Raw genomic sequence first — 103219 nt, forward strand, 5'->3', positions numbered from 1 at the left:
GTTGCTAAGTGGGTGGTCCTAGGAACTAAATTATTAATATATACGTACGTTACTATGGAAATCAAAATGACATTTCAGTAATTTCTTTTATTTTGTCATTTCAGTATTCAATATTTGTTTGTTTGTTTGTTTTTTATTTACTTCATATCAAGTACAAGTTTGAGCATAATAATTCAACAGAAAATTTAAAAACGTTGTATATAAAAAGTTCTTTTTATCTTGTAATTATTTTAATAAGGTTTAATAAGAAACTTGACATGTCATATACCTACATTTATTCATATAAACAATACAATTTTGTGTTGTTCAGTTTCAAAGTTTTTAGGCGATTTTAATTTAACATAAATTAAGATTAATGAGACTTGTGTAGGTACCATTCCAAAGCATTTGGATGTAGGATTCCAGGATTCGCCTTCCGACATTTTCAATGTTTGTGGATATCGTATAATATTACTAATTGAACTAATTAATGGCAGATAAAGGAAGGAAACATAATAATAAGTACCTACCTAATTATTATTTTTTAATACTTAATATTTCGAATGTCTATGCAGGGGCATCACGTGCATCCAGCTGCATCATCTCTGACATTTTTTTAAAACCATTACGTGTTCTTCTAGAATCTAGAATCTATATGACTGAAGTGTTTAAAACCCATGTGCAGTGTAAACACATATCTCGCACGGATACAACAGAAGAAAAATTGTTGAAAAATTGTTAAAACGTGTTAAAATTGTAATCATTATCCATAGACGCGTGTTCTGTAAAAACGAATTTATGCGATAGGTTTTACTAAATTACGATTATGGTTGCAATCGACTTGTTGGCTATATCTGATGGACCTGTCAACCCTGTATGATCTTGTTTTTTTTAAATGCTTATTTAGTGGGGTTAATGCCAAAAGTTGGTAAGTCTCGAAATCATGTTATGGAGTAATCGCAATTTGAAAGTTTGACATGCCTTATAAAATTAGACATAACGTTAATTTCTTTGTGCTTTATATTATGTATGTTATATTATATATATCGGTGTCCTTGATTTTTTTTTCTAGCTTACTTCTAGAGAACTAATCCGTTGTTAACTCTAAATACAGCAATTATCGACTTACCAACTTTTGGCAGCAACCTACGATTTATTATATCTAGGGCAATGGAAGACTTGATCAACCGAAACTGAGATAGCTGGAATGCGACAGGAGATTTAAACATGGTCAGTCAAAGCAACTGGATGTATGGAGGAAGCTTTTAAAGAATGCCAAGGTCCGCCAAGGATTGTAGTGCCATACATTTAATAATGACGGTGGTCGTGTAAGTTTTGAGTTAATACCTACTATGTAGATAAAATAATACCGTTTGGCCCTCACGTAGGTACGCCAATGCAGTTTTTCATTAATAATTGTATCAATATTGGTGTACAAGCAAATTATCGTCAAAATATATAGGTAATATTACAATATCCGATGCAGACGTGGACTCAAGCTAATTGAACAGAATAGGCCCCCAAAGAGAAAGATTGGTTTTTAATTCGGGCGCTTAAGACGGTACTTCAGTGAAACGGCAAATAATTTTCAACTATAGGTGCGACGAAATTTTGGACTGGCTGGCAATCGGAGAGTGAAAGTCGAGCTGTGAACACATCAATTTGTTTTTTGATGGCGTCGGGGGAATTAATTCTTAAATCGTGTAAAGATGACTAAAAAACGTTACCCATTTATTTGAAAAAGAAAACATGTCAATGAATATATTATTATTAATAGTAATAGAACAATAAACATAACATTAAATGGATGCATGTTGACTTTTTATGACAAAGTATGTTTTGGTCTGCACGCGTCATTTGCACAATCTTCGTGTCGCGTAGTCACGATCGTTTTAGACCGTGCCCCAGCTGAAATAGCCTTAATCCACCTAATGCTAAAATCCTATATCAAAAATATAAATTGTTTTGTATTATTATAGGTGATTGTATTTGTATATTAATTTTAATTAACATAATTTTGAAAACACTTTGAGAAAATATATTATGACCAATAGAAAAAATCTTTTTGAAAAAAGTAAGACTTATTATTAATTAACTATTTTTTTTATTCAACGAATAATTCACATTCTAATTATAGAACATATATAATTTTGAAAACAATTCTGAGAAAGTAATATATTATAATCAATAAAAAAATAGTTAATTAAAAATTATTAGCAAGTTCAAGTAAGTTACAACAAAAAATCTTGGAGTGATCCGTAACATCGGTTAGTAATTAAAGTAATACCTACTTTGATTTAAAATACAAAAGCCGATCGCCAACAGTAGCTCAATTTGGATAGCGCTTCAGTGAATATTAAGAGCCATTACTTAAAATTTGTCGCAATTAAGTATGACTCCTTTAGCACAGTGGTATATGTGCGTATACCCGAGAGATGCAGGTTCGATTCCTGAGGGGTGTCTTACTTTTTTCAAAAAGATTTTTTCTATCCTACCTACAATTAAGTCAGATTAGGTCTTAATTTTGTTGATCAACATCTCGATTGCAGAGGATTTAAAAAAAAATACGGCCCGCAATGAGAAAAACAATATGTATTAGTTTCTTTTCGTTGGTTAACCTGTAAACGATGTCAATCGTGTGACATATTTATTTATATTTTCACACAATCCAGCACCACCTTTCAATTTTACAACGTTATTCTTAGCTCGTATTCTTATTTGTCCGGTACAAATCTTGCAATCGATTTTTAACTAACTTCCCGACTAGCTAGACATTTGAAACTTTTAGAATATATCAGAACACGATGCCAATGCATTTTTTTAAATACTTTTAGCCATCTTTAAGTAGAATTGAATTCATTTCCAGTTAATTCTGTTTTGTATGAAAAGTTATTTCGACACCATTATTGGTTGTTAGGGGTCTGGGGTCCTAGCAACTAAATTATTAATATATACGTGCGTTGCTATGGAAATTATTAATATCTCATGTCAAGTACAAATTTTTTTGATCGTTTAAACTAGTCTAGTCAAGTTTATATGGTTCAACAGAGAATTTAAAAACGTTGTATATAAAAATTTATTTTTATCTTGTAATTATTATTAATTATTGAAGCTGAGAAAACCAAAGAATCTAAATTTTTACGATGTTACCAACGCAATAAAATTCTGACGAAGGGTCCCGCATTTCCAACGACCGGCCCTGATCTGATGTCCCGAAGGCAAAGTCCTACCATTAACACATACGAATCTTGAAATCCAGCCCTAATTGATATATTTTTATTGTCAACAAATATAATTTAAAAAATTGGATGGCATTCATTGTTCGGAAAATGCATTTGTTATGAAAAAAATACGTTCAGAATACATTCACCCCAAATTAAAATGTACACGGTACATACTACCTATGTGGCGTATAATTTAAATCATTTATCATTTTAGGCGAAAGTCACTATCAGAAAAAACACAATTTTGAGATGATACTTGCAATTTATTTCAATGGTGTATTAGTAAATCTAGATTTTTTTCCGATTATGTCCGATCCTAATAATATTATGGGCCTATACAGTGGATGTTTGTATTAACAGATTTTGTTTTTACGAAAAATGTCAGCCACTTGCTTAACTTATTAGGTCCATACTCTGACTCATACACAAATTGAAAAACAATATGAGTGTACGTACCAGACCCAGGATTCGAACCCTGGAACCCACGGCGTTATAAGCTGTCGCTTAAGCCTTGCGGCCATCGTGGGTGTTTTATTGAAATAAATTATTTACTCTCTAATTATTGGTGAAGTTCTGTATTGTGTCCTATATTTTGTGTGTACTCAGTACACAGGGGTTCCCAACCTTATTTTCATCAAGAGTACTTGTACAGCCAAAATGGTATGGTGGGCACATATTTTTTCCAACGAAACTTTCATAACTTAGACAGAGAATACCTTGTTGACAAATAAATATGAGTTCTATTTTTTAAACCAGGGTTTCCCAAACTTTTTTTGCAATTGAATACTTCGCAAACCCGGAAATTTTAACGGAACACTCAGTTTATTTTGTAGGTTATTTAGCTAACCGTTCTGCCAATTTTGGCAACTTTACTGTCGTTAAACTGACATGATTTGTCAGCCGGTCAGTTAAAAACAATATACCTCATCTTGTTCATGCACACGGTGAGAAAAGATGGTCCTCCGCCTGAACTTAGATCATGGCCCCCACATCCCGAAACTGGCCCCCAGGCTAGGATCTTTGGCGGGCCCCCTACTTATCGCTAAGGTTAAAGGCAATGTGACTCTACAGTTGCATATTCCAAATGGTGTTCGAGGTAAAATTAAGGGTATTTTTAGCGATTTTTTGTATTTTTAATACACCCACTTTTATGTTGATATGCACAATTATGGACATGTCAAATATTGACAATAATCAAAAATTGTAAGTATGGCAAAACCACATACTATTAAATGTTACTATTCCTGAAGTGAAACAGCGCCGCAGGCGACATTTTTTTACTATTAGTGCATGTTTGTGATGTGTGTTTATTTCACTTGGCTAGTCGATCTCTCACGCCGGGCCCCCCCGTAAGCTCAGGCCCCCAGGCTAGATACCTGTCAGCCCCCTCTTGTGCGAGCCATGACCTATCTAGATATTTGACATCATAAACATCAGTGGAGATTGATCATCACTCGCCTTTCAATATGAAGTAGATTCTTTAATTATTTTAGTTATACTTATTTTACTTCTACATAGTAGAAGATTTTAAAATGTGTTGCAGTGTATAAAACCTTTTCAAATGGTCGCGGAACACCTATTCAGCTTCGGCCGCGGAACATAGTTTGGGAAACCCTGTTTTAAACAATCACTAGTCAATAACCTTAATTAATGAGTTTTCAAATATTTTTTTAAACACACATAGCAAGTCTAAATACGTTATAAAAACCAAATAATGGAGTGATCCGCGACGTCGGTTAGTAAATCTATCTTAAGGCGAAGTCTTCACTGAGCCTTTTTTAAAGAGGCACCTAGCGGAAAAATACGAAGCTTGCAATTTGAGACATTTTTTTGATAATTTACAATTTTAACTGTATTAATGAATAAATATGTATCTGAAAACATTAAAAATAAAAATATTTTTTATTTTAAGTCAAAGACAAACTTACAATTGTAAAAAATGTAATAAAATGTGAATTTGTTCTATCGGTCCGCACCCTATTATTACATATATTTTATGGTCATATTTATTATTAAAATTTAGTTTATTAAGTTTTCTAAGCATCACTTAAGCGATTTTTGACTAATTCATAGTTTTAATATTTTTTATATTTATTTTAAAAAACATCGATTTTTATAAAAAATATAAATGTGTATAACTTGAAATCCTTTTTATTTATATTAATATAAATATTTTATTTATATTTATAAAAATAATTGATTTATATTTATAAAAATAATTGATTTGATATAAATAAAAAGGATTTCAAGTTATACACATTTATATTTTTTATAAAAATCGATGTTTTTTAAAATAGATATAAAAAATATTAAAACTATGAATTTGTCAAAAATCGCTTAGGTGATGCTTAGAAAACTTAATAAACTAAATTTTAATAATAAATATGACCATAAAATATATGTAATAATAGGGTGCGGACCGATAGAACAAATTCACATTTTATTACATTTTTTACAATTGTAAGTTTGTCTTTGACTTAAAATAAAACATATTTTTATTTTTAATGTTTTCAGATACATATTTATTCATTAATACAGTTGAAATTGTAAATTATCAAAAAAATGTCTCAAATTGCAAGCTTCGTATTTTTCCGCTAGGTGCCTCTTTAAAAAAGGCTCAGTGAAGACTTCGCCTTAACTTAATATACTTACTAAAACCGATAGCCAACATTGTAACGCAATTCGATAAGCATTTCATGTAACAAACAACTTTACTACTAGTTAAAATCGTCGCAATTTAATAAGATGACTACGTAGTGTAATCGGAAAAGCATACTGGCGCGAATCCAGCAGATACAGGTTCAACTCTCGTCGCGTGTCGTATTTTTTCTACATTCCTAATGATTTTTTCTAGTGTGTAATACATATATGCATGAGATGTTTTCAAATCATGTATCTATATTCAACATGTAGAATGTTACATTCTCAGTAGTAAGTATTCATTCTTTCATTTGTCGCCCCTAAGCAATTCATGGCCTGCCTACCCTCACGGGACACTGATAGTAGATAACAGCCTATTTGAAGCAGGAAATGCCACTCCACCTAACCTTGCAATTTGGAATAGATTTTTTTAAATTAAAACGTGAGTAAATCAATCAAGTGCTTGGATTTTACTAACACAGTAATTATACGGCGTACGTGAGTAAACCAATTAAGTGCCTGGCTTTTACTAATGCAATTATACGGTTGTGTGTACACACAAATCCTTGTCACTGTGTACAATGGCAAGGTTACGTGGAGGCAGGGAACTGAAATACATAACGGGTAAGGCGATAGCAGGCAACCGACTCGAGTAAGGAAGAATCCGTGTTAAACTTACACACGTGTCAAGAATACGTTTTACGTCGAATACTGAAAACTGCTCTCGGTTTATGCATTTACGCTCATTTAATGTTGGTGTATTACACATACTATTGCACGTGCATAATGCGTGGTTCATTTTCGTAGGACACTCACACATTCAAAAGCCTGCATCAACATGCGGCGTATTGAATATAGCCTATCGGTAATCTATTTATTATCTGTTCTATGCGTGGAGGATACTCTATTTGTGCCCATATATATCCTATGCAGCATATTTTTTTTTTAATATGGACATTGAAAGCATGCTCCTTCTAACACTTCGATCCATAGTCGTGGTCGATATCAACGTCTTTTACGACGGGAGAGAATACTAGATAAGACTTGAAGATTGTTGATTTTGTAGACTAAAGTAGCATCCGTTTGCAATTCCTATGACTTCGTTTTATTTCTTCACTGATGATATTTTTATAGGTTACCAGGTTAAATAAGTACCTAACTAAGTATTTATTATAATTATAAAGTCTTTTACATTATAAAATCTTTATCTACGTGTATTTTATTACATAGTTTTATTTCGGTGTCGAAAGGTTATTTGAAACTCTTCAATAAAATATTATTTTGCAATTGCAGCACTTGTGAGATAAGAAAATAATTTTTAAAAAAATACGTATGGCAGCACTGTCAGCTGTGTATGACGGAGCTGTCACATTGAAGATTAACCTTCAAGCTATAAATTCATCAATATAATGACTTAGTCAGCAATTTTAATTTATTGCATTCGACGTCGGTGTAAGAGAACGTTGCATTCGTATTAAAAATGTTTAAATATCGTATCTGTATCGACGCAATTGGCGCCTCTTTGGGACCATCGAAAAGTGCTAAAGGGCTCTGGAATTTGTGCAAGTTTTCAACTAGTTCTAGTGACGAACAGTGCCCTTTAAAAACGGTTGACCTTGCCTATGCATCTTACGAAACTGCAGTTTGCGAGAGCTTGGATCTACCCCCGTTACTTATTTTACACGGCGTATTGGGATCAAAAAGCAACTGGACAAGTCTGAGTAAGGCTATTCATAAAAGTACCGGTAGAAAAGTTATCGCTGTAGACGCCCGAAATCATGGAGATAGCCCACATACTCCTGAGCACACGTACATGCATATGGCTGAAGATGTGGTTGCTTTAATGAAGAAGTTGAGCATTATGAAAGCTTCGATTCTAGGACATAGTATGGGGGGAAGAACAGCAATGTATTTGGCACTCTCTAAGGTGAGCCCGATTGGTTATTTAATTTTATAGCGCCTGTACACATGCATAGGTTACATGCGACTGTCGCTAAGTAGATCTGCGCGGTCTTCATATGCAACACCTGATCGCCGTTCTTGGAAGGTTTGATTTATGGCTGTGCGGCAGACGAGGCGAGCTTAGATGTGAGAGCCGGCTAAAAGTTTCACCTAAAATTGTGTAGTTTTTCGTTTCCTTTTTAAATTGACAATATTTTTTTCTTGCGATATCTAATGTGAAAAGGTTCATACAATGTTGGTATTATAGCACCTGTACATGTACATGGATTTACTGGCAGCAAAAGTGTGTATTTTACACACTTTTTTCGTGACAACTGTTTACACGTAATAGTGCTGACTGTCTCTCCAATCTCGTTCTTTAAGAGTGAATTAGACGTGATGTTGTCATTTTATGGTACTATTTGACAGGTTGTAAATATCGGTTAGTCCGAAAAAGAGTCTCTCCGCGTTGTAGTTCGTTTTTTTGCCGGCAGGTTCGCCACTATCGTTCAGACTTGAGAGTGGGTCTATCGTTTGGGCCCCGCATCAGTTGAAGTACGGCCTTATGGTGGAGAGAGTCCAAAAGAAATTTTTACGACTCCTTTACTTTCGGTTGTATGGATATTATCCGTGGCTCTATCCGACTGATTTTCTCTTAGGGATGCTTACATACTGTAGCTTAAAATTTAGAAGGGATCTTTATTTAGCTACATATTTTTTCAGACTTATACGCGGCGTAAATGTGAACTCTGCCATTCTTGGTGGTATTGGCTTGTGTGTCTCTGATAATTACCTTAGGAATCGAGGGCATGCGTTGTTTGTTCTCCCACGGTGCAGAACTAACCTGCCATTAGTAATGCCAATTGGGAGGGCAGTAACCATGCTTAATGAAATCGCTTCGGATATTGATATATTCCACTTACGTGAGGGTGAATTTAGGTGGACGTTGTTTTATAAGTTTTTAAGATAGGGTTTATCAAAGTTCACTCTGTGTGCTTCCATCTACTTTTATTTTGTTACTTATTTAATTTATTTTCTTATTTTATTACTTTTTCTCTGTATTTTTATTTTTTTTTTATTATTAACACTTATTTTATGTCATGTCGTGAACGCTTTGAATTTATAATTTGTTATGTTCATTATATGTAAAATAAATAAATTTGATTTGATTTGATTTGATTTGAACTGCGCAGGAGCCGATCAAAAAAATCCTACTGTCGCATGAACATTCAGAAGCTTCCAAACTTTTTTGATTCATGCATGCAATCTTGCCAACTGCAGGATAATACATGCTACCCATACATTTTCTTGTTATGGCTGCAATAATACTTACTGTCAACAGTAAATCCATGCACGTGTAAACGGGGTATTAATAAGTTTAACAGTGTTACGACATAGTTTGAGTCTTGGTCTCTTTCAACTGACACACTACACCTTTTAATCGTGTTGCCATCAGAATATCCTAATAATAATTAGGAAAATACATATTTAAACTCATTGCTCAATTTTATATTGTCAGTGAACTATTAAAATTTCATTGATTTAGTGTGTACCAACACCATCTGTAAATTGTAGTCTTAGTTCAATAACAACAAATACATATTATTACTAAGTTTAATGTGTACTATTTACGGCGGATCTTAACAGCCTACTTCCACCCTTCGCTATTGCCCAGTACCAATATATATATTTTTTAAATGCATTGACACCTGAATTACTTATGGGATATTCATCAGTAGTAATATTGTATTATCTTTTTATTTTCCGTAAGTATACCTGACAAGTGTGCTCTTTTTCTGTGATCTCCATAGCCTATATTTTTTAAAAGTCACCATTCGCCACTGTTGTAGAGTAAAAAAAGTTAAAAGAAATTTTACTCCTACCAAAATGGTTTCAAGTTTAACTTTTTTCGCAGAGTTTTTGCGAATTCTCACGAAACCTTTGATACAGTTCGCGGACCCAGTTGAAAACCACTGGTTTAAGTATAAAACATCTCCATAGCAACACCCCTTTTTCGAAACGTGCCGAACCCGTTTACGTGTAAAACTATTAGTAATATCTGTATTCAAGATTAGGAAGTTAAATAAATATTGATAAAATCAGATATTTTCTGTTTGACAAATTAATATCAATTGCAACTAATAATGTGTATCTTATTAATTGTAGTCATAATTCATTAGTTTGACTTCACTTTGACACTTCGACTGGCCTATCGAGCGCATATAGAAACGGTAGAAAATTGCATCCGCGAAAATTCTAAATCGTTTTGGGACTATGTTAAATCTTTAAGAAGGGATGGTGGGTTTGCCAATTCAATGAGTTGGAAAGGCGAAGAGGTGACCGGATCTAGAGTGGCAGAGGCATTTGCCGGTCACTTTAGGTCTGTCTACGCAAGTAGTAGTCCGAATCTGGATGTTGCCTCAACGTCAAGAAAACCATCACGCGGTGCCCAATCTATTGATATCCTTCCGATTGATGTTGCTATTGTGTTTAGGTTCATTAAAAAGCTAAAGAACACACGATCTTTAGGGCCGGATAATCTCCCAACATTTTTTTTAAAGGGGTGTATTGACTTTGTCAAAGGCCCGCTTTCATATATATTTAATCTTGTGATGGAGACGGGTATCTTTCCCGATTTGTGGAAGATGTCAAAGGTTACTCCAATCCATAAGAGTGGTGCTGAGTCATCAGTGGAGAACTACAGGCCGGTGGCTGTTCTCTCGGCACCCGCAAAAGTTCTTGAGATGATCATGCATAACATGATTTATCCAAAAATTGAGTCATTTATAATGAATGAGCAGCATGGATTTAGAGTTGGCCGATCAACGGAAACTAACCTGATGGTATTTGTAGATTATGTGTCGTCAGCACTAGATAGAGGCCATCAGGTTGACTGTTCCTACAATGACTTCTCAAAAGCGTTTGACAGAGTCGATCACGACATCCTGTTGGAAAAACTCCAACTAATTGGATTGTCCGATCGTTTTCTGAAGTTATTCGGGAGCTATTTTAGGAATCGTCAACAATACGTATCATATGGCGTCTATCAGTCACAGATGTTCAATACATTTTCTGGTGTCCCTCAGGGCTCAAACTTGGGGCCATTGCTGTTTACGATTTTTATAAATGACATAGCAATGGTCATTAAAAATGCTATGTTTTTGTTGTTCGCCGATGACCTGAAACTCTTCATGGAAGTTGTCACCTTGGACGATTGTCGTCAACTCCAACTTGATATAGACAATATATTAGATTGGGGCAGGCGTAACAAACTGGACCTCAATATTGAAAAATGCAATATTTTATCATTTACCAGAGCCTCGCGAGTATTATTTTTCCAATATTCGATGAATGGCAGAGTTCTTTCGCGAATACCATCTGTAAGGGATCTTGGCATTACGTTTGACAGTAAGCTGTCATTTAGTGGTCATATAGCTATCATTTGTAAAAAGGCGCTACAAATGTTGGGCTTCGTCTTGCGTACTTCCCGGGTCTTTTCGGATGTTACTGTATTAAAAATTCTTTATAATTCCTTAGTGAGAAGCCGGCTTGAGAGTGGGTCGATTGTTTGGGCCCCGCATCAGTTGAAATATGACCTTATGGTGGAGCGAGTTCAAAAGAAATTTTTGAGACTCCTTTATTTGAGGTTATATGGATACTATCCGTGGCTTTATCCAACTGACTTTCTCTTAGGTATGCTAACATACTGTAGTTTAAGTGCTAGAAGATATCAATATTTGGCCACGTATTTTTTTCGACTAATACGTGGTGTGAATGAGAACTCTGCCATTCTTGGTAATATTGACTTGTGTGTCCCTGATAACTATCTTAGAAATCGGGAGCATCAGTTGTTTGTTCTCCCGAGGAGCAGAACTAACCTGCCATTGGTGATGCCAATTGGTAGAGCAATAACTCTGTTCAACCAAATTGCTTCGGATGTTGATATATTCCATCTATGTGAGAATGAGTATAGGTGGACGTTATTTTATAAATTCTTAAAATAGGGTCTGCTTAACTCATCCGGTGTACTTCCTTGTACCTATATACTTAATATTTTTTGTATTTACACATTTATACTATAGAATAACTTAATATTGCATAATTACAATATTACATAATACTTTTTTTTTAATAATATTTATTTGTTTCTAAATGTCATGTTGTGAACGTCTTAAACTTATAATTTGTAATGTCCACAATATGTAAAATAAATTAAAATTGAAAATTGAACCAAATATTAAATTTACTGCACTAGAATCTCACTAATCCGGCACTAAATAGAACCTGCGCATCTATTCTATACACACGACTGCTTTCGGCCGCTATCTAGGGTAGGTTTGTATCGAAGTATTAACACTTAGTGTAATAATTAAAATAAGGTAACCGTCTAAATAGTCAACACTGTCTATCTCGCTCTAAAATTTACCACAGCCAAGAGGTGCTGTTAAAACACAGCACTTATTGTAACAATTACAACTAACTCATTGAAATTGTTACAATAAGTCCTAATACTTGCTTGCTAATACTGCTACCGAGGAAACAAAAACCCTAGTTTAATTTTGGTTGAATCGAAGTGAAGAGTGATATAACACTTTGTCAAGAAAAGCAATGAAATTTGTAAGTAAAGTACTGCTACCATTCGTAACATATTTATGCGAAACGGGATTTTCTGCATTAGCTGCAATGAATACAATGACATATTAAATGGACGACTCACTTCATACCCGGCGCGCACTAGAAATTGTGCATGAAAGTCATTCATAGATGTATAGTTAGATGTCACGTGACCATTGACGTATCCGTTTCCATTATGCGATACAAGCTTCGAGAATTTATAGTAATATAACCTTTATTGTAATGGCATATTAGTATCATGACTCATTGCGTTAGAAACAGATTCTCGGTTACTTACGATTTCTCGGAGATTAGACGCAAGTGAGCGCAGCGAATCACAGGCGACTGACTGTCAAATTGTTCCTGTCATTCAATTGCATTGAATAAACATTCATCAATATCTTAAAATGGCATTTTATAAATAATACTAACACATGCAAAGTGATATCCCATCTTTCTTGGAGTGTTTAGTAGATTTTTTTACAATTTTTAACTAGGCACATTGGCATTTTGTAACACAATAATAATGGTGGAGTCGAAACCTGACAGTCAGAAATTTTGTATGGGCAGACCCAGCGGTGTCGCCAGACCGCTTGCAAGCAGAATGTTCATTTGAGCGTAGGATACCGATATTAAAATATGAATTTCGCCATCCGGCAGACCCGACACAAAGTGAGTGTCATTTTATTTTCTAGATGCTTCGTCCATATTGATGTCATTGAATGAATACAATATAAGTTGTAAAATCTTCTTTATTTTTATAATTTCGTATTAGTACATTTTTGGCTAATTACAAAGGTGTCTATATTATTTAATGAAATATTGGGGAAGGCGCCAAGGTTAGATTTTTTTTAAAAGAAGGTGTAGTAACATAAAGTTTGGAAACCACTGGTATACGGTCATCTCTTTCCGATCAGAAAGTTCACGGCGAACTGTGCTATGGTGAAATGTAATATGTACAATTTACATGTAACCCTATTATCTGGGTTAATGGTGGGAAGAGGCGGCACGGATAAACGAAAAACACAGATAATCCGAACTATGGTTTTTTCTTTTTAAAATACCACATATATTATTATACATTTCTAAAGCAGACAATTATTTTAACATGTTTAATACTGATTATTTCTTAAGAAAATCTATGATTTTGGTTTGTTTGCAGGAATCTTTTTACAACTTTATAATATCAGTTTAAATTTTCCTAATAGCTATTATATCGTTATATTCGAATTCCCATTGGTCGATGTACTCCAATAAAGTGTCAACCGAAGTCAGTGCCGGTGTTGTGACTAATACGATTGATAATTTCTTCTTCCTCACTTTCAACCTCATTCTCTTTCTCTTCTTGTTGAATGAGATTGGAAACAATATCCGCGTCACTCATTATTTGAAAACTTGGATAATATGAATCGTATTCTAGCCACTCCTCAATATTTTAAGTTCTTTCAACATTTTCAAAAGCCATGTAAATTTGCCATTAGTAAAAAAAATATAAGGAAAAACTGCTTAGTGTAGTTTCATGTTAATATTGAGTTACTTATCATTTTTAACCCTAGCAACACAACGTATGTTATGAACCAGTAAAAATCAGCGGCAACACAATCGAATTGGTACCTGAATCAATGTGTGTTTTTGCTATCAGGATTGACAACTGCCCATGATTAACGTGTCATTGAATGTGCTGATTCGACAGACCACAAAAATAATCAAAATGTTGAAAACACACTGGTTTTCTCTTTCAAAAGCCTATCAGCTTCATCTCCATAGAACTTTTTTCTTGTTCTTTTTGAAACTCTATTAAAGTGAAATAATAGTAGATATACCCAGGCTTTGAGAATGTATTGTGACTTCACTGGGAATCGAACCCTGCGACCCTGAATAATAAACCAATGCCTTATGTATGCATTTGACTATACGAGGGCCATTTCTGCAAGATTTTTTCAAAAAAAAATAAACAAATGACGACATCCCACGCTCAATTTTATTCTTATATTTTCTAATAAGATATTTAATTCTTTCCAGCCTGAACTAGTCTCCAATTTGATAGTAGAAGACATATCACCGATCCGAACGAGCCCCAACATCTACTCGATGATTGATCTATTCGATGCAATGATGGCTGTTTCGATTCCCCCGGAAATCCCCTTATCCAAAGCGAGGCGGGTCGCCGATAGCCAGCTGGCTGTGATGGTCAAGGAAGAAACTGTCAGAAACTTTGTCATCACCAATTTAATCCAATTGGACTCCAAGGAGTACGGCTGGCGAGTTAACTTGCCAGTGTTGAAGATGAACTTTAAGGACAACATTGCCGATTTTCCTGACACTTTGACAGGATATCAATACCAGGAAGCTACCTACTTCTTGGCAGGAGGAGTATCCGATCATGTCGGGTAATAATGTGAATTAATATTGTCAAAATATTATAAATGAGGCGTCTAATTACAAAAAGCGACAAGTCCACAATTCAATATTTTCGGGAAACAATGTTTTTATGTTTCAAGCTTCAATTATTTGTTTTAACGTGAGATTATTTTTTCCGTTGTATTCTATGTCGAAATTAGAACCAAATGGCAATTTGTTTCAGCCGATACTCTTAAATGCAATAAATATAGGCAAAATAAAATTGGACATAGCGCTATTTGTAATTTACTCCGCATAAGGCACATATTTCCATGGCACTGTCATGAGTTTACCAGATGCTACAGCATGGGAGACGCCCTTTTCAATATTGAACGTTCCCTTATTGGTTGACTTAAACACGCGCGAAATCAACCAAGCTTTAAATAATACGAAACACGGACTTGGCACTTTTTGTAATAAATCGAGACTTAAAATATTTTTTTTCGTAGGGTTATGTCGCGTTTTGGAATTTATAGATCAATCAATGACATTATTAATGTTATTAACAACACACTCAATACAGTAGCTAGCAAGTAAATTCACGCACAGTGACATTCGCACATGTATAGGTAGACGTCACGCAATTTCCATTATGCGATATCACGCATCTGGAATTTATAGCAATATCATCTTTATTGTAATGGCGTTAGAACGGTGTTTCTAGTGTCAATGTTCATTTGAGCGAACCCGTTCGAGCCGAACCGTTCGGCAGACCCGACGAAAAGCAAGGGGAATTTATAGCAATATCACCTTTATTGTCATGGCGTTAGAACAGATTATGCCATTCGGCAGACCCGACAAAAAATTGAGTGTCATTTTTATTCCCAGATGCTCCCGTCCATATTAATGTCATTGAGATCAATACATATTGTGTAAAATTATACAAAGAATATGTGCGTATTTTTTTCTCGATTTTGACCAAATGTGGACTTATCGCTTTTTGGAATTAGACGCCTCAAATGTTTGTAAAACTGTATTTTAAAATATGTTGAAGATGATGACCTTCTCTACTAAACGGAGCATACATAAATGAAAGTAAAACTATAAAAACGACTCATGTCCTATTGTTTAAATTAGGTCATTTCAAATCGTGAATTGATTTGTAACAAATTGCACAAAATTATCATATTGCCAGCACCTGTCAAAAAAGTGCCCCCCTCTGTCTTGCTTTCTAATAAGTAGGGTTTGGCAAGACGCCAGTAGCGAAGGGTTCAGGTAGGCTATTAAGATCCGCCATAAATAGTACACATTAAACTTTGTTAGTCATACATATTTGTTTTTATTGAACCAAGACTACAATTTACAGATGGTGTTGGTTAGTTTATAAAAATCAATTAAACCCTGCCTAAATGAAACCATAATAATTTTGGTATATTTTGGGCAATATGACAAAATTGTGCACACTTTTCCATTCATACTTATTTGTTTTCGTTGGAGTAAGAATATATATTACACATATTGTTGGTTCATTTTTTTTTAATTCATTAAGCCCTGCCTAACCAAACCATAATAGATAAAAAATATTATTCTATCTATAAAATATCCAAAGTTATGTATGATTTAATCGCATAATTTTAGATATTTTATATAGAGGAAGGGTGCCTATTATGAGATAGGTACCTAATATGAGATATAGCAATAACTCAGCAACCGGACGATAATAAAATATGGTGTTGGTGTCACGCAGTAGCGAGGAGTAATAGCTCCAAACGACTGTCAGTGTGCAGCATGCAGCGCTTGTCTTTGGTGGTGGATGTGTGTTTTCGTCGATCACTCGTCCAAGAAATTTTTCCACGTGCTACTTTTGATGATCATAGAACATCTCTAAGGTATCGTACAATGTTTATTTCTTAATTAAACACGTGGTTTGGTAGTTTGCTTTATATTTGAGTATCTTCTGTATCATTATCGACTCTAGAAGAAGAATAGTTAATTTTTTATGTCAAATTTTGAATGAGCCTAAAATGAGATACTTGGGTGTGCCCAATATGAGATATCTCATATTGGGTACACATTTTACTTTGAAACCATATCAACGTTTATAATGTGTGTGTATGTTTTATATTATATTTTCCATAGATGCCTCCGTCAAAAAGGAAAAGATGGGACCCCGAGTCTATGTTTCAAGCTCTGAACGTCGTTTGAAAGAAAGAAATGGGATATCCGAAAGCTGCCAAACAGTTCGGAGTACCAAAAGCCACGCTGGAGCGTTATGTCAAAGATGGTCGAAACCCACAAATTACAAAAAGAAAAGACGGCTGAGGAAAAAAAGAAAACTAGAATGGAAAAAGCAATGGGAAAGAAAAATTAGAAAGAAATTAAAAGGAAGAAAGAGGAATTTGAGTCCTCGTCAAGCGAAGGTGGAGAAGAGATGATATTTAACGGTGATAGTGCTGATGACGACGATGAAGAAAATGATGCCATGCGTAATTATTTACTTTAGTTGGAATTTTACGGAAGATACAAGAGTATAAAAATGGGCGCAGGTGTTTCAAATTGAGTCATGAAGATTGTAGTAATTTAGCAGGAGGAGATGTTTTTATTTGTGTTTTTTGTTATGATAATATTTGAATAAAAAGTGGATTTGGATTAAATGAGATCACGTGAAAATATGTAAACAAATATATAATTATTCATATCAATCACAGCTGTTGTTTTTTTCATAATGTTCCCAATATGAGATAGTCTCATATTAGGAACAGCGACTATCTCAAATTAGGAACACTTTTTGGAGAACAGCTTATTTGACATTTTTCACTAAAATGCGAATCTAAAATAAACGGGCTGAAAGAAAAATCTCATGACTACAAATTTATTAGTAAACAGTATGTTTGATGTATTTATAATAATAGATACCCTGCAATGAGTTTATTTTAGATTTGAGAATGTCACAAAAAAAAGTATCTCATAATAGGCACCCTTCCTCTACGAGTATTTTTTGACTATTATCTATTATGGCTTGGTTTCGCAGGGTTTAATTGAACTTTAAAAACTAACCAATACCATTTGTAAATTTTAGTCTTATTTCAATGAAAACAGATACGTATGTTTGACAAAGTTTAATAATAACAGCCTACCTCCACTGCTGTGTCAGAATTGGAGACACTGTCACGGAATGGTTCGGGGTCACGACCGGAGTCAGACAGGGTTGTGTCCTTGCACCGTTTCTCTTTATCATTCTCTTTGACTTCATACTACGGAAGTCAATACCACCCGACCGAGGCATACCTGTTACCCCCACGGTGAAGCTATGCGACCTGGAATACGCCGATGATGCTGTCCTATTCGACAACTCAATCGAGGGCATTCAAGAGACAATCGACAGGTTGCATAACAACTCCTCTCGCGTTGGTTTGAAAATCAACGCGAAGAAAACCAACGTCTTGTGCAATAGCACCTGTCCTGATCCAGATTTCCCTCTGATTAGCGATGGACAGAGCATCGAGAGCGTCGACAGCTTCAAGTACCTGGGGGTACACATCACGGGAGATGGCATTTTGCAGAAAGAGCTCGCTATCCGAATGGGAATGGCTGGAGCAACATTCAACTCGATGCGAAATGTCTGGGACTCACGATTGTACTCGGTCAAAACCAAATTCCGCCTATTCGACGCTTGCATTCTGACGGTGCTGCTTTACGGTAGCGAATCATGGCACCTTACGAAGGCTCAGAGCAACCGTATACTGAGCTTCGAAAATAGATGTTTGCGACGAATACTGGGTGTGCGGTGGTATGACTTTAGGAGCAACGAGGAGATAAGAGAACGTACCAAGCAGCCTCTCATCACGCTGAAAGTGAAGAGGCGACGTTGGACCTGGCTCGGCCACGTGCTGCGGATGCCAGAAGAGAACTTTAACCTGGCTTGCCTGTTCTTCAAGCCGACCGGATTCCGGCGTCCTGGAAGGCCGCTAAATACAATCTACAGAGTGTATACGGCGGAGCTACGGGATGCTGGTTTGACCTGGAACGAAGCAAGAAGACTGGCGAGCGACAGGGATTCTTGGAGGCGCCGCGTGGTGTCCATATGCTCCAGTTAAGGGGCGGATATGGGCAAAGAAGAAGAAGACCTCCACCCTTTGCCGCTGGCATATGTACACCACACGACGCGTCCAAGAATTCCTGTCGCTCGCCAGTCTATTTGCGTCATTCAACTATACATAAACTAGTATAGATAAAGCTTACTATATGAGTTATAAAGCATGTGTCGTAAAGTATATTTTTATCTGCGGTGATTATCAAGTGATTTCGTAATGAATTCTCATGAAACACTGAATGTCTTTAAAAAAAGATGTATTTTCAATAACACTCTTAAATCTTATATTATTCAGTACCTACTGAATGAAAAATAAATTAATTAAGATCTTTGATCGCATTTCCAATTATTTTATTAAGATATTTTTTTGTATTTCTTCTAGCCGCAAGGATCTTCCGCTTTTAAAAGAGCTCTTCCCGAAGGCCGATCTGCAGTTCATCGAAGGTGCAGGCCACTGGGTGCACAGTCAGAAGCCGGAACAGTTCCTCAAGAAAATCACCGATTTTCTTGCCAGACATTGACATGCGCCCATCTACTTAGTATTAATAGAAAATTTAGTACAAGTTTATTTGTAAAATGTGATGAAATTAATTTATATTAATAATTGTAATATGACATGACGCTTTTTATTTAATTATTTTTGAAACTGAATGTTACCGTTTGAAATTTTTGCCAAATAGTGACATTGTAAATATTATACAAAATTATGTTAGTAATTTATTTTTTTTCTAAATAAAAACTACATAAATGAAGAAGTTTGATTTTTTTTATTTATTTAGCCATAGTAGATAATAATCACACAACACAAGTTTTGTCATTAACAGCGAACCAATCGAACATGTGACCCATTATAAATATTTAGGTACATGGGTCAATGAGAAATGGGACCAGTCTCAGGAAATAAAAACTAGAATTGAAATCGCAAGGAGCGCCTTTCTCAAAATCAGACGCCTCCTTAGCAATCGAGATCTTAACTTAGGTCTGAGACTGCGTATGGTACGTTGTTATGTTCTCTCAATTCTTTTCTATGGTATGGAAGTATGGACGCTATAACAAGAGATGTCACGGAGACTTGAAGCTTTCGAGATGTGGCTGTATAGGCGCATCCTCAAAATTCCTTGGACAAATGTTGAAGTTCTCAATCGAATGGGGAAGGACCGAGAAGTTCTGCGTAGTATCAAAACCAGGAAACTACAGTACCTCGGCCACATTATGAGGACAAAAATACAGCATTCCCCTAGTCATTCAAGGAAAGATCAATGGGAAGCGTAGCTGAGGACGGCGCCGCATTTCATGACTTAAAAACCTCCGTCATTGGTACGAGTGCAGCTCCACTGAACTGTTCCGGGTAGCAGACGACAAAGATAAGATCGCCTTGATGGTGGCCGACCTCCGCTAGGGGATGGCACAATAAGAAGATAATAATCAAAAAATATTCATTTATCTATAAAATATTTAAAATTATGCCATTAAACCAAACGTAATTTTAGAAATTTTATGGATAGAAGAATATTTTTTATCGATTACGGTTTGGGTAGGCTGGGTTTAATGAATTTAAAAAAAATAACCAACAATCATCCGTAATATGTATTCTTAATTCAATGAAAATAAAAAAGTATGACTGACAAAATTTTGTGTGTAAAAGTTTAAGTTGATGTGCGGTGGCTTGAAGAACTAGAATCCCCTCCTCTCGTGTTTCAGTATTCATTCCTCTCACCTTGAAAGCATTTGACATTTCTTATAATTGCGCGGTATCAGTCATTTAGATGTGTTATAATGACAAAAGTTTAGAAAATAAACAACGATTATAAGTCATCTTATTTCCTACTGTGAAAATTAACACACTTGAAATTTTAATGTTGCCATATAAAGTTATTGGGAAAAAATGTATATCATTATATTTGAAATTTGCGAAAATACATATATATTTAAGGAAGTGGGAAATAATATCACCGATGCCGCCGCCAAACCTCACGTTACACTTTTCGGTCTCTACTATTTATGTCGGATCTCAACAGCCTACCTCCACCCTTCGCCACTGACGTAGCACCGCCATTACACATTTGTTGCCTAAGCACGATTTATATTTTAATTTCGATTTCTTATGAAGATTATGGGATAGTTAAATCTTCAATAAATAAAAATGCGTTACAATTATTTTTGACTTAAAATTTTATTCGCTTATGTATAATAATTTATTTATTCACTCGTATGGCGCCAGGGCGTTGAAGACAACATAGAAATATACACAAAAACAAAGCCACAGGCACCAAAATAACACAATATCATATTGTCATAAATAATTCTCACTAGAGACACACCAACATAGAGCTAGAGCTTGTGATTTCCCGACTTTTTTCATTTCTGGAGTTTCGAGAATCCTCAAAATCAAGAATATTTGTTTTCTCGAGAATTAGAGATTGGTTTTTTGATTTCTCGAACAATTAAACATCGTAAGACCTTTTTTTTAACAACAAATTAATTAAAACAGTACACTCTCAGTAATCCGCTGCTCAGTAATTTTTACTAGTTGAAAGCACAAAATCACACTCTATAATTCACCGGTATTCGATTGTCAAATTCAGTAGTTTGCCGCGTACAAGTATACAACGCAAATGATACGGGTATATTTTGGAAACTTCTCCTTCGTAAAACGTACATACATAGCAAAGAAAGTAATGTACCAGGGAGGAAAGTGCCCAAGGACCGCATCACAATTATGACGTGCTCCAATGCAACTGGGACACACAAACTGAAGCTTTTGGTCATATGGAAAGCCAGGAGTCCTAAGCCATTCAAGAACATCTGCCTCACTGAACAATGTGTCAAGTGATTTACTGTTTAATATTTAGTTAATAAACTTAGTTCATAAATATGTATAATTTAGTAAATACTTGATTTTGATTATAAATAAAACTGTAATTTGCTAATACAAATTTCTCAAAAAAAACTATTTTTACCACAGAACAGATAATAAATAGAATACCGATAGGCAATATTCAATACGCCGCATGGTGAAGCAGGCTTTTGAATGTGTGAGTGTCCTACGAAAATGAAGCACGTGCAATAGTGTGTGTAATACACCAACATTGAATGAGCGTAAATGCATAAACCGAGAGCAGTTTTTAGTATTCGACGTAAAACGTATTCTTAACACGTGTGTAAGTTTAACCCGGGTTCTTCCTTACTCGAGTCGGTTACCTGCTATCGCCTTACCCGTTGTGTATTTAAGTTCCCATTATTTCTGAGTTCCCTGATTTTTACGAAATACCTGTTTTAATTTTTACCATATTTTGTACGTATGCACTATAATCCGCCGCTTTCACTAATTGGACATGTGTCTGGTTTTTGTGGTGGCGGATTACTGAGAGAGTACTGTACTCGAAATTGGTCTTTTCTGATTATTTATTGAGAATTCTCGATCACAACCTCTAATTAGAGCCTTAATTTATGTTTTATCAGCTTGGCGGATAAGCAAAAAGTCCCCCAGCAGCTTCATCCCATGTTCCCACCACCCCTCGCGAGAGCAATATATTACACTGTAATTGACGAGTAGTTATCACTTTGGTTACTCTAGGCCAGTGGTCCCCAACATTTTGGACCACACGGACCACTAAACTCAAAATCTTGAATCCCGCGGACCACTACCACGTATTTTTTCCACACTTTTTAAAAATTCGATATGTCAATATAATGATAAAAGAATTATAATAAATAAACTTATTAACACAGATATTCATTATGACCAATGCAAAAAAAAAACATTTTAAATTTCATTTTATTAAAAAAGAATCAATAAAATTATTAAATTAATATGAATTTTACGTCGACATAGAGATGCATAAAAGATTAATTACAGATGACAGAAAGATAATCAGTGTGACCTTTGTTGCTGCTTGTATGAAACAAGCTGTTGGATTCTTGGTTCCAATGACGTTACTGCAACACGGAGAGCCGTTTGTATTTCAAGCCGACTGCGGTACTTGGTTTTAATTGCCGTAATTGATGAGAATGTCTTTTCACACAAATATGTAGTTGTAAATGGAATCAAAATTTTCAAGGCCTTTTCACTCAACACTCGGTAGGTACCTACTCATTTTTAACAGAAAGAGATCTCAATACAGACAAATGGAATTTACTTTTGAGACCATCGTCGGATGATAAATCAATTAGGCTTTCTTTTTCTTTTATGTCCAAATTACAATTATTGATTTTCGCCGTAAATGGATCTATTATCCACGTATTTCCGTGTCTGGACGACAGAAAGAGTCAGTGAGTAACTGTAAGTGCTGTCGCACAAGAGTTATTACCCGTCATGAAAAACATGAAAAAATCGAGCGTTTCTACTTTAGTGGTGTGTCGACATCAGTCGTCCAAGATTTACAAATTTAATAATAATATCAGTGTGTCGATATTTGCATTTTATTTTATCCCGAACAGCAAACTTTATTCAATTTATTTCTTCTTTAACACATTGAATATGGACTGACGACGTAATAAAGTAACAACATTGTCAATGTTATAAATGGAATCCTCCATTTTTTTTTCCAGTTTTTACTCTTTGCAGATGATTTAAAATTATATAAAAAATATCAATAGAAATTTGGTCGAAAAAAAATAAACTCAAATTTAATATTAGCAAATGTGTGTCTATTAGTTTTTCGAAATCAAGATCTCCAATTATATTCAACTATAATAATGTCAAATAGATTACTGAAGCGTCAATCAGAAATTAAAGATCTTGGCACATTGTTTGAATCACGTTTGTCATTTCGCTCACACATCGTTTCTACAGCATTGCGTGCGATCAAGCTTCTAGGATTCGTCATGAGACAAGCCAAGCCATTCAAGAATCCAAATGTTTTACGTACGCTTTATGTGTCGTTAGTATGGAGAATTTTTGAATTGAGACCTATTTTGGGTGGTGACCAATAGCAAGGGTTGTGAGGCTGGTCAATGCACTCCTTAAGCGTCAATTACATTGAGCTTCTTTACGAGCTGTTTATTGGCGAATTTACAATCTGCCTGTAAAGTCGCCCAGTGTAATCATCGAACAAGCTAATAAGCAGGTTGTAAACACTCTACCGAGAAAAGTTGAAAGCCGGTCAACTTTACACGCTACACGCCGGCGTGTGGGCCTACTGCGTCTGCGCAGTAGCAACCTCCCGGCAAAAAAACGAACTACGTTCTGTCAAAATAGTCGCTGGCTTGTGGCTTCTCAGCGAATGGAAAGTTTTGTGTGTAATTATCAAATCGCAGTAGTTGAATCGCCCGCTTTTAAATTCGCCAACGAACAGCTCGTAAAGAAGCTAATGTAATTGACACTTTAGAGATGTAGACATTTTTAGCGATGCATTATATATTTTGTTTTTAAAACTCTATTTTATTGCTTAATTTGTATTTTTCTTAAATTGTTTTTTTTTTATTTCTTTCGCTATGAAATCATTTATTTGTTGCTTTGTGTTTTTCTTTACTAAGTTAATTTACCTGTACTTTATATTCTCTTTTTTTAAATAAATAAATAAATAAAATGATGATAGATTTGCAGATGACAGTTGATTGACTATATTATCTCTGCATATTTTTCATCCAACGATGTCAGTCAGAACGGATATATTTTGTAGAAGTAAAATAATACTATTATTGTACGAATCATTTCACATTCAAGTTTTTCACAAGTCAATTTAAAAATGAAACAAAAAATAACCTAAAGTACTCAATTCTAGGCGAAACTTTTAAAAAACAAATTGTAAAGGCTTAATTACATTGGCAGACGCACAGACCCAACCCGATCCAACGATCGACGCCGACCGTCGTCGCCAGCTATTTGCAATTACACGCAACGATTCAATCTCGTTGGTCCTTGATTTGATTGGTTTAAAATAATAATAGTGTTGCTATTATTAAAAATATAGGTTCAGTGAAAACTAGAACTTGGTGGCTACACTGAACGCATTCCCGCGCAATTTTACGTCAAAAAAACTGAGCCGTCAGCTGTCAAACCTAGCGAGCATCAGATCTGTTAAAATTTACGCGGCCGTTTGACATTTATAGAAAGTTTGTATACTTATTGTTAATTTACATCATGAATAACTGGGCGAGCTTGAATCTCCAAACCAATTGAGTAATTCGAATATCGAAATCGAATAATCCAAAGACTTATTTATTGTAGCGAGTATGGCTAGGTATATTTCAACTGGCTCAGGCGGTCAGGACTCGCCGTAAACGAAAACACTGGGTCAAAAGTTGGCTAACTGAAGAACAGCGTGATCGCCATTGAATATGGCGGGTTTTTTTACGTTCCACACTATATCTTTGGCGTGTATTAATTCGACGAGGACTGTGTCCTCGGTGATACTCCATATATATTTTTTGAGGTTTCGCCATCTTGTAGTTGTTCAGTTGAAGTAGAATGAAATGAACGACCGTTTGCATGACTCGCGAGCAGGCGCATATTCGGCTATTTTCGTACGCTTTCGCCAATCATCGCTTGATAATGAATGGATCGCACGACGGATAATAGAAAATTTTCCACTTTCGTCCCGATCGCTCACAATCCTTGAAAACCATAGAGAATAGAGTTTGACAGTTGTGGCAGACGATCGGGCCAGACGCAATCTGCCAATGGAATATGGGCTTAAGTAATCGTATGTAACTAAAAATATACACAATGTAACTAATATGATTTCTATATACAGTAAGAGCGGAATGCAGAAACATTTGTCATAACTAAAATTTCAAACACGTCCTTAGTTAAGATCATGTTGTCTATGGTTCACTCCGTCTTAAAAGCTTCGTTGGTTTTTTTTATTTGTAATAATTGTTAAATGATGATAAATATATGACAACTGCACTTTATAAATGCAATAACTATGAATACATAATTAACATTTAATTATAATACTCTTATGTTTCCGTTATCAGTCATTATACGTGATTTCACAGGCACCGCAAGATATTTTTTTTAACATGGTAACACTAGCGTCAAGTGTCATTCTGTCTGGCATCTTGTAAAAAAATTAAAATAATATGCTGCATGTACATGCCAAACAAATTAACACTATCAATATCCATATTGAGATAAATTGTTTAATGAATTTGAGTGTTTGGACTGTTTTATAGACACGCGAATTTATTTTGACAGCAGCTGTCAGTGGTAAATGGTAATACAGAAGGGGGCGTGTTCATAACAAAAATAGTCTATGGTTAAGGATTCCTTAACTCTATAGTCAGTATAGTCTATAGTTAAGTCATCCTTTTCGGCAACTTATCCTTAAGATCGAAATATTGGATTCTGCATTCCGCTAAGATAATAAAATATATGAATAATTGCAATCGCGCCCTATAAACATCTGAAATATAAAACTAAGATTTGAAAATACAGATATAGTTTAACGCGGATACAATCATGATTTGGAACACTCGCGAGAGGCTGGAATAAAGCTGCAGGAAAAGTATCCGAAACATAAGCTACAATGACATGGTCAATAGCTTGGACTTCGCTACACTTACGTAAATGAGAAAGATTTCGTCCCCAATTATACATACTGTACACACATTCGCTATGTACAATGTATTTGGTGCGGGATGTTATATCACCGGGTGAATTGCATCTAGTACATGATGGCTGCCGTTCATGACGCCAGACTTCCATGAGTTTACCCTTTCTTTGAAGCAGCTTCTGTCTCAAGAGACAAAGGCTCAGAAGTTTCAATTTTACTATCCATCCTTGTACAAAGAATAAACACATATAATCCCCACTTACATATTCTATATACACATTAGCAGGCCTATTCTAAATAGTTAAAACGTTTCTGTTATTTTTATTTCTCCAAAATAAAACTGATATCACTCGGAGCAATTCCATAAACAAGGCGGCTATCTACAATAACAGTTAACACGTATTATGTGATTCCAAAATGCATCCCAGTAGAATGTCCAATTGGATAAGAAAAGTCCAATTGAAGGTTCTAAAGTGTTAATTACACTGGCAGATGCGCAAATCCAACCAGATCCATCGTTCCACGCTAACCAACATCTTTAGACTATAAGCACGCACCATTTTTAGGATAGCTATTGAGAGAGATGTTTACAATTGAAGTGATGAATTCAGAATGACCGGCGTGACTCGCAAGCGGACGATAGCTTCGGATATTTTCGTACGTTCTCAGCAATCTTCACTTAATTTACAAGATTTAATAATGTAAAATTCTAATTATTGAAGATAATTACATAATTTTGAAAACACTTCTGAGAAAATATATTTTAACCAATATAAAAAATCTTTTTAAAAAAGTAAGACACCCCCCGCAAGGATCGAACCTGCATCTCTCTGATATCGCGCCCATGCACGAATCTTCTTGAATCGTGGCAGACGGAAATAGAATTGGTTCCAATTTGCTCACGATTCCGGAAAAACATAAATAATGGATTTTGGCAATCGTGGCAGACGATCTGGCCAGATGCAATCTGACAATGTAATTTGAGCATAATGGGATGCACTTGGAACACTTGTAAAGCCAGTGCTCACCTACGCATCGCAAACCTGGACATTAACTCTGCGAAATGAACGAGCCCTGAACATTTTTGAAAGAAAAATTCTCCGCCATATATATGGACCGATCAGGGACAGCACCAATTTGAGGAGAAGATATAATGCTGAGCTCTACGGGCTATACGAAGATTGCAGCGCAGTTCAATCAATTAAGATTGGGAGACTGCGATGGCTAGGTCATGTGCATCGTATGAATGACAATGAACGTGCAAAGAGAGTGATATCCGGCAATCCAAGGGGCGTAGAAGAAGAGGCAGGCCAAAGATTCGCTGGTTGGATGGAGCTGCCAGTGACTGCCGTGTTCTAGGATAGGAACACTGGATAGGAACAGGTGAAGGGAGCTGTTGGAGGAGGTCAAGACCCACACTGGGTTGTCGCGCCCCTGATGATGATGATGGGATGCACTTGGAATCAAATGAGACGTGTTAACTGTGATACTGAAATGTATTATTTGACAGCTCGTGGTTAACGTGTGTGGCCATGTTAAAAAATATCACACCTGACAGTGGGATAATTAACTCCCTGAACATGATAAATTATCATGGTTATCACTTTTTTTTTGGAATTAAGTGATATGTTAGAATAGCCCTGCTGGTATGTCCGCAGCGTATGATATTGGGCCCACAATGTATTTGCGGGAGAATTAGGCACCTGCAGCCCTATGTTGTAACTTGTGACATGAAGTCACCCGGCGACATGACGTCATATGACATCATTGTGACGTACTACCGGAGTGAGTCAATAGTCTTCGAGAAATTAACGCTACTCTAATACTGGCGTTATTCATTGTCCCCATACACAAATAGGTGTTTCAGCATAATAATATCTATGGTGAGCCGTGTGCATTGGGCGGCTCGCCTCGATGCGTGTATTGAGCATACGTCACAATTACGTCATGTCGTCGGGTGACTTCATGTCACAAGTTACAACATAGAGTTGCTGGGAGCTCTACCATTGAGTCTATAACCAGATGGGAGAGTTCCTCACCCCAGATATTTGCCATTCGCGGCGTCAGACATTCCCGATCATACTTTTGAACTGAACATCATTGAACTGGCTTCTTTTCTGCTGTTCAGAAATGCATTTTGGATTTTAACCAGAATACTGTTGCAACGATCATGTCGCAGTTAAGCAGGAATTTTGAGTTTAATACACTCAAAATAGCTGTCAGATCTGAGATTAAATGATAGATTTAACGATAAAATTTACCTAGATACAATTAATATACAGTTCACAGAGAATAATGTTCCACACTATTATAATCTCATACGATCAGATCTCAGCAGTTCTCCGGTATATTGCTGACTATTGGATCCCACGCTGTCCATAATGCATGAACTTCTGGCTTGGTGCACCGCACTGGTGACGTTAACTAGTGATTTGTTCCTCTTATTGAACGGCCTCTTCAGTTTCAGGTGCACCAACTTGATGTGTGTTTCCAGGGCGGACTTCTGGCGGAACGGCCGCCCGCAGATCTCACACGAATGCGGCTTTTCACCCGTGTGCGTCAGTACGTGTTTTTCGAGCATGGATTTGGACTGTAACACAAAAATAAGCGCTTACAAATTGTGGTGTGAGGGATTAAACAAGTGTGAGTGAATGTAGGTCAGAGTAAATATAAATGATATTAGAGAATAGTGATATGTATGGGCTTATGTCGGGGGGGGCTTATTTACACTTATTAAAACCACGTATTCAGGAAAATGAAATATTACGTGTATTTGGCTTTTCACATAAGATACAAATCATGGATATAGATTGAAGTAGCAAAACTTTGACGCAAAAAAAAGGTGGTGAATAGGTTTGTTAGGCAGTTTCGAAGGTCTCTTCCTGACTGGCGACTACGAACCCTCTATCCTAGGGGTAGTCAACCTGGTCCCTACCGCCCACCAGTGGGCATTCCAGCTTTCATGGTGGGCGGTACGGGTTTCGTTTGTTTCTCACAAAAATTGAGCCAGATATCCAGTATTCAGTTTCGCAGCATCAGCCTCAGGGATCTCATTAATAATTTAATTAATTAAATGTAATTTCATCAGACTTCATGCTCCTATATATTCAAAGTATAAATAAAAAGATAGATTTATCTACAGTAAGTTGTTTTATAAAGATTCTGCCAAACTTAGCGAAAGTCTGACATAAAGTATTTGGGAAATAATTATTATTATATACTTGGTGTAACTCTGCTTTATAAATAATCACCATTACTGTGGAACCGGTGGGCGGTTAGAAAATTTTACTTCTATAAAAGATACAAAAGTGGGTGGTAGGTATAAAAAGGTTGACTACCCCTGCAGTCTATCCTTCGAGCCCCGCCGAGTCAAAAAAACAACCTATTTCTATTTCACTTTCTCACTTTGTTTCGTTTATTTAAAATTTTAAAAGGTTATAGGATTATTGATAGGGGATTTAGGCATTTATTGTGTTATTTAATGTCAGTAGGTATAAAAAAGTTTTCTTACGGTGAACGCCTTCTCGCAAGACTTGCACGGATACTTCTTGGGCAGCACTTTGCCGACGTGTATCCGCTCGCGGTGGTGTCTCAGGCCGCTGGCCGTGAGGAACCTCGCAGGACACTTGTCGCATGACCACTTGAAGATGTGAAGGTGTGTGCAGTCAATGTGCAGGTTGAGTTTTCTCACAGTGTCGTAGCGTTTGTTGCACTGGTCGCATTTAAACCTGGAAAATATTGCCAGAAAGAGACGCATTCATCGAGGTAGTATAACAGGAGGATTTTAATTTATCTCAAATGAAACTATAGTGGCTGGTTATTATCACAGATGTCGTTGTAGGCAACGAATTTCTGCAGATCATTATTCCTACTACTATTGGTATTACTATTGGTTAGTTTTTAAAAATCAATTAAACCCTGCCTAAACCAAACCACAATAGTTTTGGTATATTTTGGGAGATAGGACAAAACTGTGCACACTTTTTCATTTATACTTATTTGTTTTTATTGGATTAAGAATACCATATTATTACACATATTGTTGGTTCATATTTTTTAAAATTCATTAAGCCCTGCCGAAACCAAACTATAATGGATTAAAAATATTATTCTACCTATAAAATATTCGAAGATATGTTTAGTTTAATTGCATAACTTTGACTATTATCTATTATGGCTTGGTTTCGCAGGGTTTAATTGAATGTTAAAAACTAACCAATAGTACCATCTGTAAATATTGTAGTCTTATTTCAATGAAAACAAATACGTATGACTGACAAAGTTTAATGTGCACTTTTATGGCGGATCTTAACAGCTTACCTCCACCCTTCGCCACTGCTACAACCAGATAGGAATATTTTTTTAAGAACCGAAACCGAACTCAAAAACCGTGGTTCCGATTTTTGATTTAATGGAAATGAACCCCAATCAATTTTCCCACTGGAAAAAAACTTTATAACAATTAGAATTCTAAGAATTCTGAATTATTCATTTTTGGGTCAACAATGTCAGGGATTATAATACATTACCGATTCTTCTGACGATGAACCTCAAGCCGCACCGCAAATGAAAAAGAATGGAAGGTGACATTTCATACTTAAGTTTGGTGGGATCCCCGTGGCTGTTGCTGACATTCAAATGGTTCTGCAGGGCAGACTTGGTCTTGAAATTTTTATCGCACTCCACGCAGTAGAAGTCTTTGCGGTCAGAATGCGACGTAGAGTGTGACCGCAGTCCGTTCTGATTCACGAAGCTCATATTGCAGATTTCACATGTGAAATCTTTTCTGCCGGTGTGGATTCGCCTGGAAGTGAAATGACCGATTAGCAGACCAAAAACTGAAGAACCTAGTTTCAATTCGATCAACCAGATTAGATATTGTCACTGTGCCCTCAAAACCAGCAGTTTCTTGCAAGGATACATTCTGGAATTGTTTTAATAAAATATTTTCATGTTCTACGATGCAGTCATTAATGCTATACTTCAGTTGAGGTATGGTCTAAAAAGATCGTGGCTAAGCGATGTCCGGATTGTGCAAATGATGCGTGCCGAACGACATATAATTTGTCATAAAAATCCAACATGTGTCCATTTATTGTTATGTTTATTGTTACATTACTAATAATAATAGTATATTCATTGACATGTTTTCTTTTTTAAGTCCATACGTAAAGTTTTTTAGTCATCTTTACACGATGTAAGAATATTTTCATCCGACGCCATGACAAAATAAATCGACGTGCGCACACCTTGACTGTTGGTCTCCGATTGGCGACGAGTGAGAAATTTCGTCACACTTACTGTTGAAAATTATTTACCGTTTCACTGAAGTACGCTCTTAAAATTCGCAATGTTATTTGCCCCTACTGTATAGTTTTGCAAAAAATACATATTCTACAACTAACATCTCTTGGCTGTCGTTACATAATTCCATATAATTATAGTCTAATAGTCAGATGCCGGGGTCGGGAGATTATAAATATGTTGATCATAATATATTCAATAATGTGAACCACGCACACTCTGGTGTATGCCAACCAAGGTCTTGGAAGATCGCTGTTGGAACAGCATTGCAGCAAACATTCATTATGCCACAGTATACACCCATAAAATGGGTGTGGAGATGCGACAGCCGGTGGAGGAAAAAGTAACCAAGGTATTATTGTATAACTTGTTCAGCTAATACGTAATATAATTGAAGACACAAGTGGATGAAGGAGTTATGTTACAAAATCAAAGTTTTGAGTAAAACGAGGTCAAACTTTTTTTGATGTATTTTTTTTCAGTTGAAGATGATTTAACTAGTGACGTATTCAAGTGGTAACTAAGGATCACACAATTTTACTAACGTCAGAAATAGTTTGTTAAAATCTTCAAATGTGTAATTTATTTATAAAAACGTGTACATCACACCTACATCCACTAGACAAAATAACAAAATAAAACTAAAACTAAAAAAAATAAAGTAACATAGTCCCTTCATCCCTTGCCGTAATGCCAGACCAATGATTATTTTAAGATGTTTGATACATACATATGAAAGATGGGTACATAACACCTACATCCACGCAATAAAAAGACTTTGTCATAAAATGTAACATAACACCTTCATCCACTTGTGTCCTCAATTGAAGTATCACTTACGCAACGTGATCGTTCCTGCTATTCAAGTATTGGAAAGTCTTGGAGCAATGAGGGCATTTGTACTCCATTGGTTCCGGTCGGTGACTTCTCATGTGCTTGTAATAACTTGACATGGTCCTGCAAAAATAATACGTCAGGTCAGTTCCTGTTGCAAATCACGCTGGTTTCGCAATTATAGTTTGAATTTTTCTACACGTCGGTTAATTCATAACAGTTTTAGTAATTTTCAAATTATTAGCTGGAACATGTAATTCAAGGATGGATCAAAGAATTTGGACTGATCACGTTCACCAATAACAAATACACAACTAACATATTTGAATAGTTAATGAACGTTATGAGGGTTTGGGGTAAATTTTATTCCTCTGTCTGTTATATGTCAATGCTTAAGCCGCTCAGCCATCAAATAAGCCAAAAATACTATAATTTTTACATATTTGTTTTAAAACAAGCATTATAAAAATATGAGAACATTGCTTTCCCATATGTAAACAGTTGACGCAGTGCGTAACTTCATTTCCACTTAAGGACGGACATGCTCAGCGTGGGTCAAAATGGAGCTTTTTTTCTATTTTCAAAGCATGATCCTGGACATACCTTAAACGTTGTAGATAATCTATTTATATAATTTTGAAGCCTTATTATCCTTTATATTTATTTTAAACATTTGATGACTGCATAAAGTATTTTTATTACATAAAATAGTATTCTTTTAAACCTCTCGCTCAAATGTTTTAGAATATAGTCATATTTCAGTACATAAATGTGCAGTGGTGTTAAGATTTTTTACATTTATTAATTTAAACACTAACAATTTAATTAAAACAAAACGACATAAATTATACTGATGGTTTTATAAATGCGTTTGAAAATTAATAAATGTAAAAAATCTTAACACCACTGCACATTTATGTACTGAAATATGACTATATTCTAAAACATTAGAGCGAGAGGTTTAAAAGAATACTATTTTATGTAATAAAAATACTTTATGCAGTCATCAAATGTTTAAAATAAATATAAAGGATAATAAGGCTTCAAAATTATATAAATAGATTATCTACAACGTTAAAGGAATGTCCAGGATCATGCTTTGAAAATAGAACAAAAGCTCCATTTTGACCTACGCTGAGCATGTACCCCCTTAAAGGATACGTAAAACTACTCGCTGTTAAATCCAAAATTGAAAAGTAGAAGTGAAGTGGAAGATGAAGTGATCAAATGGAGACCTAGCTTATTCTTATGCATAGAATTCCCACTGAAATTTAATTCCAAAGAGATCTATAAGCTGAAGAAAACACGGTTGTTTTGCTAAATTCTACAGTTGCGTTTTGTAGTAGCTGATGATTCCAACACGAAGAAGGAGACTAATATAAGGGCCTATATGGATAAAATGATTGAAGAAAGTCTGCAGCATTTTGATAGCCATCGAAAAAGCACTTTCATTGGTAAAGAGCAACAGAATATCGATGCTTATGAACCTTTTCGTAAACATCTGAACCTTAATGGAAATTGAAAATATTCAATAATTCTTAACTAAAAGTGGAAGATTGTCTCACATGCTGATAGAGCCGCAGACGTCACAAACGGGCGTGTGCGCGGTACCGTTGTGTTTGGCCACGTGCTCGGCCATGGCCGACCTGCCGCTCATAACCTTGAGGCAGTGCTTACACTCGAGCCGCTCTTGGTGGACGTGCTGATGGCTGCGGAGGCCGCCGCTCGTCGCAAAGCGCTGCCGGCATATCCAACACAAGTATTTGCCAGTCGACTGCAAAGGAAAACGAAAATTGATTAAACTCAAGAGATTCAAATATTTTAGGCTAGTACATGTTTGCTCCTCAGTTGGAGCATATGATCAGGACTAAACACGAGGTCCGGGGCAACCGGTATTTTTGAGACACACCCCACCCCAATAGTATTCGTTGTCAGTGTGTGTTTGCCATTTGGTGAGTATACACAACGCCAGAAGATGCCGAAAGGCGAAACCCGGATCGCAAAAATGACACAAATGGAATAGTACAAAACTTAAAACCATTTGAATGTAAATTCAAATTCCATCAAGTACCTTCGGTCGATAGTATTAATAGAATAATGCTACGTTCTAAAATTCCAACACAACTCACCTCTTCGTGCCTCACTAAATGCGACTTCCAGCTGTGTTCATAGTTGTACCATTTGGCGCAGAGATGACATTTATATTTTGCCTCCACATATCTCTTCGTCTTCCTCTGTTCCTCCAGCTCCTGGATCTGCTCTTCGACCGTGGGTCTTGAAATATTAACCATTGACTCATCAAACGTGTAATAGATCTTCCGGACCTTTTTCTCAGCGTCTTCTTTCTCATCAGCTTTGATATCAGATTTTTTTCTCCTGCCGGTGACTTTTTTCGTGACCTTTCTACGTGATATATTGGTCTCTTTAGATTTGCTACTTTTTCCGGACTTCCTTTTTGTATTTAGCATTGCGATTCTTCTTGAAAGTTTCCTCGTACTCTCCAGAATGACATCGTCATTTTCGGCATCCGATAGCTCGTCTTTAATACTGCCGGGCGATAGTGAATTCCTGTCGAAATCGTCATGAAATCCGATGTCAAAATCGGCATTCACTTCTTTCTTTACAACCGTTTCATCTTTCATGGAAACATCGTCTTTAAAATTTGACTTATCCCTATTCGGCGCCAAGGAATCGATTACGAAGAACTTATCGCTGACTTCACCGTATAATTTTTCCGGGCACGAATTATCTACTAGGTCAATCAGCTTCAAATCGTCAGAAAGTGGAGTACAACTACGCATCTCTCCATTTTCAATGCAGAAACCGTCATTCAATAAGCTAGGTTGCGTGTTGCAGGTCTTTTCAGGCGATTGATTTTTGACAACAATTTTAATGCTGTTTGTAAAGACATCTTGTTTATCGTCGTCTGTATTCGTTTCAAGACATTCAACCGTCAACGTATTTGAGAGCGTCAACGTGTTGACGTTTTCTAAATATTTCTTTCTCTCTTTGCGTAGGTCATTGAGATCGAACTATAAAAAGGAGAACATATAATTAATATTACATGTAACGGGGTCTTTGCGTTTCAACATCAATTATAATAAACCCAAATAAAACGATGACAAGTGTTTTTACTTGGTCACTTAAGGGCCCACATGCCCCACGTAGGTCAAAATGGAGGTTTTATGGTATTTTCAGAGCATAAGCATAAGCCCTCCATAAATATTAAATCAATATAAAGGATAATAAGGCTTAAAAATTATCTACAACTTTTAAGGAATGCCCAGGCTTATGCTCTGAAAATACCATAAAACCTCCATTTTGACCTACGTGGCGTGGGGCACGTGGGCCGTTTACAAACCAATCCCACATTGTACTCAAAAATAAGCAAAAACCACTGAACCTATTTCAGTGTCTGATGCTTTGAGTGAAAGACCAGGGTCCCAAGATAAGTGCAAAAATAAATACAAAGCCATGGTAGTAGCCATAGATTTGGGCTATTATCTCAACAAGCCACTAGTGTAGAGATTGCAATAGATACGGGTATTCATCGATACCGAAATAAACATTTTTAAAATTTCAAATTAAGTACCAGTATTTTCGGTATTAGAAAAACAGAGTAATTAAAAAAAAGACAAAAATGAAATAACAAAAACATCCACCACATACACCCGATCCTCTTTTTGCACGGTTTTGAAATAACACGGTTTATAAAAAGTACTGATTATTTTTATTATTTTTTATTTACACTGATTTTGTTACTTTAACACGGTTTAAAAAAACTAAAAAGATTAAAAATACGTATGTACTACATATTTATCAAAAAATTGCGTTGCAATGGACGGCACGCCAACAAATGGTGAATACAACAAATGTATGCACATTTGTTGTCACCAGATGCTACCCAGACATACATATGTACATATATGGCGCCACTAGTCAGTCACTTCCGGTTCGATACGAGACGCACTGCGTGCTTCGGCGTCATTTAATATTTCCAACGAGTGATTTTTCGCCAGCGAAAAGCAGCAGTGAACGGGCACGTTTATTGTCAAGTAGCGACACTGAATGAATATAATATTTCTCACCCTTCTAAATTTAATTTAAATCGAAAACTATGTATTTTTGATTTTTATGTATAAATAATAAATAAATTCGATTCATTTTTGAGTTCAAGAATTTCGTATTTTGAGTTCATTTTAAGTAATGGAACCTATCTACCATTTTTGTATGGGCACCTTATCTTTTTTTACACGGTTATGTTTTGCACGGTAGTCTTTGGTACGTATCCCCCGTGCAAAAAGAGGATCGGGTGTAATTTATTTTGAGCGGTAAAAATCCTGACTTTGGTTTTGGACAAAATTTTCTTTCATTTCGAGCTGATAATCAATAGAAATACAGTCCTACAAACTAATCCGAAGAATGGTCAAAAATGGAACTACGAACTACCATATGGACGCCATATTGAAAAAGTCATTCGAATATCAGATTCTGTCCAGTTGCGAGTCTTGACTGGGTAGTTTTAGACTGTGGCTCCCCCATTAATTATTCAGATAAGTTTGTGGCACTGTACACACAATTCATGCCGATTTGTTCTAAAAAAGGCGTGTCAGTGTACAGGTATGTTTTGATGTTTTCATTCAATATCACAATTAGGAAATCCAATCCCGAGCCATAATTCTGATCCCGGGATTTCGGGATTACAATTAGACAATCCCGGGATTGGCATTTTTTTCCATTGTTAATATAAAATTTTTATATTTACAAATAACATTGATAAAATCGGTTAAAAATAAACGTAGTATAATTTAAAATACAATTTAAGACATTTATTGTTAATATTGTATACGTTCTGTATATTGGAAATACATAAGTTTAATGGAGTAAATAAATTGTAATATAAATAATAATGTGAATTTAATATGAGATTGCTGTTTCTGGATAGTAAAGACTTAATGAATGGGTTAGCGAGATTTAAAATAGTGAAGCAAATCATGGTGTACTTATGGCCTTTACGCTTCATAAATCTAATTAGTCAGCCAAATAAGAAACTGCCGTAAAACGTATGAGATCATGGTGGAATTACTTTGTTAATAGTGCGAACCATTGTTTTTTTCCAATCTTTCTCATTTTTATTAATTCATGTGGGCAACTTACACATGGGTATAAATCAAACTTCATTCAAACTCAGTTTATTTCTAATGTAGTTATTTGTTATTAAAAGTATTTTTTCTGTTATATTTTCTTTTTCATTTTATTTTCCATAAAAATTGGTAAAAAAATCAATCCCGAAAGTTTCGGGAATATGTTTATCAATCCCGGGATTCATAGGTATCGAAAATAGCTCGGGATCCCGGGATTGGAATCTCTATTAACAATCCTACACTAATGTACTAGAAATGTGTGATAAAAACATGGAAACACTGATTATATTATGTTCGAAATAAGTTAATTAAAATAAAGTTCACATACATAGATATACCAACTACGCCTTACGAACCTGACCGCTGTACGTAAAACTGGTTCTGAGAAGCTGAGATAGTATTCTGTTGGAGTTCCGACATCTCTTTTTAAACCTGGAGAACTGCTTCATGCACCTCAAGCAGTCGTTGCAGAATCTGTGCGGCAGATGGCTGTCTTTTGATACCTACAAATTTTTAATATGAGCTTCATTGAATCAATTGTAAAACGCATGTGTTTATCCTATTTTGTCATCTCTAAAAATTCAAGTTGCGTTTTAAGTAGATCGCACATACAAACTTGACACAACTGCAATACGTCAACTTTGTCTAAGTGATATCGTACAAAACACACGTAACCTAATGTACCGATGCCAGTGGCGAAGGGTGGAGGTAGGCTGTCAAGATCTGACATAAATAGAGCACACCAAACTTTGTCAGTCATAATTATTTGTTTTCATTGCATGTAGAATACAAATTGTTGATGGTGTTGATTAGTTTGTAAAATTCAATTAAGCCCTGCCTAGAACCAAATCATATTAAAACAAAAACAAGTAAGTGTGACTGAGAAAGTTTAGTGTGCATTTTTTTGTTGGATCCCCACAACCTACCTCCACCCTTCACTACTGATCGATGCACACAGCATTGAAGTAACTTTGTTACTTGAAAAAAACATCAGTTGACGCTAGTGGCGAAGAATGCCTGTTGAAGGTAATACACCAACACTTTACGTCGCTAGCTCAGTAGTGTGGTTATTAAAGATTAAAGTAAAAAAATATATACAAATGTCTGTATTATTAAGAGAGTTCTCGGGATTGGAGTAGGTACACAGTATGGCACAGTAATTAAAGAGTCTTTTTTTTGTGCACTAGCGCAGTTATATATTGTTCTTTGTTTTGTTTACAATTATATTACTAGAGTATTCTTATAATAAATGCAGAGAGCCGACGCGATTTTAGTATAAAAGTTATTCTTTTAATTTATAACGCTGCCGGACGTGTGTTCCGGACTTGTGAAATTTTTCGACTTCTCCCGTTGGAGGGCTATTGACGACTCGCCAGCCCGCAAGCGACTGTGCGCGAAGTCGCTTGGTTTTATTTATTTATTTTTCTTTTTTAAATCACGCGACAACGCTTACGACTCTCTCAGTAAAATTTACATGAACGCATTGCATTCAAGAACATTTTCTTAGTATTTAAACCTTAAGGCCATGCATTAGTTGAGGCACGGTCTAAAAAGATCGTTGCTAGGCGATGTGCGGATTGCGGGTCGCGGGTGCAAAAGACGCCTGTCAAACGAAATATTATTTCTCATATAAATCCAACATACATCCATTTTATGTTCTGTTTATTATTCTATTCGTAACAATAATAATATATTCATTGACATGTTTTCTTTTTAAAGTAAATGGGTAACGTTTTTAGTCATCTTTACACGATTTTAGAATTAATTGGCCCGTCGTCATCATGCAGCAAAGTGACGTATGTCTGACTCGGCGTTCTCTCAATGAATGCGAAGCGAGTACAAAATTTCGTCGCGCGTACAGTTGAAAATTATTTGGCGTTTCACTGATGCGTCACCTTAAGACTATTACATATAAAGATTCCTTATTCTAATATAGAGTAAATGTATTATTATGTATTATCATTCATGTTATTCATTTACCCCACACAATCAATCACTCACACTTTGCAAATTATGACTAACATTAATGTTGATTTTACACAGAATCATCTTTTTAACTAATCAAGAAATCTGTGCATACGGTTTGTTTACCCAAGTGACTATTCAAGATCAGGTGGCATGCTTAGGCCGATCAAATGTTCTACAGTGGACGTCAGTAGAGGACCAAAGTCCCAGGAGTGTATCAAAGGAAGGTCGGCCGAGGTTAACAAAAAAGTGCTTGTCCAAAAAGTACAGTCATATTTACAGTAATTCGAAGTATACAATTATAATAGTTTTTAGTGTCATTGGACGACTATCATATTTATAATAAAATTTTGATGATTAATTTAAATGGTGGTCAAACGGCAACGAGTCGATTCTGTCTGGCAAATCAACATGTATAAGGGCACTACAACCGCGTAGTACTTATTTATAAATAATGAGTCGTGGGTATCTCGAAGAGTGTATGGTATATTTTGAAAATAACACGGTAACAGTACAATGATTTTGATGTGCGCGAGTATAACAGGTTCGAGGTAACTGAGAGTGGAACTACGGCGTAGTCCGTATCACTCCCCTCCATTTTGTGTGTGAAATTTTCTCAACTGTCACTTTGTGTTTTGTTTTCTTATCGTCTGTATTTGGGATGAAGGTGGATAATTAAGGCACCGGAATTGTGATGGAAGCGGCGAGTTTATTTACGTTTATTATACTATATGGTTACATTTTTTAATAATTTAATTCTACGGAGGGCGAAATGTACGCGTTCGCGATTTTGCTGCTTGTCGCGATCTCCGCGCCATCTTGTGATTTTTTCCAACGAAACCGTCGTCGAAAAGAAAGCGACGTTGCAAATCTCCAACGGTTAACAAAATTTACGGCATTGCCGGCTGGGCTCTTTTATTATTATTTATTTTCGTAATCAGCGCTTTATTATTTGTTGGCTTTGATACGGATTCGGGCGTCTCCAGATACACAAAGACATCCCCAAATGGGGACCATACGGGGGTGTCACATCCGCCAATGTGCTTAGCCATTGCCGACTCATGTAGAAAGCCGATACATTCACAACGACTGGTCCTACTTTTTCCGCCCCTCCCGTTGTTGTAAATGTATGAACTGTCATTGCCTGTCATTGTTCTATAGAGTGCTCATACTGACGGGTCTGTCGTGTTCACACAGGGAATGGTTTGATTTGAATACATAAGTTACATGATAAATAATACACTAGCATTAACAAACCTTCTACAAATGTAATGCGTAGATCAATGCTACATATTTTTTGGAAATCAATATAACCACCGCTTTTGTGTGAAGGACTAGTCTGACTTTGACAGTGCTGATGAATAACAGGAATGTATATTATTTATTAAGGCTGTACATCAGTTAAGGCACGGTCTAAAAAGATCGTGGCTAGGCGACGCGCGGATTGCGGGTCGCGGGTGCAAATGACGCATGCCAAACGAAATATAATTTGTCATATAAATCCAACATACGTCCATTTTATGTTCTGTTTATTGTTCTATTAGTAACAATAATAATATATTCATTGACATGTTTTCTTTTTAAATTAAATGGGTAACGTTTTTAGTCATCTTTACACGATTTAAGAATTAATACGCCCGTCGCCATCACGAAACAAAGTAACGTGTTTCCAGCTCGACGTTCTCTCTCAGAATGCGAGCGAGTCCAAAATTTTGTCGCGCCTATAGTTGAAAATTATTTGCCGTTTCACTGATGTATCACCTTAATAACACTGATAGAGCCCTACCGGCCTAAGAAGACCCGCGAGATAAAGCGGGGTGAGAGGAAAGACTTGCGAAAGGTGGGGGTAGTGGTAGGTCCACTCATGTCCAGCGACACATTCCATTCATTAAACACTTACCGCGAACATCTCCAGTATTTTAACAATATCTCTTACAAAATAACTTCAAAGTCTGGAAAACCAATACCCGGACCTGCCAGGGAGATTGTTTTATAATGTTGCAAAATTTTGCGATGAAGAAAAAGAGATTAAGCAAGTCATTATCCCTTTGCGAAATTCAATTCTTAGGCTGTCTTAGAGCGTCCATGGTGACATGTACGGTCTTGCTATATATGTTAATGTTGCCATACGCTGATAAAATATACTCAATAATTTAAAATTTAGTTTGATATTTTTTAAAGAAAAAAATGAAGCTTTATTTTTATTTCTTGTAATAGTTTTAAAAAGACATTGATTTCTAAGTAGTGTTTGAAAAGGTGTATTTTAATATGACTATTTTATTTTGTATTAGTACCCACTCAGACCAACTATTTTCTTTTTCTTGCGCAAATTATAATATTATCTACACTTATAACTTCAAAAAGTACCCGCCTATATACACTGAATATCCATTCCTTTTATGTACGCTATTATTTTTTCATTGTTTTAGGAGTGTCAAATAAATCAGACCGGCATACCAATTAAATAAACAAACAATTAGGTAAGTATATTTTTTATCTAAGGACTGTCTTAAATCTTTCGGACACATACATTTTTAAGGTGATGTAATGTTCTGAGTTTTTGAATGAGTTCATTCATCAATAATTAATAATGCATTATACGTTCAAAATATTTTATACATTCTATACCTACACATGATTTCGTTAAAATTCCATGTATTATAATTTAATTATTACACAAATGGACTTCAATAAAACTAATATTATTAGAAGCAAAGATTAATTATTTAACGAGGCAAAATATGTATTGAACCTGGCAATATTTTTCTTTCTTTTCCCCCCGCTTCATCTCGCGGGTCTTCTTATGCCGGTAGGGCTATAGTTAATCCATTTGATTTGATAATTTTTTATAATTCAATTTGACACGAGTAAGGGTGAATCAATATGTCAATCTCGAATCTAATTTTGACAGCTGAAAAGTGGACCACTCGTTGCTTGTGCAAAAAGTTATGCTCAGGATTTATTAATCTAAAGATGGCAGTGGCTTAACTCAATCAAAGAGCTCACTTGACTCTGATAGGGTTACGGCTAACCGTGTATTCCGTTTTCAGAGTGCAAGCAAGACTACTGTAGTGCGCTACTTGAATGGAGTCTCTTGACAAAGCCAAGTCCGTCCCAATTCTGACTGTAATTGAAGGCCGAACGTCGCTTTATATAGTGAAATAGGTGACCCCTTCTCTGCCGTCTATGTGATAACGTCGGCACGCTGTGGTGGAAACACCTGATAGAAGGGACGCGCGATGCCCGCACGGCACTGTATGTGACATCTGATGAGTGAAAGAGAAAGTATTTGTAGGCCCAGCGCTATATATCGTGGGCGTACAGGCAGAAGTCACTAACTCCAAATACACAGTTCTGAGATAATCAATGTTTTTGGTGTTCTTAAATTGGTTGTAAAATCTTTATTTTTTGAGTTCTTCATTACTTTTATTATTTTATATGTTCAATAATCTTAAATCGTGACTTATGCCAGTTAAGCAGCATTATTTTTTGTATATAATGACATTAAAATCTCAATTTAGTCAAAACTGGAGTTAGTGACTTCTGCCTGTACACCCACGAATGTTGTTTTTTCAATGCGTGTTTGGACCCAAACGTATGGCTATAATAGGTTGAGAATATGGCCAACATCCATTTCTCATAAAAACAAAAATCTTTTGATACAACCTTCACCCTGTGGAGGCCAATAAGCTCGACATAGGATCGGACATATTAAATTACGTATTTATTTTAATTCTTTTATTGGTATATATCTAAAAATAGGGGGGCGTTTTTTAATCAAGGATGTCTTATGATTGAAATAATCATTTTCAGAGTTACTTTAATACAAGCCCCATTAAAAAAATTAAATGTGAATTTACTAGACACGGGATTAAAATCCGTAACCCATGTATTCAGAAGCCGATAACCTCGTTTGCTGCACACAATTTCAGTCCCTAATTAACAGTCCCAGTTCGGATAGAGGTAATTTATAATAATAATCAATTGAATGCAAATTCATCCATGGCTTTACAGACGAATTATGGGTCTTTCCTGCTGGCATCCGATTTCACATGTTACATAGACCTGGTACTTATGGAGGTTTCCGCAACACCTTTTTTCAAATTATATTCTATTGTTTCAGTCATCAAATCTTATTTACTACCTTAAGTGTGCCACTTTCGGATTGTTTAAGTAATATAACTCATTAAATCAAACAGTTTATCGACAGAACCATCGAGAAAACATTGCAACTTTCACCTACTGACGATTCCAAGAGTGTGTTTAGTACGAAAACTAATTAACAGTAGTTTGAATGATAATTTATAGCTTACATCTTGGTAACCATTCAGTAAACTTACGTTTATTTTGGAAATTTCCGTAAAATATTGTAATGTGCTGTCATCGGTGGGGGGAAATTCTTTCCTTGATACAAACAGACAACCCCTGCACACATTTTCCTTGAATTCGCACGCCAAAGCGTCCCTAGATTCAGCGGTAGCCATTCTTCTCGATTAACCTGTCGACTTTCCTTCAATAATTAGAATATTTGGGTGACATTGACGACAACAACAACGAAGCCATTGATTATTTTCATTTTACTTCGATTTCTGACATTAAAAGACAATACGATAATATTTGTACCATAGACAACTTGGGGCAATATTGAAACTAATAATTTGGAAATAATATAGGTAGGTAGGTATATAGATAATATTTTTAGTGAAAACAAAGAGGTTGGACAGTGAAAACAATTCATGAAAATCCTATATAGATAAAAGTGATAAATTTTTAATGATTTTACCAAAGAGATTGGAGTCGATCTCTTTGGATTTTACATTTATTTTTCCAAATTTTGGAGCCTGAATTTATTGCGCAAATCCAATTTTAAAAACATTTTTTTTGGAAGACGTGGCTACAGACCTACAAACTTATCTGTAGAATGGCCAACAATGGAACTACGAACTACCATAGGACGCCATTTTGAAAATGTCATTCGAATGTCAGATTTTGTCCAGTTACGAGTCTTGGTTGGGTACCTATCTAGTTTTCGACAGTGGCTCCCCATCACATTCTTCAGATAAGTTTGTAGGTCTGTCTGTACATGGCAGATGAATAAAACAAATGAAAATAGAGTTGCTGTAATTCGCATATGCTCCGAAAAAATCATTATTAGTTAAATTACGTATAAGTACGTGAATATTATATTTAATGGTGGTTCCATAAAAGAATAGGTAATATTTTGATTATCATAAAAATGATTTATTGGAAGGTTCTCAGCTATTTGTAATGACTATATTAATTTTTAATAGTGTGGAAATAATACTGCCAAACTTTACCATCATAATCTCTATATATATAAAAATCTCGTGTCACGATGTTTGTGGTCGAACTCCTCCGAAATGGCACGACCGATTTTTATGAATTTTTTAATGTATATTTGTTAGGTATGAGAATAGGTCAACAAGTATATTTCATACCGCTGGGTGATTAGGGTATCTCTATCCAGAACTATTTTCTTTTTTTTTTTTTGACAATTTTTTTTTTGTCACCTTACGTGGTAAGTGTGACTTTGGGGTAAGTGTAGCTACTAAGATATCTCAGTATCTACTACAAATTGGATGATGCCATCTATGGAAAGGTGATAGCAAAATCACCGATTTATAAAAATAATCAGAAATGGTGTCGATACCATGTTTTTTGAGGTGACTACATGGAATTTTCTCCAGACGACATTTTGAAGTCGACGAGTGAGATGGTAGCTGTTACTAAAATATTTTTTTAAACATGGAAATCTGCACATTGTGGTTGTAAAAATTGGTGAGTATATGTCTTTTGATACGCTGCTTCACGAGGTGTTATCGTTTTACTGAATTATAAGCATTTGAAACCTTTAATCAAGTAGACACACTTCCCCCACGAAAGTAAACACGTGGGGTAAGTGTGCCTTTGTATTGTGTCACACTTCCCCCATATATTTTGTATGAATTTGCAAAGTCAATATTTTAACTAGTGATGGGACATGACGCATTATTTATATCGATCGAAGTATCGAAGATCGAACATGTTCGTAATTGAAATAGAATGTTTATATGTAAGAATTTGTATACCCGTATAACTTAGATAATTCGAAATCCAAGGGACTCTGAAAATTTGATTTCGAATTCGCGAAAATCGCTATAAATCGAATTTTCCGAAGAAGAAAAAAAAATCGTCAATTTGTATAGGGACTGTTCGACTCAAAAATGTTCTTCTAAGCCTATAATTCTGGATTGCAAAGTTGTTCAATTACCAAATAAAGAAGTTTCCTGCAGAAAATATAGAAAAAACTTTGTTTGAAACACTTTTGCTGAATTCTATCAGTAGTAAGGCGCATATAAAGAATAAGATAAAAATGGTTGCCCCAGGAGCAGAAGTGATTACATGTTATGATGTTATAGAGCGAATGAAAAATAGTGTCCCAATAGAAAAGAAAATAAAGCCATTGCAAGACAAAACTAACACGCAGAAGAAGGTATTGAAACCGATAAAAGTACACCAAAACAAAAAAAACACGAACCCATGTCATCAGAAGAAGATTTGTCATGGACATCAAGTGACGAAAGCGAAGATAATATGCAAGACTATATTAATAATTTGCTCGGCGATGAGGAAAACGATCCTTCAATTAATTGTCTGATCAGTTTGATGATACTGCAGTTGCATCTAATTCAGAAATGTTAGAGATTGGAAAGTGGATTGTAGTACAATTTGCTACAAAAAAAACTGTGAAACATTTTGTCGGAGTTATAATAAAACTTGAGCAAGATGACAGAATTCTGACAAAGTTTGCTCGAAAACTTAAGACGATTAAAAAAGAAAACGAAATTATGTTTTCATTTCCAAGAGTAGAAGACATTTACGAAGTGAAAGAAGAGGATGTCATCTGCATATCGCCTCAACCATCAACTGGACGAAGAGGCGAAATAATTTTCAAAACAAAAATCTCTGGTTACAATATTCAGTAGGTACCTAGTCATGCAATTTCAAATATTGCAATTCGAAATAATTAAGTTAGAATAAATAGTTTTGCAAGTTAAGCACTTAACTTGAATTTTAAGTACAGTAAAAACGAAAGAATGATTCGAGAATGAGACCCAAAACGTTACTAGAGTTTTGATGTTTTTGTGTATTAATTATTATTTTTTCTTTTATATCTTACTCTCTATTTGTATCCACATTTTATTTTTGCTGATTGTTATTTAAATTTGTAATAATACGAAAATAATCATGTTAGGTGTATTATATTTCATCAACTGTTTGTTAATGCTCACTGTTTCGAGCTAAAAAATAACATTTTACCCTGTTAATTCTTGGTGAAGCTATTATAACATTTCAAATTTTAAAAATGTGTTACCTATTTGTAAATAATCAGAACTGGTTTCGTTAATTGAGCATTTTCAACGAAAATGTATTAAATATCTTCCAGTTTTTTTATAATAAACACCTACTGATCTATTTTATTATTTGTAATATTTTTCATTATACTTACATATTATGTATATGTATACGGTAATAAAATATATGTCGCAAACATAATTATATTGTTAAATTTAGTAAATACTTCGACTTACATTTATTTTTTCTCCAAGAAAAATAACCACAGAACGCCTTTTGCTATTTCCTCGTGCGTCATTGCTACAATGCAAATTTCATAACACTCTAAAATCATACATGTTAATTTCAAAAGCCCTTAAAATGGTAGGTTAGTTTCAAAGTCCCCTAAAATAAAAATCATTTGATTTTTAACTCTTAGTAAAATAATATGTAAAAAGTGAGTAAAATATATTAAATAGGTATAATACTCTTACAAATTACAAAAAGCGACAGCTCCACAATTCGAAATTTGTGGGAAACAACGTTTTTATGTTTCAAGCTTAAATTATTTGTTTTAACGGGAGAATTTTTTTCCATTGTATTCTATGGCAAAATTAGAACCAAATGGCAATTTGTTTCAGCCGATAAACTCTTAAATGTAATAAATATAAGCAAAATAAAATTGGAGGTGGCGCTTCTTGTAATTCACTTTAAATTTTTATCCGCATAAGGCACATATTTCCGTGGCACTGTCACGAGTACGCCAGATGCTACAGCATGGCTAGGAAACAATTGGTACAGATTAAATAATTTATTTTTTGTATTTAACTGAAAAGTAATATCTTTACAGTAAATAGGATTGTATTTATTGATATTATTATACAATAATTATTAATGTATTAGTAGAATCTGTAAAGAGAGAGTAAACAACAAAGGGGTGAACAAATAAAAGTTTCAAAATCAGATAGGTTTATAGGTATATTATAGTGCATCCACCCAAAAAAAGCATTTTAGGTAACATAATCACATTGAAATTAGAAGATAAAATTAGAACTTATTATAAAATAAAGAATGACATAAGTATAACATTGTAGGAACATAATCACATTAAAATTAGAAGATAAAATTGGAACTAATTATAAAATACAAAATGATATAAGTATAACATTGTAGGAACATAATCACATTAAAATTAGAAGATACAATTGGAACTAATTATAAAATACAAAATGACATAAGTATAACATTGTAGGAACAAAATCACATTGAAATTAGAAGATAAAATTGGAACTTATTATAAAATACAGAATGACATAAGTATAACATTGTAGCAACATAATCACATTAAATTAGAAGATAAAATTGGGACATAATAAAAAATACAGAATCTCATAAATTAATGGAAACAAATCATACTCTTCCTTCAGTTTCTTCCATTCGCTCACAGACTTCGTCGTCATTGTCCAAATTTTCACTTGAAGTTCCATTATTAGCGTTTGACGTTTCAATGTCACGATAAAATCTCAGTAGCTCAAGATTTCGCCAATCATCGCCATAATGTTTCTTGAGAAGGTTGGCGACATCTTTTATTTTTTCTTTTTTAACTCCAACACCAGCACGGACGAGATTTGGCTCAAAATTTAAATTTTTACCTTGTATGTTTATATAGCCCTTTGAATTTATTTCTGACCGATAGTTCTCTTCGCCTTGTACTGCCACATTAGATTCTTGGCGGTAAAGAAAGAACCTTTTTGTGGGATTAAAGCGAAAATGCCACTTTCCAGGAGGCTTAATGCATTGAGCTACCGCTTGCTTCCAATTCCAAATTGGGACTTGCGTACCAAGATGCCATACTGTACCATGATTTTGTAGCACATCAATGTATTCACTGGGTGCAACAATGGTGTCCTTTTTTCGTAATTCTTTTTCTACCTTAGCAAAGACTCGATCGGGAGGTAGAAAGGAATGGCCGACGACAGGAAATATAATTTCCATTTTCTTTATTGCGGTCGGTGCAAAGCTCAAAAGCCATTTCATACACATTCCAATTAATGTGCTATTTTTATTCTGCCCGCCACAGCCGTCGGCGAACATGCGTATCGTATGGATTCCTAATAATCTACTTTCTGTTAATTTACCTAATACAAAAAATACCGCACTGGCTATTTCATTAGAACCTTTTTGGGATTCTGACTCATACCAACAAAACGTATACACGTTGTCTCGTGTTAGTTTCGACTTCGAACTACCGATCACTACTGTAAAGTTATAAAGGTTATATTGGCGACTAAAATATGCAGCTTGATCGGGTAGCTTAGGCAAAGCCATGTTTTTCTGACAATCAAACGAAATCGTCAAGAGGCCATCGTTGCATTCTTTCAGCATATTGTAAAATGACTTTGCTTTTAAAATGTGAATACGATGCTCGGCCATCAAAATACTTCGACGTTCTGAATCCGTTGTAGTTTTTATTTTCTCAGTCAATTCAGTACACCGAGAGCAAACGTCCACTTTTGGGCTGCCAAATCCAATATTATAACGGGAGTTAAACTCCCGGCGGAAAAAACATTCTTTTACATTAACATTAGCCTCTGCCTGTATGTTATACATACTCCACATCTTTTTAATGTTAAGTTCAGGAATTAAGTAAACCCGTTGGCTGCTTTTTGAGCGGCAATAATGAGGCTCGGAAGCTTTAAATGACTCTATAAATTTGTGTACGCTGGCCCTTTTCCCGTCAAAATAGAAAGCGCGATGGTCTCCTCCACGTCTTTCAACCGCCAAAGATCCATGTGATTCAAATGATCTCTTTATGACCCTTGAAATTCGGTCCTTTTTAATTCCAAGTACGTACATGAAGCAAGATTTACATACTTTTACTTCAGACCGCGGATGGATTTTTGGTATAAAATAGTTACAAGACATGTTTCTTGTGAGATTGCTATCCAAATTTTTAGGGCGACGTCTTTGGCACAGATTTACACGGGAATATTTTAATATCAAATTGTCTTGACATAGCTTTTCTGTTTTTGAGTAAAACATGGAATGGAACGCCTGCAAGTCATCGATGGTCAAGGTGCCACATTTAAGGGCCCTAGTATTGTGGTTGCACGGTGGGAGACCCGGCAAAATGGTGGGGGTGTACCTAAAAAAAAGAAAAAATATATTTTAGGCCACTGATTAGAGATCAATTGAACCGGATGAAATCGACCCTAATAATAATTAGTTATGTGAATTAAGTACTAAAGATTATTTTATTGAATTGTGTATCCACCAAGTTACAGACAGTTAATATGATAATGTGCAGATTAGTAGACAATACTGATTATTTTTCAATTAAAATCTTTATATTTAATCCTTGGGTGCAATTATTTACCATTCATAACAATGTCCCGCCAACAATGAATTAAAAATTACTTAATATATAATACAAGTTTGAAATTTAAATAAAAATAAGTCGGTATTTTTGCGGTCACACTGTTGACGGCATGCAGTACAAAATGTAATTACCTCATACGCCGCTCCTGTTCTTTCTTCCACATTTCTTTGTTTTGTTTTCGCTTCCTAGTTGCTCCATTGATTGATGGTGTTATATTTTGCATTAAGTCACTCATTATGAATAAAAATATAGCACTGTAAATACGACGATGAACTGTCACTTTGAGGGCAATCCTAACAACTGACGGGAGACGCCATTTTCAATATTGAACGTTCCCTTATTGGTTCACTTAAACACGCGCGAAATCAACCAAGGTTTAAATAAAATGAAACACGGAGTTGGCGCTTTTTGTAAGAAATCGACAATTAAAATATTTTTTTTCGTAGGGTTTTGTCGTGTTTTGGAATTTATAGATCAATACATATTGTGTAAAATTACACAAAGAATACGTGCGTATTTTTATCTCGATTTTGACCAAATGTGGAGTTATCGCTTTTTGGAATTAGACGCCTCTTATAATGTATAAATCAAATAATAAATACCTACATAGTGTTTACGTATTCAATAGATATGCCCTTTTCTCATTTTTATCAAAACTATCTAAAATCGTTTCATGTCGTGTCATGTAAGTACTGACTATTTTTAGGGTTACTCTGCATTCCTGTATTGTATACTTTGTATTTGTGCTCTTTCAAGACAAATAAAATTATAAGTCAATCTTCAAAAGCCTTTGATTCATTTACCTACCACTCCTGTTGCTGAGATAACCACATTAAATAATTAAGTACCTACCTAATAAAAAACGTAATTTTTGTTTCGGGACATCACTAGCTCTACATACATTAGTATGACACACTTACCCCAAAAAAAATGATATAGATAATTTTTGTTGAAAATCTATACAAAATCTTTAATTTAAGAATCAATATCCATTAAATGAAATATTACCTTTCTATGCATGTAAAACGTTATGGTTTTGAAGAACTTTTGGAACAATGGTGAATTTAGTTACACTTACCCCAATATCGGGGCAAGTGTGACAAACTGACTAGTGATCAAAAAATATTAAAATGTCGTATTATAGTAAGATATACAGTGGGTTCCTTCTGTACATATTAATTGTAATGATATTGTAGATCCTATGGTAAAGTTTTCAACTGTTTAAAACATACCTATTCATAATGAACCAGGTTGAAATTCATCTCATCAAATTATATGTCACACTTACCCCGACTCACCTTATTTTTTTTATTATTTGGCATAAAAAAATACTTATAACCTCAAATTTTCATTTTCCTACCCCCATCCTCCCATTTTTTAATCGCGATTTTATTATTTTTGTATGAACTTATTTATGTTGTTGAATGACAGATGGCACTACGTCCGAGAAGAATTCAAGAGAAGCGTCGCGTCATTTTGACATTTCATTCGGCAAATCACAACGCAGTGCGTGCAAAATTTTGTACGATTTATTTTAATTTATCTATTTTTATGTGCGTGTATTACAGTGCACAATGCTAGCAAGATGCAGGGGGGGCCATTTGGGCCGTCGAACGAATAAAGCAACAAACATGCGAAATAGTAGAGTAGAAAGAACAGACGAACAAATCCAACAAGATAACAAAAACGTGCGTGTAAGCATGTCGCAATTGCGTGCATCTCAATCACAAGAGGCACGAGCTGAACGAAATCAACAACGACAATTGGAACGGAGCCAAGCGCGCCGGTTCGTAGTTAACACATGCAGAGCAAACGACCGACAACGCCAACAAGTACATCGAACATTTACATCCGCTACGTTCCATCGTCTCGCATTCGAGTACGAGCCTGATATTGAATATTCCGCTCATCAAAAAGTGCTGATTGATGCTATGGACAAAGAATGTCCCCATTGTCATGCGCTCAAATTCAAACATGAGTCAGCCGGGATGTGTAAGTTGCGCATCAGGAAAAGTGCAACTACCAGAAATTGAGATACCACCAGAACCATTGAACAGCTTACTCATTGGCACGGTTCCAGATTCAAGCCTGTTCCTGAAGTCCATTCGCACATTCGATTCATGCTTCCAAATGACTTCAACCGGAGCAACAGAAATAGTTCACAATACTGCGGCAAATGGTCAACAATTCCATTCTACGTTCAAAATCAAAGGTCAAGTATACCACAAGGCTCATTGCTGCTAATGCCAAACGAACCACATACATTTTTACAAATCTACTTCATGGGCGCGGCGGTGAGGACATCAATCATGTGGATGCACGTTGCGGCTACAATAGCCTCAATTCGCCTAATGCCAGGCGCATCGTCGGCGAACTGGACGCCCTGTTGAATGAGCACAATGAATTATTGAAATTCTTCAAAGCACACATGCACGAATTGCAAAGTGACAATCACGCTATTGTCATCAATCCTGATAAAACACCAGCTGGAGAGCACGTACGTCGATTCAATGCGACTGTTGTTGACGACATTGCTGGAATCATGGTTGGCGACCGCACATCGACGCGAGAAATCGTGATTCGAAGAAAAAACAATAATCTGGAGTTCATCGCTGACACACACCGTTCATACAACGCTCTCCAATATCCGCTAATTTTCTGGAAGGGACAAGACGGATATTGCATAAACATTAAACAACGAGATCCTGTCACAGGTAATTCATTCATTATGAACATCATTACTCATTTTGAATTGAGAAAATGAATGGTTGATGTTTTTTTGTTTTTATCGGCGGTCATCGTCTACAGTGCTCTATTCCTCTTTCTGTCATAGATCCCATCCCCACACACTTACGATACATTCGTTACTTTTTATTTAACAACCAAAATATTCACTAGAAATAATTTATATGGCAGAACAACGTTTGCCTGGTCAGCTAGTAATATATAATAAGTGTATCTAGCTGTACTAACTGTACTTATCATCTATAAACTCTATTCTCCACCAGAGATTTCTGGATCCACATAATAAACAGACGTCTGCTGATGGTCTTGCCCCACTGACATTTCAATACAATGTATTTTGGTGCACAGTTATGTGAAAATAATAAATACAAATCAATTTAAATAAAAGTAAATTTATTATAAAACTTAATTTTTCATACAATGTTGTATAATATGCCATTCGCTTCCTTCATGTACTTATATATTTGCGTATCCGGAAACTTGTACGTATGCAGTTCACCGTATCACACTTCACCGTCGAATTTTGTATCGGAAATATATGGCCGTATATTCAAGACCGTTCAACATCTTTGGGTCGTATAGTACTGACATAAAATTCGACACTTCACAGGAAGCCAGCAGCAAACAAATTTTGAAAATAGCCAATATACTGGATTATTTGTTAGGTTACGTTAGGTTTCATCCTTAAATTTATGAATTTTGCCAGAATTAATGTTCATATTGAATCTAATAAAATTGGAGAGCGTAAAGTATACGGTTATCTCTTTCGGATAATAAAGCTCACGGCGAACTGTGCCACGGTGAAATGTTTTACGTATAATGTAACCATATAGTTGGGGGCCCACTGGTCTTAGTGTAGTACAACTTTCCGACCTGTATGTCAGTACTAGTTGGATCAACGTCTTGTATATCAATATTTTTGTACGACAGGAGAGAACACTTGACTTTAGTCGGTTTCATAAGCCAAAGGAGAACCCGTTTATTACTACGGCGCTCCGTTTTGTATTTCATCACTGACGACATTCTTTTTGATTAACAGGAACTGGGGTATACAAAATAAGATGTTTACACATCAATAATGCACTGATCATTGATTATTGTCTTGAATTGCACCAGGTTGCCTCCTTCTCTTCATCTCTGGCCGTTTGATGTTCAGGTGTACCAATTTGATATGGGTGTCGAGTGCAGATTTCTGGCGGAAAGGCCGGCCGCAGGTGTTACAGCTGTGAGGCTTCTCACCGGTGTGTATGAGGATGTGATTCTTTAAAATTTTGCCACACTAAAACAAATTAAAAGAAAAAACAAAATAGTAATTATTACAAGATAAAAAGAACTTTGAACATATATTATTTTGAAAAAAACACTTTCTGATAGAGTATATAAGTAAGTCACCCCGACGGGGAATCGAACCCTGTATCTCCCGAGTATACGCCTCATCCGTCGCATTAAGCCATTATGCTACAGCGTGACATACTAATAGCGAACAAACTTTAACTATTGGTCAATTGGTCAATGATGGGTAGGTATAGAAATTGACCAATAGTTAAAGTTTGTTCGCTATTAGTATGTCACGCCGTAGCATAATGGCTTAATGCGATGGATGAGGCGTATACTCGGGAGATACAGGGTTCGATTCCCCGTCGGGGTGACTTACTTTTTTCAAAAAGATTTTTTCTATTGGTTATTATATACTCTATCAGAAAGTGTTTTTTTTCAAAATAATATATGTTCAATAATCAGAATGATATATTCTTAAATCTTGTGAATTATTCGTTGAATAAAAGAAATAGTTAATTATAAAAAGAACTTTTTATAAACGTTTTAAAATTTTCTGTTGAATCATATAAATTTGACATGACTAGCTTAAACGATCAAAAAAAATTGTATTTGATAGGAATAATACTGAAATGTCATTTTGACACTCATATTGATTTCCATAGTAACGCACGTATATATTAATAATTTCCTAGCAACTAATAATAGTTGATTGGATTACGGATTTCTTCCGAAATAACTTTTTATACAAAACAAAATTAACTGAAAATGAATTTAATTCTACGAGGGTGGGTCAATAATTCCTTAGAAAAAAGCATTAAAACAGTTTTTATTTTTGTATTTTTTTTTTATTTCTCAACATAATCTCCTTGGAGCTCAATACACTTGGTTAGACGTTTCTCAATTTTTTTTAAACCGTCAGAAAAATAAGTTTTCGGAAGGTCCTCAAAATAAGCATTTGTCCGATCGATGACTTCTTCATTTGAAAAAAAACGTTGTCCACTTAGCCATTTTTTTAAGTTTGGGAAAAGGAAAAAGTCACTGGGGGCTAAATCTGGCGAATACGGTGGGGGGTCGACCAATTCGAACTTCAATTCTTCAATTTTAGCCATTGATCGTAAACATGTGTGAACACGGGCATTGTCCTGATGAAAGAGGATTTTTTTCCTGTTTAAATGAGGCCGTTTTTCTTCAATTTTGTTTTTTAGCTGGTCCAATAAAGATGCATAATAATCCCCTGTTATTTTTTTTCATTTTTCCAAATAGTCAACGAAAATAATTTCACGTGCATCCCAAAATACAGTAGCCATAACCTTACCAGCTGATTTTACGGTTTTCGCCTTCTTTGGACATGGTTTGCCTTCGCAATCCACTGCTTTGACTGTTCTTTCGTCTCGGGAGTATAGTGGTGTATCCATGTTTCATCTACAGTCACAAAACGACGAAAAAATTCATCCGGATTGCGTTGCATGAGCGACAACAGGGCTTTAGAGGCCACCACCCTATTGCGTTTATTGTCGACTGTGAGCAAACGCGGCACCCATCTTGCAGAAATATTTTTCATGCCCAATTTGTCATGTAAAATAGAAATGACGCTACCTTTTGAGATCCCTGTAACCTCAATTATCTCACTCAACTTTAATCTTCGGTCACTTAACACCATATCGTGGATTTTATTGATCATTTCTGGTGTAGTCACCTCTACAGGACGTCCTGAGCGTGGTTCATCCTTTGTTGATGTACGACCACGTTTAAATTCATTTAACCAGTTATAAATAGTTGCAAGTGAAGGAGCAGATATGCCGTGAACTAAATCCAACTCATTTTTTATTTCTTTTGCTGTTAACCCTTTTATATTAAAATGTTTAATAACAGCTCTAAAGTCAATTTTCTCCATTTTTGTAAACAAGCAATTTTTTTTTTTAAATGTACGAGAAACACACCACAACCCGACCAATCTGATTGAAACTTCGCAGCATACTGAATCGGTAGTGCCGCTGCATGAAAACAAACCGCTTACATTACTAGTCGCGCCACCTGTCGGATTTTCTAAGGACTTATTGACCCACCCTCGTACTTAAAGATGGCTAAAAGTATTAAAAAAAATGCATTGGCTTCGTGTTCTAATATATTCTAAAAGTTTCAAATGTCTAGCTAGTCGGGAAGTTAGTTAAAAATCGATTGCAAGATTTGTACCGGACAAAGAACCACTGGATAAATAAGAATAAGAGCTAAGAAAAACGTTGTAAAAATCAACAGAATAGTAAAAAGTAGACAGGTGAATCCACCAAACTCACTAATACATAATTACTGTGTATAGTAAAAATTCAAAACTGTGGTGCAACAATCCGAGTCCGGAAATTTGCACGTATGCAGTTCGCCGCATCACGCTTCACCGTGAAATGTTGTATCGGAAATATATGGTTGTATATTAAAGACCGTCCAACCTCTTTGGGTCGTTTAGAACCTACTAAGATAAAATTCATGTCTAAATAAAACACGGTTCTTGTCGGTTTACAAGAAGCCAGCGGCAATCAAATTTAGAAAATAACCGATATACTGGATTATTTGTTAAGTTAGGTTAGGTTTTCATTCTTGAATTCATGAATTTTGCCAAATCAGCTATGAAAATAGAGATGACCATATAGTATACGGTTACTTCTTTCCGATAAGAAAGCTCACGGCGAACTATGCTACGGTGAAATATAATATGTACAATTTACATGTAAATTTACATTTACTGTAACAATCATTGGTGAGGGAATTTTAAGCGGTTTGACAGAAATAAAAAGAAAGTGCATAGTAGGTGGCGATTTTTATTACTGACGACTGAATTCCTCAATTTTTATTCGTACATCCCACAATAAGTAGGTATGAATGAAAAAGTGTGCAAAATTTTGTCCTATCGACCTAAATATACCAAAACTATTATGGTTTGGTTTAGGGTTTAATTGATTTTTAAAAACTAACTAATACCATCTGTAAATCGTAGTCTTAGTTCTATAAAAACAAATACGTATGATTAACAAAGTTTAATGTGCACTATTTATGGCAGATCTTAACAGCCTACCTCCAACCTTCGCCACTGTCATGAAGGCATCTAGACAAAAAAAAAACCTTTCATTATATTACTTCCAAAAACAGTTGAGACACCTCGTGACCCTAATACTACAAGGTTCTAAGTGTTCGTCCTTGAAAAAACAAACCCAACAAAGAAGTAGTATTCTAAGCTACCTCATTGTTACTTTTGTTTCTCCGAGGACAAACACTTAGAACCTTGTAGTTCTCCACTCGCGACCTGTCACTGCTTGCGGATAGCCGGTTTGCGCTCAAAACAATAAGAAGTAGTGTTTACCGTGAACCCCTTTCCACAGAAGCTGCAGGTGAAGTTTCGGGGTTTTATCCTGCCCTCGTGCAGTCGCTGTATGTGCTTCTTGAGATAACCGGGCATCTGAAACTTGGCGGGGCACTTATCGCACTGGAATTTAAACAGGAAGAGGTGGGCGCAGTCCATGTGATAGCGGAGTTTTGACGCTGACTCGTAACGCTTGTCACATTTCTCGCAGCGGAATCTGAATACAAAGAGAGGATTTCGATAGTTAGATAGCCCAACTTGCACCTACTATAAAAAAAAAGTAAAGGGACAAGTTTCCTGGAAGTCAAAAACACTGCATTGCGATGCATGTTACCTTTTTATTAATATTCTGTATGAAATATAGTACAGTACAACCTTGATATAACCATTGATATACTACTAGATGAGGAGTTCCCATATAAGTGTCATTTTAAAAATGTACCACAATAGAAGATATTACGAATATCCTCTTATAATATTTCCTTGTAGGTATAATGCGTTAAGACTGTTAACATGGATTCCCGAATTTCACCCGTATTGCCCTGGCTGTAAAACTAAATTTGCGTTCTTGGAATAGTGACCCTAAAGGTGTCTGCAACCCAAAGCTTGCAAGCTACCAAAAATTCATGTCTGAGCGGACAGAGCAAGTAGTCATGCGCTGACTATTAGTTAGAGTAAGATGCAAGCTAGATCGGGCTTACTCATAATTATTGCCAGGTCGTTTTCGAGACAAATATTAAGTGAGCTTATATCGAGTTAAGTCCGCTGATATTAAAACAGTAAGTTTTAACACTGGCCGAGTCGCTGAAAATCGGGCGTCATTTTAAGAAGCATATGATTCATCCAGTAGTATATCAATGGATATAACAGACTTCGAATATAATGGACAAAATATCCGGTCAAATGTGAAAATTGTTAAAACACCTGTTAATGTTAGACAACGTCACTGTACAGGGCAATTGCCGTAACCCTCACTTTTCACCAAAGCGACATTTTGATGGTAATGGACTTATTGCATACTCTTACATGAACTGGTCAAGTATCATAAATCCTAAAAAATTATTTCATTTGTAACTTGACAAAAAATATTCCAGTGAAATGCTGTAACCCTCTCTAAACGTCAGCCACAGGGTACGTACAGAGTAAGCCACTCAATTTGTAATAAAATAATATATATAAAATAATAAATAAATATTATATAAAATAGAAAGTAATAAGTAAATCCAATGCCCACAGTTTTTTTTTTTTGCCCACAACAAAAGTGAAATTTGGTGCGGCCATCAGACGTTTCCATAGAATTGTCAATGTCAATTGTGCGGCCTCAGCTAAATTTCACGTGAGAACCACTGTTCTAGAGGAGGTTTTTTTCATTATCATTATAAAACGGACAGTACCTGAGAGTGGCTGGATCTCCGTGTCTTCTAGTTGCGGTGAGATGATGTGTGAGGGCGATTTGAGTTTTGAAGCTCATGTCGCACTCCACGCAGTAGAAGTCTCTCTTCATGGAGTGCTTGAGGGCGTGGGCTCGGAGCCCGTTCTTCGTCGAGAATGTTGACACGCACTCTGGGCACTGGAACGCTTTCACCGCTGTGTGCGCACGTCTGAATAAACAATAATTACAAAAGATATTTAATTTTGTTTACTAATACCGTGGGGAATGTTAGCGGTTATGAAATTGTAAGTCGTAAGCTTCAATTACATTGAGCTTCTTTACGAGCTGTTTGTTGGCGAATTTATAATCTGCCTGTAAAGTCGCCTAGTATAATCATCGAGCATGTTAGTTTGTTCGATGATTACACTAGGCGACTTTACAGGCAGATTATAAATTCGCCAACAAACAGCTCGTAAAGAAGCTCAATGTAATTGACGCTTTAGTGATACTCACGCAACATGATCCTGTATTGTGAACTTGTTTTTGAAGGTCTTGGGGCATTGAGGACATTTGAAACGCACAGCGTTATGATGTCTCACGTGCCGGTAGTGACTTGTCAAAGATCTGGAATAAAATATTAATAAAACCATGACGAAAATACTCCAAATTAAAAAGATTGTACTATTAAAAATTAAAATTATAGTGCTTCCCAAACTTTTATGTGTCACAACCATTGGCGGCTTAATCCGGAAAAACCTAGCAGGTCAATTTTGAATATATTATTTTAATTTGCTTTTTCGTTGTATACTGAAAAGACGTATTGCAAATTGACTTTTTATACATTATAGAATAAGTGCTAGAAATTGTTATAGGTCGGTACCTACTAACCCTTCAAAAAATGTCCGTTTTTCATAACGCCAACCCATCGTTAACCGAAATTGCACACAACGCGTTATAATTTTTTGTAAATCAGGTCCACTTTTCTTTCTTTGCTTTTTGAAAAATCATCAATCACACGATTATAAAAATTGTCTATTTTTCCCACATATTTTTTTTCAATACTGAGCATTGCAAGAGCGGTCAGTCTATCCTGGCCCTATTGCGTAGAAAGGTTTTTATTCTTTTGAGAGTGGAAAAACATCTTTCACTTTCAACTGTTGTCATTGCTTGACATGACGCAATGACGCAATGACGCAAATAAATTGGAGAACTTTGATCGACTCGGAAAATGTTTCGTTGAAATTATTGCTGAGTAAAAAATGTAGAAGAGAAACTGCACTAATAGCGCCATGCAAATCATCTCGTTGATAAAACACCAATAATTCATTTTTTAACTTGATTATGTTTATTTCTTTTAACAGTTTTACCAAATTTACTTGACGTGTGGGAAAATTATTTTTAAAATCATTGTAATTTTCTTTATTGAACAAATCGGATATAATGAGATGATCGTTGGATGCAAATCGTGCTTCCATTTCCATTATAATTGTATCACAGACTTCAATTGCTACTGCGTGCGTACTAACTGCTTCACAAAAATGTTATAAATCACCAAAAACTCCTTATATATTATTAAAATAACCAAAAGCATTCGTCAAAACCTGTCAACGAATCCGAACCGCATACACAGTTGCGTCTTGAGACCAATTATCTAGTCAGTGTTATCATTCTGTTTCATTTAATTAGGTGAAAAAATCTTTTGTCTCACACTCGGGCATTGCCGATATTACAGTAATTCACGCACCGTTACAAGCTTCGATCTCGTATTTTGTGTTATATCGATCTCTGTCTAATGTATGAGAAACGAGAGAAAATTTTATAAAAATATTCAATTTGGGTCAATTTTCAGACTGCCGGCGAACACAATATTTTTGTTCGGGGAATTATCGCCCAAACAAAAAAAGCCCAATAGACTGGGTTGACACAATATCGCGCGCCCTATAATTTCAAATCCACCGATTATTATTAATATTATTATATATGACATTGCACATATTATTAATATTATTATGTCGATTGTAATGCCGGGTCCACACCGAAAACAAGTCGCGCGACAACTCGTTAAATTTTACGATAAGCATGATAATTATCGTAAAATTTCTTAAGCAATTATGATAATTATCGTAAAATTTAACGAGTTGTCGCGCGACTTGTTGCCGGTGTGGCCGCACTTTTAGGTATTTATTTTGGCAGGTCAATGACCGAATGACCTATAGAGGGAGCCGCCAGTGGTCACAACACACTATTTAAATTATAAAATTTTCACGGCTCACTGAAGAATACTTACGTTACGTAACAGTGAATTGAAAAGTGAATTGAACTCATAAATTGAATATATTTGGCGTATTTCTTGTATAAAGATTAAGATTGTAGAATTTTATTTTTTAACCAAACAATGAAATGGATGTTAGCCATTTGCTCTACCTATTAGGTCCATACTCTGGGTCCAAACACGCATTAAAAAACATTGTGAATTTTTTGCCAGATCCGGGATTCAAAACGTCACCCACGACATTATTGCCTGAAACGTTAGCCGTTCGACCATCGATGAAGATAGTGAAGCAAAAAATGGATCTTTGGTCTATTGATTAGGTTAGCTCCGAGTGATTATACATTGTAGTATCATTTTCACAAAACAAAAAGTTTCACTTCTGTTACATGTGTTTACAACCCCACTAACTTTTTTTAATAAACAGCAATACGATTGGTCAATTTGATTAAAAGAAAAAAATACAGGTTACTATATAAAGCACGTCTCAATTGTCTTCTTGCTGTTTCAAGTGGTTTGTAGCAACGTCAAGATGTCCATTGGCCAGATGACGTCGTCCAGTTGGTGGTGTCCAGGTGGCAGCGCCCAAATCATCACATTCTCACGTGCATGATTGAATTGTAAGAAAATAACATACTGCTCTCAGAATGCATACTTGCTAATGTGGCCGCAAATCTTACAAGCAGGCGGAATGGGGGCTTCGTTGTGGGTGACAAAGTGGCGGGCCATCCTGGCGCGGCCGGTGACAACGATACCGCACTTCTTGCATTCGAAACGGTCCTCGTGGCCGTGCGAGTGGCTGCGGAGACTCCGCTCTGTCGGGTATCGCTGCTGACAGATGCCGCAGACAAACGAACCGGAAGACTGAGAAGGAAAAGGAAGTCAATTATTTTATTTATTTTGAATCCTAAGTAGACGTGTATTGTTCACGACGAACCAAATCAGAATAATTTATCTTCAGTACCAATCCTTCTTCCCATATAGACCTCAAGTCTTTCAAATTAGACAAACATGGGTGAAATTGGGTAAAGAGATATCAGAAGGCACGGGTGGTTGAAATACGTACTAAGCCGCACAAAATATTTTGATATTTACCGATTATCTACGAACCTGTCTGAACCTGTTAAATACTACCATACAACGACAACATTATGTCTCGCTTACGCTTGAATAATGAGATTGGAGAGACAGTCAGCACTTTTACGTGTCAACAGTTATTATCGCGATATTTTAAAATACACAATATTGGTGCCAGTAAATCCATGCACGCGTACAGGCACTATAAGAATACATATCGCAGTTGGTGTTAGTTCAATTCAATCAAACCCTTCCTCAACCAAACCTGTGGAGATCTGACAAAAAATATAGTGTGCACTTTGTCAGTCATACTTATTTGTTTTCATTGAATTAAAAGTAAAAATTGCAGATGGTGTCGGTTAGATTTTTAAAACTCATGTTACCTAAACCAAACCACAATAGATAAAAGTATACTTCTATCCAGTGGCGGCTCGTCCATATTATGCACTGCGGTACTGCAGCACCCCCAAGCAAATTGAGATAAATGTAATATTATAATATCCATAAATTTATATATATTATATGAAAATATCAATATTATTAAGCGTGTAATTAGCTCGCCCGCGCATCGATACATGTCCAATAATATTATCATACACCGCGGTAGGTACTTGATTATGCACAGTACCAATTTCAATAGAATATTCTCGAGTGGGCGAAGGAAGGGCGCGGGGAGCGGTGCTCGCAAATGCAAGCCTAATCCGTACTGTGAGTCAGACAGTCCAATTTCAGTATTTCTCCGTTTTGTGGTGCTATAGCTCAAGCGAGGAAAGAAATATAGTTATAATAAATTATTAAAATTGTTAAAATTTATTTCTGCAAGCAATTTATGCAAAGTTCTTTATTTTAATTATTAATATAATTAATTATTTATATTTAATTTTGATGTTAATAGTAAAATATAATCCAAATAAACATTTATTTTTATTTTTAATCAACCGCAGCACCCCCAAATTGAATTTAAAAAACTAACCAACACAATCTGCAACTCAGCCTATAACAATAATTATTATTGTTGTCCTCTATCTCGCTCTATCTATATTTGATAGTTCATGCCTCGAGATAGTTAGCTCTTACAATGTGCCATAGCATTTTTATCAATATTTATGTTATGTTGGAATAGAGCTGCTGGAATGTATGGAAAACTGATAGCCATGATAGCCAACATTCTACTAACTTGTAGTAAATGAATTGTTATTTAAATAAGTAGACATACGAACCTCATCATGTCTAACTAAATGTCCTTGTAAACTAAGTTCATGCACGAATCCTTTCGCACAATGTTCACATTTATATGGACAATTCAAGTACGCCGGCAAAGTCCTGGCTTCTTGCAGCTCACGTAACTGTTCCTCCACACTCAACTTAAGAATCTTAACATTACTTTCGTCAAGCGAGCAATACACAACTCGACTCTTTCTCTTGCGCGGTTTATTCTCATCGATATTTTCCTCCAACTTGATATCGCGTTCCAATTTCAATTTGTTTTTAAATTTTTTGACAGTTTTTGTGTTGCTCTTTTGTTTTGAATTTAATCTACAAGACTTTCGTTTTCTCTTTACCGGTATCACTTTTGTAATTTTATCGTCATTGGTGATCGATAATTTACCATCATCCGACAATTCTTTTTTAATTTTTACCGAAATTCGACTTTTATCATTTAAATTCGGAACGCAAATCTGTCCCGCTGTGTTGCCGCATTCGCTTTTAATTGACATCAATTCGATAAAAGAATTTTCTTCCGTGTCATGATCATCATCGTCGTCGATAATTGGATTAACTAGCGGATTTGAGTCTATTACTAAAAAATTGTTAGATATTTCTTTATAGACTTTTTCAGGGCACGCATGGTCTAAATAATTTGACTTATCACTATCATCTCTAGAATGGTCATTTCCTCCATGAATGATTCCAAGAATTGGTTTGTATTCATCGAGCGGGTCTTGATGTATCTCATGGAAACTATTTTGCCCTTTATCACTTGGAACGGTTCCAATGTTTCCGTCATATTCAATTTCAAGAACTTCTGGATCTTTATTTTTTATTGCATTATCGTTTCCAAATATTTTTCTTCTCTCTATACGAAGATCATTCAAGTCAAACTGTAATAAAGAGAAACAATTTAAGAAATAAATTCTAACTTATTAAAGGAGATTTACTATCAATTTTACATTAATAATTACAACAAATTCATCCCACTAGTTGTTTTAGTCGATAGAAATTTCTTTCTTTCGACCATGTCCGATCCTAATAGGGTCGTATGGGCCTCCACAGAGTAGAGGTTTGTATTGACAGATTTTGTTTTTTACGAGAAATGGATGTCAGCCACTTGCTCAAACTATTAGGTCCATACCCTGACACACACAAATTGAAAAACAATATATGTACTTGCCAGACCCAGGATTCGAACCTGGGACCCACGGCATTATAGTCCAACGCTTAAGCCACGCGGCCACCGTGGGCGTTAAAATAGAAATTTTGCTAGATAATTTTTTTTTAATTAGACAATTAATTAAAATAAATATTCAACGTAGACGAGTGGCAAAATGCCCGCTTCTGAAGCCGTGGGTCGCAGGTTCGAGTCTCACATCAGGAAAATTATTAAATGACGATGGTTCGGTGTATTCGGCTGCCTGTCTACACCGCCTGTCTTAGAATAATTCACGCTGTCTGATAGCTACATTTTTTTCCCCATTTTTAACACAACAATAGTAGTGAAGTAGTAGCAGTAAAATAATTACAGAAGCACCCAGGCTTTCAGAAAACCACATAAATGTATTATAACCTGTGGACCAGAGCCTGACACATTATAATGTGAATGTTTTGGTTTGAATACAAGTCGACCATGTTTCGTGCTTAAAATGTATGTAGTAGTAATTAATCGTGTCCGGAAACTTGTACGCATGCAGTTCGCCGTATCACACTTCACCGTGAGATGTTGTATCGGAAATATATGGCCGTATATTACAGACCGTCCAACCTCTTTGGGTCGTATAGTACTGACATAAAATTCATGTCCAAATAAAACACGGTTCTTGTCGGTTTACATTTTACAAGAAGCTAGCAGCAAACAAATTTTGAAAATAGTCAATATACTGGATTATTTGTTACGTTAAGTTAGGTTTTCATTCTTGAATTTATGAATTTTGCCAAAATCAGCTATGAAAATTGAAATTAATGTTCAAATTGAATCTAATAAAATTGGATACCGTATAGTATAAGGTCATCTCTTTTCGATAGAAAGCTCATGGCGAACCATGCCATGGTGAAATGTTTTATGTACAACTTACATGTAACCATAAGTAATAAAATGATCCCAATCATCAACAACAAATTCAAATTTCCGGGTTAATCTCGACGATATCTGTACACTTTATAATTATTTATCAAATCAGCTGATTGAATGAATCTAAAATTATGTTGAAATTCTTTCGGTTATTGGCAGATATAAACAATATCAGTGTGAAATTTGCTACAGATAAATCCGCAACGTAAAATTGCATTATAATGTGTTCGAAAACTGTGTTGAAATGCTAGCGGTTTCTGGCAAATGTAGGTGATAACTAGGGCCCGGATTTGTATGCAAAAAACATGGTTATATGCATGCACGTATGCACTTAAAATCAATAAAATATGCACTAAAACCGAAGAAATATGCAGTTAAAAATTGACATTTTTTGTGGGAAAAAATTGTAAATACCCACTGATACACCCCTGTTACAGGCGGGCTTCTCCCGGTGTAAAATAATCATTTAGTAGCTATAAGTCGAAACGTAACCCTGACCTCTAGAAACGGCTTCATAAAACATCTAATCTGATTCCTTGCTCAACCACGTAAGTATTTTTTATTCATAGGTAAAGGCCTTCGTCCGGTGTGTGAAAATCGCATATTGGGCGGAGGTGTAATTAAGATAAATTTAATTTAATTTAAAAAGTAAAAATGATGATGGATGAAAGAGATAATTTTAAGACTAAATATAAGGATTCAAAAATAATAAATTTTGCCGCGCTTGTCGGCAACGTCCAAATTTCGACGCGCCTGCGCCAGGGTGGTCCTCGTGATTCGTGAAATCAAAAAACATCACGCGATAAAATTTGGCCAATCACGAGAGTCCTTTTTGTGGAATGGCGTGGGTACGCGAAGTTTGAAAAAGAAAAAAAAAAGTTAGTGAGCGTCCTTTTTCCAACATGTACGGACCTGCGAAACTTATTGTTAAAACAAAATATGTAAACGTTTAAAGAAAATGTAAAATATAAGAAGACCACGTTACGAGCACGAAAGACCGTGTTTTATTTACACTCCAATCGTTTATATCTCATCTTCTTCTTTTTTGTGAATCCGGGGTTCGATGTACACCTGAGCTAGCCGCTGAAACCCCGGGTATCTCACCACTTTACCCAATATTACTGACAAAAAATCGAATAACTAGTTAATAATTTTTCAACATAATACGATATCAGAACAAAAAACACAAACAAAGAATATAAAGTTAATCAATTACAATTTTCAAAATAGTTTTTTCACTTATATAGTACCTATAAATAATTGAATAATAAATGCAATGTAAACCAAACATAACTTAAAAAACAAAAACGACACACTTAACTATTCCTAAATACTATTTTCTGTTTTTTGCTTATTTTTTATTATTTTTTTTTTTCAATATTATGCTCTGGCATTAAATTTTTCCGCATAGGTATCTGTCAGTATTTTGTTTATATGCGGAAAACTACCTCTCAACGTCCACTTGGGCAAACTTTAAATAATAGTGCCCGAGTTGACTTCACTTTTTTCACTGATAAATCCACAGCTCGGAGATGGCATTAAAATGCAAGTGCATCTAAACTATCTTCCTTCCTAACTTAGTTATATTTCGATAAAATAATTAAAAAAACTAAAATTATACATTCAAAAGCTCTAAAATATGCATTTATTTATGAAATATGCACTAATGTCTCAAATATGCTCTAACGTCTCAAATATGCATTTATATGCACAATAAAATTTTATTTTTGGATTCTGTGTCTTTCAAAACAGATTTCTGTGCAACTCTCATAGCTGTGCATACACCCTAACAAAACATGCACTAGCATATAAATCCGGGCCCTAGTGATAACTGATAACATATAATACAAATCAATGTGTATTGTTAAATGACTTGCAGATTTATTAACGATAAATTCTAGTAGTTCGTTTTCACTTTTATATAATATGTAACGTTCCGTCCATATAGAGAAGGATTTCTTCAATGCCTTTGGTATTACATATTCAGATGAACCGCGGGTGAAAGTGTTTAACCAATAATAGGAGAGCAACTAGAAGAAGAAAGGCAAAGTCATCTGAAACAAATTATATTACCCGACTATTGTAGTTGAAGCTAGTTTGCAATAGCTCCGACAAGATCTTGTCGGCGTGCTGGCATCGGTTTTTGAACGAGACACAATGTTTTAATGACTTCAAACATGTGTTACACAACCTGTGAGGCAATTTACTATCCTTGAATATCTGTAACGAAAACAAGAAATGCAATTATGAACTAAAAGGAAAAAAAAGAGGACATTAGTGCACTGGTTTTCAAACTAACACCCTAAACCAGCTGGCATTAATAGTAGGTACACTCTTCTGTCAGCAATGCAAGCATCTTCTTTCCACGAAATCTACTAAGTCACATTTATTATTCTTTTGTTTCTTCTCTAAATTGTACTATTTTCTGCCCCTGAGCAATACATCTCATGCATACCTAATGTGACCAGACGGCCCGTTTTCACCGACTGTTTTCAGGCGGCGTGTCCCCAAACACAACTTCGGGACGCCAAAATATCCCGTTTTCGAAAAGAAAGAAACTTGTGACCAAGATACAGAAATATTTGATGAGTATTCACTTTTTTCTAATTACATTACACCACAAAAAGTGTCTGCATGGAACACTGGGAATGTTTCATCAAAAAGTCGTTGGAACACTTTCGCGCCAATAATTTGGATCACAAAAATTTTCGTACAATATATAATTTTATGTCTGCCTGGCACTAATGCACCAGTAGAAAGGGTCTTCTCTCTCATGAATAAGTTGTAGACGAGTGAAAAAACACAGTTGAAAGTAGATGGACCTTAAAGCAATGTTAATTATAAAAGTAAATTCGAAAAAATCCTGTCTAGAATTTCATTAGTTTTTTAAATCAAACCTATACTAAATTTGTTCTTCGGAAAAATAAAACATCAGACAAATTTTCATGTATTCATACTTTTCATTAATAAATAAAATAATATGTACTATTAAAAATATGTAGGAACTCAAGCGTTGTATGCGCCTACTCAAACATACCTAACGATAATCTTTAAATAAATAAATAAAATAGGAAACCTAATATGACATGAAAATACATTACTATCTTGTCAATTGTATTGTATAAAAGTGTGAGGCGCCTAGTTACCTTTTAGCTTAAGTACCTACCTTTTTTTAGGTGTCCCGGTTTGGGGGGAAAAATAAATGGTCACGTTATGCATACCTACCCCCAGGTGACGTCACTGGGTGAGCCTGTTCTTCACCACACAGCTAGGTAGCCTTATTTCTCTCAGGTCTTGATATATATCTTTATATATATATATAGGTATAGCTCATATTATCTCCTTGAAATAAGTTAAGTTGCGATGTTCAAAAACAATCGTAACTCAAAATCCCAATGGAATAACAGAATCACCTTTGTACGAAAAAGCAAGGGTACACGATTCATTATGAATTATAAAAAATAACAATCATAACAGAAAACCACTTCATTGGAGATCACAAACTGGTGTAATATTGTTAGCTGTAATTGTAACCGTGTTGGTGTAAATTTTTGAGTTGCGATTGTTTGGAATTATTTAATTTGTCGAACAAACTGCGGTTGAAGTTGGTCGCGGCGCAAAGTTTGAATACGGTTACAAAGCAAAAATAAAATTGTATACAAAGAGATTCGTTCCCACAGAATAAGATGAATAATAAACATGTTCGCTTTATAGAATATTGGTGTACGTAGGGATCATAAATTTATGTTAACTAGGCTTGAATATTATCAACATGAACAAAACTCACTAGTATTTTGAATAGTTCTTTATAAGAGTTTATAGTCGTCTCATCGATGGGTGACAGTTCGACTGGAGAAATAATCAAACATCCTCGGCAAACATTGTCTTTAAATTCAAGATTTAATGACTCCTGGCACTTGACTAGTGTCATTTTTCTATTTTAAATTCGAATGTGTTTCGATATTTTACTGCTAGTTGTAAATTATCACCGTTTTATATTATTTTAGTTGACATGTTATCGGGACCAAATTGTTACGGTGCAGTCCAACTGTCATTACCATTTTCTCATTTATTTTATTCACTACGATTTATGGCAACATTTGATTAATTTAAAATACAAACGTTCTATATAAATAGAGAATTAACGATAATCTTTATTTAAAGAAAAATACATATTATGTTTGTAAATGTTTAATTTTTTAAAAAACAATTATAAAACATTTCGATCGTAAATATTATTAGATTGGTTCGCTGGAAGTTACTGAAATTTAATACCCATTAATTTATTGACAGCTGTCAAAAGTGTCGTCAACTATCAAAACAAACTTTTTGCATTGTGTTTTAATATTGGATGCAAAATTATGCAATGCTCAATGAACAAAACAACCAAATTATTTCATAGGAAATTACACATTAAGTCGATGGAAATGATATCACAAGATAATATTATTACATACAGAGGATGTTAATTAGGTAGGTATTTATTTCGTTAAAATAATATTCTTCATCCCCATTGGGAGCGCCATAATCCGGGATGGAGACTGAATTACTCCAATATCACTCTCTACCTGACTCTATTCATTGTGACTACTTTCAGTTCAGTACATACCCCAAGTATTGGTAATTCCATCTAATAGTCAGCGAATTTATGGTCTATTGGATTCCTCGACATTTCTTTTTCCCGGTTCCTTATCATTCACATTGCACTTGACCTGTCAGTCTACCAATCCTAATTAAATTAACTGCCTGACAATCTTCTTACAGACCGTAGAGCTCAGGATTGTATCTTCTCCAATTTTTTCCATCCCTGATTATAGATCAAAGATATTATAGATGCAGCAGAAAAAAATTATAATTGATTAAAATTTTATACTATTCGATTTGAGTCATTCAACCCAGGTTTCGTCCCAATAGCAAATGCACACTGACACAGAATAAAGTTAATTATAGTTTATACTAGTAAATATTACCAGGTGGCAGTATCACCTGTCACCATTTTCATGCGTATTCTCCCTGTCTCGCTCTCGAATACGTTTATAAGTATGGTTCTGTCTTTGTTCCGGTGTTTCACATAATTATATCTGTGAGTTGCCGCATCAGCCTGGTGGAGTCTTTGTAGTCTCCTGACTTTGCCGAATCCACCATCACTGAACTCGTTCATTTATCAAGCAACCAAATGTATGCAGTTATATGGACCATGCCACACCTGGTTGCCCAGTAGTCGCACAACCAGTTTAGTCGGGTGACCAGTAAAATCTAATTCTAGTGTTCGGTCTGGTTGCCCGATTGGCTGTGATGCATTAAACCATATAGCTATGTATTGAACGCCGCCACACTAGGCGACTAGTCGCCAGCAGCCCCGCCGCGGAGGGAACGTATTTTGTGCTGCGTGTACATTCATTATTAGCCATGGCGTTCGATACGGATATGTTAATTATAGAGATATGAAACCGACCTTCAATATGGGACTCATCTTCGAGTCCCATATTGAAGACTTCATCGACTTCATCAAGTGCATATTCAAATTGCGATGTAAAAAAGAAGAGTTGGGAGGAAATGTTTGGGGGAGCAGAGCTGAATATTGGAGAGAAAAAAGAGCTGGGTAAGTATTTTTATAAGTATATATTTAATGAATACCTCTATTTTCCCATGGAAGTACATTTTCATTTACATATCTCGAGTCGAAAGCGCAGTTCGTCTTCCTCTGGTTAAATCCCTGCCACCTTCTATTTCACTTTCAAAGCCTACTATTTGCAGAGTATCATCGTAGGAATATCCATCTCGAGCAGGTACAAAGTTATGCAAAACGCAACAAGTTTTGACAATACTTTTTGCTAAATCTATGTGTAAATTAAATGGTTTGTGAAAAATTCTCCACTTATTCGATAAAATACCGAATGAACATTCTATATATCGCCAAGCTCTAGATTGTCTATAGTTGAATATTTTTTGAAGATATACTTCTTTTGGCGCGTTTGGGAAATCAGATCAGAGTGCATTTTTTGCGTGTGACATGTAACACATAATTTATTTTTTCACATGAAAAAAAACGCACTTGATTGGATTTGAACCACTGATTGTTCGGTTATCAGTATCACTAACTTTACTCCACAGTATGATACTGCAATCGTGACGATTATACAGTATAATATTATAATGTAATTTAACAAGATAATTAAGAGCTAGTCAGAGAATCTAGTTTATCACAAGTTTTGTTTTTGTTTGCAAAAGAAGTATAACTTCTAACGCGCGTACATAAGTACACACACCGATTTTTTTTTATAACTGAGATTGTTCCCTCTGTATTAGAGGTGAGTTGGAAATACTGTCAAGTTTCGGATGCAACTACCCATACTCAGTACGTGTGGCCCAATGATATCATCGCGAGTTGCTCACTGGTTGGTAGACTTTCAATGCTATTGACATTAAATGCGCACAAGCGAGATAGCACTCGAATAGAAGTATATTTTAATTTATTAGTCTATGCACTCGAATGACATAATCTTATGTATGAACTATAGGTGATAAATTTTGTGTAATTGGCTGTACATTCCCTCGGGAATGTGGTGAGGTGATGTCACAGGCTTGTTATGACAGCTCGAAACATGTTTAAAATAAAAAAAAAATCATTGTATATTCATTTTATGTTAACAAGAATATTATAACCTAACATAAAAACAACTCATAAATTTAAAATGAGTTAAAAATTTTATAATAAATGGGACATTTCGAAAAGCCGAGCTTGGTGTATTTTTAGCTTCTATTAAAGCCGATATTTCAAATACTTATCACCCCGTCTGTTGAAATTGACACAACTTTATCGAGAGGAATATGATGTTTTTCCATGCACTTAATTACAGCATTTGCAATATCCCCTCCTCGTGTTTGACCTTTGAGTGGCAATAATCCTAAAAATTCTTCTTTAGGACCTGTAGATAAAATAAATTGTACAAAAAGTGAAACTTGTGCTTATCATTTATGTCACAAGACTCGTCAACTGCTATTCATAAAGCTGAAATCAATTTAAGATCTTTGACTTGCTGGTTGGTTATATTCGAAGACATTTTGACTGTTCTATCTTTCACTTGAAGATACTATTCAGACGTCCGAAAGCACTCCATCCCAGCTTTGTTCTTCGAGCAATTTCATCGTGCATGCTTCCGTCTATGGACACCTGCTGTCCGAGATAGACGTAGCTGCTGACTTGCTCGAGTTGGGTGCCAGAAATACAGATAATCGCAGGGTCCCTAAAACAGTTCCTCATCACTTTTGTCTTTGAGACATTTATCTTTAGACCGACCGTTTGACTGACATCCGCGAGTTCTTGCATTCTACCTTGGAGGTCTTTCGGGTCTTGTGAGTCTTCGGACGTCTGAATAATATCTTCAAGAGTGACCTACCATTATGTCTTAAGCGTAGGGTGTTCAACCAATGTGTGCTACCCGTGCTCACGTATAGCTGCGAGACATGGACCCTCAACACGAGAGATGTCCAAAGACTAAGAGTCACACAGCGAGGCATGGAGAGGTGCATGTTGGGCATCACGCGAAAGGACCGTAAGAGAAACGAATGGGTTAGGAAGCAGACAAGAGTACGCGATGTAATAGACGTTGCCAAACAGCTGAAATGGAGATGGGCGGGGCACATTGCTCGCCGAAAGGACGGCCGCTGGACAAATGCCGTCATCCAATGGTACCCAAGGGGTACGAAACGGCCACAGAGTCGCCCTAAAAGCCGCTGGATTGACGAACTGGTAAAGTTCGGCGGAAATACGTGGCAGCGAACAACACAGGACCGAGAGAGTTGGAGAAAGCTTGGGGAGGCCTTCATCCAGCAGTGGATTGACCCCGGCTGATGATGATGATGATCTTTCACTGTTTTAGCCCGTACGCAGTCATTTGTGGCAGAGCCGCGGTTCGCCGACCACTGATCTAGGGTAATGAAATAATATAATATATATAAGAATGGACAAAGAATCCTTTCAATTCTTACACCGAATCGCTCCAATCTTGCCCCATTAGCGCTTAATAATAAAACAGAATGTCTTCTGAATTTGCTTTTAGGAATTGTCGGAATCACTGTCAGCTATCTCTCTCCGTAGAAAAAAATTTTGTATACAAAATTATAACTTTGCCAGTGTGTCACACAAAAGGTCCCGTATCACTGAGTGTCATAGATTCACCAATCCCTGATCTAGTGTAATCTATTATTTTCCGAACAGAGCGGACGACGAATCTTTTTGATTCTTTCACCGATTCACCCCATGGTTACCCTCTTAGTGCTCCACAACAAAACAGTTGGTGTCCTGAATATTGCATTTAGGAATCGTCGCAGTCACTGTCAAGCGTTGCTCTTTTCGACTTGTTTTGTGAGAAGGGCCTCTTTAATTTCAGGTGCACCAACTTGATGTGTGTCTGCAGGGCGGATTTCTGAACGAATGCTCGACTGCAGATGTCGCAGGAAAATTTTCTCTCGCCCGTGTGAATTATGGCATGTATTTTGAGCGTGGCTCGTATCTGGAATATTAAAAGAACATTAAACGTTTGATTAGTAATTATTCCACAATTATTAATTGTAATACACTATGCTCATACACAGAAAAATGGTTTGGGGGGGGGGAAAATATATTCATAATAATTTATCATTGATGATGAAAAAAGTGTGTAATGTTGTTTTTCTTGGTTAAAATTTAAAATGTTAAACTGATGCTGCCATCCCGTAGCACATTTTGAACTTTTAAACGAACATTGTCAGTTAGCAAAATCTGCCGAAATCACCAGAACAACAATGAGGTCACCTCACGTTGTACCGCACTGCATCGACACCTGCATGACTCAATGAACGTTTTTTATCATTTTCTATATGCCTACACATTTTTGACTCATTTCAAAATCGTGTGTTTTTTGTTTTTAACGGTTGGTACTATGTATTTTCTATAAGAATGTTGTCAATTATCTATGGTCCACAGGTTGGGTTCTGTTCAAAATATTATCTGTGGATGTAATATCACAAGTAACTATAACGTACGCACACGTAGAAACTAGAGGTGAGTTTGCATACTCAAGTCTCGGTATGTACCATACTCAGTACGTGTGGCCCAATAAACTTGTTTGAAGTTCAAACGCATGCGATGAGATCATCGCCGCGACTCACTAGCTGGCACTGTTGGTAGACTTTCAATACTATCGAAATTAAATGCGCACGAGCGAGATAGCATAATACACGTATGTCTAGCCACGATACCGATTCGTGATTCTTATGTATGAACAACAGGTCAAAAATTTTGTACAATTGGCAGCACATTCCCTCAGCACAGATAACCTAACATAAAAACAACTCATAAATTTATGATGTGTTTCAAATTTCATAATAAATGGGACATTTCGAAAAGTCTGGGATTGGCTGAGTGTAATTTCAGCGATTCTATTAAAGCCGATATTTCAAATACTAGTAAGTATTTTGGAACAAGTTTCGATACCAAGTGTTTTTTTTTATACTGGTAGTAAGCATACTTAGTCTTCAAAATCAACCAGTTTTCCTACCTCTAGTAGAAACTGTTAAAATTAATTGAAATTACCATGAATAATGGATAATAATTCAAAATATTAATCCATTAGAGTTAGCACTCTCCATCATAGAATTTACAGAGATGGTGATCGTTCAAAATATTCTGCAAAATGACGAAACCATAGACTAAATTTGTCCCCGTGACAGCGTGACAGTACGCGACGTGCATCTCAACATAATCACAACTTTAATGTTTTACCCATAAGTCAAAGCGCCCGAAGAGCGACCGATTAAAAGTTAACAGCCATTGAAAAATAATGCGTGAGGTATGGCTGAACAACTAAAAATCGTCTCCCATTTTCCAAGATGGTGGCCATAGCACAGCATATTGAGTGTTGATTTTTGGTATACTATTACTGGGCACTAGCACTATCCACATGCAAACCTACTGCGTATCATTACCAGGTAAAACCCTAAATAATTGCGTTAGGAGTACCCTGTCTATAATACAAGATAGAGTGGCACATTTACCTTAAATCCCTTGCCGCAGACATCACACATGAATTTATTGAGCGCCTCATCGGAGTGAAACGTCGCCATGTGATTCTCCAGGCTGACTGCTTGCCGGAACCGCTTGGAGCATTGATCACACTTCAGCTTCGGTGTGCAATCTTTTCTGTGAGAATTCTTTTTGTGGGTTCGAAGTAGACTAGCTGCGTGAAAATACTTGGGACACTCCTCGCACTGGTGCCTGAAACCGATCGGACGAGAGTGAACTTTTAACGTATAATACGTATGTTGGCAGGAGATACCTTGAAGAAGAGTAATGCTGTGGTGCAGTGGCGGCTTGACGACTTTCTAGATGGTAGGGCCATTACTTATTAAATATACATACCCACATACTCTCTCATATTATACATTATGTACCAAGCTACTTATGATTAGGGAGCGGATTTATATGCAACAAAAAACATGATTATATGCATGCACATATGCACTTAAAATCATCGAAATATGCACTAAAACCAAAGAAATATGCAGTTAAAAATTGACATTTTTATGGAAAAATATTGTAAATACCCACTTCACCCAATATTACCGATAAAAAAATCGAATAACAAATTAATAATCTTAAGTAATATAATACAATAACAAAAAAACACAAATTATCAATATAAAGTTAATCAATTACAATTTTCAAAATAGTTTGTTTACAAGTAGGTACAAATAATTGAACAAGAAATGCAAAATGTAAATGTAAACTATGGAAACTAAACACATCTTAAAAAAACAAACTATTCACACACGTGACACACGTAACTATTCCTAAATACTGTTTCCTGTTTTTTTGTCCGAAAAAAAAGTTACAATATTTTTTCAATATTCTCTGGCATTAAATTTTCCGCATATCTGTCAGTATTTTGTTTATATGCTGAAAATGATCTCTCAACGTCCAGGGGTGATAGCGCAAAATTTATATGAAGGTGCCCGAGTTGACTTCAGTTTTTCTTGTAAATTAATGAAATGCTCGGGGATCCCATTAAAAATGCAAGTGTATCTACCTGATTTAGTTATGTTTCGATAAAATTATAAATGTAAAAGCCCTAAAATATGCATTTATTAATGAAATATGCACTAATGTCTCAAATATGCTCTAACGTCTCAAATATGCATTTATATGCACAATAAAATTTAATTTTTGGATTCTGCGTCTTTCGAAACGGATTTCTGTGCAACTCCCATAGCTGTGCATACACCTTAACAAAACATGCACTAGCATATAAATCCAGACCCTACTTATAATAATATGATTTTATTAATGAAGAAGTGAGAACTTTATCAATATAAATAATATGAGTCGTTACCTAATCACATCTAAAAAGCATGCTTAAAAATAATAACCTTATTAATGATAATAATTATTATAGACCTAGGGGTTATTTGATTGTCTCCCCAATACGTGTATACTAACGTTAATGCATTCACATCCTTAGTACAAAGAGATTTGTACCGCGGCGACGGGTTGGGACTGAGTGACCCCGGTCAGCGAAAAATAAACGCCATAGATTTTTTAATCTGTACATAGGTATCACCGTGAAATAGGGCGAATGTAATTTAATTAATTATTTCAATACCACGTAATCATCATTATGTTATTACATTATTTACAATCATTGCTTTATTTATTTGTATAATAAAATTCGGCGTAGAAACAAGTGCCCTGCCTGCACGTCCTTGGCACTGGCGGTTGGACGCCGTTTGCATGCCAGAACGTCAGTGGCTGGTTAAATGAACGAATTTATTATTTTTCTGATGTTCCTACGATTACGTATGACAACAAAAAACAGTTATTTATTATCCGTGAGTATCCGGCAATTCCTCCTGTGACATGTGCAGGTACATATACTTCACTAACATAATTTTGTAAACATACTAATTGATTGTGATAGGTATCGAAAATTGTTCGGAATCCCAGGATTTTATTCCGTAGCGGTGAGTCTTTCAAGCTGAGTAACTCAAACCGAGATGTTCTTACCGTACATCAGCGTTGACATGCGGCCTGCTTGTAGCCAGATGAAACCTGTATGAAGACTTGGAGCTGTAGGACTTGTTGCATGGCTTGCAGAAGTTCACCTCTTCTGTGTGCGTTTTGGAATGGGTGGCCAGTTCCTCTTCAGTCGTAAAGCTATCGAAGCATCTTCTGCATTTGTTTCCATTGTCCGTGTGTTTAAAACTAATCAGAAAATGACAACAACGAATTAAGTACAACTGTTCATCTACATTTTGTAGATTTTACAAATGTTGCCATTAATCAATGGAAAAGAGGCGAGTGTTGTAGGTAGGCTGTTAAGATCCAAAATAAATAGTGCATACTAAACTTTACAGTCATACATATTTGATTTCATTGAAACAGTGACGTCCCGTGGGGGTAGGCAGATTGAGCGTCGCTTGGGGGCGGCAGTTACACGAAGGGTGGCAAATCGAGGAGAATCATTGGGTCTATATAGAAACTTTCCATGATCAAATTCAACTCACTGGTTGGACAATTACTATAAAAGTTTTAATATGACTATAATTTTTGTCGAGTTCGCTATGTCTAGCTTACTTCCGTTGTCCTTGGACGTCACGTCCTTAGTGAACAGCAATGACACGTGCAGATTTGCGAATTATATTAGAATTAGGTATAAGTAGGTAGGTAGTAAGTACATACTAACTTAATTTAGTGTAAAATGTTTGCCAGTCACTCGCGAGTTTTGGAAGTTATCAGGGGTATTTTTAAATGTATTTGAAACCGTGGACTCGCAATATTGTCTATTGAAGCAGAGATTGCATTTAAATTAAATTTATCGGTATAAAATAATATATCTTGTTAGTAATGTATCCATACAACACATTTCTTAGATATTGGAGTCATGAAAGGATGATAAAAATACTCTGTAAAAAAATGTGGCGGCATTTTGGCGCTGCCTAGGGGCGGCATTTTGTCTAGGGACGTCCCTGCACTGAAATGATAAAAATCGCAGACGGTGCTGTTTAGTTTTCAAAATTCAATTAAACCCTGATAAAACCAAACCATAATAGTCTGGGTATGATGTGGGCGATCCGACAAAAATAGTGCACACTTTTCAGTCATACTTATTTGTTTTCGTTGAATTAAGAATACATATTACAGATGGTGCTGGTTAGTTTTTTAAAATTCATTAAACCTGTATAACCAAACCATAATAGATACAAAATATTGTTCTATCTATAAAATATCTAAAAATATGTATGATTTTTAATGGCATTTTAGATATTTTATAGATAGATGAATATTTTTTTACAATTATAATATATTATGGTTTGGTTTACGCAGGGCTTAATTGAATTTTAAAAACTAACCGACACTATCTGCAATATGTAGTCTTAGTTCAGTGAAAACAAATACATATGACTGACAAAGTTTAATGTGCACTATTTACGTTGGATCTTAACAGCCTACCTCCACCCTTCACCACGGCAATAGAAAAATTAATATTTTTTTAATTCAAAGATATACACAAAATTAATTAAAATAAAACAATTGTGTCGTCTGCGTCAAAGAAAATCAATGCTGTTTCTCTGTATTCAATACATTGAAAACACTCACCGGACATGCGTGGACAGTGCATTCGGAGCGCTGAATCCCTGCGGGCAGTGTGGACATTTGTAATCTTGTTTTCTGGTGTGGTCTCTCATATGCTTACTGTGCCCCAGTTCAGTGCTACAATTAACATTTACGAAACAAAATATACAGTCGAACTTGGTTAATACGAGGAAGATGGGAATTTTCTCGTTATAAGCATTACTCGTTATATCGTTATATAACATTTTTCGCGCCACGTTCTATTTAAGCATAGAAAATAAAAAATATGAAAAGTATCGTAAAAATCCCCGACACAAGCATGGCATTCATAAACTACAAAATAAGTTGTTTATTGTAATGAAGTGCTGAGCCGCCGGCGCTGGTAGGTACCTACTGACTTCACAAAGCTTGGATTTTTACATGCAATTTCAACCATATGCGTGGATACTTTTTCAATGTTGTCGGCGAAAACACCAATTAGGTACTTAGACAGTTAACTAGTGTCATAAACATAATCCAATCCCGGCGGTATCAACCAAGTTTGACAGTATAACGTATTAAAATCACATTGATATGAAAATATTTTACAAGTAATTATGATAGAATAAATTTTTGTATTATAAGACTCGATAGCGAAAGTTTAAAAAAATCCCTTTAGCTGCTGGGTTTTACAGCTTCCTAGTTTTTCAAATGCGTCTGGCAAATACACATATTGTTTTTGGAGTCAGAGTATGGACCTAGTAGGTTGAACAGGTGGCTAACATCCTTTTCTCGTAAAAAAAAATCTGTTAATACAAACCTCCACTCTGTGCAGGCCGATATGATCCTATTAGGATCGGACATAGTCAAAAAATCAAAACGATTCGACGAACAATAATTGTGTTACAATGTATGTTCAGTAAGGCCATCCGCTCACGTGAATACTCAAAAAAGACGAGACTGAAACTCCAATATCTAGCTCATGACCACATATCCTGAAGTGGGCTCCCAGGCTGGGATCTTTGGTGGACCCCCCTACCTTTCGCAAAGGATAAAGGCAGTGTGACGCTCTACAGTAGTGTTTGCCAAAATATGGTGTATGCGATAAAATTCATGTGTAAGTACATTTAGTGTATTTTGTACATTTTAATATATCCATTTAAATTATGGAGTTGTCGAGTATCGACATAAAAATTGTATCGTACAACCACATAAGTTTCATTAATAATACTATTATTGAAGGAAAATTGCAGGTGACTTTTTTTACTATTAGAGCAAGTTTGTGATGTGTGTTTATTTCACTTATTTGGTACTCGCCACGCCGGGCCACTCCTGAGCTCGGGCTCCCAGGCTAGTGCCCTGTCAGCCCCCCCTCTGTGGGGGCCATGATCTAGCTAATGTATTTCAATGGCGGCTCACTGACGGCAAGACTGGAATCTCTCAGTTTCAAACTGTCTGTGACCGAGACCGAAGACGCGACATGCTAGTCTCCCGGTCTCTCAGTTTCCAGTCACCCATAAAACAGTGGCACCAATATGAGTATATTCGATGAAAAATCATATTTTCTTACCAAAATTGGTAGCACTGAACTGAACTAAACAGGCAATAACAAGTCAAGACGTCAAATGTTAAAGATGGGCGAACCGATTTTTAATTTAAAATATGTAGATGTTGAGAAATACTCCTGCCTGTATAATTACAGGCTGCCAGAATATTTCTATAGAGATAGATATTATGGAAAAAGCTTAGAATGAAGTAGGAAAGACAATGGGTTTGACAGTTTGAGGTTATTAGGTTTCAGTAGCCCCGTGTACGAAGCATTAGTCACTGGCCAGTTTATGAGTTCCATCAGCAACCAGTTTGTCGGATTTTAGTTTCTGCGTGAGCGGATAGCCTAAAACTTAGGAATGCAAGTAACTTGGTCTGCGAATGTTTTGCAAGACGAGAATTTTTTTTAAATAAATTTCAACTTCACAAACGCTTATATCGTAATATATGTTAATGTTGGAAAACCATTTTTCTTAAGCCTGTCTGTCTTGTCTTTTGTCGTCTGCATATTTTTTTATAAATCGCTTCTATACACAAGACTGCTTTCGGCCCGCTACGGCAGCTATCTAGGATAGGAAAATATCGAAGTATTAACACTTATTGTAACAATTGCACTTAGTTAGCAGTCTGAACATTCAAAACTGACTATCACGCTCCGAAATTTATCATAGCCAAGAGAGGTGCTGTTAAAACATAGCACTTATTGTAACAATTACAACTAACGTATTCAATAAGTGCTAATATTTCGATACTTTCCTACCCTAGATACCTATTGTAGCGGCCGAAAGCAATCTTGTGTATAGAATGGATGCGTTGGTCTGGTTTAAACGAATGAGTGCAAAGACTAAGTGAACCCACGTGCTAACATGGCCGCAGATGTTACACGTTCGCATAAGGTGGAGGCCAGTGTGCTTCGCGACGTGTTGCCGCATGGTCGAGATCGCCATCATGATCTTGCCGCACTCCTTGCACTCGTACCGTATCCCATGCATGTGGTCATGATGCGACATGAAGAGGTGCTTCGAGCGGTAGCGTCGCTGGCAGATGACGCACACAAATGAACCGGATGACTGTAACAAGCGTTTCCGTAGACTGTAGAAATTCTGTGTGCGAAAGAAAAGGAGACATGGGTCGGAAAAAATGAGTTTAGTTGACATGCCAAATCCTTGTGATGTTCTCATAATAGTATGCTTAGAAAACAACTAATCTATTTTTCATGAAGTAAAATAAATTGTTGATTTTTGTACATTATAAAATTAAATCTGTGATAGTCTAATACCGGCCTTATTGCATATGAGCTCAAGAACAGAAGCTTTTGGCTTAAACTTTGTATGTTATATTCATTCATCGTAATAGATTTTTGGGTTTCCACCGTGTATACCATCTTTCCTTGACGTTTCGGGTTCATTGCAGAGGCCATTATCAAGAGATGATATGTTTTATGATCAAGTGTAGTGTAGGTATATGAATGCAAACGTCGCTCTAAGAATGCTAAAAGGAATCCGATTAGCTAAGAGCAAACGTTCTTCATAAACACGAGACCGAAACAATATTCTCAACATCGACAAAGATCCGAAATATGTTAAGACCAGTAAAGGACTCGGCAGGTGTGTACCATTTAAGCTGTCACGGATGCCCAAAAAAGTATATAGGCCAAACTTCTCGAACGGTAAAGAAGCGTGACACGAGAGGGCATACCGACTTAAACACTACACGATGTCAGCCATTGCCAAGCACTCGATGGATACAGGACACAAATTTGACTTTGAAACCAAGATACTGGGTCGGAATAAAGGATATTTCGCATTCATATACCTACACTACACTTCATCATAAAACAAATCATATCTTGATAATGGCCTCTGCAACGAGCCCAAAACGTTGAGGAAAGAAGGAAGAAGTACACATTGTGGAAACCCAAAAATCGATTACGGTAAAAAACAAGCATGAAAGTCTCAAACATTATAATATATTCATTTATGTTAACAAATAACATGAATTGATTCAAGTTAGGGTATACATTATTACCCCAGGTAAAAAGCAGATAAGGTCGGTCAATAACGATAACATACCTCGGCGTGTCTCTCCAAATGGCTGGTGTAATCCTCTTTGCACAGGTAACTCTTAGCACAAAGGTCACACTTGTAGGCGGATTCCTGGAATGCTTTTGTTTTCCTAACGTCCTCCAGTTCTTTCATTTGTTCTTCCACACTCACCGTCCGGGTGATGATCAGACTGTCATTTTTGTGTTTCACCATTTGCGCTTCATCAGATGTAAGCTCTTCGCCCCTGGATATCTTATCTGTGATAAACTTAAACATTTCCGGGGTCATCCGGAGTTCATAATTAATTTCATAAAGTTCCAAATTTGATCCCACACCGGTTTTGTGACGGTCCGAATTGTCAATTGAATTAAATTTCATGCAATATTCTTTTTGCTGTTCTGAATTCTCAGCTTGATTTATTACACGATTCTTTTTCTGTTGTTCTATGTTGTCAACTAGATCTGTCTGTGTACGAATTTTTTGTTGTTCCACACCGTCAACTAAATGTATCTGCGTATGAATTATTTGTTGTTCCAAGTTTTCAACAACAATATTCTCTTTTGTAAAATTTTCCTGTTGAGCAAAGCTTTCAACAGAATTACTTACAAGACGGAATCTTCGATGTTCCACATTTTCATTGCTATTGACATCTTCCAATCGTTGTCGTTTAACATCTCCCGTATAGCTGAATACATCCGTAGACAAGCTGTCGAGATTATGTTTTGAAGAAGACGCTTCGGAGTCATTGTCAAATTTAATATTATCAAAATCATCAAGAGAATCCGAAGCATCGATCTCAATTTCATGATGATGTTTGTGATCTACGTCAGATTCATTTTTAATATACGTGTCACTAGTAATACAATTAGAATCATTACTATTGAACTGTGAAGCAAATTGCGGTTCGGAACGACTGTCCAAACTTTGCGTTAAATTAGTAGTGCAAATTAATTGTTCAGCATTGGCAACGCGACAGTCGTTCGATATGATTCCGACACAATTCAACGGACTAATGGCCGGTTTGACGTCAGGACATTGTAGAGGATCTTGAGATGGATCGCATGCGATATTAGTTTGAGTATTTAATGGTGCGATATAAATTGCGGTTTCATCAAGGACAGTCTCAGATTTTATGTACACAGGAGTGAATACGCCATACGTATCCAATATTATTTGTCTTTCTCTTTGTAAGTTTGGGAGCCACTGCATCTGTACGAATATAAGTATAATTAATTTTAATATTAGCACATTATACATCCGAACACGGTTATTACAATCTCGGACATAACGAGATCTCGGATGTAATGAGGAAACATTCGTTGACATTTGGTATGTGATTTTCTCCATACATTTATTCACTGTTATAAAGAGCAACTTATCGAATATACTCAGCTAAAATACTGTTAATGGGTCGATTGTTTAAAAATATCTCGAGGCTAGGCAATAAAATCTGATCAGACAGGATGCCGCCGGGGGACGGATTAAGTTTATTCCACTAGTGTGTGTCTAGTGTCTAATTGTTGTTTTCGCCGACAATCATGAAAAAGTATCCATGCACATGGTTGAAAAATTCAAGGTTTGTGAAATGAAATTCTGATATAACGAGTACAGCTTATAACGAGCAAATCCAGTCGGTCCCATCTTCCTCGTAATAACCAAGTTCGACTGTAGTTCTGTCAGAGTAATGACTTTGAAATATATCTAGAATTACCCATTTAAATATCTTTCTTGCTACGTGGCCCGCCGAGCCAAATAATTTACGATACAGTTCGGTTATGAGGAATACAGCGGAAAACACATTTCGAAAATACCCGATATACTGGATTATTTGTTAGTTTGGGTTAGTTTAGGTTTGGTTAGGTTAACCTAACAAATAATCCAGTATATCGGGTATTTTCAAATTTTGTTTTCCGCTGTATTCCTCTTAACCGAACTGTACCTAATTTACGATCTGGCCCTTTCCAAAAAAAGTTTGCCAACCCCTAGGCTTAGGGGATAGACAATATGTCAAAGAAGAAGATGCAGTGATGTACTCACTCGGCCGGCGGCAGTGACGCTTCCTTGAACCAGTTGGGATAAGATTCTGTTGGCGTATTGACATTTCTCCTTGAACTTTGTGCATTGATTCAAGTAGTGTATACAATCATTGCATAGTCGCTCTGGTAATTCACTATTACGAAAAATCTGAAATTGTACAAAAGTAATTGGTATTACTGTTGACATCAGTAGCAAAGGGTGGAGGTAAGCTGTTAAGATCTGCCATAAATAGTGCACACTAAACTTTGTCAGTCGTACGTATTTGTTTTCATTGAAATAAGACTACAATTTACAGAATGATGGTGTTGGTTAATGTTTAAACCTAATAGGTTGGGCAAGCGGTAACATCCAAAATATATTGATACAACCTCCACCCTGAGCCTTCACATCTTAGGATCAGAAATGGTTTAATATAAAAAAAAGGAAAAATCATCTCCTATCATAATATGACAGTCCTTAACAATGGATATATATTTAAAGAGTATGTCGTATAATATTTACAGATATTCTGGCTATTTCCCCAAATGATATTAAAGATTTTTCATCTAAGCAAGGCAGTTCGTCTGATGACACGAATAGACATCCTCTGCAGACCTTCACTTGAAATTCCGCCGGTTCTGAATGTCGCTTATTCATTATTATCGCTATTAAAGATAATTAAAATGTATTTGATTATTAATATTATTTGTGTTAAATTATTATTAAACAATTTCTTTTCATCGATTTGTTTTGTTTGTAGTCCATTATTTTGACAGCTGACATTTCTGGCTAATCAGTGCTGCCAGAGGATAATTTTAAAGTTGTCGGTTGTGGTGTAGCCATCACAAAAATATAAAATTAAATGTCTGATGAAAACTATTGCAGTCAGAAAAAAATTGCTGATGGATTATGACGCTAGCTTTTAATTTCTACTAATATAATATTGTAAAGTTAGTTGCATTTGAACAATCAAACAATAAACATCAATCAAAATCAGCTCTGTGTGTAATAATATAATTATAAACATAATGTAGGTACCTAGTAGTGAAAACGACAAAAAAATGAGAAACCACAAATTGCTGACCCCTTCACTAAATAAATAGATACATGGGTACTCTTATTTATTGGGCTTAGCTGATTGATTTAATATTAAATTGAAGGAGTTTACCAAAATAGATAAATCTAATTGTATTGAAAAGCTTATGGTTTCAGATGTGGGCATGATGATATTTGCGACAAAAATACTTACCTACAGCCAGGGCTTTTTTTGTAATGTAACCCGGTGGAACGGCGTTCCGGCACCTTTTTTCACGGTATGTCTAATGTTTCAAAAGCAATTAGAATTCTGAAGAAACATTGTTCGCGATTATATATTACAAGTTAATTTTCCTGGATCATCTCATATGAAAAGACATATCCTGAAAAACTATCGCGTTTGATATGTGCATTGAATTCTATTAGGTACCATTTCTTCAAGTGAATGTGAACGCGAATTTTCGCAAATGAATCTAATTATTACCCCCAATAAGAGCTTCGTTGAAGACCAAAACAGTTTCGGCACTTTTGGTCATCAAACTCGTCAGACCACATTCGACACTCTTCGATCATTCAAAATATATTGATCGGTGGTGACTCAGTGGAAGAAGACATTCGGCCATAGACTCTAACTATAAGAAAAGGAATCGAGACGATTTGTCAGACGAAATTTGGACTGAATTTTTGAAAACACCATGGCGCCCACAAAGGGGTGACTGACAAGGCTTTAGCCTAGAGCAGGGGTCGGCAAACTCTTGAACCAAAAGAGCCAAATATGAGTGGCACAACGGTTAAAAAAAAATTCGAGAGCCATACGTATATTTTTATAAATATGATTTATTTAAATGAATTAATTACATTTTATAGTTGTTTATTTATTAAGTGAAGATGATTTCCCGAATAAAACTAACGTAATTACTTAATATCATATGTTTTTATTGTTGACATTATAAATATAATTTTTACAGAATATGAATTACATACAATTTTTACGCATTCCTTAAAACTAATGTGAACAATGACCTTCCTTGCATTTCTTTGGAGAGTGTGTATGTTTGGTATGTAACTTGTAGTTTTTAATTTCAGGCGCGACTCCAAAAAATTCTCATCGGTTATTTGGCTTCTCTAAATGCTATTTATATTGTTCATATTTGAAAATGATTGTTCACATACATATTATTATGTCGACTCGAATATGAGTTCGGAAACCTATTCCATAATATGAATTAAAAATCGTAGTATCTACTTCATGTAGATCTTTTAGAGCACCCCACATGTGTTGTCAAATTAAATTGCATTTTTCTCTCTCCATATCCTCAATTTTGGTGGCAAGACCTACAAATTTTTAGCTCCATAACTATTTGCTTTTTAAATCCACCAATAAAATTGTATTTCAAAAGTGCTCGTGTCAATATCAAATGGAGAAAATTTTGATTTCTCGACTTTTGTAATGGGCAGATTTAAAAGAACAATCATACCTTTTTGCATCAACCATCACGGAGGAAAAATTAGGCTCGCGATAATGTCATTATATAATATAATACGTGTACAAATCACAGACAAAAAATAAAAATTGTGAATTTTGCAAAAGTTTTTTGTAAAAATTGGGAATTTGGAAAAGAGCCGCACGCCAATACCCAAAGAGCCACATGTGGCTCGCGAGCCGCGGTTTGCCGACCCCTGGCCTAGAGGATCGACCAGATAATTGAAATAACACACATCAAAAACTTACTCTAATCGTAAAAAAATCGCAATGTTTGTTGATAAACTGAATACCTTTAATTTTACCTCGAACACCATTTGAAAAACGCTACTATAGAGCATCACTGCCTTATCCTTAGTGATAGGTAGGAGGCCCGCTTCAGGATGTGGGTACCATGGAAATCACTATATACTTTTATTCAAATATTATATGACATTTTTACAGTAGGTAAATTGTTTGGCAAGAAGTGAGTTCAGATACCTTTTTTTTCATGAGTATTAGGGAGCCTTTTTAGCTTTACTTTCATGTGCCTTTCATGTACATCCCAAAAAACTGATGCCATGACCTAGCCTGCAGATGGAACTGTCTTCACCTTTTTTGGAGCCGATTCTCCCCTTTCAGTCCATTGTTTTGACTGTTTCGTCTCAGGTGATGGACCCATGTTTCATCCATGGTTATGAATAGACGCAAAGACTCTGCTTTCTTGCTGTGAAACTTCGCCGAACACTCGATTGAAACATCCTCATGATGCTGATTTTGTCCCATTGTGAGTAATCGCGGCACCCACCTTGCGCACAACTTTCTCATGTCCAAATTTTCAGTCAATATATGATGTACAGCACTTTTTGAAATGCCTACCATGTCTGCTAACTCGCGCAATTTGAGTCAACGTTCATCCAATACTATTTTATGGATTTTCATCACCATTTCTGGCGTGGTCACCTCATTTGGTCGACCACTGCGATGTTCGTCTTGGCAGCTAGTCCGGCCTCGTTTAAACTCGGCCACCCAATATTTTACTGTTGTAAACAAAGGAGCAGACACCCCTAGAGTATAATCTAGCGCCGCTTTGATATTGGTTGGATTGAATTCAAATGAAAGTATTGTATAACATCAGGATGACCAATTTTTTCCATGTTTACAAATTCGCTGAGAGCGTTCACTGTTAATGGTTGACAAACAATTACTGAACAACGTAGCATCGTCAAAATTCAAACCTAAGCTTTATAAGGTTGGTACTTTCTAGCAGGGTAATTACTTTCAAACAACTGCCATCTATACGTCAAATCGGGTACTTCTGGGACTACCCGGTATGAGATGTTGGGCCCCACATCTTGAAGCGGGCCCCCAGGCCAGGATCTTTATCATATCATCATATCATATCCATATCGCTAGAGTAAGAGCCGTTTCACACGGGACACCTGTGTGGCGAGATTCCGCATTTACATATAAATGAAAATGACTCTCGTGTGTCCCCGTCTGAACGCACCCATTCAGTTATGTGTAAATGCGGAATCTTGCCACGCCGGTGGCACCACACAGGTGTCCCGTGTGAAACGGGCCTTAAAGGCAGTGGGACGCTTTACAGAATCGTTTTCTAAATGTTGTTCCAGGTAAAATTAAGGGTATTAGGTGTATATTTATTTGTTTTGTATTGTTGAATAAATCCACTTGAATTATGGAGTTGTCGAATATTTACACAAAGTAATCAAAAATTGCATCATACAACATTTTAAAATGTTAAGACTCTACAAATGAAATAGCATCGCAGATGACTTTTTTCCCATTAGGGCAAATTTGGATCTCAGGTCGACCCGTCACGCCTGTCAGCCCCCAGAGGGCCATGTACCTTGCCGTATACAACATTTGTATTACATATAGGGTGGATAAAAAAAAGACATTATGATTGATGTGGTATTAATTTATTGCAGGGTATAAAATATTTTTAAAAAGTTACACATTCACTCTTAAGCGGTGCATGATATGGGCCTCAGTGGCAAAGGGTGGGGTAGGCTGTAGGCCATAAATAGTGTACATTAAATTTTTTCAGACATAAGTATTTGTAGAACGCATTTGTTAGTTTTAAAAACTAACACCATAAATGTAAATTGCAGTCTTAGTTCAATAAAAACAAATACGTATGACTAACAAAGTTTACTGTGCTTTATTTATGGCGGATATTAACAGCCTACCTTCACCCTTCGCCACTGATGGGCTTCCACGGGGTGGAGTTTATATTAACAATATTTTTTACGAGGAATAGTTGTTAGCCATTTGCCAAAACCCATTGTGTCATGCAGTGGCGAAGGTTGACTTTTGGAAAGAGGTAGGCTACTTGTGGACACGTGACAAAAGCATTTAAATGCATGGAAATCAGCAATCAAGACGTGCAATTGTTTTTCGAAGGTTTTTACAAAAATACTGAAAAACTCCGGTAGCATTCTTTCATACTGAAATTTTGCAAAAGTCCCGAAGTTAAAAAAAAGAAGAGTGACCGATAGTACACGCAAAAATATGTCAATTAAATATTTTGTACGGATATCCAACAGTGGTCATCTTACTCCTGTATGCCGAAAATCATTTCTTGACATAGTCATCATTAAAAGAGATTGTGTACAAGGGGTCATAAAGAGGCATCTCCAAATACTGAACAATGAAAAATTGTAATGTTTCCTAATTACCACATTTTTATTAACTCGTATTCTTGTTTGTCCAGTACAAATTTTTTCATATTTGTCCAATACAAATCTTGCAATAATCGATTTTTAACTAACTTCCCGACTAGTTAGACATTTGAAACTTTTAGAATATATCAAAACACGATGACAATGCATTATTTTAATACTTGTAGTCATGTTTAAGCAGAATTGAATTCATTTTCAGCTAATTCTGTTTTGTATGGAAAGCTATTTCGGAAAAAATTTGTAAAAAGTAAAACACAAATATTGGTTGCTAAGGGGGTCCTAGCAACTGAATTATTAATATATACGTGCGTTACTATGGAAATCAATATGAAATGTCAAAATGACATTTCAGTATTCTATATTTATTCAGTATTTCTATCAAGTACAAAAAGTATTTATTTTGTGTTTATGTAATGTAGGAACAAGATGACAATGTTTTTTTTTCATTTTAAACTGCTATTATGGAATATCTATTTATAATACTAATTTTAAATGAATAAAACGTTTTAATTTTTTGTATTATTTTTAATTAAAAAATATATTTTGGTGACGAGAAAACAACATTTTTGTAGCAACAACTTTAATAAAAAATTACAAGATAAAAAGAACTTTTTATATACCACGTTTTTAAATTTTCTGTTGAATCATATAAACTTGACAATTCTATGTATTAATAAAAACTTTTTATTGTACTTGATAGAAATACTGAATAAATATTATAGAATACAGAAATGTCATTTTGACATTTCATATTGGTTTCCATAGTAACGCACGTATATATTAATAATTTAGTTGCTAAGACCCCTTAGCAACCAATAATAGTGAGTAGTAAATATTACTTTTAATGAATTTTTTCCGAAACATACAAAACAGAATTAACTGAAAATGAATTCAATTCTGCTTAAAGATGGCCAAAAGTATTAAAAGAATGCATTGTCGTCGTGTTCTGATATATTCTAAAAGTTTCAAAAGTCCAGCTAGTCTAATTTGCTTTTAGGAATTGCCGTAATCACTGTCAGCTGTCTCTCTCCGTAGAAAAAACTTTTGCATACAAAATTATAACTTTGCCAGTGTGTCGCACAAAAGGTTCCGTGTCACCGAGTGTCATAGATTCACCAATCCCTGATCTAGGGTAATCTATTATTTTTAGAACAGAGCGGACAAGGAATCTTTTTGATTGTTTCATCGATTCACCTCATGCTTACCCCCTTACTGCTCCATAACAAAACAGGTTGTGTCCCGAATATTGCATTTAGGAATCGTCGCAGTCACTGTCAGGTGTTGCTCTCTTCAATTTGTTTTGTGAGAAGGGCCTCTTTAATTTCAGGTGCACCAACTTGATGTGTGTCTGTAGGGTGGCTTTCTGAACAAATGCTCGACTGCAGATGTCGCAGGAAAATTTTCTCTCACCCGTGTGAATTATGGTATGTATTTTGAGCGTGTTTAGTACCTGTAATATTAAAAGAATATTAAACGTCTGATTAGTAATTATTCCACAATTATTAATTATAATACACCATGCGCATACACGGAAAAACGGTTTGGGGGGGATCCATTAAAAAAAATTTATTCATAATAATTATAAATACTATACGACCTGCACTAGGGTTCACATCGGACAAGCGCATTATTAAATTTACACCTCCAGCAGTTGCGAAAGTTATAAAACAATGGAGGTGAATATTTTTAATAACTAATTTATCCTACAAAGTGAGCATTTTGCAATTGTGCTATGCGTCGCGTGCCTGACCACGGTAACTCGCTCTTACTCAACAATGCTTATGGATACATCGTTGCATATTGCAAGAAACGAGGATTTAACACTTTTTAAATTATATTAAAGATTTTGAAACAATCGTCTACCCGATCCGAGGTAGATGACCTCTTGCTCGTGCCAGACGACAATCGATTTATGAATTAATATAATATTACAATGTTAACAATACCACAATGTATTAGTTCCTACTAAGTAACCTAGGTGCTTAAATAAACTACCATGATAAACTAAAATAAACTGTGATGATGAACAGATCACTGCAATGCACCGACAAGTATACTTAGTCTTCAAAATCGACTCTAGTAGAAACTAGTAGCATGAATAATGAATAATAATTCAAAATCTAATCCATTAGAGTTGGCACTCTCCATCCTAGAATTTACGAGACGGTGATCATTCAAAATATTCTGCAAAATCACGAAATCATAGACTAAATTTGTCGCAGTGAGAGCGTGACAGTACGCGACGTGCATCTCAATATAATCACAACTTCAATGTTTTATCCATAAGTAACAGCGCCCGAAGACAGTGACCGATTAAGAATTAACAGCCATTGAAAAATAATGCGTGAAGTATGGCTGAACAACTAAAAATCGTCTGCTATTTTCCAAGATGGTGGCCATAGCACAGCATATCAAATCTTGATTTTTTGTATACTGTTACTGGGCAATAGCACTATTCACAGGCAAACCTCCCGCGTATCATTAACAAGTAAAACCCTAATATGACTGATTTATAAATAATTGTGTTAGGAGTTCCCTGTTTATAATACAAGACGGAGTGGCGCATTTACCTTAAATCCCTTGCCGCAGACATCACACATGAATTTATTGAGCACCTCATCGGAGTGAAACGCCGTCATGTGATTCTCCAGGCTGACAGCGCGCCGGAACCGTCTGGGGCATTGATCGCACTTCAGTTTCGGTTTGTAATCTTTTGAGTGAAATTTCTTTTTGTGCGTTTGAAGTAGATAGGCATTGTGGTAATTCTTGGAACACTCCTCACACTGGTACCTGAAAGTGATCCGGTGAAAGTTATTTTTTAATGTAGAATGGAATTTGAAACTTCATCTCACACAGAAATAAAATATATTTTTGTTTCCATACATTGTCCGCGCCGGATCCGTGTGCTTTACCGTTTGACTGTTGGCATAGTCAAGCAAGGCAATAAAAATAAGTGCTGTCCGACAACGAGAAATCGTCGATAACAGGAAGTTGCTGTAGTCGCATTTAGAAGACTTCTCAGTGACATACCTGTCATGGCGGCAACGCGTGCTACATGCGTGTTTAAATAATGTATTGGCGAATCTTTTAAATGCGAATCTTTTTCTTCTTCGCAATAAACCAAAAGTTTACTAATAATAATTCTAACAACACTCGTAATCGTTTATTATAAAAAGCTTCAAATTACGTAAATTAATAGATCCGTACACAACGGGAGCGTAAAATGAAATGATAAATTATGAGCTGGACTGCACTGGAGGGGATTGTTCACAGTTTAATACGTGGACAAGAAGTTCTTGTTCGACAATATAGTAGAATGCTAATAACCTAACCCTGCACGTATAGTAATCCATCCCTATTTGAGACCCACGGTGGCCGCGCGGCATAAGCAAGCGTTGGACTATAAAGCCGTGGGTCCCAGGTTCGAATCCTGGGTCTGGCAAGTACACATATTGTTTTTCAATTTGTGTGTGTCAGGGTATGGACCTAACAGGTTGAGCAAGTGGCTGACATCCATTTCTCGTAAAAAAAAAAAACAAAATCTGTCAATACAAACCTCCACTCTGTGGAGGCCCATATGATCCTATCAGGATCGGACGGTCGAAAAAAAAAAAAAAAAAAAAAAATTGAGACAAGGCTCGAATGTGAGAAAACAGTCATTGATAAGAAATTATGTTGGTATGTAATAGATAAATATTATGTTTTGCTACTACCCAAGGCTGTCTATAGACAGACTGCAGCACTAAATTTCGAGAGCAACGCTTAACTTTGAATGAAATGCTGTAACCTGTCCGCAGTAAATAAAGGTTTTGGATTGCATATTTAATTTATCTAATACTATTTAATACGCCAAGATCTCTTGGATAACACGCTAATTTCGGATGTAAAGGCCGTTTAGTTGATTTTTAAACGTTTTAACTTTGATTTGTGCGTTCCTGAATTGTCTATCATTTGAATTGAATACATTGAAAAACTATCTGATGATTTCAAAGATCCGTGACGTTTAAAATCGACATTTCCTCACATATCCAAGTTTCAAATTCAAACGGCGAAGTGGAGGTAGGCTGTGGAGATCTGACATAAATAGTGCACACTAAACTTTGTCAGTCATAGAACTAACTAAGAATACAAATTGCAGATGGTGTTAGTTTTAAAATTCAAATCTAACTGTTCTTACCGTACATTACCATTGGCATGTGGTTTACTCGTGGATAGATGACACCTGTACGTAGCCTTGGTGTTGAAGCCTTTGTTGCATGGTTTGCAGTAAAAGTTCACCTCTTCTGTGTGCGTTTTAGAGTGGATGGCCAGCTCCTCTTCAGTCGAAAAGCTATTGAAGCATCTTCTGCATTTGTGCGCCTTGTCCGTGTGTTCAACGCTGATCAGAAAATGAGAACAACCAACTAATCCATACGTTTGCAGTGAAAACTCTTTTTTATAATTGATAATTCACATTGTAAGTGTTAATCAATTAATAGAAAAATAAATATTTCTAAAATTCAAAGATAAACACAAAATTAATTAAAATAAATCCTTTTAGATCTTTTGACGAATCAATTGCGTTATCTGTGTCAAAGAAAATCACCGCTGTTTCTCTAAAGTCAAAACATTGAAAACACTCACCGGACATGCTTGGCTAATGAAATCGGAGTGGTGAATCCCTGTAGACAATGCGGACAATTATAGCCCTGTTTGCCGTTGTGGTGTCTCATGTGGGAACTGTGCCCCAGCTCAGTGCTACAATCAACAATTACAAAACAAAATATGATGTGAATTAAAATCACATTCATCTGAAATAATATTCATTATTTTCCTCAGAAACTATAGCTCTGTTTACATGATTCACTTTTGACGATCATCGCGGAGGAATCATCCCCAGTGACCCGTGTAAATGCACATTCATCAACGAATCATCGAAAGTGATCATCCGGAATCAAAAGTAAATTAAGTTCAATTGATTCTACTTCTTGATCATTTAATTTAATCACTACGGATGATTCCAAAAATGCCACGCATGCGCACTGCGCCCCTGAGTACTGTCACCATATTCCCCACGATATTATGTCGCATTACCCATAATTTTATCTACCAACGCCTCTTTCCTATTCCTCTCTCTCGTTTGATGAAATTTTATGCATTCATATAACAAACAATCACAAATCTGCACCGCAATATATTTTACTTGATGCCATTTTGGAATGAATTGAGTATTTCGCTGTGTCACATTAGTGTCACATGTAAACAAAAAGTGAATGTCTGCATTCCATTCACTGCAGATAATCATCCACAGTGACTCGTCTAAATGACCCTATAGCTATTAGAATAAATTGTGAAAAAAAATATGGTGCCGGACGGTGGTGATGTCCAACACTGCATTTGACGGCTCTGTAAAGAAAACCCACAGTTTCTATTTACGTAAAATGTTGGCAAGACAATAAAAATGTATCGTTTCTAAAATGATGTCGGATAGTTCTCATGTTTAAAAAGATTGGCCAGGTCTGGTTTAAACGAACGAGTGCAAAGACAAAGTGAACTCACGTGCTAACTTGGCCGCAGATGTTACACGTTCTCGTGACGTGGAGGCCGGTGTGCTTTGCGACGTGTTGCCGCATGGTTGAGATCGCTATGATGATCTTGCCGCACTCCTTGCACTGATAGCGCATCTTGTGCGCGCGCTCGTGGTGTGAGTTGAACCGCGGCTTTGTCAGGTAGCGCTGCTGACAGATGATGCACACAAACGAACCGGATGACTGTAACAAGCATTTCCGTAGACTGTAGAAATTCTGTGTGCTAAAAGAATGGAGAGATGAGTCTGAAAAATTGAGTTTAGCCCTTCAGTCCTTGTGAGATTCTCACAATAGCATGCTTTGAAGGCCACTAACCTTTTTTTCATGAAGTAAAATTTCATCTGGCTACACTGCAAAACACACTTTACCATAGACATAGACTAATTATTGATAAAATGTAATTACCACTTATAAAAGATTTTTTATGAAAGACATTATATAACACTAAAAGATCTATGACAAATATTCTTCATAAACGATATTTGGCAGAAATCTTTGATAGTCTAATACCGGCCTTATTCCACATAAGCTTAATGACAGAACCTTTCAGCTTATGTTATATTCATTCATGTCAAAGTGAATTGAATTGAATGAATTGGTTCATTACGCCAAATGACAAGCAGATACGGTCGGTCAATGGCAATAACATACCTCGGCGTGTCTCTCCAAATGGCTGGTGTAGGCCGCTTCGTACAGGTAACTCCTGGCACAAGGGTCACATTTGTAGGGTGATTCCTGGTATACTTTAGTTTTCCTCACGTCCTCCAGTTCTTTCATTTGTTCTTCCACACTCAACGTCCGGGTGACGAACAGACTGTCATTTTTATGTTTCACCATTTGCGCTTCATCAGATGTAAGCTCTTCGCCCCTGGATATCTTATTCGTGATCACCTTCAACATTTCCGGGGTCACCTGGAGCTTTTTGTGATACGCTTTCGCAATGATTTTATTTTGTTCTAAATTTGATCTCACACCAGTTTTTTGATGATTCGAATTGTCAATTGAATTTAATTTCATCCAATATTTTTTTTGCTGTTCTGAATTCTCAGCTTGATTTACTGCATGTTTCTTTTTCTGTTGTTCTATGTTGTCAACTATATCGGTCTGTGTTTGAATTTTTTGTTGTTCCACACCGTCAACTAAATGCATCTGTGTATAAATTATTTGTTGTTCCAAGTCTTCAACAATAATATTCTCTTTTGTAAAATTTTTCTGTTGAGCACAGCTTTCACCAGAATTACTCACAAGACGGAATCTTCGATGTTCCACATTTTCATTTGTAGTGACATCTTCAAATTGTTGTCGTTTAACATCTCCCGTATAGCTGAATACATCTGTAGACGAGCCGTCGAGATTATGTATTGAAGAAGACGCTTCGGAGTCATTATCAAATTTAATATTATCAAAATCATCAAGATAATCCGGAGCATCGATTTCAATTTCAAGATGTTTGTGATCTACGTCAGATTCATTTTTAATATACGTTTCACTAGTAATACAATTAGAATCATTACTATTGAACTGTAAATCAAATTGCGGTTCGGAACGATTGTCCAAATTTTGCATTAAATTAGTAGTGCAAATTAATTGTTCATCATTGGCAACGTGACAGTCGTTCGATATGATTCCGACACAATTCAACGGACTAATGGCCGGTTTGACATCAGGACATTGTAGAGGATCTTGAGATGGATCGCATGCGATCTTAGTTTGAGTATTTAATGGTGCGATATAAATGGCGGTTTCATCAAGGACAGTCTCAGATTTTATGTACACAGGAGTGAATACGCCATACGTATCCAATATTATTTGTCTTTCTCTTTGTAAGTTTGGGAGCCACTGCATCTGTACGAATATAAGTATAATTAATTTTAATATTAGCACATTATACATCCGAACACGGTTATTACAATCTCGGACATAACGAGATCTCGGATGTAATGAGGAAACATTCGTTGACATTTGGTTTGTGATTTTCTCCATACATTTATTCACTGTTATAAAGAGCAACTTATCGAATATACTCAGCTAAAATACTGTTAATGGGTCGATTGTTTAAAAATATTTCGAGCCTAGGCAATAAAATCTGATCAGACAGGATGCCGCCGGGGGACGGATTAAGTTTATTCCACTAGTGTGTGTCTAGTGTCTAATTGTTGTTTTCGCCGACAATCATGAAAAAGTATCCATGCACATGGTTGAAAAATTCAAGGTTTGTGAAATGAAATTCTGATATAACGAGTACAGCTTATAACGAGCAAATTCAGTCGGTCCCATCTTCCTCGTAATAACCAAGTTCGACTGTAGTTCTGTCAGAGTAATGACTTTGAAATATATCTAGAATTACCCATTTAAATATCTTTCTTGCTACCTGGCCCGCCGAGCCAAATAATTTACGATACAGTTCGGTTATGAGGAATACAGCGGAAAACACATTTCGAAAATACCCGATATACTGGATTATTTGTTAGTTTGGGTTAGTTTAGGTTAGGTTAGGTTTGGTTAGGTTAACCTAACAAATAATCCAGTATATCGGGTATTTTCAAATTTTGTTTTCCGCTGTATTCCTCTTAACCGAACTGTACCTAATTTACGATCTGGCCCTTTCCAAAAAAAGTTTGCCAACCCCTAGGCTTAGGGGATAGACAATATGTCAAAGAAGAAGATGCAGTGATGTACTCACTCGGCCGGCAGCAGTGACGCTTCCTTGAACCAGTTGGGATAAGATTCTGTTGGCGTATTGACATTTCTCCTTGAACTTTGTGCATTGATTCAAGTAGTCTACGCAATCATTGCATAGTCGCTCTGGTAATTCACTATTACGAAAAATCTGAAATTGTACAAAAGTAGTTGGTATTACCGTTGACATCAGTACCAAAGGGTGGAGGTAGGCTGTTAAGATCCGCCATAAATAGTGCACACTAAACTTTGTCAGTCATACGTATTTGTTTTCATTGAAATAAGACTACAATTTACAGAATGATAGTGTTGGTTAATTTTTAAACCTAATAGGTTGGGCAAGCGATAACATCCATTTCTCGTAAACAACAAAAATATATTGATACAATATCCACCCTGGGCCTCCACATCTTAGGATCAGAAATGGTTTAATATAAAAAAAAGGAAAAATCATCTCCTATCATAATATGACAATCCTTAACAATGGATATATATTTAAAGAGTATGTCGGATAATATTTACACATATTCTGGCTATTTCCCCAAATGATATTATAGACTTTTCATCCAAGCCAGGCAGTTCATCTGATGACAGGAATAGACATCCTCTGCACACCTTCACTTGAAATTCCGCCGGTTCTGAATGTCGCTTATACATTATTATCGCTATTAAAAGTAAAGAAAATGTATGTCATTAACAATTTCTTTTCATCGATTTGTTTTGTTTGTAGTTCATTATTTTGACAGCTGACATTTGAACCAGTGTTGCCAAGTCAAAATTTTTAATTTCAGTAGAATGTGTAAAAAAAATTCAGTAGATTCGACAAAATATCAGTAGATTTCTGTTTTAGGAAAAAAATTTCGCCGCGGGCCGCAGGTTCCCTATTTTTCATGGTCGGCTCGTTTTTTTAGGAGAAAAATTTCGAAGTTCCCAAGTTTTCAAAGATGGCTAATTTTTTTCCCGGCTGGTGGAAATTTTGTGAAATGGAGAAATATCAGTAGATTTCAGAAAATATCAGTAGATTCAGTATATTGCCAAAAATATCAGTAGATCTACTGAAATTTCAGTAGACATGGCAACGCTGATTTGAACTCAGAACTGATTAATCAGTGCTGCCAGAAGATAATTTTAAAGTTGTCGGTTTTGGTGAGCCATCAGAAAAAAAATATAAAATTAAATTTGAAAATTATTATTCTTTAATAAATTAAGAAACAATTGCAGTCATAAAAAAATGACTGATGGATTATGACGCTAACATTTTAATTTCTACTAATATAATGGTGAAAATACACTCAATGACGATCGGGCATATGTATGCCGAAATCACGTTTCTTATGTTTGAGTCCTGTGTCACTGAGTGTAAATACAATGTCATCTGTCAAAATCAGATCCCAGATTGCTTGACATATTGATTCGCCCTTTCTCGTTACAAATTGAATTGTAAAAATAACTCAAATCAAATATATTAACTATCAGTGTTATTTATAAATAATATACACTCCTGTTATTCATCAGCTGTCAAAGTCAGACTAGTCCTTCACACAAAAATCGGTGGTAATATCGATTTCCAAAAAATATGTAGCATTGATCTGTGCATTACCTACATTTGTAGAAGGTGTTTTAATGCTAGTGTATTATTTATCATTTAACTCATCTATCCAAAACAATACATTCCCTGTGTCAAGACAGCTGGAAATATCGATTTGTAATAGCATTTTAATACTCATATTTTTATTAGCAGTAGGTACATTTATCAATATAATTATGAATAGTGTAGGAATAATATGTTTTCTGAAAATAGAATGGCTTGTAACGAATGAAACTGAAATCAAGTAAGTCATACGTTTGAAAAATTGATCTTCACATTCTCTTATTATACTTTTCACGTTTCTTGTGTAAATAAGCCCTGAAAAGGAAGGAATATAATATTATGAAAAAATGCCAGCGTATATCATAAAATATTTATTTTAAGATTGGTTAATTATTTACATTTCATTATATCGATGGCTTAGTGTCAAACTAACTATCTACAAAAGTGCATCTTTACAGGAGAGCCAAAAATCGTTATTTTAGATTCTTGTAACTCGTGTGGTTGTCAGAAAATACGTAATGATTTGTTCAGAAAATGTATGCATAAGGCAGAATTGATTAATAGATGGTAAATTGGATACTTTTAAAAAAGCTAGAATGATCGGAAATAGGATATTTCGACCTTCTTAGTTCTCCATACAACTCATCTCGTGAGGCGAGAATCGAATAGATTCGCTTAGAAAGAGAGAGATGACAAGTTGTATGGATCATCGTCTCACCTCTCAAATTATTACAATTTGTTAATAAAGTTTACAGGAAGACTTAATTAGTACATTCTAATAACATAAACAATGTTCATTTTTACATTTAAGTTATATAAATCAATAATCGCATCTCAAAAGATCGATATGAAAAGATTTCCCCTTTGGCTCGATTCTATATTTTTAAGATTGTGAATTCGTCTCGCTCACACGTACCAGATCTGACTATAGAGAATCTGTCATAGAGTGTTCTCTTTCTTACTCACTGAGCTTCACATACTGAACAAAGCGTGTGAGTAAAATACAAGAATAGCGCTATCTCTATTCAACACAAAGGGATATATAGCATTTACCTGAGAAAGAAGATGTATGATACCATTGTTGCGAATTCACAAGGGGAATAACATTTTATATGAAAGCGTAGTTTTATGTATGATTCTATACACTGGAAATAACGTCTTAAATTTGATCAGAGATTTAAATTGATAACATTATAAAAATTCAAATACATATTGACTCGCGATGTATGCGAGTGACACTTATGAACTTACAAAAATCACACTTATGTGATACCTACTTACCTTTTTATATTACTTACTTATAGTATTGTTCATGACCTTTTCAGGTCGACTTCTATCATTCACCGCTCACTCTGAGGAGTCGGTAGACCAATCAGGGTGAACTGCGGGAGTTAATATGAGGATTTTGTATCGGTTTTGTTGTGGGAAGTTAACGTCATTTCGAATACAAGGCTGAAACATTGCAGTTATGTCGTCATGATTTTACTAGGTAGGTACTACAAACATCAACCGAAGATCAATACATTTATGTTGATGTCACTAACCTAACCTAACCTAACCTATCCCAACCTAATATTACCTAATATAGGCAATCTTAGTTTGTGATAATGATGCATCAAAATGTATGAGGTTTCCAAATTTTAAATTAACAATTGAGCCGTTGCCCGGAATAATGTTGTAGGTATCCAACAAAAATGTCAATGTTGAGTTATTGATGGAATAATGTTGGGTATGTTTTTATGCATCGTTTAAGGTAGGTTGTATGCATAGATAAGATAGTATGGCAAAGAAAAAATATTTAGGCTTGTGGCAGCTTATAATCTAAGGTGGCAGCAGTTTAAAGTTATTGGTTTGTGGAAGAACGTTGTATACAGTGTTGCCAACCGTACTATAATTATAGTATTTGTACTATAATTTTGGTCCGCGTACTATGTACGATATAAAATAGGTATAGTACGGCCAAAATACTATAATTTTGAAAATCGTACTATAATTTTATATAAAAGTACTCTAATTCTGCATTTGCCATTTCGCAATCGAGTGGTCTTCGAAAATTTGGAAATCTGCGGACCGCGACGAAATATTTTTCCTAAAAAAACAAGCCGACCATGAAAATTTGGGAACCTGCGGCCCGCGAAGAAATATTTTTCCTAAAAAAAACAAGCCGACCATGGAAAATTTGGGAACCTGCGGCCCGCGAAGAAATATTTTTCCTAAAAAAAACGAGCCGACTATGAAAAATTGGGAAAATTTTCATTTTCAAGAGATGACAACGCGTACTATATTTTATCCCCAAATACTATAATTTTGGAGGCTCTGTACTATAATTCCACTTTCAAAATATGGCAACACTGGTTGTATATGCTATTGTCAAAATGGCGTCGCCATCCGTCAATATCACGGAGCGTGGTATAATTCACTTGAATAAAGGAAGAAAACGGACATCTAATGTTTTAAACTGGACAAATATCAAAGCTAGGAAGCTGAAGGATGTAGGAAAAGAGTATTTATCCAGAAAAAATATTATTAAGCCTTCAATTTACCCGTCGAAACAGTTTTGTGGAATAATGTTGTATACCATTTGACAGTTCTGTTGATCTCATGAAAAAAAATATTACCTACGTTCGACATATTATTAATATGTCGAACATTAATCGATTGTATTCAATTGATTTATCCATATTGTTATTGGAAATGTTGTTTGATAATAATGCTGGCATTATAGTGCTCTATATATTGTAACTTAATCTAATACCGTTTCATTTTTTTTTAATCGTTCCTAGTTCTATTTTGCAAGGTCGCGTTTGTGCCAAATTTTTTTTTATCCGGGATGTGTTCTCGATTTTAATATCAAGACAAATATTCAATTAGCATTCAGGTTACTGAATCACAATGGACAAAGTCATCATCTCGTCTCATGTATTGAGAGTCGAATGTCGGACGCTATGTTCAGAAAGCAGACGAAGATAATTCTAAGCTCAAAGACCTTAATGACATGTGTGAATTCATGTTAGATGAGCTATGGCACTATTCAGTGAAGCAGAATGAATAAAATACATTTTGTGGAATAATGTTGTATGTGAAATTTTCATATACAACATTTTTCCACTAATTTACTATATTTTTTTGTAATAAATCCAAATTTAATTGCCTTTCTTCGCCACTTTACATTTAAAACTCTTGATAATTGTATGTTTATTGTATTTAAAATATAAAATGTAACAAAACATAACTGGTTTATTTTTTTCCATTTTTCTCAAAACAAGAATATTGTTGGATACAACGTTATTCCGGGCAACGGCTCAAT

General features: G+C 35.7%; 4 protein-coding genes across 7 annotated transcripts; 1 reads left to right on the forward strand and 3 right to left on the reverse strand.

The window, feature by feature from the left end:
- Positions 1–7183: 7183 nt before the first annotated feature.
- LOC147069789 (sn-1-specific diacylglycerol lipase ABHD11-like) lies at positions 7184–20981 on the forward strand. Of its 2 annotated transcripts, none has more exons than XM_085950564.1 (3): positions 7184–7770; positions 14421–14788; positions 19214–20981. In XM_085950564.1, the coding sequence occupies exons 1-3, from the start codon at positions 7324–7326 to the stop codon at positions 19350–19352; spliced, it is 954 nt and encodes a 317-aa protein (XP_085806690.1). In that variant the 5' UTR covers positions 7184–7323; the 3' UTR covers positions 19353–20981. The 2 variants fall into 2 exon arrangements, with proteins under 2 accessions (XP_085806690.1, XP_085806691.1); XM_085950565.1 differs by having other exon boundaries at positions 14421–14796; positions 19214–19318.
- Positions 20982–25644: 4663 nt separating this feature from the next.
- LOC147069790 (uncharacterized) lies at positions 25645–44171 on the reverse strand. The gene is made up of 8 exons (XM_085950552.1): positions 43921–44171; positions 37972–38118; positions 34601–35503; positions 34037–34245; positions 32478–32594; positions 30931–31137; positions 29845–30061; positions 25645–28923 (listed from the first exon to the last, which is right to left on the reverse strand). Exons 1-8 carry the CDS (start codon positions 44062–44064, stop codon positions 28642–28644), a joined length of 2226 nt encoding a protein of 741 aa, XP_085806678.1. The 5' UTR covers positions 44065–44171; the 3' UTR covers positions 25645–28641.
- Positions 44172–53419: 9248 nt separating this feature from the next.
- Positions 53420–85656, reverse strand: LOC147069791 (uncharacterized). The gene is made up of 17 exons (XM_085950878.1): positions 85396–85656; positions 84895–85041; positions 82885–84066; positions 81671–81915; positions 79310–79423; positions 77717–77914; positions 75712–75931; positions 73994–74189; positions 72459–72602; positions 69461–69594; positions 67747–67893; positions 63608–64489; positions 61966–62174; positions 59555–59665; positions 59064–59270; positions 57670–57886; positions 53420–54318 (listed from the first exon to the last, which is right to left on the reverse strand). Exons 1-17 carry the CDS (start codon positions 85528–85530, stop codon positions 54127–54129), a joined length of 4680 nt encoding a protein of 1559 aa, XP_085807004.1. The 5' UTR covers positions 85531–85656; the 3' UTR covers positions 53420–54126.
- A 3635-nt stretch (positions 85657–89291) lies between these two features.
- Positions 89292–99713, reverse strand: LOC147069792 (uncharacterized). 3 transcript variants are annotated; one of them, XM_085950550.1, is made up of 9 exons: positions 99402–99713; positions 98844–99067; positions 98326–98472; positions 96294–97487; positions 95614–95825; positions 94699–94812; positions 94253–94453; positions 92646–92865; positions 91067–91525 (listed from the first exon to the last, which is right to left on the reverse strand). In XM_085950550.1, exons 2-9 carry the CDS (start codon positions 98976–98978, stop codon positions 91328–91330), a joined length of 2421 nt encoding a protein of 806 aa, XP_085806676.1. In that variant the 5' UTR covers positions 98979–99067; positions 99402–99713; the 3' UTR covers positions 91067–91327. The 3 variants fall into 3 exon arrangements, with proteins under 3 accessions (XP_085806675.1, XP_085806676.1, XP_085806677.1); XM_085950549.1 differs by lacking the exon at positions 99402–99713 and having other exon boundaries at positions 89292–91525; positions 98844–99076; XM_085950551.1 differs by lacking the exons at positions 94253–94453; positions 99402–99713 and having other exon boundaries at positions 91193–91525; positions 98844–99076.
- Positions 99714–103219: the final 3506 nt, after the last annotated feature.

Source organism: Rhyacophila brunnea, unplaced genomic scaffold (assembly GCF_057557595.1).
Source record: "Rhyacophila brunnea isolate RB1 unplaced genomic scaffold, BYU_Rbru_1.0 scaffold_23, whole genome shotgun sequence".
NCBI classification, from domain to species: domain Eukaryota; kingdom Metazoa; phylum Arthropoda; class Insecta; order Trichoptera; family Rhyacophilidae; genus Rhyacophila; species Rhyacophila brunnea.

Coding starts and splice junctions, on each gene's coding strand:
- LOC147069789 (XM_085950564.1), top strand. CDS start 7,324: ATGTTTAAATATCGTATCTGTATCGACGCAATTGGCGCCTCTTTGGGA. Junction 7,771..14,420: donor TGTATTTGGCACTCTCTAAG/GTGAGCCCGATT, acceptor AATTCTTTCCAG/CCTGAACTAGTCTCCAATTT. Junction 14,789..19,213: donor GGAGTATCCGATCATGTCGG/GTAATAATGTGA, acceptor TATTTCTTCTAG/CCGCAAGGATCTTCCGCTTT.
- LOC147069790 (XM_085950552.1), bottom strand. CDS start 44,064: ATGGCTACCGCTGAATCTAGGGACGCTTTGGCGTGCGAATTCAAGGAA. Junction 30,062..30,930: donor GGGGATCCCACCAAACTTAA/GTATGAAATGTC, acceptor AATATTTTCCAG/GTTTAAATGCGACCAGTGCA. Junction 28,924..29,844: donor CTTGCGAGAAGGCGTTCACC/GTAAGAAAACTT, acceptor TTTGTGTTACAG/TCCAAATCCATGCTCGAAAA.
- LOC147069791 (XM_085950878.1), bottom strand. CDS start 85,530: ATGAATAAGCGACATTCAGAACCGGCGGAATTTCAAGTGAAGGTCTGC. Junction 69,595..72,458: donor TTCAACAGACGGGGTGATAA/GTATTTGAAATA, acceptor AAATGACACTAG/TCAAGTGCCAGGAGTCATTA. Junction 64,490..67,746: donor GCTTCAACTACAATAGTCGG/GTAATATAATTT, acceptor TCTTTATTACAG/TTTGACTTGAATGATCTTCG.
- LOC147069792 (XM_085950549.1), bottom strand. CDS start 98,978: ATGTATAAGCGACATTCAGAACCGGCGGAATTTCAAGTGAAGGTGTGC. Junction 94,813..95,613: donor ATCTGCGGCCAAGTTAGCAC/GTGAGTTCACTT, acceptor TGTTGATTGTAG/CACTGAGCTGGGGCACAGTT. Junction 94,454..94,698: donor TCATTAGCCAAGCATGTCCG/GTGAGTGTTTTC, acceptor TTTTCTGATCAG/CGTTGAACACACGGACAAGG.